We start from the raw sequence: 144,179 nt of genomic DNA on the forward strand, positions 1-144,179 counted from the left end.
CAAAATAGTAGACTTCTATATTTTTTGTTTTGTTTTGGTTAATGGAAATGATAATTTAGTGCTATAATGCTTTCATATATGCATCGTGATACAACCTTGAGCGATACTCTAAAAATTATATACATACATATATATCTCTTTACTTGAATATTTATCACACAAATGTATCCGGATAGAACACAGTTTACACGAGCGGTCGAAAACCATTTACGTAATGGCACCCGCCCTGTGTTATTGTGATATGGTAATATTTGTATTCTTGTCTTTCGTTTGTGATAATGTCCTTTGTCTTTATTCCTTTATGGCTTGTTTTTTGTAGTGATTAAGAATATAACAAAATGTTGACTTCTGTACCTCGATTTTTTGACATTTTCACCTATTATGTTCATACATCGATATAAAAAATAATGGAATGTTATGCGACTGACATACGAATCAGAGGTTAAGGTAACCATAAATCCAGGTTAAATCCACCATTTTCTACTTATGAAAAAGTTGCAGCAAGTCATGAATATGACAGTTGTTTTCCATTCGTTTGATGTGTTTACGCTTTTGAGTGTGCCATTTGCTTAGGTACTTTCTGTTTAGAATATTCCTCGGATTTGGTTTTTTTTGTTATTTTACTTTTTAAAACACTATACCTTTTTTCGTTAGGATTGCACTCTTGAAAATGATGAAAACAAAGCGGTAACATTTTCATATAGTTATTTGATTTTATTTTAAATGAAAATGACACCTGAAAAATAGTTACAAATTACAAAAAGAGAACGCCAGACGCGCGTGTCGTCTACATTTCGACTCATCAGTTACGCTTATATCCAAATATTTATAAAACCAAACAAAATTCCTATATTTCGAACATATTATTTATGGAAAAGCAACGGTAACCGCCTTAGCTATTTCAACCTCATTACCTTAACGATACTTGTCAGTCTTCGTTTTGTCTATAAATCATAACTCTTAGTCTGTCTTAACATTTTTACAGAAAAGGGAACCATACTAAAAATTAATTGTAATACACACAGGCACTTTCACGGTACTACAATTTGCCGACTCTTTTTTTTTTGTCACTGCACAAGTTCTCGTTTTTTTTTCTGACTGTTAACGACGTGTCTACACTAACTCCATTGTATGTTGGGTGTGTACTGATTGGTATTTTAGTCTTAGACAAATTTTCTATTAGTTGTTATAAGCTATGAACTAGCTGTCAATAACTGCGAGTACTCTTAGAACTGTTTTTGGTGTGAAAGATGTGTGGTGGATTATTGTCAGTCTTATTGTTGTTTGGTGTAGATTTTTTGTATCGATCTGAGCAGTTAATATAAAAAAAAAGAAGATGTGGTATGATTGCCAATGAGACAATTGTCCACAAGAGACCAAACTGACACAGCTATTAACAACTATAGGTCACCGTACGGCCTTCAACAATGAGCAAACCCCATACCTTTTAAACGGATTCTTATATATAGTTTGTTCTTATTGTACTGTTACACCACTGTTACATGTTAGGGGAGGGTAATGCGTTCATTAACGCCGCCTCATCTTTTATGTGTCAATCTAAAGTCATTAGTCTGTATTTCAGTGATGGTCGTTAGTTCATGTCTGTCATATATGTTTTTCGTACATTTTTTGGTATATGCAATTAATTTCGCAATTTTTCATGCAGAGGTATTTATAGCCGACTGAACGGTATAAGTTTTTATCATTGCTGACGGTAGTACGGGTTTTCCATTATAGTTGATGTGTTTCCCTAGGTTTTAGTTTGTAACCAGGATTTGTTTTCTCTCAATCGATTTATTACTTTTGAACATCGGTATTCTACTGTTGCCTTTATTAAATTTATGACGTCAAATTCATTTGAATTATGGATAATAAAGACCATACAAATATAAAGTTCTGTATCAAGTAGTTAGTTAACCATTCTTCGTTTTAAAATTTATGAAAATGTCGAAAGAATGTCGACCTCTTAAACGTCAAATACATATTTTAACACGGCATCTTTACAAATAGTGTTTAACAAGTATTAATCTAGCAAATCGTTTTAGATAAAAAAAAAAAAAAAAAAAAAAAAAAAAAATTGAAGCTTTGAAAAATTTAAAAATTTGATGTTTTATTTCTAATAACGTAGAAGAGTAAATTCAATTTTCCTTTTGTCGATATTTATTCAGTAGGCATTTCCTAGACAAACCGACCTTAGAAGAAGGTTCATGAAAATATACATTGACCTTAATATTTTGATGATTTTATTCTTATCTGGCCAATATACTTCTACATATTGATAAATTATATGTGATATAACAAGTAATTATATTTTTTTTGATATCTTACGAAGTAATTGTAGGACAAGTTTCAATGAACCCGCTTTTTTTGGTAAAATGCTCATTGCGCTAGCTTTTTAGATAAAAAAAAGAAAGAAAAAAAGAAAAAAGGAACTGACGTCATTCAAAACTTGTCTTAGCAAATAAATTGCTGCCTATGTAAATTTTATGTCATTATTAAATGGTAAGTTGAATTCACGAGCAAATAATTCCTACCATAACAGAGAGCGTTAGATGTTTTATGTTATCACATACATTACCAACTGATAGCCTTTATAGATGAAATCTGTCTAAATTGACATGAAATCCACCTTTGGATTAAAATAATGTAAACTGATTTATTTGTAACAGATTTAATCAGGCTGAAATCACGAATGAATTTACAACAATAACCACATTAAAGTTATTTCAGTCAGGATATTTATCAAGTTTTTGTTCCACTACATTATTGAAGTTATACTTTCGTTAAGTTCATAGTGAAGTTTAGTTTGCAATAAAGCAAAAATGCTACAGCATCAGTACAATATCTGTTGCACATATATCAAGCTATTTGAGAGGCAGAAATCCTAGTAATATTTTATCATGTTTATTCAAATCTAAGATTTAGAAACTTGAATACGACTAAAAATAAAGGTTTTTATCGACATTTGAATTAAAGACTACAGGTATACAGAATAATCCATAATCCTTCTAGTGTCTTCCGTTACTTTTACATTTCAAATCATTTAAGAGATCAACATCCACATTGCCTCTTAGTAAATGGATATCCGTGACACACTAAGGATCACTAAGAAATTATTTGGTTTTTAATTACATTCCAAAGCTGTTATTTTATTTTATGACTTGATTGCTTTTGAAGTCTTCTAAGGCAAAGAAGGAGTTCTACGTCATGCCATTAATGTGTAGATGGCTTCTAGTGCTCCTAGTTTATTGCATTTGATTTCTATTGCATAATTTTGACGGTGGGTAAAGAAACTATCAATAAGTAAACCATCAAAACAGGAAAGTCATTTCTTCGTAAGGTCTAAAATACCCATTTCTCTTTTCCCCGAGGGTATCACCAGCTCAGTAGTCAACACTTCGACACTGAGGTGTTGACATGAATATCAATAATATGGTCAATTTTACAAATTTCCTGTTTGCAAACTTTAAATTTTTCGAAAAACTAAGGATTTTCTTATCCCAGGCACAGATTACCTAAGCCGTATTTGGCACAACTTTTTGGAATTTTGGTTCCTCAATGCTCTACAACTTTCTACTTATTTGGCTTTAAAACGTATTTCGATATGAGCGTTACTGATGAGTCTTATGTAGACGAAACGCGCGTCTGGTGTACTAAATTATAATCCTGGTAACTTTGATTACTATTTTATCTTCAGTTTAGACTAAACTGACGAAAGCAGATATAAAACTATATATGATCTAGTCATTATCAAATAGGTAACACATATAAAACTTCTGAAACAAAGATAAATACAATATATATGCTTTTAGTTTTCTGTTGGGCATAATAATATCTATTGAAATTTCGACAATGATGTATAAGGAACAAACATTGGGTTTTGAAGAAAACATAAGAAAATTAAAAATATTTTAGACAAATGAGATAGCACATTCTAATTGTCCGGTGATGTTGCTTATGAAATTCTTTAATTAATACACGGTCCATTTAAACTTAATGGTTCTTTAAATACATTGATTTACACACGCCTTTTAATGAATAGTGTTAGCTTTTATCGGGTCGTTTGTTTTGTTATTACAACCTTTTTATTACATATTATACAGTATTAGTTTTGTTCATTCGTATAGGCTAGGCTGCGCAGTGACCTGTGGTTGTTTTCATCTCAGTCCCTTAGTGTTTTATAGAAATTTTCTTAATGCCAATCGTATTTATATATTTTTTACAGTAGCAATTTATCAGCTTTTAGAGAACAGCGATTAATTGAAATATAATTTATACGAGATCATTCTTGAATTGATCTATGATATGATATTAAAGCTTATTTTTGTAGATTGGTTATAGGCAAAGAAGTGCTGTAAATGTGAAAACTAAAAAATGTAACTACAGAAATGTAAAAAGAATGATCCATTTTTATTCATTCTAAATTGACTATCAACAAAAGCAAAATATCAAATTAAATCCTTCCGGGTTTCAAAAGCATCGTTAGTAGTAGAACTGTGTGTATGGTGTCTTTTTGGAATAAACCCATTTTCAAATTAAAGTTGTATTTGTTTGTACTACATAAAGGAGAATGAAACATACACAAATTATATTCATAGTTCAACTGTCAGCACAATGACAAATTACGAAAAATTACGAGAAGAAATACCACAGTCTATATTACACACATAGAAAACTAAAAGACTGAGAAACATGAACTTTATTGTAAAATGTGGGTGAACTAATGTGCTATAGAATTGTAAGCAGATCCTTATCTGCATGTGATACCCGTCATGCTTGACGATGAGTCTTATTCGGTGAGGTCACAATGGAGGAAAAGGAGTCGGGATTATGGTTACGACTAATGAAAGTATCCATCGTTATCTTTAAATAACAGCTGTGCAATAATGATTATCGATTAAGCAAAAGCACACCCGGGTCACAAACCAAAACCGTGGAAAATCCACTATGAAAGGAAAGCAACGAAACAACAGAAGCACTGAACTGCAACAAAAACAAACGCCAACATACATAGAAACGAACTATTTGAAAACAACTGCGATATTTCTGACTTGTTACAGGACATTTTGAGAATTATTACCCGGTTTTATGGCTCCAGCTGATATGTCAAAGGTTAACAATACCGCTAAAATGACAACATTACGTGATAGGAAAACAGTACAAATAAACGCAAGAACACACAGGATAGAGAAATAACATAAATAATATTAAAGTACATTATTACATGTTAACCACAGAATTTCAACGGACACCCCTATGAATTTTACAGTAATAACCTAGGACACCACAATAGAATAATAAACTGCGTCACACGAATGTATCACAAAAAGTAAAAACACAAAAACACCGAACTCCGAGGAAAATTCAAAAAGGAAAATCAAAAATCAAAAGGCAAAATCAAAAGTCCAACACATCAAACGAATGGATAACACCTGTCATATTCCTGACTTGGAACAGGCATTTTCTAATGTAGAAAATGGTGGATTGAACCTGGTTTTATAGCTAGCTAAACCTCTCACTTGTATGACAGTCGCATCAAATTCCATTACATTGTTAACGATGCATGAACAAAACAAACATACTCAAAGAGTAAAAATGTCAAAAATAGGGGTACAACAGTCAATATTGTTTTATCATCTTAATATCACTGTAAAACCAACAAATGTAACGAAGAAGCACAAAAAGGCATACATCAAATTTAACATACTCATTTTGCTTTTCTGATACGACTTAGGCAGTGTTCACATTGACCTAAACTCGGTGTTGTGTTAGTTTAACTCACACATAAACTAAACATAATTACGTTCCCATTGATAAAACTCAATGTTTACATGTAGTTTAAATCCTGTTTTGTCTACATGCAGTCGATAGTCGATGTAGGCCTTGTGTAGGTTAAGTGTACACAAAACTAGGCATTTAGGACTGTAATTTTCCCATTTATTTAAAAAAGAAACGAATTTTATATAAAATTGATACTTATATAACACTTATTAATAAAGTTATTTACAGAAATATTTCTCTAAACTTGATATATTTTTTTGTTATAAAAACACTTTATGTAGCATTGTTAACCCCTTATCAAGACTCATCCATCGATTCATCATTGCCGAACAAATAAGGCCGTGTTCACATTGACCTAAATTCGGTGTTGTGTTAGTGTAACTCACACGTAAACTAAACACACTTGCGTTCCCATTGATAAAACTCAATGTTTACATGTAGTTTAAATCATGTTTTATCTACACACAGTCGATAGTCAATGTAGGCCTTGTGTAGGTTAAGTGTACACAAAACTAGGCATTTAGGACATGAGTTTTACCGTGTATATATTTAAGGAGGAAACTATTTTTGAGTAAAATTGATATTTTTGATAATTATAAGTATAGTGTTCTGCACCAATTGTTGTCTAAATTTTACAGACTTTTTTTGTTAAAAAGAATTAACGTACTTTATTAACCCCTGATCAAGACTCAAAGCAGCATCATTGCCGAACCCATAAGGCAGCAACCAATTGAATTTCGGGGGGGGGGGGGGGGGGGGGGTATTATAGTTGAGTATAAAACATAAAGTCAAGGGGGTTGAGGTGGTGAGCTATGGATTTTGTTTTGGAAACAAAAAATGTTTCCCGTTTTTTGGCCCTGAAAAAAATTTGTTTGTTTCACCCTCAGCTGCCACTATATATAATGCTAAAATTGATTTCGACTTGTCACCAAAATTTGTCCTGACAAAAATCAATAGCCCAAGCCCCCTACCCCCCCCCCCCCCGCTCCCCCTCCCCCTCCTCCCAAAAATGAAGTAAATAGTTGCTGCCTAATTCATTTGAAAAGGTCTTCCCGAATCGACTTGACGTACACAGAAATATTCGCCACTGGTCTTTACTCAAACAACGATTCACGCATAAATGCATGACTAAAAAATGTGTGAGGTAAATGATATGTGTGTCTAGTATCTCAGATCCGTTAAATAACACTTAAAATAAATTAAAAAAAAAACGTTACCCTATTCCTTTACCAAATACTCATTGGAGAAGAAATACCATTTGAAACAAACAGAAAAGATAAAAATGAAGTGATCCCTAATATCTCAATCCTTTTTTTCGGCTGTAAGCACGCTGCTGCAGCTAACGTTTTCTAATGCGTAATCGAGACATCTCTAGTATATTCAAACTACTGCAAATTATAAAAATGGCTTTCATAAAGTAGCAACCACTTCACTTAAAAAAAGGGGGAGGGTTATTTTTTTTTATCTGAGTCAGATTTTTTTTCGCGCGTACGTTTTTAATCCTTTTTTTTCGATGCTGGTGATCAAATACTTTTTTTTCAATATTTAACAATATAATGTATGGGGAAACTCTTGATTCAGAATATTTTTTTTATCATTTGTATGACTTTTTTTTTTTTTTTATCAAATTGGGGATCTGAATATTTCCATTCCCACCCCACCCTCCTTTTGAAGTCAAATGGTTATTCCCTTACCGCTAGAAAAGTCATCCAAAAATTTTGAATTCAGTTCTACGTAATGAACATTTAAATGATATATAGTTTACAAGTGGGAACAAATCTTATGTACAGGTAGCTAAACAAGGTGTATAGATGTGAACAAATGTAATGTGAAACCAGTGTACACTACACTAAACTAATTGTAAACATGTTTACTCTACAAGGCGTTTGGTGTGAACACGGCCTAATTCATATGACAAGGTCTTCCCGAATCGACTGGACATACACACTGACAGAAATATTTGCCACTGGTCTATACTCAAACAACGATTCATTCATAAATGCAATACTGAAAAAGGTGAGGTTAACTTTTTTTGTGTAGTATCTCAGATCCGTTAAAATACAATTAGAAAAAAAAAACAATTTCCCCCTCCTTTTGCCAAATACTCCTTGGAGAAAAAAATACTATTTAAAACAAACGGAAAGATAGAAATGTAGCTTATATAGTGATCCTCTTTAAAACATTGCATTTTTTTTTCTTTGTCTGTAAGCACCGTGATGCAGCCTGCGTTTTTAAAGCGTAATCGAGACCTCTTTAAACTACTGCAAATCAACCAAAATGACTTTCTCAAAGGAGTAACCACTTTACTTAAAAAAGAAAAGGGAGGAGGGGGGTCTGAGTCCGAATTTGTTTCTCGCGCGAAATTTTATATATTTTTTTTTCGATGGTACCAATTTAATATTTAACACTATATTGTATGGGGAAACTTTGGATTCAAAATATTTGTTCATTCTAATCATCTGTATGACCCGATTTTTTTAAATCAAATTGTAGAAAAACCCATCCCCCCTTTTTTAAAGTCAAATGGCCGTTCCTTAACTGCTAATACAGTTGTTTGTAAATTTGAATTCGGTTCTACGTAATCAACATTTAAATGACATATTGTTTAAAAATGTGAACAAATCTTATGTACAGGTAACTAAACAAGGTGTATAGATCTGAACAAATGTCATGTGAAACTAGTGTACGTTACACTAAACAAAATGCAAACATGTTTACTGTACACGGCGTTTGGTGTGAACACGGCCTTAATTTATAAAAAAAATGACACATTTTTGTGGCGATTTTATTATAACATGTAAATTTTAGAAATAGAATGTAAAAAATATATTGAGTTTGCAATGGTGTATTTGCTTACAATAACAAGCAAGTTTGAATAGAATTACCCTTGTTATGGTGTAAATATTTGTATTCTCTAACTATGTTGGTATTTCTTGTAAATCAACATTGTTTATAAACAATTTATCCTGAGCATGTAGTTGCTATAAACTTAAAATCTTATAATGAAATATCTATTTTACTTCAATATACATGTAGAAAAAAGAAATAGATTTTAAACCACAAATGAAAAGACAAAATAATATCTAACCAGACTTAAAAATCAAAAATAAAAATACATGAATGGTGGATGCATAAATACCGAAACACGTCGTATAGCAATACGAATTCACACTCGAAATTTTTCGGGAAAAGGTCAAGATCAGTACTTGACCAGCCGATGTAGATGGTGAACCACATTCTAAGACGTGGTAAAAATGTTAATAATTAGTATAGAAAAATACAGACCGACTAGATCAACCAATTCGTGATGGTACCATATTGATTCCTTCATTCTCCTAAATGTGTTAGTTTGACCAGTTTCTGCATAATGAGCACAAAGCTGTGTATGAAGTCTGTATAGTGTGAACATTCACGAGCATAGTGTATCACCTGATATATGAAAACACCACATGATGGGGGCAGAGGGTCAACTACTGCTGAGATTTGGAAATTTATAATTCGGAGTATGACATCATTCCGTTTGTCATAGATTTTAGTATGACGTTGTTCATCTTTGTTTATAATGGGGTGATATCAAGGTATGAAGCAGTCCTTCTAGTATCAGTAGTTTCATTAATTTCCAGTTCTTTGGTATATATGAGATGTAAGTACTGACTGAAATATGGGTTATTTAGTCATTGGATATCATCAATATATTGTTAAGTAAAATTAAAGAATTTCGTTAGTTGCTTTTTTTGTATCTCTTTAGGAAAGGTTCTGAATGATTTCTACTTCATATGAGTACACTTACAGATGTACCTTAGCGATTAACTATGTCGTGATGACCTCCGTAAAATTTTCGCATGGATGACTTCAACCATGTCACTTATAATACTTGGTTGTATAGCTTCCTTGTAAGCAGCAGCACCCTATCAAGGACATCATGATAGGGAAAACAAACTCTGTAATACCGTATCAACTGGGAGATATATACTTCGCATGCAGGAGATGCTGGAATGACAATTATAACAAATGAAAACATGTGCGTGATAAAAACAAATATCAATTAGCGATTTCAGGGTAATATTCCGAGATAACGTCTGTCATGATGATTTGAATTTAATACATTTTATTCAAATATTAGGGAGGCGTTTACCTTGGATATAAAGATGAAAGAACTGTTCTTTATTTGCATTTATATCACTATTGAAATCTTCGTTTTTCCTCGTCAAATGATATTTGTCCTTTTTATTTAACTTGTGAGTCGTCCGCAAGAAATAGTGGCGATACAACTATCAAGAACAAGTGATACTACAACTTTCGGAGTGTGTATTGATTTCGGAAGACTTTAATCGTTTGTATTTTCTGTTCTCTCTGTCATTTCGTTTAAAATAGATACCAATTAGTTGCACTAGATACAATTCTGTTAATTTTTTATTCTTTTCTTTTATACGCTTGGTGCAAAAGATTATATAACAAAACTAGTAGCTAGAATGAAATTTTAATTTTAATTTCGTTTCTTTCTCTACGAGCTAGGTACTCTTTTTCGAAGTTTTGAATGAACTAACGTGCTGGAAATTACAATAAACTAAATAGATTTACATGACACCATCAATGTAAGATTAACTGTTTTGAATAAATTTGGTAATTTGAAATCACACATTTTATAATGTTCTATCACGCAGATTTATATATGATTGCTACCAATTGATTTGTAAAATGCTCGTAATAAAGAACAAATATCTATTTTATTACAATCCAGGTTATTTATCGTCATCAAATTAGTAAAGAATTGATAACAACTTGCGGAATGTTATCTTAAACGTGTCCGAAACAGTTATTTAAACTCTTTGTTATAATTGATTAACAAAATAATATGTAATATGATTCTTCCTTATCATCAAATTCCCATTGGCATTATTTGTGGTTACCTAATTTATGGTCTCTGGTGTGAAAACTTTCAAATTCACACCTCAATGGCTGTTCTAAACAATGTTTCCATCTTAATTTGAATATTTGGTTAATTTATAATTATATAAACAGCATACATGCTGAAGACTCGTGACGTCTTTCTGCTTTTGTTTACTTTAGAAATGAATACAATGATAGGAACTTTCGATAATAAAATAAATCCTATTTAAAACCAAATTTTAACTGAGGACACTTTTATTTCTTTATATCGCTCAGAAATCTTCACAATCACTAGAAAACGAAAATCAATGAATGGAGATGAAGGGTATACGCCAATAAAATGGCAAAGATACTGGAACCATAGACATTCCGAGGTCAACAATGGCGATTAACAATACACAAGTGTCAATAGAGATGTTCTATATCGCCATGAATTTTGATCAGAATAAAAATAAAATAGATAAATAGAAAAGTTCAGCTATCTGGATTGAAAATCTAAGGGAGGATTAGATTATAAAACATTAAAAGCATGCTTAGATTTATAATCAAAGGACTTAAAAAAAGAGCCAAAACTTACAAGGTCGGGAAAATTACAAAGTAGATTCATTGAATAAAACATGTACTCATAATATTGCCCGTGTCAAAACAAATCATCGTCCGCAACCTATAACCTGTTTTATCAGCTTGAAACCGCAAACTTCAGAGAAAAAAAACATGCCGGCAGCATAAAACACAGAACAGCCAATACAGTTTAAGCTAAAATAAAATAAAATAATACCTAAGATTATTCAAACCTTAGTTTTAAAAAAACTAAAACAGGATTATTTGAAATGAATTTATAGGGAAAGTGTATTCATTAAAAAAAAGTCCCAAAACAAAGCACTGACTGCTGACTACCAAAAAAAAAACAATACAGCACCGAATAAGTATAGAATTTTTGCAATTTTGCTAATGAAATAAAACTTTTTTTGAGGATATTACAGGCATCATTTTGTTAACAATGCAATGCAATGCCTTAATTGACAAACGTTTTCCATTTCTACACGTCAGTTATTTCCGGATCCCTGTTTAAAAACTGACAATTTTGTTGTTAAGCGAATTATTGATATCCATTAAGTCTATTGTGATTTTGATTTCATTCTAATAGATTATTGTATAGACAGTGTGGAAAGATATTAGAAACAGTTTATTGGTAAGCTACATAGCCATAATTGTTTACATGTCCAGTTTGAATATGAGAGCTGTTTTTCATCTTGTTCCGTTGCTTGATAGCATTTGATTTAGCCAGTTTTTGTAATTTCCCCTTTTGTGAAAACACCTTTTAGTTCGGTAATTTTGTTACACTTTTTCTGCCCTGTCCCTTTTTACGTATAAGGTAGATTCTCAGAAAGAATTAAAAAAAGAAGCTAGCGTTGTTTATTATCATTACATTACACAATATCTTCCTTTTACTAGATTAATCAAATTATACGGTCTATGTTGAACGCATCTATCATGTCAAACTTTAAATAAAGGAAACCCACGACACAGATAAGTCTGCTTACATTTTCAAATTGACGGGTTTTCTAAGAACTAAATTTCAGACAAAACAGATGCTTTAAGATTTGCGATTGTTAATTTTCCATTTTTATTAGCAGGTATCCAATTATCCGCAAATGAAGTATATTTCCCTGTAAATACAATATTATGAAGCGTACGTTAACTATTATAGTTTGTATGATAAATGATTGATGATTACATGCTAATGAACATAATTGTCCAAAAGGTTAAGATAAAGTCATTCCTTTGAAACGTGTACACTGACCATTGTTGAATATCTGTGTCACAGCTGACCACAGATGTGTTCAAATGGTCATAGCCACAATGTTGACCTATTCTTTTCACTCGATTATGACATTATGAAATGCTACTGATCATCAACAATATTTTATTTGCCTAGACCAAAACTACGGTTGCCCTATTGCAGTAGAATCTGCTTAACTGAGTTCATCCTGTTTTTAGTGAAATTTGTGTTGCTCAGTCCTAATTTGTCTGCATCGTTTTTGTAAACTATTGTGTGTCATGTCGTTGATTAGCTTTTAAGACACGTTTTAGTTTTGTTTTTTTTATTTGGAGCTTATGATTGTCTCTTAAATTACTTTTGTCGCTTTTGTTAATCAGGCCCATACCAAAAACAAAGATAAAATACCTGTTGGAAACGATTTCGCATAGAAACATTGACGTTGAAATAGTTAAAAAAAAAAAAAAAAAAAAAAAGGGTATTTATTTAGCGAGTTAGTACTAGTAATCACATTTGATATGTGTCAATAAGATGCAATAGAAGTTTATCGATATTTAAAACTCGTACTCAATAAATCTATTTTAAAGACAAATACAGACGGAACTGCATGTACTAAACTTTGTATGTGATCAGGTACATCGACAGACAATCTCAGTAAATAACTTTATACAGAAGAATAACAACTTAGTATTCGAAACGTTGATAAATGTGTATGTAACATCACTATCAAAATTAAAGTTTGATTGAACGAGTTAAACAAGCAAACTAATTGTAATTCAATTCTAGTTTTAGGACATTAATTTATTGCAAGGATTGAACTTGATTACTGTTTACAGGGAAGAAGCACAAAAACATTTCATTGGAAAACATTACCTTGTACGAGATTTTTATAGTCGATGTTCTCAGAAAGTCATAAATTGTTGACTTGGAAACTTTGTATGGCACACATTTTAGCAAACCGGACATTAAACTTAGTAAGATTTATGTTAATAGAATTTCATTGATCACTTCAAAATGTTAGTTTATAATGGAGTCAACTAGCATTTTTCTTTTAAATGAAATATCACACCTAATTCCCTTAATGGATTGTTTTTCGTGAATATTTACTGGACTATGGTTTTATCTTGATCATGTAACGTATAACATGCTGATGATCTGCTTTCGAAATTAGACAACTTCAGTGATAAAAAATGAACATAAAATATGTACTAACTGTACCAATGTAGACCAGTACTCATACATGCAACTATGTTTAGGCTCCAGTAATGGTAATACATATTTAGCCATTTATGTGTTTATGACTAATGATTAAAAGAACAAAATCAAAAGCTGAAACACATCACACGAATGAATACCAATGTCATATTCCGAAGTTGACCTTAGATGAATGTAACTATATGATTTGGCTCCCTTTTGGTCAATAACATAAAGCTTGAAAAGTATTTAAATGATAATGTCAATATTTGACCTCGAGTGTTTCTGAAGGAGTTAATTCTGAAAAGCTCTTCGGACACACGAAATTAAGAAAAACAATTGTTTTTAGTTTCATAGTATTTTTTATTATACTAACATGATTTGAAAGAATACTTCATATGGTTCCAGTAATGAGATCAGTTTCTCCTTCTTCAAGAAATAGAGAGGTAGATTTCTTAAACAATAAAATTACTTTTAAAGCAACATGATTGTAGATGTTCCCTTCCAAACATTTGAAATTAAAAATATACTTCCATAAGTGTGTGAAAAATGCATATATTTTAAGTTTCCACGATTATCTATCGATTTTGGTTTTTATATATTCTTCAAACAGTTTTTTAAACACTTGTTCTTTATATTTGAGGGAATTTTCATGATATTGACTGGATGCACTATAAGCTCATGCGTGAGATACATGAATAAAGACGTATGTTTCTAGAATACTTTTTTTGTTATAAATAAATGTACAATAATCGCCCAATATAGAAATAATAAAATCGACTCAGTTATTTATCCCTTATTCTTATATGGAAAATTGCATTGCTTAATCCATTGTATTAACGTGGATGAAGATAATACCAGCACAAAATTTGATGCGACAAAAGAGTAAACGTATCTTTTTTATTGGGATTTTGTGTGCACACTGAATTAGTTCGTCTCAGCAAGTTCTAATGGATTGCAAACCAGCAGTTTTTCTGTTGATTTACTCTATAAACCTACCTTTAAGTTAGAGTGATATTCGAGATAATATGTGTTTTCTTCTAATAGTACAGGCTTCAAAACCACTAGTGCACTCTACTAATGAAAGGATAGTACACCAATCCTATGATGATTAATAAGATATTCAGTGAAAGACGATGTCTGAAAGTCTGATTGACAGCTGCTTGGTTCTCACAATACTGATATTGTCATTTATACCTATAGGTCGAGACTAGACGTTAACTTGTATCCGAAACACTTTTGTAATTGTTGCTGAAATCCAGACGATACGTAAAATGTGTCGTTAAATCGATCATATAATTCCAAAACTTTAACCTTTGAACTTGGAATGTCACTTTTCCCCAGCACTATGACATGTCAGAAGATGTTAATATGAAGATGTATATCATTATGACGGTTTTAAGACATGTGACTTATCTTTTCTGTGATGTTAATAACTTTGGTTTACAATGACGTCTATTTTGGTTAATTTGTATTGTTGAATGGCTATGTCGTTCACGATTAAGTCTTCAATCATGACCGATTTTCCGGTCTATATCAAATCATTGCAATAGTATAAAGATTAAGTATCGAACTGCTCATGTTATGTGTGTCAGTCTAACACAAAATAGAAGTAACAGTTTCTTTTTCCCTGTAAACTCATCAAAACTTAAAAACTTTTTAAATATAGGATCATTTTTTCATTGGAACCAATGCCACATATTGTGTATCTCTTTGATAATTACAATCTTGATTTCAGCATTTTTTTTCTTTTTTTATTAACGGTTCGGACATCATGACGTATTTTAGAGCACGTTAACAAATTACAAATCGTACATTTGGCAATTAAATTGTAATTTTGATAGTATTATTCGAACAGCAGTATACTACTGTTGCCTTTCTATATCCGTTAAACGGACTTTTTAAACAATAACAGAATCGTATTTTGAAGTGAATAACTCAACAATAGGTAGAAATTGTGAAACAAAAAATTAGATTTCAGGGCTTATTGGTTCAAAATAAAACGCTAAGCTTGTATTAAATTCGAAAAAACATCGGTTGTAATTGTACTAATTTGATACCAAATCGTACTTCTTGATTTGATCTGCTGATCCTGTTAGTTCATCTTTTGGTAACTTCCTAGATAATTTTGTTTTCACCGGTTCGCTTCGCTTTGAAGTATAATACATTTTGTACAAATGGCATTTGCTTGCATCGATCTGTTTTAAAAAATATATATATATATCTGCCTTTTGTTAAGTTATGTATCTTGTTGAGAACAGAGACATATATAATGTAATTAGAAGTCTGTAAAAAAAAATATCTGATTGGCAAATGAATGGTAGACACTGTTTACCTGAATGAAAAAAGACAGACAAATGAGAAATGATACCGTGGAAACAATTAGGATCAACCATTTTCTCTGCTGTAGAAATCAGTTTTAATTTAACAATTACTGTATCACATAATTGGACGAATGGTGGTTACATAAGAATTATATACCGTCTACAGTGGTATGTCTGACTACTCAGTCACTACCTTCATTAAATTTATCCAATGATTAATTCGTTCTGCTTGGACAACCAGTGTAAAGTACTAAATATTGCTTATAACTAAACAAATGGTAGATATTGAACACGGTAAACTTTGTAAAGAACATCATCCACGAATCAGGAGCTTACTTAGATTTTGGTTGAGTTTGAGAGAATTCAATAAAAAATATCATATAGCCAGCAAATCAAATCACTCGTCATTTCAGTTAACATGTATAATTTTGACATAGTAAAACACAGATTGTTTGCAAAAAATGTTGAATGTGTAGTTGAAAGTCGCTAGCTATATTTGCCATACCCCAAATTCACACAACACACACATTTGTAAATGAAGTCCTACTCTAAAGAAAAAAGTCTTTTTTGTGTTTATTTGACTCAAACTCTGAATAAGAAATATATCATGACACTTCTTTCAAGTAAAATTTGCGTATACATGAAATTGGATCATACTTTAAGGTGGATGTACTAAATAGTATGACGAAACTGGACTACCACAACACATCATGTGTCACGTTAAAAGTTTTACTATTTGGAGCAAATTTTCATGGAGATAGTTTGTACATAATTAATGATATACATGTACATGGCGTTCATGATGTTAAATTTGTGGTAAAGCAATAAAGGGCTGTTAAATTTGTAAGAATTTGTTGAATAAATAGGGACTTTGAATTTGTGGTGTGTCACTTTCAACTTACCAGACTATGTCTCTGTTTAATTTTAAAATAAAGAGCAAGGAAGAAGGGCATATTCATACAAACAGCTTGAAAATAATGAATACTTAAGTTGGTGGTGAAGTTATTTTACAATATAATAGGAGATGATTCAGAATCTTTTTTTGTGTAACCGTTACCAGGTATTTTTTTCCACTAAATTAAGCTTGTTGTATTCTCTTCAATATTTTGTCAATTCTTATTTTCTTCCTAGATAGAACCTTATTGTATGAATTTTATTCTGGACATACGTCATTTGGTATAACTGATCAATTACCGATACTTTTGCAGTATAACTCATTTCCGAGAAATATTTTATGGTCAAATATTTTCCTCATTATTTTCTAGATATTCATTAAGTTATCAAAAGAAACTATCGGTTTATGGACAACATACACGGAAAGAAACATTATACTCATAAATTGGTTTGACTATATTGACGTTTTTGTTTTGAACGCAACTAGCCATTCTCTTCATTGGTATTGGTATGATAGATCGTAAAATTCCATTGTTTACCGTTATACATTTATTTCTCACTCTGAACTAAAAAGTGTGGTTATACATTACTTATGTTTTGTTCCGTAAAATATATTGACATAGTGTTTACATTATGTTTTTGATTATAATTTACAGAACGAAAACCTTCTGATCCCAACATCGACTATCTCAAAGTCGATGCTATTCGAACAATATACTTTGAAAACATAATATAATATTTGGGCAGGTTCGACTGTCGACATGATTTTCAGAAAACATATACTTTTTATATTCATTTGGTACCTGACTATTCTTCTATCCCACACTTTTATTCCCTTGAATCGAAGCTCTTGCAACCAACACGTTTTATTCAAAATATGAGACATTCCATTAATTTCCTAATTCCCTATATGAACAATATTCTGTCAATTAATAAATAATTGTTTAAGGGACCTATCTATTTTTTTTAAATTATAAAAATCTAAGTTTATTTTTGATAAAAAAATAATCCTGTTTTTTGTAGTCCTATATAACATATAGGTTTGAACATTGTTGGAGAAGGTAAATCAAATAAAATAATTCGGATCTACTTTACCAAATTGACTAGGAAGTTCGGTAGAAAAAAACCACATTACGACAAAAAAGTAAAATGTTGGTACTCTATCATTAATGTTTACAGACTTGACTTCATTTAATTCTAATTCATTATACAATTTATCAACAGTACCATCAATGTTTTGTAATTCACGACTGGAAGCCATTAACATGAATTTAGATTAGTCAGTATTTATTACCATATCGCTATCTGTTACAGTACACCAAATATGTTCATTAATCTTATATAAATTTTTACATGTTAAATTAGACACAACAAGTGAAAGAGGACGGAAAGTAGTGTCCAGTTGCCGATTAAGGATCCCATGGAAAGTTTCTTCATGCTAAATTTAACTGAAATAGGGTTTGAGGTCTGCACACCTGGATAGGATATTGACAACTTCCTGTTATTGTCTGGTAAAATTAATGATAGGGTTCCGACAATTTCTATATTATTTAATACAGCTGTAATAAATATTCTTAATGTAAACCATGTTATATTATCTCTTCAACTGATTATTATACAACTTAGTTGAATAACTTAAAAGAATAAAATTGAATATCACAAAACACACTTCATTATTCAGACAGAACTTTATGGGACAATTTATCCATAGCCTCACATTCTATTTCAACTATGAATTTAACAACGGTTTATGGTGGTGTTCGCTGTTTTTCTTCTTTTGTTCTTGTGTACGGAGTTGATGAATGATAGTTGTTTCTCGTGATCAATTATGTTATGCTATAATATTATTTTTACAAACAAATCATCTCAATGGGTTATTAACTCTAACTTAATTCCATAAATATAACTCTATAAAATCGGTTAACAAAATAAGATTGTTTTCTATAAACACATAAACACAGGAATGATTTTAATTAACATGTCAAATTTAATTTGCAAATCTGCAGTCTTTGATGTATAGTAGAAATGGCATTTAATTAAAAGTCAACTTATTTTCTCAACTTTCAAATTTGTCAGAAACTGTCATGCTACCGTCATGTGAAAAATGTAAAGTCATTAATAACAAGATGAAGAACATATAATCATTGAATAAAGCAAAACAACAGGGAAAACACGTTCAAAGGGTAATGTAGTCTGAAGTAGTGTAATGTAATTTAATAATTTCTCATTACTATTTTAGAGTTATCGGCTTACACAGGTCTGACGTCCAAACATACTGAATGTGACTATATTAAATACGACGTGTGTCATAATAGTAAAACATCACAAATATACTGAACTTCGAGGAAAATTCAAAACGATCAAATTGTATAATCAAAAGCTCAAACACATCAAACGAATGGAAACAATTGTCTTATTGAATGGGTACAGACATTTTTCTCTGCAGAAAATGACAGTTTGAACTCGGTTTTACAGCTAACTAAACCTCTCACTTGCATGACAATTGTATCAAAGGTTAAAATGTCAAAAATAGGTGTACAGCAACAGTGCATCTCATTTTTCTCTATATCTTTTCATGACAGTAGTCTGCCGAGGTTCTTATTTTTTGAGTGCGTAGATATTGGTAAAATATCATTTGAATAATTCTTAACCCTCTGATGCCCATTTCGATAAAAAAAAAAAAGTCTAATGTTCATCAAAATATACTCTTAGTCACATTCCCTAAATACTGTTAGTATTACATTCTTACGTGGATTGTTATATGAATAAAACCATCATAGATACCAGGATTAAAATTTTGTACTTACGCCAGACGTGATTAACATTATGACCAAAACCCCGCAATAGTGAAATCACAAAGTACTGAACTCCTAGGAAAATTCAAAACGGAAAGTCCCTAATCAAATGCCAGTATATGATCAACTCTGACTGTACACAGAAAGGTAAAAACCTTTAAGCTACACTTTGTGGAGGGGATATACACTTCATGTCAAGTTAATCAAAGGGTGATTGCACTTACTATTGTGCAGACTCTCATTTAAGTTTCGTATTTTCTGTGAATACACATTACAGTATTGTAGAACCATATTTAATTATTCATACTCATTGTTAAAGCTGGAAACTGATGTTCATGTATGTAATAAAGCATTTCTTAAACAGTTTCTGTAAATTTGTTTTATTCAAATTAAGTGTTGCTTAATTTATTTCATTCTTGTTATTGTGAAACTATTGTTGAATTATACATATTGACAATTAAGCAGTTTACTTTTTCGGATTTTATATACTGACTGTTGAATTGTTTACAACTTTTGTCGATATTTGGATCATTTTCTATGTTTATGATCACATTAAAGTACACATGGCATTACATTATAGTCGAGTCTGTAGGCTTTGTTCCTGATATAATATTAACAAAAATTAGTATTATAATTTGTTTACTTTGCCATTGGGCTATGATGAGTAAAGTTTCATATCAAATCCATATTGTAGTTTGATGAAAGCTAGGTCAATAACCATTGCTCAGTTCTGCAGAAGAAACATGTGGAATAACCAGAAATTTAGAAATAGAAATACACTTATATTATAAGGAGGATACAATAAAAGAAGCTTAAGTATAACAACTAACCTTGTCTGAAAATAGTTCAATTTTACTGTTAAAAAGATTGGGAATTAAGGTGGTACCTAACACTTTAACTAAAATTAATTTGGCTCGTTTAATTTTCTTAAAATTTTTACAAAGTATTACTTTGACCTTTTGACAAAAATATAAAAATTTCAAAAAATTTGAACCAACCGTTAAATCAGAAAAATTACACTGGTTACATAGCAGTTTGACAAACACTTATTTTGATCAATGAGAAGCTTAATATTCTCTTATGAACACAATGTCATTAAAACGTTCTGGTGATTTTACAGAGTTATCTCCCTGTAGTGTTAGGTACCACCTCAAGACACAATATCAAACCAGTAATAACAATGATTTTTTTTATTCTATTTTATTGGATATGATTTGCACAGTACTGTTTTTTCTTCGGAAATAATCTCCATGAAAAACAATATATGTCATTGATTGGCAGCTTAACTAAAAAGGCCTAAATAGAATAGCCGGAATGATATACTTTTATAAACTTTACTTTTTCACACCTAAAAATGATAGAAACTCGCGTGTCTTATTTATTCAGTCGGTTTTATAAGAAACACTTGGGAGGAAATTTTAAATTGGTTATTTAAGTTTCATAAAAAAAAATGCTTTTTATGCTTTATGTTAGATTAAAGTCATAAAAAAACTCAACTTAAAAAAAAATATATGCATATGTTTATAATAACTAAATGGATAGTTTTCATTATACAACTTATGTCTTTTTTTCTGAGGATAATTCTTAAATTTGTCCACATTTAGAAGAAGTTTACTTTTTTTATTGCTTGCTTTAAGGAAGCAATTCGCCGACATATTTTCCGTATGCATAGTGACCTGAGCGTAAACCTCCTCGTTAAAATCCGGTGATCACAATACGCCTGGATCTGTCATTTAAATAAACTATTATCTGATTTTACATGTTAAACACGTGCTCAATACCCATGCTTTTTGTTATTTGTTTACCGTAAGGTGACAATCGGTAAACTTCGGCTTCAAAATACGGCATTTAATAAGCAGCCATATTTGTTAAATCATAACAGACAGAGAGAAACACAATTGACGATTAAACGATATATTTGCGTTAAAAGCGGGAAAATCGTGCACATATGACTAAGTTTATGATATATACCTGCAAGGTCATGTTTTTCTCTGGCTGTTTATGACGTCTTTACACTAAATCCATTAGATGTTGGAAGTGTACGGATTGATAGTTTAGTCTTAGATGCATGATTTTTTATTATTTGTTAGTGGCTTTGAACTGGCTGTGAGATAACTATGAGTACTCTCAGATCTGTTTATTGTGTCTTTGTGTCGGGATGTATAGGTACCCGGCCACGTCCACTTGTATTTTTGTCCATCTGATGAGTTAAGCCTTTTTCAACTGATTTTTATAGTTCGTTCTTATGTTGTACTGTTATACCACTGTCCCAGGTTAGGGGAGGGTTGGGATCCCGCTAACATGTTTAACCCCGCCAAATTAATTTATGTATGTGCCTGTCCCAAGTTAGGAGCCTATAAATTCAGTGGTTGTCGTTTGTTTATGTGTTACATATTGTGTTACATATTTGTTTTTCGTTAATGTTTTTACTTAAATGAGGCCGTTAGTTTTCTCGTTTGAATTGTTTTACATCGTCTGATCGGGGCCTTTTATAGCTGACTACGCGGTATGGGCTTTGCTAAATGTTGAAGGCCGTACGGTGATCTATAATGTTTATGTCTGTGTCAGTTTGGTCTTTTGTGGATAGTAGTCTCATTGACAATCATACCACATCTGCTTTTTAATATTGGTTCAAGAATTGGATAAACATTATTTTTCACCACTCACTCGTTTCGTGACTTTAAACAATTGATTAGAAATGTTAAAAAAGTACAGATTCAGCAAAAAAAATCCCGAAAATGGAATGAACGCCTTACCCTCCCTCTTATATAAAAATTATGCTCTTGCTTGTCGCAGATGTAAGAAACTAAATGTATCTTAATAATAACATAGCTATATTTTGACCAAATTAAACGATTTGCATATGAATGGAAACCTTTCGAACAGCGATATACTATTGTTGCCTTTATTTATTAGTGTTATTTTCAATGATTTAAAAAAAAGATTGAAGGATTGAATTGTTTATATTTGACCAGGTCGGACATAGTGTGTACTGAAACTGAAGCTCTTAGTTCACTTTATAAAAGATTACCATGACTTGAAATTGTCAAACTGGACTTGGTATGTCATATATTCACATGTCACACCTTTGGTTCGAGATGTTTTCCACACCTTAATAATTTGTGTTAATCAGACCAAACTTAATATGTGCATGAATTTTCGTTTTATTTCACTTTTTGAAATCTGTATAACATCTTGAAAGTGATAAAAACTATAACACAACTGTACACTTATTTTAATTTCAAATGAATGTAAATGCTTCTATTGAATATTTTTATGTTAAGGAATGCAAAGAACTGTAATGAATATCTTGACAATAGATCAAAGTTGATTGATTTCTATTTGAATGAGTTAATGGATGTCTTGCACTTTCTGATATAGAATTACAATGTCATATTCTGACGGTGCATGCAATAATGAAACAAGTATTGCAATCAATATAAGAGAAATATCTAGTATTGTAAATTTCTGTTTCTGAAATGGGTTAATTTTCTAGTTTGTGAATCAACAAAATTATCAGGTTCGATGGTAATTCTGGAAAATTTCAAGTTTTATACTTGAACATACAATAAGTCTGTGTGGTCACCTGGAATCTGTGCTTCACTGTTAAATGAGATGAAAATCATCTGTAATTCACTTCATTAGACAAAGACGCGTTTACTCCATCCAAACTTGTTTTCCAAATCTAATTTGCACCTTATCTAAGTCATTATCTTTTCTTAAACAATTGGTCAAAACATATTGTTAGAAAGCAAATATGTAACATGATTTACATATCAGTTGTGATAATTTTATAATGCAATAATCTTTACTAGTACCTACATTTGACTCAGAACATTTCACATGCAATTTTTTCTGGACAACTTCGCATTTGGTATAAAATTGAGAATGGAAATGGGGGATATGCCAAAGAGACAACAATCAGACCAAAGAGAAGAAAAAAGAAAAAAAATTGTTTATGCGTTGGACGAATTGGTAGTTGATCTGGATACTTGACAAGGCTATGGACAGCTTGAAATTATGTTTGTATTTGTAAAGACGTTGTTTAGCTGGACATATGAGTTGTACATTTGTACAAACACAGCTTGCTATATAATTTGGAAACTTGTCTAGACTTAACAAGTTAGAGGTTGTCATATGACTTGACGTTAATCTAAACTCTATATAAGCTGGGCAATTGTTTTAGACACTTGATATTTGTTATGGACATATATTAAGAAAGTCAAAAATTTAGAGCTATCTATTTGGTATCGATAAATTACTTTTGAACACCGGTAAACTACTGTTGCCTTTATTTGGATAGTAGTCCTTTTCTAGACTGGACTACTTATAGATTCGCAGTTGGAATTTATAGCTGTCTAGACTTGACAATTTGGAGCAAAGTTTTAAAAAATACAATTTGTTTCGACTTGTCAATGTAGGTTTGCATCTGGTTTGGACATTTGAGAGCTTGGCACTTGAGTTTGCGTTCCATCTATAAATAACTCGTGAAGGACGCTATAATTACAAAATATAAAAAGGCCAAATGAAGTACGAAATTGAAAAGACGACTGAAAGCTTGGCATTCGGTATGGACACTTGTCTTGAATGTGGACAATTTTTACCCTCGAATATGGTTTCGACACTTGTCAAATTCTGGACTAATTCGAGCTTTTTATTTAGGTATGGACATTTGTATATATTAGGGGGAAATAAATTAAACTAAAATTGACAGTTTTTTTTAATTGTGGTAATGTTTGTTAAATTATCATTGAGTATACACAAGAAGTAATACGAATTAAGTTATCATGTATACTACAAATTGTTAGGAACTTTATCAAAACTGACCGAGATGCATAAAAAAAATGGATTATATTTTGAATTTTGGGTCCTAAAGTAGTGTTGCATTCCTAAATTTCAAATTCTCGGATATGTCGTTCGAAGGAAACGAACTATTCTTAATTGTGATCGGATGTAACATCATTTAACATGATCTGACTACTGAGATGAGAACCCGCGAGGATTGGACCTGCAATGCCCTAAATAAAGAGTGTTACTAATTTGTTATATTGATTTCTGAAAGAAAACCGTATGAATCAATCTGATGGAAACTGGTTCAAAGAGTTGAGTTTATAATTCTTTTTTCTAATTTCCTCTTGATTGTGATAACTTATTATCTTACATCCTCTCTATACTATGTACTTATATGTTGGCGTTGCACAAGGTTGTTCTTTCATCAGACTGTTTATGGCGTCTTTAAAATAAATATGTTGGATATGTACTGATTTGGTACTAATATCTGGAAGGGCACGCTTTTTATAATACGTGTAATTGGCTTTTAATAAGATTTTAGTCACTAAGTACTGTTATAGTGTTACATGTACTTAGTGTCGTATGTCATTAAATAATATGGGGTTTTCAGTGTTTTGTCTAAATCTTATAATTCAGGCTATTTCCAACTCATTTTTACAATTGGTTCCTTGTAATTGCTGTGCAACGCTGTCCTAGGTCAGAGGGATGTGTTAAGAGCCAACAAACATATTTAACCCGGCGCCTTATTCTGTATTTGACTCTCAGAAAAGATGTACATTAATTGTTTTGTCATAAATCACGTGATCTTTTTCTCGTTTCAATTCTTTCACATATTGCTTTAATGTAGGACTATATGGGATGGGCTTTGCTCATTGTTGAAGGCAACCTATAGTTGCTTACATCCACGTCCGTTTGTCTCTGTTGAATAGTTTTCTCATGGGCAATTATACCAAATCTTTTTCTTTATGTCACCATTTAGGGTTATCTGCATAACAATGTTAAGACAATTATAAGCTCATCAATTAGTGGATAGCTCAAGGAATGGACACTTGTCTAGACTATGGATATGTCTGCATTTGATTTAAACACTTCTTTACACTATGGACAGTTTTTCATATGATTGAGACAGACATCTAAACTATGGACAGTTTGGTTTTGACACTTGTCTAAAAAAAAAAAAAAAAAAAAAAAAAAAAAAAAAAAAATAATAATAATCTTTATTTCAAGAGGATGATCCCATTAGTTAAAACTAATCTTCCTGAGAGACCTCAAAATAATAATAACATAGTTATAAGTACAAACAGTATTATAAAGTTATATTATACACAATATACAATTGTATTGAAATAATAATGAAAAGGCATATTAATTTGCACAATTGATGAAAAATTTGTAACATTTTGTTTTGAAAGATACAATAAAGGCAACAGTAGTATACCGCTGTTCAAAACTCATAAATCCATGGACAAAAAACAAAATCGGGGTAACAAACTAAAACCGAGGGAAACGCATTAAATATAAGAGGAGAACAACGACACAACACCGAAACGGACCAAGCAACAGACAAAACACCACGAGAATAACAAATATAACATCAAAACCAAATATATGAATTAGGGATAGACAAGTACCGTGCCACGTCTTATCTCAAAAATAAAAGAAAACACAAACGACTCAACGTTAAAATGCAACACACACACAGAAACGAACAATATTATAACAATGGCCATCTTCCTGGCTTGGTACAGGACACTTTTAAAGGGGAATAAAACAGGTGGGTTGAACCTGGTTTTATGGCATGCCAAACCTCGCACTTTAATGCCAAAGTTAAATATAACATTGAAATATTTACAAGTGATACAAGTGTATCACTCATTTTGATTTCATTTGGTAAACTGTTCCATATTTGAGAACCTGAATATGTAAATGTTTTCTTTAAAAAATTTGTTTTTGGTTTTGGAAGATTTAATAGTTTTTCATCAGCTGAACGTAACTTATAGTTTTGATTATTAGTAAAATGAAAATTTTCTTCTAAATAGTTAGCAACCATGCCATTAACTCATTTAAATACAAGTATTGCCTTTTGGTATTGAATTCGTTTTTCCACATTTAACCAGTGTAAACTTTTAAACAATAAACTGGATGATGTCATTATGTCAGCTTCTACTATAACCCAAGCAGATTTCTTTAATAACTTATTAAGTTTATTTATTCCACTTTCACAACAACTTCCCCATATATTGCAACAATAATCAAATAATGGCAGAATATAAGCATTAAAATAGATAATACGTATATGCAGAGGTAAATATTTTCTTATCTTTTGTAATAAATTGATTCTTTTTGATATAGTTATTGACATTTTATCTATTTGCTGATTCCAATTTAAGTTTTTGTCAATATATAAACCAAGTAGTTTTTCACAATCTACATTTTCTATTTGTTCATTTGAAATATTTATATCTAAACTGTTTCCAGTTAAACAAAGCCTTTGTTTTGAACCAATAATCATTGATTTACACTTTTTGGCATTTAATTTCATACAATTTTGCAAACACCAGTTTTCAATAACATGAATATCATTTTGAAGGTTAGAAGCTAACTGAATTACATCATTACCTCTACAATGTAATGTAGAATCATCTGCATATAAATCTATTAATGAATGTTCTATATTAAGTGGTAAATCATTGATATATAAAATAAATAACAGAGGGCCCAGGATAGAACCTTGTGGTACACCAGTTTTTTATGCATTTAGTATTAGACATGACGTTATTGACCTTAACTTGTTGGCTTCGTTCAAACAAGTATGACTTAAACCAGTTTTGCATTTGGTTTGAACACTTGTCTAGACAATAGACAGCTTTGCATTTAGTTTGGACACTTGTCTAGACTATAGACAGCTTTGCATTTGGTTTGGACACTTGTCTAGACAATAGACAGCTTTGCATTTAGTTTGGACACTTGTCTAGACAATAGACAGCTTTGCATTTGGTTTGGACACTTGTCTAGACAATGGACAGCTTTGCATTTAGTTTGGATACTTGTCTAGACAATAGACAGCTTTGCATTTGGTTTGGACACTTGCCTAGACAATGGACAGCTTTGCATTTAGTTTGGACACTTGTCTAGACTATGCACAGTTTTGCATTTGATTTGTGAAGTTATCTTTAATCTGGACATATGGTTTGGACATTTGTCTAAACTCTAGACAAGCTAGTGCATGGGCATTTGATTTGAACACCTGTTTAGATAATTCAGAGCATGGGATTTTGTATGAACATTGGTTAAGACTGTGCAATTTTGAGATGAGTTTTGGTGCAAACACTTTGCTTGAAACTGGACAATTTTCATCTCGGCATTTGATTGAAAACTTTAAATTGTAGCATAAGCTATAAATTTATTACTTTCGGATACCATAGGGCATATTTTGTAAATAGCAAATAAAGAAATAAAAACATGCTACACAGAGAAACAAGTGATCTGTATATATAAATTGTCGGCATTCCTATGGGAACGAAATGAGCACCACTCCTTGCAGACCACTTCTTATTTTCATATGAGTCGGAGTTCCTTCAGACCATACCAAAAACAAGAAGATCAAGGAAGCTAGGTAATTTAAATTTCCATTCATATATATTGATGATGTTGTTTCCGTAAAAAATCAAAACTTTTTTTTATTGGTTTCCACTTTCTTCAAGAACTAAAAATTAAAGTAACAGCGGAAACAGCTTCCTATGTCAGTCTTTCATTTGATCAATCCTCACACCCCTCGATGTGTTATGCGAATAGGAAAACCTTAAAATATGCATTACTAGTATATATAACCTCTATTTTTGTTAATGGTAATATATGTTGAAGTGTCATTGATTACACTAGTCTTTTTGATTCTTAATACAAAATAAATGACCATGTATATTACAAACCGAATTGTACCAATATTATCTTGGTCCTAGAAACCATTTCATTCCATCTTCGTACATTTCAAAGTCATGGTTAATGTCGTCATAGGGAAACAAACTATTTTTCATTGTGGCCGGATGTGTCATGTTTTTAAATTAAAACCTATAAACTAGTTTTGGTAATTTACATTATGTAAACAGAGTTGTCCTTTTGAGTAGGCCTCAGTTTATACTTTGTTGACTGTTGGAAATTGTGAATATTTTAAAGAGAAAACAAGCCGACAAAAAGCAGACAACAGTCGAATCTTTCGAATCAATCTGATGGCAATTGGTTCAAAAAGTTGATATAGAATTCTTTTTTCTAATTTCCTCTTTATTATGATAACTTATTATCTTAAATCCTCTCGATACTATGTACTTGTATGTTGGCGTTGCATAAGGTCGTTCTTTCGCCAGACTGTTTATTGCGTATTTAAAATAAATCTGTTCCATATTTACTGATTTTGTACTAATATCTTGGAGAACACGTTTTATGTTATACGTGTACTAGGCTTGAAATAAACTTTTAGATGGAAGATGGAAGATGGCCATTGTAATATTATTGTTCGTTTTTGTGTGTGTTGCATTTTAATGTTGTGTCGTTTGTTTTCTCTTATTTTTGAGATATTAAGATAAGACTTGGCACGGTACTTGTTTATTCCAAATTCATGTATTTGGTTTAGATGTTATATGTGTTATTCTCGTGGGATTTTGTCTGATGCTTGGTCCGTTTCTGTGTGTGTTGCGTTTCGGTGTTGTGTCGTTGTTCTCCTCTTATATTTAATGCGTTTCCCTCGGTTTAAGTTTGTTACCCCGATTTTGTTTTTTGTCCATGGATTTATGAGTTTTGAACAGCGGTATACTACTGTTGCCTTTATTAGTCGCAAAGTACTGTTATAGCGTTATCTAGTGTCATGCGTCATGAAAATATATATAGAGGCTTTCAGCGTTTCGTGTCAGCAAAATTATTCAAGCCATTTCAAACTGATGTTTACAATTGGTTCCTTTTGAATGATAATGTATGAAACAATACGTATGGAATGTACACGGAATATAGTAGGAAAATTGCTTTGAATTCCTACCAGAAAAGAGTGATATTCTAGTCAGACAGTAGTAGGAATCCACACGGAAAATAGCCGAAAAATTTAAATTAGCAGGAATTTCTTAGTAGGAATATTGTATATTCCTACCAGGAATATGCAAATTAACAGGAATAATTTGGTAGGAAAATAAAATTCCTTCTAGAAAACCTGGTAGAAATTTTTCAAAATTCCACCCAGAAAAAAATATTTTCTAGTAGGAATTTAATAATATACAAAATGTAAGTGTATATTCACAAATACACAACTGGGTCAATGATAAGTTTGAATCTAAACAACAAAGAACAAAGGAAATTCATGGAATCAATTCCTTTTTAAAAAAAAATGAACTTCTGAAATTTTTAAGGAAACTGCATGCAATATATGCAAGCTGTAAAAAGCATGCAGATCTAAATTAGTTTAAAGAACAAATAATGAGTAAGATAATTATGCACTATTAATGAATTATTAATTGATTACCAAATTCTTTTGGCAGGCAGATAAAAATATCATCTAGGATGCATAAGAATTACCTTTAGTCTTGATAAGCCAGATTTTCTTACATTTCTATATTGTTACGTTGTGTGACCCTAGCTTGCAGCATTATATTCCAACACAACTTTTCAATCTTTCCCCTCCAACTTTTGAATTTGTGAACTGGAACTTGCTTGCATTTAACATTGCAAAATGTGTATCATTAGCAAACAGGTATCCAGTTCATGATAACTTTCCAGGTAGAAAGATTTGCTGGTAAGAATTATAAATTAATTCTGGTAGGAATCTTAAACATGTAGTAGGAAATTAAATAATCAAATCAGATTTTCAAAACAGAAAAAAATCTATATAGACTTTAACAATTCCACCTAGGTAGTTGGATTTTTGAAGTACAAATATTAAAAATCCAGTCAGAATTTTGTTCATTTACCATGTCCGTCTACTTTCTATATGGAATCTTTGAATCTAGGTGGATTCCTACTTCATTCCTACTAGTGTCTAGGTGGAATCCTTCTTATTTCGTACGGGTGTGCAACATTGTTCCAGTCAATAGGAGGGGTATTAAGCGGGCACAAACATATTTAAAACCGCGGTTTGGACACTTGTCTGGACTATGGACAGTTTTGCATTTTGTTAGTGTATTTATCTGTAATCTATACAATTTTCTAGACTCTAGACAAGCTAATGCATAGCATTTGGCTAGATAATATAGAGCTTGGCCGTTTGTATGAACACTTGTGTAATTAAGAGATGGAATTAGTTATTGGCACTCTCGGCATTTGACTTAAAACATTCCCCATTTCTATTCTCAATTTTTTTAGACTCTTTTGAGTCTTGGCAATTAAGATCTTTGCATTTTTTGTATATAGGCACTTGCCTTTATTTTAAGACAATATATTGAATTTAATTCCCCTCTTGTTGAGTAGATGGTAATGTTGTTGCAGTGTCATCAAGAATACACTAGTTGTTTTTTTATCTTATACAAATTAAATGATAGTGTATTCTACTAATTCTATTAAACTGAAGACCTTTCACCCTAATCGTCATTTTTAAAAAAAAAACAGTTTGAAGATTACATTCTGATTCTAGTCTCATCAATTTTTACATTTCTTGGTCCTAGAGATGTTTATCTTTTCACCTTTCTTCCTTCCTAAAGTAACGGGTATTGTCGCCAACTAGGAAACAAACCATTTTTGATGCACTAATTCTCACATTAAAACATATTAATTGGTATTGCCAAATCATATGATATAAACAAATGTTCTCCTGTCAAGCATAAGATTGGTTGAGACAAAAAGGGTATAATGTCTTAAAAGATCTGAAATGACCTAATAAGAGACAAAAATAATTTGCAATATGGATTTCTGAAAGAAAACAATCTTCAATAAATCTGGGCGATAATAGGGATTATTTTTTTTCTAATTTCCTATTTATTGTAATAATTCACATTCTGTTGATGCTATGTACTTATGTTTGCATTGCACAAAGTTGCACTTTTCTTACTGTCTATGGCGTATTTAAAATAAATCCGTGGATGTGTCTTGATTTAGGTACTGTGAGAACATCGTTTTATTTATTAGTTGTATTTGGCTTTAAAATAAATTTCAGTAACGATGCGTACTCTTAGATCAGTACTTTGTCTGGTATGTCCTTAGGCGAGTCAGTGTATTTCTGAATTTTGTGTGAATTTGATAATCATCATGTATGATATGCTGTGTATCCCTGTCGAAAGTCAGGAGATGAGCACCCACAAACAGGAGGCTTAATTCTAATAGATATAGGAAGATGTGGTGTGAGTGCCAATGAGACAACTCTCCATCCAAGTAACAATTTAAAAGTAAACCATTATAGGTTAAAGTACGGCCTTCAACCGTAGCCTTGGCTCACACCGAACAACAAGCTATAAAGGGCCCCAAATTTACTAGTGTAAAACCACTCAAACGGGAAAACCAACAGTCTAATCTATATAAACAAAACGAGAAACACATATATATTACATAAACAAACGACAACTACTGTACATCAGATTCCTGACTTAGGACAGGTGCAAACATTTGCAGCGGGATTAAATGTTTTAATGGATCCAAACCTTCTCCCTTTTTCTGAAACAATAGCATAACATCACAACATAGAAAAACACACAATAAAATATCAATTGGCAGACTTAACTCAATCAAAAAAGTTTGTTTTGTCATAAGTAAGGTTGTTCATGTTCTCATTTAAATTGTTTTAATTTTTTCTGAATCATACCATACACCAAATACAACTTTTGCATATAGTATCCAACTCTGAGACAAGAATTAGAAACAAATATTCAACATCAATCAATGAACAAATAAAATCAGGTTAAGGTCAGATGGACATGTACAATTATTCTATATACAATGACCAAAATAAATTTGATCTACAGTTAATAGTATCAGAAGTTCAGACCTGACCACCAAAACTTACCCTTTATCACTTATCCATGAAGGGTGGTTGTCAGATGAAACCAGTAGCCCTAACAAGGATCCCATATACTAAATAGAGTTATCTCAATACTCAAAGTGAGGAATTCACAGAACTATCAAAAAGAAGATATGACCGAATTCTCCTAACATGAGGCATCAAAATACAAGGTATGAAGCAACAATGTCAGCTACACTTCAAAATCTTTATAAATAGTTTACACCATTGCTGTATAAGCTTTCATATATCCCACATTTGAAAACTTTTCTGACTGACAGAACACAAACCATCAATATTTTAAAAAATATGGAAAATGCAAAATCACACATGGTTTGAAGTAATTTTGTTTTTTCAAAGAAATATTAGCTGTTGAAAATTTTTCAGAATGACAGATTCTACAAAACAAATAGATAGTACAAACAAAGCCAAGCTATTGTTCAGTAGACATTAATTTTCCCTGACAGAATCTAATGCATACTGGTTAATACTTTTAAAAGATACACCAAAACATCGATTGGTTAAAACGTTCTAAGCAATGGAGTTGCAACCAATAGCGTACCCTTTATTTCATTTTGGTGTGGGAACAATGAAATTACCCATAGTCCTCAACATTCTAAAACGGTGAATTACAGCTATCAGTATTAACATTTGATAAAACAAATCGAATTCCACATTATATAAATGTTAACATATTGGTCTTACGAAAAAGAGCTTTAGAACAAACAACAAAATGTAATAAGTCTTTAATATTTTACAATCAGATTCATAAATATAACAAATATTAAACATATATTCCTCAAACATACAAAATATAACTTAAATCCTCAACACAACATGCTGGACTATCTTACATAGACAAATACATGGCACAAATGGAATGTGATTTTTTACCATCTATAGACAAGTACCTATAAACTTGTTTCTTGTTATACCAACTTTATATTATCAATTTTAGGTAAATAAATCTATATGCACTCTTGAAAACTTCTGAAGTAAGTATCTTCCCATGTAAAGATTTAGAACATTTTTCTATAAATCTATGAATTAATTGGCATTCAACTAAGACTATTTATATCGCGGAATTTAAGCTTCCAGATATGAAAACAGCTATACAGAATGACAAATAAATATGAATTTTAAGGAGTTTATATAAAACCTGAAAACAACAAAAAGTCCACAAAAAAGCTTATAAAGATCTAAAACATGTGTTCAAGTGCGATTTTTTTTTAAAGTTCTGTTAAATTCATACTTCTTTCTAGTGCAAGGTGACGCTACTTCACATCTGTGCCATAAATCAATAAAAAATAAAAACCTATAAAGATGTCCGTGTTTTGTCATGAAAATATCTAAATAATTACTATCTATAGTTTTATAACTTGAGTGTTCTAATGACAATATTCTACACGTAAATCATTCAAATTTCATGTATCAAAATGCAATGGGCACATAATTCACAAGAAACTAATAGCACCATTATTGTCTATTGAAAGAAATTTCTGCATATGTGTATGAAGGTTATACCACTAAGATTTTCCCTATCTAATACAAATTTTCTTGCAAATAATCAACTCTGTTTTCCTAAATTAAAGATCTCATATAAGTCATCTTGTAATAGAAAAAAATCTTTAGTCGTTTTGATTTAAGGTGATATGAGCTGATCAAAAGCTTTACAACATTTTCATATACTAAATTGTTGACAAAAATTTGTACTAAGAATAGCCTGGTGCATGTGTAGTGTAACGTTCAGTTAGACGTCACGATTTTGGCATAATGTATAAGATTTTAAAACTCTATTTTAGTTATTTTCCCCTTGGAATATGTTTACGAAAATTATACCAATCGAAAGAGAATCATTTGTAGATTAATTTCATCTGTTTTTTTAATCAACATTTGTAGATTAACACTTACGTTCCAAATGTTAAAACTCGGCGACGTTTCCGATATTTATACGCGGTATGAAAGTTGGACAGCGTAAATTTAGAGCGATCTTGAGTTCTGACTAAATTTGCCACCTTCGCCCGTTTGTTTACACATTTAAAATTAACATAAAACGGAAGCACGTGTTTTAAGCTTTATTTTCGTATAACTTTCTTGAAGATAGTATAGCTGTATAAAAATTTTTAATTTAAAAAACAATTTCATTTAAAATTTTCAATATTAATTTTATAAAAGTTTTTGATGAAAGTTATACGTGTAAAAAATTTAAAACTTGCTCTTTCCAAACAGTAACTAGTCAAAAGATGCGAAACTAAAGCGATACTGACTTTACTTCGTTGAAAAAAGGTCATGACCTTCAAAATTTTCTGAAAGTCGATAACGTTCCAGATAAAAATGAATTCGATTTCTGTAGCCGCAGCGCAAATAAATGGCGTGTTTAAATCAATAGAAGACGCGTGTAAACGTGAAAACATAGGTAATTTAGCACAGTAATATACGGATAAATGTTTCTTTGCTAAAATAAAGAACTTACGGACAACGATAACATGAATGAACTACGTGAACAATTTGTAAACAATATGAAAATCAAATTTCACTTTCGATTTTACGCAATTCTAAAATAAACATAGTTTCCAGAAATCAAATAAAGTAGATATTTGAAATGAAACTTGATTAATTATTAAAAATAAAACTTCCCATACGGTCAAGAAAAGGTGTGATCTAATTTTTATATACAGATATAATAATGAAATATAAGGCAATAGAGGGGGGATGGGATTTTTTTTTCAATAAATGTAGGTTCCTTTTCATTGTTTTTTCAGGGGAGTATTATGCTTTTCTGATAAGATATTTAAAATAAAAAAAAGATTTCTGCTTGATAAAGATATTTAAGAGAGACAATTTAATATCCTACTCATTCCTAGTGTAAGACATGCAAGAGGGGTAGGGGATTTTTTTTCACAAAATTGTAGGTTACTTTTTTTTATTTTTCAGATATAAATTATGCGTTCGTGATTCAGTTAAGAGATATTCTTCGGTACGAACAACAAAATATACAAGAAAAGTTACCGGGTCTTCTTAAGAAAGTAAACTCAAGAGTAAAGATACCAAGTAAAATAAGTGATTTGATAAGGAAGATAGAAAACAAGTTTGATAAAGCAAATACAGAAGAATTAAAAGAAAAAGTTTTAAGAGAAGTTCTATTGTTGCCAGAAGATTCAACTGTCATAGGAATTCATTGTTCAAAATTCAGAATTTTTTCAAATAATTTGTATAGTTTTGTCTGTGATCAAGTCACAAATGGTGTTGTATATGAACTTGAAAAGTTTCGTAGCTCAAATAATTACACTTTCACAGAATTAACAAAGTGGGTTCATAATATAGTGGGGCTTAAAAGCGAAACTTTTTCAGAACATGCTATGCGTTACTCGGTTAAATCTTTATTAAAGAATCGTTTAGATATGAGTAGAAAGGGCTATAGCTTTTCGGAACAGTTTTTGAATGAAACATATACATACCCAAAAATGGGTACTGATAAAGCAAGCTCAACAGACAACTTGGCAGAGGGTTGTGACAATCCTAAGTGTTCAAAACAGAAATTAAAAACAATAAAGTGCTGTCAACAAATTCAAAATTTAAATTACCAACTTCAACATGAAAAAGAAGAAGTTGAAGAAGAACTTACACAAGAATATAAGGAAAATCAGCAATTATCTGATCAACTAAATAAAATCATAAAAGATAAAACAATATCAGACAAAGAACTTTCAGACTTGAAACTAAAATATGAAACTGTTATTAACAAACTTCAAAAGTATAATACTAGGAACATTAACAAAAAAATCCAGAGAAGAGACACTAAATTAGAAACAATAAACAAAACTTTAGCAAATGAAAAAGAAAAATCTTCCTTTATGGAAGAAAGCGTAACGCAAAGAGAAAAAGAAATCATAGTCTTAAAAGAGGATAAAAGAAATTTACAAAAAAAAATATCATATCTTAAGTCAAAACCAGAACTTTTTGAAAATAAACACAATGAAAATTTTTCTAAGTTGCGCGATGAAAACAAGGAACTTCAAGAATCAAACGCCATCCTACAGGAAATAATTGAAGAATGCACAAAAATACCTATTTTTAAAACCAGAAAAGATGGGTCGTGCAAGTTTTGTGATGAAATGAAAAAAACATATATGGAATTAATATCATTAGGTGTAAGCTGTAACATGTGCAGCAATGTTATTAAATCAGTCATAAAAAATATGACTGGTCAAGAACTGCATGATATGCCAGAAGTTACATTTGCTAAAAGAATGGCTCTGCAAGCTAATTTGATGGCAAAATTTCAATTGGCAGATACTATTTTAAGCAAGGACTCTGAAAATACGTTGCAGTTTGATGGCACAAGCAAGTGGGGGGAACATTTTTTTACTTTTGACATAACAACTTCAGAAAAAACATATTCAGCAAGTTTGATGGACTTAGCAACAGAAAACAGTGCAACACAATTAGATGCAACAAAAGCATTGTTTAATGAATTAGGTGAAATTTATGTATCACTGACTAATGAAAAAAATCCTGAAATATTAACAAAAGTCATCAGCAAAATGGTAAAAACCATTCATAATACAATGAGCGATAGAGGTCCAACAAACAAACCGTATGTTAAGCTTTTTGAAGAATGGCGTAAATCATTATTACCCAAAGCTTTAGAAAACTGGGAAACTTTAAATGAAGAATGTCAGCAATCAATTATAGATATTCATGATTTTTATTGTGGATTACATTTACTAACAAATTTTGCTGATTATTCTAACAAATCATTGAAAAAATTTGAAGAAATTAGTACAGCAGAAAAAATTGGTATGAAAACTTTATCACAATTTAGTAATTGGGGTACAAGGAGTGAGTCTGCTGCGCAAAGATTAATACGCTCGTGTTGTAACTTATTGCAAATACATGGTTGTGAAACTGCGGGAAGGCCACAGCAATTTAATGCCTATTTATTTGAAAATGGTTTAAAAAATTATCTTGTACCTTTCCGTGGGAACAGGTTTAACATTTTATTTCAAAATGCAAGAGCAGTATATGGTCATTTGACACATATCCAAGATTTTATTGAAATGTATGGGACAGGTAATAATCTGTTACTATCTGTGAATGCTGACATTGAATCCAAAATTGCTCTTGCTGGTGTTAGAGCTCTTGGTTTAGTTGATGTCCATATCAATCGTCCACTATGGAAACTTCTTGATTGTAATGATGTATCTATAACTGACATGTCACAATATTACCAAAAGTTACATGATAGTATTTCAAATTTAGTACAAGATTCTTCTCCGATGTTTGATGAAAATTATCAAATGTTTGAAAATTACCCTCCTGAAAAAGATTTGTTTGGTTTCTTTGCTTTACATGCTGTGGAAGAAAATAACGAAGAATTGGATGTTTTAACGACACAGGCTTTAGAACTTATATTGGCCAGTATTTTAAGCGTTATTAAAAGGCAGTTAGTTGATCACTTAACTGGAGGGAAGCATGCTGATCCCAATGAGGATTTGATGCTGATTAGTCAATCTGTTCCTAAAACAAACCAATCAAATGAATCAAATTTTGGTCAGTTAGACAGAATTAAAAGATTCAAACCTAACGCAACCACGGCTCACATTGAAGGAATGGTTTTATATGTTAATAATAAAACTTCTGATTGGCTTGACACGCAATGTAATGAGCCTGATATTATGCAAAAGGTTTCGAAACTGTTGCCAAAATTTATAGAAAAGTGGCGACAAAGATCCAAAGATATAAAAAACAAACGAATTGAAATGTTACAAATAAGAGCCGAGGAAATCAAAAGAAAGAAAATGAAAAAAATTGCAGAGAAACAAAAGATAATTGATAACATATTAAGATATGGACAATGTAAATCTGAAACTGATGTAAAAAAACTTTTATCAAAATTTAAAACTTCACATCTGAAATTAGTTGCTTTAAAATTTCAGTTAAAGTATTATAAATGTGTTTTGTGTTTTGAGGCAAATAATGTGTTTTACAAATTTTCAACTGAGGGAAAGGCATTTAGTATAGACATGTTAAAAAACAATCTTATCAAAATTATTCAAAAATATTCCTCTAATATACATGTTGGTGTAGACATTGATTTGGATGTCCCTAGAAAACAAGAAATTTTAAGACCATTAACAGAAAGAAACAATTTATTAAATTCAGAAAAGGACAATTTGAAAAATGTCAGGGTTGTGAAAAAACAAAGCGCAGTTATAAACAAAAATGGTCTACATAATTCGAACAAAACGAGGAAACGAAAGCTTGAAAATGAAAAGGAAGAAACTTCAGCGGTTAAAAAACCTAAGAAAAGCCGTGATGTAAAAGTCAATACAAATATATCTTTTATTAGTAATTACAAACATTTTAAAGTTAATCAGTGGATTGCTGTAGCAGGTCAATCAGATTGGTATATAGGACAAGTTGACAATATCTTATCAGAAGAAACTGCTACAGTAAATTTTATGGAACGTTCGATTACAAATACATGCACATTTAAGTGGTGTTCACCACCAGCAGTGGAAACAACTTATATCAAAACTGTAATTCATTTTGATTTTGATAATGAAATCGGACCAAATGATTCTTCTCTTCGATCATGGAAGCTGGAAAAAAAATGTTTGCAATCAATCACTACAAAATATAGAAATTACTGCTCTAGTTGTAACTAAATGTTCAAGTCTTGTGTTTTTGTTGATAGTGTTGTGAAGTTCTTCTTACTCACAGGTCTTATTTATTATAAATTATTAATAAATATTTGGTAATTCAATTTTCTGATTTTGATATGCATTTTTTTTTAGGTTTTGCTTTGAAAAGAGTATTTTAAAAAGGTGACAATTGACAGTACATGCACTATCACAAAAACAAATATATACTAACCAACTGCATGTGCTTTGAGAATATACTTTAACAATGTTAAATCATGAAAGGAAACATTCAAAAAGTCATTATAAACCAAAAAAAATAAAAAAATAATATATTTGCAAATGGACAACCATCTACCAGAGTCAGTGACAGAGATTTATCCGCATACTGATACAGCTTTCAACAATAAGCAAACTCAATACAACAATTGTATCAATAAATGTCACTCAGTCAGTGTTTCTTATATTCTAGCTGTTTAGATTCATTAAAGATGTATGACGATTTGGTCGTAACAACTTGATTTTTTTTTACAATTTCAGAATTTATACTGTTGCTATGGAAACATAAATACATATATTATTATATTTAATAAGCATTTTTAATTCTAAAATTAACATAAAAACAGTGCTAATGTTTTGTAGTTACAGAAAAGTTTCCACATTTTGAATTTTATCATTTGAGAAGAAATTTTCACAAAAATTCGAAATAATGCTTTCTGTTGCCATGGTAACTGAAAATTTTATAATGAAATATTCAAAATTAACAGCAGAAATTGAACCTCTTCAATTGTTTTATCAATAAACTAACAATTCCTATAAAAAAACTGACTTATGTAGATACTATTGCAAGTTAAAAGCCTTTAAAGCAGTTATTTTCATTTTTTTCTGTTTCGTTACCATGGTAACTATGGAATTTTTTTCAATTTCAATACAAAAAAAATAAAAAATTCTTATACTCATTTAAGGTTCTTATATTTTTTTATATGTATTTAAAATTTTACGTCAATTGGTTGAGGCATTAAAAAGTTCTGTTATTTTCATTATTTGAATCTTGCTTTTTTAACTGTTTTCAGTGCCATCTTACTGTATTAAAGTTATCATAGAAACGGTCTAAAAATACAACATATTCAACACTTTCAAAATGTCGTACCTCAAAAACTATACATCCAATCTCCATGAAATAAAATGTAGGATATTTCTATTTGAAAGATCTTACTAATGCATTCAAGACAATTTAAATATGACCAATGAAATATTTGGCTGCACCAGGCTACTAAGAAAAGTGGTCCTTCAATGAAAAATGAATTACTTAAAACAAAAGCTCAAATATTAGTATCACAGACTCTCATTTTACTCCTCACAAATCAAAATATCTCTTCATTTGTTCCATTTACTGTACACAATTACACATATTACACCTATCAGGAGTATTCTACAATAGTATACTCACAAATTGTTTGGTTTGCCAGACTTGCTAGAATTTAGAAAGTTTGATCAAGCATAGAAATAAAATTGACACTGGCAGGCATTGACATGTGTGCAGTTTAGATCCATTTATATAGATGTATATATATACTGAAATTTAATTTGACATATAAATCAATGTAATTTTCATTAATTAAGCAGTAGTGTGTAGTTTAAATCTAGTTATATAGATGTATAGATCTATATATTCAGCATACTGATTTTTGATTGGACATTTTAATCAGTCATTTTTATTTCTTAAGCAGTAGCAAACTTCCTAAAAACTTCAAACTAGCCAAACTGTTGTTGAAAATACCATTGCATTCATTAGAATATTTTCTTATATAGTATAACAAACATCCATATTCAACAAACTTACAGCACAAAATGTTCCCCTCATATATGATAAATATATTAGTAATACCCACGTTTACAAACAATAATTTCCACCTTCAAACCAATATCTTAGATGATGGATGATTGTAATTACTCTATAAACTACTTTAAAAAACTAAAGGCATGAAATGTTAGCGATATTAAATGGATTTCACACGGACAAAAGTCAAATACCATACAAGCAAGTTTGTTGGGAACTAGCAATTTCTAAAATAAGGTTCTAATCAAGCATACAAGTGTTGGCAGCATACATTTCAATATTAAAAACCATATTCACAGACAAACCAGTCTTAACACCCTTGTAACCAAAACTTTGTTCTGATAAGACAGGTGTTCAGTTTTCACATTACAAGATGATATCCACTGTATGCTCTTGGACAAGAGTTACAGAGTAGAAATAAATCCAGTACATGCAAGGTTTGGCCAAGAAAAGTCTCACTGTGAATATGGATTCACATGCATGTATCTTTTAAAAACAACATGGCCAAATTCAAACACCAGAATATTACAAATATACACTCCTTGAATGAAAAACATACAAAACCAGTTCAGTAGTTTAGACATTGAAAGGGATCAAGAAAACATGACTTCATAAAAACAATTTTCTAGTTCAGCAATTCAAAAAGACAATTTATAGACAAACAATAAATCTGGTTTAAAAGTTTAGTAAAACATGTAATATGAAGTATGCAATTCCTACCAAATCATACAAACAATTTAGTATTGCTATAAAAAAGAGAAAGATGTTTCTTTTAACAGAAAATTCATCCTCACCAGTTCATTAGCACATGTGTTTAACTTTGATTTCACGTGTTTAATATTGTTTCATGATTATCACAGATATTTGTTTATAAACAAATATATTACCCAGTCATTTATTTTATACAATAGTGTTGACATCTGAAAATATGTAATCAGATCAGTTCTTAAAAAAAATTACCAGGAACATAATAGAATCCATATGCAAGTAACTGGACCAAATATAACTTTTACTCAACTCAATAATTTTAAATCTGCTTTAGATCCATATTCAATTATTTTGTATAGTTGACATGATTTTTTTAATGTTAATGCATCTAGATTCATATCAAAATATCTAAAAATTAAGTTAAATTACAAATGAATGTGACAATGAAAACTAAATTAATATAAATGTACACAATACAGTTCACAATAACCCAAGTATCATTCTCCTCCTAGAAAAAGGCTTTAACTGTATATGCAATACAACATATACAATATCTTTTGTAATACCAAGCAGTTTCTATGTTGAAGATTATAACCACAACTTCTTACATATCTCAGTCTTTGTTCAAGAATACTTTAGACTGGTAACCAGTTCTTTCTTCTCAACACATTGTCCATGGTATATCTGAATTCTTTTATTGTCTTTATAAAACTCCCACATAGAATACTAATACATTCCAAACATTAATCTATTTTAATTGCACCATAGATTTTCCTAATGAAGAAATATGCAGCATAGAATCCTATTGTTCCAGTTAAGATCCAGAAAGTTACAACCATCAAAAATGTGTAGCCAAAGTACAGTAATGTTGGTATGAATTCTGTAATCTCTAACTGTAATACAAAATAAAACATAAATCAACATCAATCAGGGATAAAAGCAGCAAATAAATTAACACATTTGTTTTCTTTCTAAATTTTCAGCAATTCTTACAAACATTCTTCAGTATATGTTTGAGTACTTTAATTTTAAATTTGTTAAGTTACAGCTTTCAGAGACTTCAAATTTTTTACAGCTTTATGTCACAATATAAACCTGTTCCAGTCAGTCTTAAGTCATGATGAAAAATGATAAGGTGAATGCAATCTTCAGGCATTAATCACTTTACTTGTCAGCTATCAAAGGCAATCTGGTTACTCAGCACAAGTCAATCTGATGCTTAGGAAAGTTTACAACGTAGTAGTGCAGTCATTATATCAAAGCATACATATCAGTAATAGTAGAGTTATCTTACCTTTGTATAGAAATAAAATACAGAGTATGCTAATACATAAATAGCTGAACCACCGGACACAATAAAGGATCTCCACCACCAATGGTAGTCCTGTAAATAGGAATATAATTACAAATCAATTGTAAAATTTGTAAGAGATGATGCAGCTTTTAAAACTGAAAAGTCAACAGTATTTCAGACTAATGGGTTTATCCCAATTTGCATGGTATTTACTTTTTCGCCATAACTGCATTTAAATGTCTTTTATGTTTTTATACTTTTTAAGCCATGGGCCTATTCTGGCCGACTATACAGTATGATTTTTTCAGATTCTTGAAGGCTGAACAGTTGTCTATAATAGTTTCTATTACCCACTTCATTTAAATTTCTGGCGGATATTTGTTTTATTAACAATCATCATACCATGTCTCCATTTTTCTTATTTACAAACAGAAAGCAATTTGTAATACATGTGAGAACATTATTTAAATTAACCACCTAAACTGTAAACCTGCTTTTGTATTATTCTACATAATTATAAGTGTAAAGTTTGGTTAAAATATTTTCAATTAAATTATCTCCCCTGAATTGAACACACATTTACACATAATTTATCTCCCATGGCTATTTTGTGTTTTTCTGAGTCTAAAAGTTTTATAAATACTAACCTCTCCACACAACTGGAAATATGACATTACAATGGAAATCTGTGACACTGAGATTACAAGGATTATAAATACTAAGAAGAGGAAACCAAATAAGTAGTAAAACTGATTCTCCCAGATGGCCTACAATTATACAAAAAGGTATCAGTATAATCAGCTGTTCATAAAATGTATTTAAAACTCACAGTACAGGAATATTTTGTCAATTACTAGGGCTAAATAATTCAAATTTAAAATTCTATCTGAAGTTTGTATTCATTTGATAAAACCAGGTTGTCTTTTTAAAGAAATATATATATATATATATATATCTGAAAAAGTTAGTATGTGCATCTTTACTTTTGCATTAATATTGATTTGCTAAACAGAACATACATGCTCTTAGCATTTGAAGTCAGTTTGGTAAAATGATGTTAAGTGCCGTCTTGGTTATCTTTGTCATACTATCATAGCTTGAACTAGTTTATAAAGCTGACTTTACAGTAGTGGTTTTATATATTGCTGAAGGTCATGCTATGATCTATGGCTGCTGAAATCCACAGCATGTGGACAGTAGTATATAGTTGTCTCATTGTTAATCATACCATTTGTTGGTTTTTTATACCCATCACAGTATTTTTAGGAAACAATATTTATGTTTTGCCAAGAGATCATCTTCTGCATTTCTACTGTATACTTACTGAGAAGATGAAGAAAAGTTCTATAAACATAGCTCCAAAAGGTAAAATTCCAGACATTAATACTCTGAAAAAATAAATTAATAGTTTGATATTACAGACAGTTTGATTCTACGATTTGCATTGCAATAGTCCGATAATAAATAAATAACTATCCTATAACACCATAAAAATCTTTTTAAAAGTACATGAATACTTTAAACCTGGGTCATTTCCTATGCATGACATGTGGATACATCAACAAAATAATTAAATCAAGAAATAAAATGAACATGACTAGAACACTTAACACAAAAATATTACTCTGAAAATAAAATTAAATATGGAGTATAAATTACAGAGAAGATTGTCACATGGATAATTTCTAATTTGTCTGTTGTATGATAATTGAAACACCCCTATATCAAAAAGGTTGCTTTACTTCAAATGCTATTGATTTGAAAAAGATAGAGATGTACAAAGTTAAATGAGTTTATACAACTAATGTAATAATATTTACCCAATCCAATGATTCATGTACCATTGTTGTTCTGGTACCTGTCGGGGAATTTGATTGGTTCTAACTGGGTGTTGATATGGCTGGAAAAAAATAGCCATAAGTAAACTATTTGGTGCTGTTTATGATATTTTTTGATTTTTCCAATATATGCATTTTTTTACTTTGGCTATGAACATTAAGATATGACTGGGAATTTATATGTAAATTTGAGAACTTTCCTTCAATATTCTGCATGTAGAAATATTAAGTTCCAAGCCAAACCCTTATCTTATCACGATAAAACAAGAATATGTCCATAGAACACAGTTGCCTCACTTGCACTATTAATTTTTATGTTCAGTGGACTGTGAAATTGGTGTCAAAACATTTGGCATTAAAATTAGAAAGATCATATCATATGGTACATTTGTACTAAGTTTCAAGTTGATTGGACTTCCAACTTCATCAAAAACTATCTTAACCAACAACTTTAACCTGAATCCAGACAGATGGACCCACATACCGAAAATCATACTGCCTCTCTACTAAACAGGGTAGGGTATAAAAAGTTGCACAACAAAATGACATTAAAAAATTCTGAAAAGGGAAGTAAAGAGTAGGAAATCTGGTGGTAAAACTTTAATATGATGTAGAAATAGTAAGTTTCAGGTTTTCCATTAAAAATTGGATTAAAACTAGAATATATGTGCATATCTTCTATTCCTATAAAATTGTAGTGGATTTTAGAATGAAAAACTCCTCAAAATGTGAGAAGGGACATTGATTCTACAAAATTATTGATAACTTTGCTTTCTTCCAAATATTTATTTCCTAAAATACTTTTCTTCCTTGAAAATAATTCTGCTAATATTCCAATTAAAAATTTCAACAAGATGTAGCAACTTTGTTTTTCCTTTCTATTATATGTTTACAATTACCTGCTTTCTGTACCCAAAGTAGTAGCCTAGAAATACCAAAGGTGTAGAAATACCAAACCACATACACAACAAAGCTAACATGGTTGTAAATGGCAGCTGTGAAAAAAAGTGAAAAAAAGTGAAAAATTATTTCAATATGAAAGGATTAAAATATTTCTTTCATTGAGAGCAAAAGTTAATATTTTTTTGTCATTTATTTTTTGCTACTATCATTATTATTCAAACAATGACATGAAAGCCTTATTGCATGCATATGACACTATCGCTATTTTAAATCTATAATAATCTTGAATAAAGTGATATAAAAATGTTTAAATGATATCAAAGCTTCAGACTTAAAATACATGCTTGGATCTTGATAAGAACTCCCCATAATTTGATTCTATACAAAACTTACAGCTCCTGATGAATGTTTTCCCCAGATGAAAAAGTTCAACAAGAATGTCACACCAAACATAATTCCTGGATACAAAGTGGCAGTCTGAAACAAAAATGTATAAAATTATGGTATCAAATAACATTTCAAATCTTAAAATACAGGTATATTAAATGGATATTCATGGATTGAAGAAAAATTCAAATTTCGTTGATATTTGATATAGTGGTTTCAGCAAGTTTTGCCTACAAGCCCATAGAAAATATATACTTTATTGAATATTCAAAGTCATAGTTCAGCTTTAGCATAAAACACCAATTGATATACCAATAATACAAATTGCAAAGTATGTTATATCTTATTTATTGAAATGTTACCTGTATGGCTGACTTTTTCCACTGTAATCCTTTCATTGTTTTATACAGTCTGGCTGAGAAGAAACCAGCAAAAACACTGTAAAATAAGTTTTAAATCTTTAAAAATAGTTCAACCTTGGTGACATTACCTTCAAAAGTACTATTTTCTCTATAAAATACATGTATAATTAATCAAATATATTTTTTCCCAATTAGATCTATAACAATTGATACTGTAAATAACAAAAACTTGTCATAATTAATTAGAAAAAAAAGTATGCATTACCCCATAAACACAAACAAGAAGATTGCAGCAGTCATCAGGGCTCCTCTTGATGCTGGTGACAACATTCCTAACATGGCAAAAACTGAAAAAGATAAACAAATATAAATGGAAGCTTTTTTCATAGATTTTACATATTAACATTATTCAATCAAACATAGGATAAAGCCAAAAAAAAAACTATTACGAGAAAATTAAATATGATACATTTGTACTGAGTTGGGTCAATTTTTCTAATTTCTAAGGAAAAAAATCAAATTCATCTAAATCAGATCCAAATTAAGTGAATGTCCTGAGTATAGCATAGTTAAGAATTTTAAAAAGAATAAACATCTTTAGTCCACAAACAAGACAGATTTTTCTTAACTGCTCCACTCTGGTTTATAAGGGAAAGTTTTTGTTGTATGATATTTATTACTGCACAAAATAACTTGTGATAGTGTATCAAGCCAGTAATTAAAGTTACTTGTTAGACTTACATATTGTGATGACTGCCATGGAAAATATTTGCACCCCAGCACCAATAAGAGATGACAAAAGCTTGGTGTGTTTTGGTGGTCTGAAAACATCCCCATGAACCAACTTCCAACCAGTTTCTTCTAATGTTTCTTCCTGTTTATAAAATGAAAAAGAAAACTTGTTATGTATACACTAAGTCTATTATATAAAAAAATTTGTAAGGGTTTCGCGAACCCAGTGTCTCACCTACTTTTGCTCTAAATTGCAGGCTTCTGTCCAAGTTTGGTAAAAATTCAGGATAGTTAATGAATCTTATAAATGATTTAAAAAAAAATAACTGCAGATAGTATGTAATGTTAACTAGAAGAAAAACTAAGTCCATTTATAAGTAAAATACAGATACACAGGTACAAAATATTAACATAATTTCATTCTAGATACATGAACTAGCTTTTGATCATAAACAAGCTTCTGTCCAAGTTAGGTACAAATTAAAAATAGTAAACATGTATAAGAAAGTTATTAAATTTTTTTAAAATTTAACCACAGAGTGAATGTGTTGTTTCCTGGCAGAAAATCTAAGTTCATTTAAAGTAAAATACAGAAAAAATGGATTTATCATTTTCAAAATTAACTTCTGGATACTTTCTTATGATAATAAACAAGCTACTGTCCAGGTTTAGTACAGACTCAGGATAGTTTGAGAAAGTTATAAAAAATTTAAAAACTTTAACCTCAGAGTGAATGTAATGTTTCCCCGCAGAAAAACTAATTCCATTTATAAGTAAAATACCCAAAAAAAAGAATTTTATTTTTACAAAATTTACTTCTGGATAATATCTTATGATCATAAACAAGCTTCTGTTTAAGTTTGGAAGAAATCCAGTATGGTTTAAGAAAGTTACTAAAACTTTAACCACAGAGTGAATATTTGTGGACGCCGCCAACGACACCAACGGAATGTAGAATCGCTTAGTCTCACTTTTTCGACTAAAGTCAAAGGCTCGACAACAACAAGAATGTGTCCCAAGGTACATGGATGCCCCACTAATACACCTTAAAATTAGCATCAGATTGGCAGACATTACAAAAATATTCAGACATTTTTGGTCTTTACATGGTAAATTAACATTTTATTAATATTATAACTGCATAAATGTATATCTTTGTAACACTTACCAAATCATCTTCTCTGTTGTATTTTGCAATATCCTTTCTCAATGTTCTCACCATGATCATAGTCAATATACCTGTAATTCAAATAAATATATATTTATATTCCAATCTTGTAACAAACAAGGAGTTTTCACAAGGAGTTTAAAAGATATTTTGATAGATATGGGTAATATATTCATCAAATCAGTCATCTGCCTTTACTCTCAGTCTTCACATTGTCCCTGTGATTGTCTAAATGTTGGTATTATTTCAATATTTTTCAATGATTATAAATGACAGTATCATGCTTACGTTTTTTTGCACATTATAGACTGTTATTATTTTTTTCCAGTATATTTTTGTTATCAATGCACATATGTAAGGTGATTTCTAAATAGTAAAGATTTCTGCTCAAACAGTACCATGGGCCATTTTAACTTGGAGAGAGGTGTGATATTTTTCTCCATGTCTATCCTTAGTGTGAACTTGACTATAAAAGTGTTGTTCCATTGCTTTTGTTTTGCCATGACGTATTACACCATTTTTTTCTTATTTAACAAAAGAATTCACAATGTAATAATGGTTTTATAAACCAATTGTTTTGTTTTGAGATATGAATAGAGTTGCTTACCTGACAGAAATATAACAACAACAACAGAATTGATGATAGAGAACCAATGGATCTGTACATCACTCATTGTCAGGTAGATATCCCATCTAGAAGCCCAACGAATGTCACTTTGATGCCATTCAACTTCATAGGTAAACAATATCTCAGTTGGACCTGCAATGGATAATATCAGAATAGTTTAAAATATACAACATTTATTTTCAATAATGATAATCTATTGGTTGTAAGTAATTTTGAGTAATAAAATTCCCATATGTTACAGAATCCATATCTTGACTAATTTAGATCAAATTCTTTTAACTGTTCCTGCTTTATTCCTTTCCAATTATATTCATAATTATATACAAAATTTCTGCTATTAATTAGTTGTCCATTGTATATATCTCGCCTATTGCTCAGCAGGTGTTATAAGATATGGAAGAACAAACCTATCTAGTATATTTACCTTTCTCATTAATTGGTTGTGGTGCTGCATCTTTAATAGTACATTTATTATCTGCTTCTTTAACATAGTTTTTGCTACCAACACTGAAGAAAAAGTAAATTAGTAATTGGGTACAAAATTTAATAGTTAAAAACAATTTAATGTAAAATGACATTACAGTAAATCAAAAATGATATTTCTTCACTAAAATGACAATTTTTTTTTATTATTTTAACATAATTTGGAAAGTGATGAAGAAAATGACTATTTTCCAATAATTTCCTCTGACATCTGATTTAGTTAAAAGGAATATTTCAAGTGCACACTTTTATATTCTCTAAGGGTACGTGAGCACCAGAGCTTGACATGTTTCCCAAATTTCTAGTGTGAAACATTTTGGTGAGCATTTATCATGAGTACAAAATCTAAGAGCATGAATGAATTTATGTTGTTTATCAAATCTTCATTTATAACTTGGGACTAAATAAAAGCTGCTTTTGTTTTCTCATAAAATTTCTATCTAAGAACAGTATTGAAAACAACAAATATTCAGTTCAGTTAACAAGTAAATTTCGCAACAGTATAACAATGAACTCTCACCTCTTTGCTTCAATTTCAAATCCTACAACTCTGTATGTCAACCTGGAAATAAAACAGAATATTAACTGCATTCAATACAAACATAATAACAAGAAATTCTGTACCTGAGGCTCCCAGTTTGATTCTTTAAAATGCTATATCTTATATAAATAACTATTAGAAAATATCTAAACACTTTTTTATAGCAGAAAATATTTTGAATATTTGTTAAGGTATACACAGCTTAACATGACTTGTCAAGAACTTGTACAAAAAAAAAATGCTTAAATTACAGATTTATAGAAAAATGATTTTACATCCATTTGCCTGTTGGTTTCTTGAGTTGGGTTGCTGTGTACAGGACAAATACCTCATATCTTCTTTCAAGGATATGAATGCAAAAACATAATGAATAACATAAAATGGTTTTGTCAATCTTATAACACGATCTTTACAATAATACCCTTAATATCTCCTGATGTGATATGTATTATCTAGTAAGTAAGAACTTTTCCATTTAATATGTATATCATGTATAAAAGCTCACATGTATGTTTGACTATAAATCAAGTCACTGCTGATAAAAATTAAAGATTGATCAATTGTTGGTTTTTTTATGCTCCTTTTTAGCGCCACATTTTTGCATTTTTGTGGCAGTCAGTTTGTATAGGTGGAGGAAGCCAGAGTCCCAAAGTTTGGCATTGGAAAAATGAGACCTTTAACCCATATATGCAAATTATTTTCAAAAAACCTATATGTTTTAATTTAAAAGTTGTCTGCTAAGTAAGTTACTTCTAAGTAACAATATTCCCTGTATAATATTTGACAAATGACCCTATCCCTGACTTGTTACAGAGTTACAAATGTTCATACTTACTGGTCATCTGAGTGGTACTTCAACACAAACTTCAGATGATTGTTTATATAAGCCTACAATTATAAAATATTCATTAACATTAACTTCAATACAAAATATAAGACCTTAGTTTAGTCTAAGATGCCCAAGTGCTACAAGTGTTCTGTCTAAGTGTGCAATCATCCTAGATCTAAGGTGACTCATCATAACAGGTACAACGTTCAATAAATCTTATATATAATAACATACAAATAAAACAAATCATATGATGTATCTATACAGTGAAAAAATTGACAGACACTTTTTACTCTGTGAAACATTACTACAAGGTGTTACTTTCAAGATTAGAATGTCATTATTGTCACTTGAATTGAAATAGAAAATAATATATGCAGTTTTCATCACTTCCTAGCCATACAATTGTTATGTTGAAATCTTAACTACAACATTATGAAGTAGTATCTTACAGAAACTAAACTAAAGCTAAGAGACAAAAAAAAGTGCACACCTATTATTACTCCTTAATTTCGTCTCAAAAATACCAAGACACTGAAACTTCAGTTTAGAAGTATTAGATTTATAAGAATTAAAACATTGAGAAATGATTATTATTCTTCTCTGCTTAACCATTGTGTTAACTATTGTGACATATCTGTCAGCTTCTAAAAAAGCTTGTCTGATTTATATTATGCTAATTCATAAGGTAATAATATACAAGAAGACATGTCACATAAGGGGACACACTAATTGATCTCCAAACTAAACATTCTTTGCTTCTACTTTTTGATACTCCATGCTTTGCAGAGAAGCAACATTAATCAAGTTAAAATCTTTGGTGTGACTAAACCTTCACATGACAAAGGAATAAAGAAATAAAACTTGTTCAACACATACCACATTATCTTTTTCAAATCCCAGTCTATACCCATGTTCATACTGTGTTTGTCCAGTCTCCATTAATTCAAACTTTGTAGCACAAGGGAGATTGTCCACTATCCTATAAAATACAGAAAGTTATATATGTATCATAATACAGGCTTCACGATAAATTAAGTGTTACAATATACGCTGATGTTTTCATGCATTCTGACTGGAATTTTGTATATATTTAGTTGCGGTTCAGTCTACTAATATGATGTTGATAGTTATGAAGACATATACATAACTTTATATTATCAAAAGCAATAATAAAATCCTTCTATGATTGATATTATGCATATTATTTTTAACCAATCACATCTGTCATTTGAAATATTCGACTGAATGTGTTCGAAAAATGTTTTTCTTCATAATTTTATTTTATTTGTTAGGTTTTTAATTCATTATTTGATTTCATACAGTTTCATAAACAAAAACATAAATCCATTAATATTTTTTAAAATTCATTTGACAGAACAAATATTTCATTTTTTCTCTATTTCATAATGATACAATATTTAGTTTTGTAAATTTAGTGATACATTCAACAGACAAATGTTTACACTGTTTGTAGATTACTTACAAATGAACAAAGTAAGAATGTTTAATTCTCTCTGCCATTTCTTTTGATTGTTTCTCAGAGAAGGTTTTCTGATCACAGAGAATAGAACATTTTTTTGGTGTAGCCATCTGGATCTACAAAAAAATACTAATACTTACAAGTGCCCATAAACAACTAAAACACACAAAATAAAAAAACACAAATTAGTGTAACTTGTATCCTATTTGTTATAATATTTGGTGTAGAAATGATGAGTCCATGTTTTAAGTAGTTTATTCTCAGTTGGATAGTTATCTCGTTGACAATCATACCACATCTTATCTACATATATTGTAAGCTGAAAAATTGTAAAAGCTCAAAGCATACCTCCAACATGCACACTTATTATTAATAAACTTGTAATGCTTAATTCAATATAATATTATGATTATAACAAGACTACAATAACACATTTCCTTTAACAATACAAATCAACACACAGTTTTTCTGTACATCTATCTGGAATTTGGATTGTTTTCTGCCATGTTTTTTTCTAACAAAATAAATCACTATGTGACCAGCTCTTAGAAGTCATACTTACTTTGTATGGAGTATTAACAATTCTGTCACCTCTAAGTACTTCACCTAAAATCAGAAAATAGGAACAGGTATATATTACAAGATGCATGCTTGCAATCTGAAGACAAAAAACCCATATAAGAGATTAGTAAATAATTCACTCTATAATTTTGTTTTTCTAGACTTGTGTATGTCACAAAGTTGAAAACCAAGTTTGATTTCCTTCGTCTAAGCTGATCATTACTAATTTTCTTGGAATATATAGAAACATTTTTTTATCGCAAATATTTTATTTTTTGTTTTTTTTTCTAAAGTCTGCATGTATTTTGTTGAACATTTTCATGAACATGTGGATTACCCATGAAATCAAAAAAAAAAAAAAAATCCACAGAGGGACAGTATTTAATTGTGATTTTCAGAGTTTGCCACAGTTATACAATAAAACAAGAATGTGTCCATAGTAATGTGTCCATAGTACATGGATGCCCCACTCACACTATCATTTTCTATGTTCAGTAGACCGTGAAATTGGGGTCAAAACTTTAATTTTGAATTAAAATTAGAAAGATCATATCATAGGAAACATGTGTACCATGTTTCAAGTTGATTGGACTTTAACTTCATCAGAAACTACCTTGACCAAAAACTTTAACCTGAACTTCACACTATCATTTTCTATGTTCAGTGGACCATAAAATTGGGGTCAAAACTATAATTTGGCATTAAAATTAGAAAGATCATATCATAGGAAACATGTGTACTAAGTTTCAAGTTTATTGGACTTCAACTTCTTTAAAAACTACCTTGACCAAAAACTTTAACCTGAAGCGAACGGAGGCACAGACCAGAAAACATAATTCACCTCTACTATCTTAGGTGGGGCATAACAAGAAACTTGCATAATAATATAAACTTCAAGTATGTAAACAATATATGTCAAAGATCTGCCAAATTGATTATCATCTCCTAGTAAACTATATCATTTCTGACTATCATGATTATATGGTTACCTAGTTTTTGACAACTTTAATTCTTTTAAAACAATTACCACATTAAACATCAGTAGTATTTTGTATATAATCAAATTATGTTAGACAAGAGCGACTGCGTACTTAAAACTTTCTTTAGTAGCTAAAGTTAATCTGACAGTCAGATGACAATTTATGCTTTCTTCATAACCATTATTTGACCTTCAATACAGATTGCTAGATATTCCTTTTTTCATAATGAAACATACATGTATTTACAAATTTATACATCAACTTATGTATATGACTTTTACCTAGATTTTCAGCTTTATAGTCTTTTCCGCCAATAGGTTCACAGAATGGTGATGAATAGTAGTCAAATGGCAGCTGTGTTTTTACACTGGTCATTTTGACAGCCTAAAAATTAAAATAAATAGCATTGTTGTGAATAATAGTCTTATTAAACTAAAACTGTGAGTGAACTCACAAAAAGATATCCCCATCCTACAATACTTTTAGTTTTAAATCACATATACTTCTATTTCAATTTACATTCAGTTAGTTTGAATGTCTCCCCTTTAATATGTACATTTGTAGGATGAGGAACATATTCATGTACAATGTATCATCATTATGAACTTGACTGGACCCCTGTTGTGTTCACTTATTGCTACACTGACAACAGGTATGGCCTAAATCCTGACCACGGGATTTGATAATTTGATGAGACCAGTACATAATGAGCTATGTTTAATTATGTATTATACTGATAGCAAATCAAAGAAAAATTAGCACATTTATTACCCTACTGAGTTCTAAAGGGAACAAAAGATACTGGCTCAGTTTTTCAAGAAAATGTTAACACGCTCGTTGGTCATTTATCTGCGCTACTACCATAGGGGTTAATTAACAGATACTTGTTAATTTTGCGGCATCGCAGTATTAACATTTGAGGTCAACTCCTTTCACTTTAATTGGCCAATTTTATTAGCAAATCGTTGAATTTGTAAGACTCGTCCAATTAATGCCAATATGACAATAGCTCCAACCCTTTCCTTCGGTGTCAAGCTATAGATAGAAGGGCGGACCAGTTTACATTATGAACATATCTAGGTATTGTTTTACAATTTAGTAGTGTCATCATTAATCATTCAGCCCAATTATTATGAAAAAGCATCACAAGGCATTTTGAACAGACAGATACTTTTACAGGGGTAAACTATAGCTCATAAGTTAATTTTTTTAAATGGTTTCTAATAATATTGCAGTAAAGGTTATAAATTATTTACCACATTTTGAACAAAAAATATTTGAGACTGGTAAATAGGCATCCTGAGGTGAAATATAACAAAATCATGAAAATTTTACAATTCTTTTGAAGTAATAAGTTTAATAAATAAAAGTTTGGTTTCTCAACTGTAAAACTGTATTCCACAGAATAGAATAGTTTTAAAATCTTTATATTCATACTGTTAAGAATGTCTTACCCTAACTTCTACTGCTTCTTCTCTGTTAAACTCTACTGGTGCTACTCCTGGTACATAGAATCCGTTACAGTAAGTAGCCATGATAACAACCTGTAATTAGAACAAAATAATTTTACAGAGTGTGACCTGTAATTAACGTTTTTCATCAACCAAGTTGTGAGCCCAATATACATATTGAGACTTAGGTATATAGCTGGATTTGGTCTCCAAGTCACCTCAGATCTGCTCTGAATAACCTTCTCACAGCAAGCAACAATCAAACTTTAATTATAATGTCAGATATGTCAAATTTAATTTAAGGGGACCTTGTGTGATTTTAAGAAATGATGTACAAATTTGCATACAGGTGTAAAAATGTCTATAAATACATTGAATACGCACTGAAGAAACAAATATCTGTGAATTGGAAATGGACAATTGACCATTTTGAGAGTTCATTGGAATTCCGTCATAATTTTTTTGTCTCAATAACATCATTTATGTGTTTACGTACATCTACAGTAAATGTATGAATAAGTATAAAGTCCAAAATTTTAGTAACTCGCTTAGCTGTCAAGTGGGATTTCAATACACCTTATCGCTATTTAGTCCATTCCGAGAAAAACAGTCATTCATACAACTTCCTGTTTAGGTCACCGGCCGAAAAAATGGAGGTCATCAGTAGTGAGCTGAGGGAGAAAAAACTTTAGAAGGTGATCATCAAAAAACTTTGATATAGTATGATCCACTTTTTTCGAAATTAAAATTGAAGTAAAAAAATAATTTGTTTTAAGTATTTACGGTAGTGTAAACAAGTCTCATTAAAAAGTATCATGCATGGTGAATTGTTTAAACAGGGTCCCAGATAGCTTCAACTGGATTAAAAAGTTGTGTAATTTTAGAACTTTTCCGGAATTGAATAAATAGCGAATAGGTGTATTTGGGCCACGTTTTTTTAATTTGTTGGTTTACGGATTTTCCCCATGAAAAAGTCCGGTCGGTCGGTCGGGAAAAAAAAGAAAAAAAATATCTTTCAAGACAGAAAAAAAATGCAAAATAAATATACATTTCACCTTTCTAACAAAATGTTTTTTATGTTATTTTGTCATCATTTCAAATTCTAGTTCGATGAAATATTCTTGCTCAGCTGTCATAAATATTGCATGACATTGTCTGATGATTTGCCGTAAAAAAGGGAGGTGTTCACAGACAAAGACGAAATTAAATCGTCATTTCACAAACAAGAAAACAAATTCGCGTAGCTCATAATCAATTCCAGAAAACTTGGTGAGTAATGATCTTCAAAAACTAAAACTGATAAAGAAACAAATGTTAAAAACGTCGTACGAAAATAAGTTTCAACACACATGTCAAAAACGTAATAGACTCGTCCGCGGAAAAAACGAAAATATCGGGTTATCTGGTGTCCATTCCCGTTTTTTATCCAAATGGGCGATATTTTTTTTTTTTTTTATCCATGAAACAAGAAAATTCTAAATGACTTGTTGTTATTCAGAACTTTTACTTCCAAGGTGCTTTCCACCTGTCCACATTTGGACAAGTCTATTTCTATGAGATTATGCATCTTACAGACTGATGACATATAAGGGAAACGGACTTATTGTGTTATTGGTTTTAAACACAGATTTCGTTCCGCAAAATTATTTGCGTAATAATTTTGCGTAAATGACATTTCAAGGTCAGTTATAATTGATTTGTCTATTTTTAGAAACGTAAACTGGAAGTTTTATTTTTTCACAACAGAGAGTGTTATCAATCTTGTTAGTGATTCATGCATTTCATTTCATAAAAAAAGAAGAATTTAATTATTTTTCAGGGATAATGCATTTGTTTTGGTCGGCTGAAATAAAAAAGCATGAAAAGTCAATTTTATTTTTATTCTAGGAATCGGCAAAATCGGGTCGGCGGATCCGTAAACCAACAAATTAAAAAATCCTGGCCTTGACGAGTTCCAAGAAAAAAAGGTTTCACACACTTCCTTTCTTATATCATGAATATCACTAAAAATTAAATTCAACATTATTTCAACATTATTTGGCAAGAATTTTTAACGCTGTCATCATGGAGCTACCCCATCACGACACTCAATTATGAGGGGGAGGACAGGGGTAAGGGAGACAGGGAGAAAGGGGGTAGGAGAAAGGAGAGGAAGGCTGCTGAAAGGGAGTAGGAGAAAGGAGAGGAAGGCTGGGAGAACGGAGAAAAAAATAAAATATGAAAAAATAAAATATCTCTTTTTTCCAGTAAATTAAAAAAAAAAAATAAGGAGAAGAGGGGTAGGAGAAAGGAGAAGAGGGGTGGGAGAAGGGAGAAGGGTACCCCCTGTCCTCCCCCTCAATTATAAAAAAAAAAAGATTTTAATTTGCCTATTTATGATATTCGTGCTCAAAACAATCATATTTATAAAACTGCTAGATTGACATGAGGACATTTACTGTAGGTACCAATAAACACATCAATGATGTTATTGAGACAAAAAATTATGACGGAATTGCAATGAACTCTTAAAGTGGTCAATTGTCCATTTCTACATTCATTGAAGACCTGTTGCTGACCTTCTTCTGTTGTTTTTTCTATGGTCGGGTTTTGTCTCTTTGACACATTCCCTATTTCCATTCGCAATTTATTTCATATTGAGGTTTTTTTTATCAACTCTACCGTGTAAATAAACAGAACAGGAATGAAGGAGACAACCTCAATCTTTTTACTATATATAAAATATGTAACTTAGAAACCGGATCATAAATAATGATGTTTTGTCAAAACAGGTGATAGGATTTGTCGTGCATAAGTGCCCACCTATGCAAAAAATCATTGTTATAAAGCATCAAAGTAATCAGAGTATTGCTTTAATGATAATATGTGTGCAGGGAGTTTTTCCGGAATAATTCTAATGGAAGTCTTACGCCGGCAAGAAGTAGTGTCATTTTCGTCGCCATTTTGCCTGCTAAACGTGGAATCGAACGTCACTTCCCTTTTATTTTGATAAAAAAAACTATAAACTTACAAATTTATATTAAATTTGTCAACCATTTTCCGCTTGTAAATATTTGATATGTATAAATAATTAAACGCCAATCAACATTTAACTCAAGTTTCACTTTTATTAATCCGAAACTATGCAGATTGTTCCAAGTTTAAAATGGGGAAATAAGACAGTGAAATTTTAGAGAATTTTATTTTTTGTATAGACCAGTCATTTTCACATTAAGATATTATTATTCTTATGAAAGATTATAAGATATATTTTAAGGGAATACAAATTTTATTTGTTGATCAAAAGACATCAGAGGGTAAAAATAATATTTCCCCATTTTTAATTAATCAACTCTCCCAACAACCATGTGCTTTCTTTTCTGAAAAACTGCCTGGTAGCTGGAAGTGTTTGGCTCACCTCTGTTTAAATATTCTTTAATTAAGTCGGCCAGAAAATGGTACTACTGATATGTTTCAGAATGTTATATAAATTACAATTTAAATGATAAGTGGTCGCTAAAATATGATTATGAAGATGTTGGCTGCATCTCAGTGGAATTTTCAACATACTTTTTGTTGACACATGAATATTATTGGTGTGCTTACACTTAAAACAATAAATACAGTCAAACCTGTGTAGTTGTAAAAGATTTAAAGCCTATCTGCCACTGGATTTATTGAACAGTTGAAAGCACTTTTCGTTCAGAATGCAAAAGTATTCATTCTACTTTTATTTCTGGATGTCTGGTGTTATTACTTTGTAACCGGAGAGCACGAATTTCATTACAAAATTGCTTGTCTCCACCTGGACCTCTGTGTTACAAGGCAGCGCGCTAACCGACTGAGCTAAAGAAGTACTTCCTTAGCTCAACCGCTTACGGCTGACTAAGTATCTACTAAGTTTTCTAAGGGAAGCAATCCCGCCACAACTTTTAATGAGTAATGCTTAATTTTGATTAAAAGTAATCCATTTTATACTGATTACTCTGTTTAATATTATATGTATAATTTATGACTTTATGATAATTCTGTTAATTTTTGTGGCAAGATTGAAACTAAAGTATTAGTTGAAAAAATATTATGAATCCAAGACCTTGGGTGTAAAAAATTATGTCTATTTTCTTACCTGACTTGGGGCTGCGAAGTCTTGTGAATTTAAGAGGAAGGAACAACTCTTAAAACACGGTTATAATGCTTAAAAAATCACTATAAATAAATCTTTTTGGCTTAATCTTGATTTGTCTGAGAGGTCTTAAATATTTAAATATTTAATAATAATTTATCTTTTGTTTTTATTTTTGGAAAGATTTCAACATGATTCGTCACAATCAGTCAATTGTTATATCATCTTATTAAAAAATAATGTGAACATTTTATTCTCAGATCTGCAGTGACATCACAACATGTAACTGACCAATCAATGATTAGCATTTTTGTTATGTAAACAATGTTGATAGGTGATGCGGATAAGATTCCTCTAGATTTTCCATAGACTTGTTGCAAATTAATTTAATTGATATATATCATAACCAGTTGAATATAGCAATTTTACTCTTTTAATACTGTTAAAGACACTATATACTATCTCCATTTTGATTTTTAACATACTATAACCTCTGGTTAAAAAATAATCGGCAATATGAATAATCAGTTATCCCCTTCAAATAAATGAAAAATCTAGAGGATTCCGGATTTTATCACCTCCTGACCAATGTAAATGCCAGGATGTCCGGATCTGAGAATTGCGTCAGAAGTTGTAAATGTCGTTAAAAGTACTTGATGGCTCATAATTACAAGATCTAGCTGATGCATATAATGAAAACGTAATAATTAATTGGCACCAATACATTATGTTTTAATTAATTAAATAAGTACATTTTTATATTAGTCATACAAGGAAGGGAAAGCCCCTGCATCTGAGGAGGCAACAATTCACAGAATAAGAATCACTCTTACAAGCAGAAATGTCAAAAGTCTAGAAAAAGGTAAAGTACTCCTTAAAAAGACAATTGCTGTTTTCCAAAAGCATCTGGACAGCCTCTTTAAATGTTACTACTCTATGCAAAAGAATTGTCTTTCTTGCTTGCTGTATCGTATTCATTTGTTATTTTCATGTGTTAAATTGTGCATCTTATTCATGTTCGCAATTATGGGTAGCTGTATTCATATGGCATTCTACAATCTGCAAAACACGTATCTCAAATCAAGCTATGAAACCATTGTTTTCCCACTTTCTCTAATTTATGTGAAAAGTCAATTGCTGTCAGTATAGTATAAGGAGATTTGGTTTGATTGCCAATGAATCAACATGTACAGAAGCTGAAATAAAGATTTCAGCTATTTAAAATTGAAAAAAGTTACTGATTATTTTATTCAGTGTTGCAAGATAATACACACTCCTTAGATCCACCTTTGGGACAAAATCATGGATGCCTGAAGTGACGATGTCCAGCAACTTTATTGTTGTACCATCGAAGGTGCTTGAGTCATTGGTGTGTTATATCAGTATACCTCAGACTGCAGACTTGAGACTGTTGCAGATCTAACGATCATTATGGCAACAGTTGGCTGTTTTCTGGGACACAACTTTTTATATTTGAACATTTCAAATGCTATGCAATTTTGCATTTATTATTTTTTTAATAAGAGAATAACTTTAAAAGTTGAGAGATAATTGTTTTCCACAAATATTCATCTTGTTTGTGTGTTGTTGATAACTATACATGAAAGATTTATTATTTGCATAGAATGAATGAATAATTAAGGATTGATCACTTTGGAAATCATCTAGTGTAGTCCAATATTCATAACGTAAGGGTACCCAAATTGCACCGGGTACCCAAATTGCACCTATTTAGAAAAGATAGCTATCGGAAATCTTTCAAGATTTCCTAGAGACTAAACAATTTGTATTTTTATTATTTGATACTATGCACGTCTTTTAACATGGTAAACATATTTAAATACACACAAAATGTTCACAGTATTAATCAACAGATGGTCTGTTTACTGAAAAAGCATAATGTACGAAAAACGTCACCATGCGACGTCATCTTTTTAAAATTGGCAAATACAATATATTATAAGTATCCATTTTGTAAAATATGGAGAGTAAGCATGGACTTATATCAATTGTTCAAAATATTTGAAAAAATTTAACAAAAGCTCGGTTATTAGACATTTGACAATGTGAATTTAAGCATAGATGCAATTTGGGTACTCCTCGTTACAGAATCATGGATAGTTTGGAGGTTGATTCAAACCCATTTTTGTATGACTCAATATGGAATAAAAATCAAATTGGTGTACCTATACAATAAAGAAGGATAGGGCTACAAAATAAACACAGTAGAAACATTTTTTTCTTGATCATAAAAAAACGTAGGTGGAAAAACTGTCAAAATAGGTGCAATTTGGGTACCGTCACGTTATGTACATGTAATCCATTGCACAAGTGTCAAAATAAAATATTGATTATTAAGTTATTTCCAATTCAGAATTCAGAAATGTCTACAATTTAAACTTTAATTTTACCTGATAGCTTGTTGGTAGGATCTGTGTACGTAATGGACCATGTGTTTATGTTTAGATCTTCAACATATAAATGGTCTGTTTTAAGCTATGAATTGAGAGAAAATGAAAGATACAATGAATAATTTTTTTCACAAAGGAATTGCTACTCAAATTGGTGGGGTTCCAAAAGAAAAAAAGTATTTTTATGCATATTTAGAAATCATTTCACACTCTGGTAACAATGCCAGCAGATCAATAATTATTTTCTTCGCTGCATTGAAGACCAATTGGTGGCCTTCAGCTACTGTCTGCTCTTTGGTTGGGTTGTACTTATAACATATTCTCAATTTGATGAATTGTTTTATTGAAAAGCTGTCAGCAAAAACTTAAAAATAAATTGCATTATTTATTGACAAAATATAAAGTAGAAGCCAGGATACAGGTAACATATTTATGACTTTATTTAACAATTACTTGAAATTTGCCTTTCTCTCAGTATCATGATTGAAAAATACATTTTCTGTATAATGATAATAAATGTTAATTCAGTGTTGCAAGATAATACACACTCCTTAGATCCACCTTTGGGACAAAATCATGGATGCCTGAAGTGACGATGTCCAGCAACTTTATTGTTGTACCATCGAAGGTGCTTGAGTCATTGGTGTGTTATATCAGTATACCTCAGACTGCAGACTTGAGACTGTTGCAGATCTAACGATCATCATGGCAACAGTTGGCTGTTTTCTGGGACACAATTATTTGTATTAAATTAAATATTGAAATGATTTCAAAGAGTTAGTTATAATTTACTAAAATTTATTTTATATTGACAGTGTGTGCAGATTTGATAAAGGGAGCAAAGGAGAAGTCTTTGAAGGTTAAAGGACCAGTCCGTATGCCAACCAAGATTCTTCGTATTACCACCCGTAAGACCCCCTGTGGAGAAGGTTCTAAAACCTGGGATAGATTCCAGATGAGGATCCACAAGCGTCTGATTGATTTACACAGTCCTTCAGAAATTGTCAAACAGATCGTATCCTTTTCTGTGTAGTATACATTTAACATCGCATGTTATGAATGAGATGAGAATGGGGGTAGAAATATAGATTCTTACATTGATACCAGTGGATTATCAGATTTATCCAATCGAGATAGTTAAATTATCAATTTTAAAGTCCGAGCCGCCTCGGCGAGGACTTTAAAATTTATAATTTAACTATCGAGATTGGATAAATCCGATAATCCACGAGTAAATATGTAAGAATCTGTTTCTCTAATGATTAAAAAGACATTTTCTTTTTTTGTTAACTGAAAATCCCCTTCGAGTGCCCTTCACATTGCATGAAGTTGTCAATTTCATTAACACCTGTTATCAAATTTTGATTCATCCAGTTAGCTAAAAAGGTCATGACCCTTAAAATCATCCAATGATCTTTTGAGATCACCAGCAACCACATGTTGATTAAATTTTTTTATGCAAGGGGTTCGGAAAGGGATAAATTTACATAGAATTAGAGAAATTAGATTAACAGCAAATCATAAGATTAAGTCCAGCAATAATTATGTTAAGCCTAGAATACATTTGGCATATCTATACATTAATCTCCCTTGAAATTGTAGCTCAAAAATGTTTCTCAAAATTTAGTATTTTCAACAAACTACCCTCAAATTATCACAAAAATATTGGTTATCCATTGTATGCATTTTTTAGTGAGCATTTTTCACATATAGTCCTATGAAACTCTCTTGAACTACAAACATACAAAAATAATAATGGAATGATAAATCTTGTACAGCCCGGACTAATATTTCAATATACTGCCAAAAAGGATAATATAGAAGACGTTCTAAGTTGCAAAACTTGTGTCTTATCCTATTGTAAATGTTTTGGACAATAAAATATGTTTAAACTAAACTAAACTTATAACTTTTAAAAGTAAAACAGAAATTATTTTTTTTCAAGATTTCAATATTAGAAAGAATTCAACATGTGTTCAAGTTATAACATAGACCAACTATAAAAGAAATTTAGGTTTCATAGAGGAATATTTACACAGTATTGTAGTTTTGCAAAACGTTTAATAAGAATGTGATTTGTGAGAATTTAGCAGTTGAAAATATTTTTGTTTTTATCCTTGACCTCAAACCAGACATCTATTAGCATTGAACCAGGAGTAGAGGTTGAAGTAACCATTGCTGATGCATAAACTAAAGGACTCCATTCCTTGAAAAATAATTAAAAAAATAGAAAAGATGGTTGTGTTGTGTTAACTTGTACCTTTCAATCCTTGCAGTTCAGTTTTTTAAACAACTGCAGTTTTTTTTTTTACAGTCATGTAATGGTACATAAGGAACATATTCGATATCATCTGTGAAACGGTTATTTCATAATGGTCAAACAACTCGTGATGGCGTCCGTAAAATTAACGAAGGGATTATTTCAACTTCACCATTTGCAACTCGTGGTTTAAAAGCTTCTTGGTGAGCAGCAATCCTCTATCAAGGAAATCATGATAGGAAACACAAGCCCGGTAATATCATATTAATTGGGAGATATATACTCCGTATGCAGGCGCTGCTGAATAGTTGCTACACAGAAATCGAAAGGTCACAATAGGCAAGACGAAATCATCTATGTTGTCGTAAATGTTTGTTTTCAACCGACCATCATTTTCAATTTCTAGATGTAAGTCAAGATATGATACAGACTTAACTGTATCTGTTATATTCTTTATCTCTAGTTCGATGGGATAGATTCGTTCAACATGGCTCAAATTTAGTATTATTTAGTGAGAGAACATGGAGGAACGTAAAGTTAAAGGATATTGCTAACTTCTTATTTTTTTCTTCCTAAGAAGTTCCTGTATGAAGGTGTAACACCACTAATTCAGGCCCGGCCAGAAAGCACATACCAGAAAGTAGTACATATTTAACACAAAATAGTTCCTACGCATGGACATAACTTTCAAAATATTTAGAATATTTTATTAATTTTGGTATCAAATGAAAGCTGCATGACTGGTGATCATTGTAGAACAATTTTTGACTGATAACTTTGAATAATAAAAAAATGGCATGAAATTTAAAAAGGAGGGTACATTTTGCCTTTTTGTCAGATCGGAAGTACCTGTTTTGGTACATCCGAAGTTCTGGGAACCAGTTCTTTCTTATATGCAATGTAAGGTATGTTGATTTTTTCAGTACAGGACACCAGAAGGTGTTGCTTTGACATGCAGTGATTGCCACTTTATTTGAACTTCAAATAAAAGAGGTGCGCCTGCTTGAAACGGAGGAATTTAACATAGAACGCAATGGGACCATGAATTAGTGGTGTACTTCCTATTACAGAGAATCACCAGAAATCCAATTTTTAGAAGTTGTACCTATTCCAATGAAAATAAGTCAAATATGATGTTAGTAATCATGTCTAATCATTTTTTTGGGGTCAACAGTCCTGCTTGTGGGAAATTTAAGCTCTTAAATTGACATACTCAAGTATGTTAGCCTTTTATGGTCATACAGCATGCATGCAGTTAAGACTTGACTCCAAGTTCTTATTTTTGCATTTTTTCTGATTGAAATCAATAAAACATATATTTTATGACTTGTATATAGAAAAGAATAGCTCTTGGTCAAAGTAATCTTATGATTTTTCAAGTTTTTTTGTTTTTCTTATGGTAGCCTTTTACAATCTAGGCAAATGGTATATACTCATATAAGAATTCAAAAATATCACTGTACATGCAATTTTGAACCAGTTTAGCAAGTTATCTAGCTGAGGGATATATAAATTGCTCTTATTAATCTATGTTTTACCACAGAATTATGGTTCATACAAAAAAAAAACCTTTTTCCAATTTCAAGAAAAAAGGGGGGGATATTTCTCATTTATGTCTTAAGTTTGGACTAATATATTTTTATGTAATGAAGAACCTCTGATAAAAATATGACTATTAGTAAGTGCATAGCTTTCCTAATAGAAATTAATTAATAAAACAGTGATATTGAGAATAAAAAAAAGTATATTGGCCACTGGTAATATACATGTGCAGTTTTCTTTGAATAACCCATATGTTACTACCAGTCCAATTTGAGCTTTGAAGTAATAAAATAGTCTTTGGACTAAAGCTGTATATGTTTTTTATTGCTTGAAATAGATCATAGAATGAAAAAAAGTAATGAACAAGTCAATATAGCAAGTTTGGTTCTGTTATAGGTGTAACACCACTAATTCAGGCCCGGCCAGAAAGTAGTACATATTTAACACAAAATAGTTCCTATGCATGAACATAACTTTCAAAATATTTAGAATATTTTATTAATTTTGGTATCAAATGAAAGCTGCATGACTGGTGATCATTGTAGAACAATTTTTGACTGATAACTTTGAATAATAAAAAAATGGCATGAAATTTAAAAAGGAGGGTACATTTTGCCTTTTTGTCAGATCGGAAGTACCTGTTTTGGTACATCCGAAGTTCTGGGAACCAGTTCTTTCTTATATGCAATGTAAGGTATGTTGATTTTTTCAGTACAGGACACCAGAAGGTGTTGCTTTGACATGCAGTGATTGCCACTTTATTTGAACTTCAAATAAAAGAGGTGTGCCTGCTTGAAACGGAGGAATTTAACATAGAACGCAATGGGACCATGAATTAGTGGTGTACTTCCTATTGTCGGCAAGAATAGGGGCACAATTTGTTCCCATTGGAATCCCAACAGTCTGTTGAAAAACGCGTCCTCCAAACGTAACAAATATGTTGCCAATAATGTCTATTTCAGAGAATTTTTTTTTGAATCGGAGTGATTCTTTATAAAGTAGGATGTATCCCTCCCCATGACAAGATTCTTGTATCTACGTTCGCCATTCTTTTTACTGAAACAAAGTTATACCAACTCTTTCAATTTGTCTTTTAGTTTGGAATGGGGAATGCTTGTGTGAAGTGAAGATAAGTCAAATGTTTAATACTATTGCAAGATGAGAGAGTGTTAGTGCTGGATTTTTTCAGTATCCATATCTGATTCACGCCACCTCTAGAATAGGCAGTTCAACAATAACTTTGGAGCCTTCGATTGATGAAAAAAATAGATGTTAATAATTTAGAAAGAGGTTTCGATGAGCACTTGGAAGACCCAGCAATATACAGTTGTTTGTAAGGACACTTATGTAATTTACTGAGGTATCCAATTCAGTGATGGAAGACCATGTTCTTCGTCTTTAATTGAAATTCCAAAGGAACATAGAACAAACCTATCATTATCCAGGATTTCCTCTTTGGTCTTGAGGGTATATGTTGCGTTCTAAGTGAATTGCAATTGTCAATACCTAATTAATTAATCAAGCTGTTTATGTGATAAAATTTACACAAAAAACGATGTTGTTTGGTGCTTTATCTGCGGGGACAACAACATATTTGTCATGGAGATAGGCCTAGGACAAGTGTTTTACATCATTTGGGTCTTTAAAAATATACGTAGCGTGGGTATTGATGGATCCATTTAGTTTCTTAATTCGGATTTGTATCAACAACCTCACAGTCTTAATCCATGCGGAAAGAGTATCTACTTTCTCGTGTGAAGCCCATTGCCTGGCATAGTCCTCGATTGAATCCATCATTTTTTTAAAGTTGTATTTCAAATTGATGGATTTAGGCTCACGAAATTTCAAACCTTTGGATAACAAATTTTGCAGGGAAGTGTTATTTACAATTTTTAGGTCATGTCAATTGGTAACTAGTACAGGTGCAATTAGGAGGCTTAGACTTGGAAGTTGTTAATGTGAAAACGTGTTTGTTATTGAAAATTTTAGTTGCAATTGGTTTGGTATTCCGTATAGGCATAAGTCTGTGACTTGCAATATCCGAAATGATATTGGTTTGAATGAAGGTTTGTGACAGCGGTTTTTTTCAAACATAAATTGAACAGAGAATGAAGTTTTGAAAGGGGTTAATGAATAAAGTTTCGTGCGAATGTAATGAATACCTAACGGCTTTTGTATAAATGGCAGAAAGTGACTTATACAGACATCATGCAAAGTAGGTGATGTATAGTGACGATATCCATGACTGCGTCTACGTCTAGGGGTAGAGTTGAAAATATTCATCACATTCACCGAGTTGCAGGAAGGACGAGATAGAATACCTTTACCATCATACGTCATTGCAACCATATAGTGTTATAGTTCCTTATTGCCGAATCCAGTAGTCCTTTTCACATCACTTGGCGTCCGTCGTCGTAAGCTTTTACAAAATTCTTCTCCTCTGAAACTACTGGGCCAAATTAAACCAAACTTGAACACAATCATTATTGGGGTATCTAGTTTAAAAATGTGTGGCGTGACCCGGCCAACCAACCAAGATGGCCGCCACGGCTAAAAATAGAACATGGGGGTAAAATGCAGATTTTGGCTTATAACTCAAAAACCAAATTATTTAAAGCAAATCTGACATGGGGTAAAATTGTTTATCAGGTCAAGTTCCATCTGATTGTTTTAGATGAATCGCACAATCTGTTGTTGGGTTGCTGCCCCTGAATTGGTCATTTTAAGGAAATTTTGCTGTTTTTGGTTATTATCTTGAATATTATTATAGATAATGATAAACTGTAAACAGCAATAATGTTCAGCCGAGTAAGATTTAAAGTAAGACATGGTCAGTTGACCCCTTTAAGAGTTATTGTCCTTTATAGTCGATTTTTAACCATTTTTCGTAAATCTTTAAGTAATCTTTTACAAAAATCTTCCCTGAAACTACTGGGCCAAATCAATCTAAACTTGGCCACAATCATCTTTGTGGTATCTAGTTTGAAAAATGTGTCCGATGACCCGGCCAACCAACCAAACTTGAACATAATTATGCTTGTTTATGATCATTAGATAGTATCCAGAAGCAAATTTTATAAAAGAATAAATCCATTTTTTTCCGTATTTTACTTTTAAATGGACTTACTTTTTTCTGCGGGGAAACATTACATTCACTCTGTGGTTAAATTTTTAGAATTTTAATAACTTTCTTAAAATATCCTTGGTTTGTACCAAACTTGGACAGATGCTTGTTTATGATCATAAGATAGTATCCAGAGGCAAAATTTATAAAATAATAAATCCATTTATTCCGTATTTTACCTTTAAATGGACTTAGTTTTTCTGCAGGGAAACATTACATTCACTGTGGTAAAAGTTTTTTAAATTTTAATAACTTTCTTAAGCTATCTTTGGTTTGTACCAAACTTGAACAGATGCTTGTTTATGATCATAAGATAGTATCCAGAAGCAAATTTTATAAAAAAATAAATCCATTTTTTTCCGTATTTCACTTTTAAATGGACTTACTTTTTTTCTGCGGGGAAACATTACATTCACTCTGGTTAAAGTTTTTAGAATTTTAATAACTTTCTTAAACTATCCTTGGTTTGTACCAAACTTGGACAGATGCTTGTTTATGATCATAAGATAGTATCCAGAGGCAAAATTTATAAAATAATAAATCCATTTATTCCGTATTTTACCTTTAAATGGACTTAGTTTTTCTGCAGGGAAACATTACATTCACTCTGTGGTAAAAGTTTTTAAAATTTGAATAACTTTCTTAAACTATCCTGGGTTTGTACCAAACTTGGACAGAAGCTTATTTATGATCATAAGTTGGTAAATTTTGTATAAAGATAACTCCATTTTTTCTGTATTTTACTTTTAAATTAACTTCGATTTTCTTCCAGTTAACATTACATACAGTCTGCAGTTAAAGTTTTCAACACATTTATTAGATTCATTAACTGTCCTAGATTTTTACCAAACTTGGACAGAACCTTCTTACAATCATAGGATAGTATCAAGAGGAATATTTTTATTGATTTTTTGCCTCATTTTTGTTGAGCCTGCGATTTACAGCAAAAGTAGGCGAGACACTGGGTTCCGAGGAACCCTTACAAATTTTAGTCAATTTTTAACAGTTTTCATAAAATTTGTAAATCTTTACTAACTTTTTCCACTGTAACTACTTGGCCAAGTTAATTATAGAAAGAGATAATTGTAAGCAGCAAGAATGTTCTTCTTGTTTTGAGAAGGGGTGGTAGACGGGGATTACACAAGATAATGAGAAGGACGTTAAGATTTCATACTGGACTTAGGATTGTTTATAGTATAAACTACGGTCGAAAGTCATGTGCTTACCGTTTAGTTTATTCTTGGTTTGTGTCTCCTTGTTTGTACTTTCAAATTGGTGTTATTTGGAGAATTTGTGTTAATAAATGTAGAAATTGATATCAAAATAAGACTACATGACGTACTGAACTATAGGTCATCGAAGTGTTTATATTCACACTTTTTTATGCACGGATCTTACAAACTATTCACCAAATGTTATCCGGTCTTCGCACTTAGACAGCCAGCATCATGTGTATAATTTGAGGTTCTACCAATGATAAAGCACATTTCGTACTAGTTAGTTAATCAGGTTTTTGGTTGATTTTGGTGAATTTTAATAAATTTTAAATAAGAAGAAACACAGCAAATATATGATTTGTCTTCAATAGAAATATTCTTAAATGCAAAAAATGTCCATTCTTAATCTAAATTACCTTCACCAATAATGAAAAGATTATTAAAGTTAATTTATAGATGTGCGTATAACTTTGAATATTACTTAATTTACATTTAAAATTCAATTCCATGAGATTTTATCAATTTTCGAAATAAACTGGTCCTGTTCCTCTATTCCAAAAGTAAATTTGTTTCCGTTCCGTTGATCCTTGAAACCTACAAATATTATGGAGAAAGAAAATAGTTATACAAGTGGATATTGGGTTATCTCCCATTGTATATTTTATCTTAAGGTAAATTTCCTCCTAAAGAATATTTCAGGTACACGTCTCACCTTCTTGTAAACATACTAATTTTATTTTATAAGGCATTTTCAAAGGCAGTTAATTTTGCAGCAATAATTTATAGATAAATATACTATTAACTAAAGATAAAGTCATAGGTACCAGACTGAAATAAATGTTGATAGTAGAAATTAGTATTTTACTGAAATTTCTCTTACTAGCAATAGTTTTCAATCTTTTAACAATTTTCGGTTTGCATGGCTATCTATACAAGAAAATTAAAAAAAATATGTAAATGTGTAGGATACTATTCTATCTAAAAAAAAAAGTCTACAGATAAGGAGAAGTTCAAAGATAATAAATGCAAATTAGCCACATATATACATATTTTTAGTGGCATATAATTTTGAATGGTATATTTTAAGATGTTGATTATAATATCTGATTATGTCCAGGCCTTTAATTGCATTTTGTTATAGTAAAACGGTGTTGTTTACTTATATGTCTCCAATTTTATGTCTCATCTTATCTATTTGTATGTTATGTGATGAAACCTCTTCAATTTGAAATAAAATATTCTTATTCCTTGAGTTTTGTAGATTCCACGTACGTCATCATAGACTAAAACACAGTGGATTTGATAGAACAAGTATCACACGCCTTTTCGTGACTTTCCTCCTTTATAGTGTGTTTCTTATAACATTGTGTTAAACTTGGCTGAGGCTTTCCTGGAGTTGTTAAAACTTCTAACCAGTTTAATCGTTAATTTGAAGAAACAAATGATACCTGTATCTGATTCTAAATTTGACCACAACAGAAAGAGTGAAACGCTGACAACTAACGGTCATAAGCCCTTTTCTTGAAGGAATTTCCAACGTATTTATAGTAAAACAGTCTTTTACATATAGGAATTCAGAAAAAAGCTAGAGTGTACACGCTAAAATGTCTTGCTCGCTTTGTATCATGATTAAACATATTTTTAGTCTGTATAATATGAAGGTTATACTATAAATATTACATAAACTTAACATTGCCAAGGTCAGTTAACCCTACCAGACGGGCACGTATACACCTTACAATTATACCATACACAAACATAGTCAGTCTATTGCTTATAGTGTCTGAAAAAAACGACCCCGGTACGAAAATATTAGGCCCAAGTTAGTTTGTGAGCACCATGTAATGATTACATGTTTGTCTGTTGATAATTATAGTATCTGATAAAACAAACATAATTGTAGAAAAAAATATCATGGACCAAATAATCAGGAAAATGAGGTCAAGGTCAGATGAACTCTGCCAGGCTGACATTTTTCTTTTCATACCAAAATATCTAGCATTTTTTTTTGTAGTAAACACTAGTGTGTGTTCAGTGGATACTGAAGCTACTATATGTATTTTTATAGACTTAGTTGGATATAATTCATTATCCTATTGGAGTGGAAGAAATTCAAATTTGATGTCAAAGAGTTTGGAGTCTTTATATATGGAAAGTTTTACGGTTATTGGTGCAATAGATATATTCGTGGTCTTGTGTATTGCAATTTATTTGAATCAGCTTTAAATAGTTCCAAGGAATTTTTACTCCCATCGGAATTTATATTCCCTATAGAATCGATTCCAACGGTATAGAATTTGGCAATTCTCGTCAGAACACAATTCTACACATCCAACAACTACATATTTTTTGTATTCCAGGACAGTCAAGTTCTATCACTTAATGACGGCTCTATCAATTAAGAAGGGTGAAACCTCTATTTGGACTTTATAACCTTTTTACATTTAAAACTGTATGAGTTGATCTGAGTTATTTCAATCTTTTAAAATAGAATATCATCTCTCATGAACTATTTTTACCCCTATTGAATATGTGTTCTTAGTCATTTAAGTGAAAGGACAATAAATAATTCCGTGGTATTTTTGTCATTGTTCGTTTATCTTTCTCTTTAACAAGACGACAGATCCTCGGTCTCATGTTTCTGATAATAATGCATTTCCTCGTTCACTACATGCTAACAAAACACGTTATTTCTCACGAGTACCGTTACAGGCTTATTTCGCTTGCAGGTCAAACACAATGTCCGCCCAGGTCTCCATTATAATGCTGCAGATTGAACTGACAGAATACAAGACGAGAATGGATAATTGTTGTCCATTCATGTAAACAGAAATAATAATCAGATAGTTATAAATACCGTATAACAAGGTCATAAAGTTGACCATGTATACAGATCTGTATAACATATTCATTGGCAACATGCTTCTAATGATTAATTATTTCTAGAATAAAGATTTTAGAAAGAAAGGCTAAAATTAAAATTCAAGACACTTCTAAATATAAAGAAATGTGCACCAGTGTTCTAGCTAGTTGTGTGTTTTATGTTATCGATTGTATTTGTCTGAATAGAAAAATAGAATTTTATTTCTGAATGTTTAAAAAGACCATAGAAATCCATTTAGCAAAAGTGTGGCTAATGGGGGCGCATTGCATTTGAGAATTGTGTTTTATCAAGGTTTTTGTCGAGCCTGCAACTTTTGCTGCAGAAAGCTTGACATAGGGATAGTGATCCGGCGGCGGCGGCGTTAGCTAACTTCTTAAAAGCTATATATTTTAGAAGGTAGAAGACCTGGATGCTTCATACTTTGTATATAGATGCCTCATGTTACGAACTTTCCGTCAGTCACATGTCCAATATCCTTGACCTCATTTTCATGGTTCAGTGACTACTTGAAAAAAAAGTTAAGATTTTTTGTAATGTTAAATTCTCTCTTATTATAAGTAATTGGATAACTATATTTGGTATGTGCGCACCTTGCAAGGTCCTCATGCCCGTCAGACAGTTTTCACTTGACCTCGACCTCATTTCATGGATCAGTGAACAAGGTTAAGTTTTGGTGGTCAAGTCCATATCTCAGATACTATAAGCAATAGGGCTAGTATATTCTACGTATGGAAGGACTGTAAGGTGTACATGTCCAACTGGCAGGTGTCATCTGACCCTGACCTCATTTTCATGGTTCAGTGGTTATAGTTAAGTTTTTGTGTTTTGGTCTGTTTCTCTTACACTTTATGCAATAGGTCTACTATATTTGACGTATGGAATGCTTGTAAGGTGTACATGTCTAGCGGGCTGATGTCATTTGACCTTGACCTCATTTTCATGGTTCAGTTGTTATAGTTAAGTTTTTGTGTTTTTGTCTGTTTTTCTCATACTTTATGCAATAGGTCTTCTATATTTGTTGTATGGAATGATTGTAAGGTGTATATGTCTAGCGGGCAGATGTCATTTGACATTCTCATTTTTATGGTTCAGTGGTTATAGTTAGATTTTTTAGAGTTTTGGTCTTTTTATCTAATATTATATGCCAAAGGTCAACTATATTTGGTGTATGGAAATATTTTATGATGTATAGGTCAGTCCCGCACATTTTATTTGACCATGACCTCAATTTCACGGTTCATTGCACAGTGTTAAGGTTTTGTGTTTTGGTCTATTTTTCTTTAACTATAATTAATAGGTCAACTATATTCAATGTGTGGTAGCATTGTTAGCTGTACATGTCTGCCTGGCATGGTTCATCTGACCTTGACCTCATTTTCATGGTTCATTGGTCTTTGTTTAGCTTTCTTGGTTAATGTTAATTTTATGTGACAGTTGTAATAAAGCTTTATATTTAGGACTATTAACATAGTATCAATGATTAGTAAAGAAGGCGAGACATTTCAGTGTGTGCACTCTTGTTACCATTACTTGTATGGTTTTATGCATGTCAACGCAAATAAAAGTTTTAGTTTTTGGCGTAAATGAAGGATTTGTTCGGCGCAAATGAAATGCCAATTGGCGCAAAAGCAAAGCACCTGCTAATGGGACATGAAGAATTGGAAGAGTTAATCAACTCCTTTCCATTTGAATATCTATTTGTGAAATAACAATAGGTACGAAATAAAGCTCGAAGCTCAAAGTACTGAATCTGCTTGAAATGACATTATGGTGTCTAACACTCTAATATCAGTGGCAGTACTTCGGAGTGGATTTTAAACAGCAAAGTAATAAAATACAAGCAAACATGATTAATTTCGATGTCTTTACAACACTAAAGCACTCACAGACTCTAGTATAACATTCACAAAAGGGCTTTCATGAAGTACCTTTGCCAGTAACACTAAATAGTATTCATCTACATAATTTCAGTAAATCTAGCTAAAATATAGATATAATCGGTTTAAGTTATACTCATATGACGAACACACGAGTTCCTGTATATGTTTGAATATTTTAAACAGATTAATTTCCAGTGTAACTATTTTGGAAGGCAATGCAATCATTTACTTCCAGTCTATAATAATCTGTTCAGGAACCTAGTCAATATTAGCTTTAGTAGTATAGCTTTATGAGAATGAGATGCTGATGGCGGATCTTTGTTATCTCTCATTCCACCTCCAGATGTGTTTTGTGTTGTTGATTTACTGTCTCTGTATTGTGTACCATCATCTCCTTCGTTCGAATACGGATCACAGCAACCCTCTTTACATAAAGAATTCGATCGATTCCAGTTTGCTTATCTTTGAAAATATGAACAAATATACCAACACATTGATTTAGTATTATTCTTAGAGAGTTCTTAAATAATTGTTCGGATTACAACATTTTTAATATAGTATATATAGGGTTAACGTAAGTCAAAAGGTCACAATTTAAATATGCTTGGAGGCAACAACAACAAACATATAAAATGTAAGGCTAAATACACTGCTGATGTAACAAAATCTTGAAATTTTACTGGGTTTTTTTTTCTTATGAGAAAGAAATGATTCAGTTCAAAACATATGGTAGCGGCTGTTCGGCGCAGTGAAGAACTGATTAATATGAAAACTGTTGATGACGAATTTTTGAAATCTGTCGCAAAGAAAACCACAAACTTTGATGATTTAATTCAATTTATTTAATTTTTATGTATTTAAAATACATATATACACATCGAGTGATTAATTTTGAAAGTATGTCAACTTTTTAATCGTGGGAATTGGCTTTTAATCTGGAATTGAATATGTTAAATAGCGTGACAAACTCAGTAGAAAATGCATTAATCCTTCGTCCTTCAAATCTCTTTCTAATAACTTTTTTCTTATATGTGCCAAGTGATATCATAATTATGTCTTGAGAAAATAATTCATATAAACTGTGTGCACCGTGGGTGTGTATATTAAATAGATTAGCAGAAAGAAAAAAATCACTTCACAATTCTATGCTATATCGTTCTTTAAGTCAGTGTTTTTAAGATATGAAATTATTACCATCTGTTTTAGATTCATTTCGTTTTTTCTTTGGATAAAAGTTGAACGGGTAAGTGTGATTTTGTAACAGCACACAATTTGATTTAAAACATTTAAATTTATTATTGATTTTGTGATATTGTGATATTATTTTATATTATTCATACGATAAAGAAGATAACATCTCCAATTGAAATCACATAAAATGTATTTTTACATTTGTAAATTGTACCGGTAACAGTTTGTAACAAAGTACGTAAGGAAGTAAAAAGGATTAAAAAAATACTTAAATGTTCAATCTTAAGAAGTTTCGGTTTAAAAGAATTTAAAATATCTAAAACGCGTTTTTATCACAAAAAAGTAAGTCTCCTTTGACCTGGAAGATTGCAGTATGTATATTTTTTACAAATGACATAAGTTTCTATATAGATAGGTAATTTTTGATTATTTGTGTTATTTTTACCTGATATTTTTTTGTCATGAATATTCAATATTTGATTCAGTACTTGATAACAATTGACATCTTTTATGTATAGAAATGTTCAATCATAACATACGTAAACAAACCATGTTATTATTACTTATGATATTAGACAATTACATTTGTATAATTAGTAATAAATATAGGTATATGCAAGTCGAGTAGGCGGAGCTTACACACAGGTAAACGTATTGTTAGACAAGCCTTCCAAATGGGTGACATCACATCTACAGGTATTGAACACAAATCCACCGTCAGCTGACTTCAACAAAAGTTCTCATTTTAAAACTCTTGACAATGAAAAGGAAATACTGGTTTGAACATTGAGTTAATATTGTGTACCTGTATTAAATTAGATTCTCAAACATAAACTCCGGAGGAAAGTTACAGGTAAGACAAATATTCTGATCAATTGAAGTTATCGATACACATAATATATCTGGTGTGTATTCCACCGACACGTTGTTGGGAGATATTTCAATAGTAAATGTTGTTATCTCCTAATGTAAAAATAGGAAGCTATTTCCTGTGCTTCCAACGAGGCAGTACTGATAACGATGTCATTTTTTTCAGGTTCACTTTGGCAGTAAATTAACAAAAGACGTGAGTAAATCATACAGACTCTCAACATTTCACGGATTATTATACGGACCTACAAATATTGTGACGGAAGACTTTAGCTTCTTTGTTTGTCAACATCCGTTCGGCCTTCCTGTATTCATTTATTATTAAAATTATCACGTATGAAATATTCATTATCTTCTGAAGAAAGACAAGACGTATATTACTCGAAGGAAAGTTATACAAAACGAGACCAATGTCAGTGGATGTCCTACCCCCGAATACGGGACACAATATTAATTCATACCCTGTGACAGTAAACGATACAAGACCTCGACACATTGACAGTCGGGCCAGGAGAAAGTTAGCAGACCCTAATAATAGGATAAATATGGTCCACTTTGATCCGAACTACATCATCTATGATTCAACTACAGACACTACGTACCTCAGAGGAAGACTTCTTGGCAAGGTAGGTGATGTTTATCATACATGTCAATACGAAAGAATAAAAGAAATGAAGGAAACAGTTTGAATAAGCATGATTTAAAATCTAGTTTTATCCTAACATGGGATATAATATCAAATTTTAAAAAATCATTTCAGAATGACTGGATTTTGGTTCATTAATGACCAGGTTCGCGTAAAATTGACCATTTCCCCTTTTGAAGAATTATGGTCATATATGCATTGCAGCTAGGCTTTGGAAGCTTAAAAATTTAAGTAAAAGTAGTTTTACCTATGTTGAATTACCATTATTATATTATACCAAGGAGGTTATAACCTCATAACCTCCTTGTTTATACAAAAACGTTAAATCTAAACATATATGGCTATATTTATACTCTTTAGACCCCACCAATGTTGAAATCAATGGAAAACTTCCTTTTAAACCCTCTTATTGATGGGATAAATTTATACATACATGACAAAGAGTTCAAATGGAACTCTTGCAAAACTGGGTTTATCTAATGATAGACATGATGAAATTCAGACTTTTAGTTGAAGTTTAATTTATGACTTTATACTGAGTTCAGTGTTTTTTAATGTTACCTAATGTAATATTTCTAAAGACGTGTATATTGCACCCTGTAAAGTATATCTATCTTACATAACAGAAAACACATATACCTACGGCAGTGCGATTGATTAACATCGATCATTGTGTGTCAGACAGGTGTCCGATAGGTCTCCATGGGTTCTCATAAGGGGTTACTGAGCAAAGCATTGGGTTGCTGGGCTTTTCAATGCGAAGGACTCCTTAGGGAAATGTATAAATAATATCTTTACTTGTGGAAATAAATGAACTGATAAAAAAGGCAAACCAACTAATATTCTGGGTCTTCTGTTTGTTCTTCCTTAAGCTACTGAATCCTGAAAAGTTATTTTAACATTTACTGTGAAACTGACAGGAGGTTGTGGGATGTAAACACAATGGAAAGTTTCCTACATGTACATGTCCCCACATATGTTTAAAGGAAATGTTTGTAAATATTATGTACGTAATGATTTTTCATTTTTTACAAATTTTACATGTCTCGGTTGGAAACCTGTGTTGTACTTTCAGACGTATTACAAAAAATTATGTAGTTTTATAAAGGTTATGTAATACCTTTTGGACAGGTTTCTAACTTCTTGGTTAGTTTTATCAGTCACATAATACAGTATTATATGTCTCTAGTTTTATTGACTGTAATATTACATACACACATTTAATAGGTTCGAAAAAGTCTGAAAATGATAAATCAGATATATATGTTTTTATTCAATTATAGTAATTTTAATTTTATGATTCAGGGTGTTTAATTTGACTTGTAAACAGATTGTTAAAGAGCTTGTAAACAGATTGTTAAAGAGATCATTTACCCCATGGGATCCACACCTTTTCATGCTATAGAAAAACATGTCATTGCGTTATCCCTAATTTTAACACATTATTTCATTTTTCCTGAGGGTTATTGTAAACATAGATTGTCTGAAGGTGAAATGTTTTTCTTTGTAATGAAGTAATTATTGACATTGAACCAAGATGTCTACCTTTTTTACCTGTCTTTTCACCATGCCGTTAATTTAATTATCTGAACAAGAACCTTATATCACCTCCAAAGACAACAATGACCCAAAAGATAATACTGTTATTATTATACACATTAGAATAGTAATCTTCCAAACCAATACGTCCATCAGGTATGTGTTGGCCTGTCCAGATTTAAGGTGGCTTTTTTGGGCTGAATTAGAGTACATTCTAGCTTATTAGTGATTCGCATATTTGGATAGATTATACTGGTGCATGTGTCCAAAATAATTTGTGCTCTTAGTTTAATTCTACCTTCTGGTTAATTTTAATTAAGAATTTCACATAATTGAATGTTATTTTGGGGGCAAGATTTTACAGAAAGTGGACCGGTAACTATTTAATTATTGACCATATGGATTATGCATTCCTACAGAATTAAAATAAAAAGTTAATACACAATGTGAGCCATGAAGGAAATATGTGGTATTTAAACATTTGAAGAGTTTTGTAAACCATTTAATTCCATCTATATTATCCCTATAAAATAATCACTTGGACAAACCACCTCCAAATCTAAGTTGTCAATGTAACCGGGGTATGTCAGTCTAATCGATACAGGATATCCATTCAAAATTCTGACTCATTCACTAAAATTTAAATTAAATACAGGTCAAGAACCCATTGGATTTTTTATCCAATAACCTACTTTGACGGCAGATATTGCTGGGCGTATTTACTATTTTTACAATTTCCGATCTTTTATTACAATTTTCTCACATTTGATATTCAGAATTATTGAAAGTGGCCTTTCTCTTATTGTATAACAACATATTCAGGTGTTACACAAAGAAAAAGCGAAAAGTGAAAACATTTGATTTGTAAAAAGATTTCAGACCACAAATGACAAACTTCCTTGATGACAGATGTATAAATCCGTCCACAAAATATAATTAAGATATATACCCCAAACAAGTTGACAGAGTTCACTGGTTCCATCCAAAGCATCGTCGAGATGTATTGTTCTTGTGAAACGAAGGAGTTAGACAATATACTAATGTGAAGCGGTAGGGTTGTCACGGTGGTGTCGGGTTCCTTCTGAAGGATAACATGACTAATCGAACATTCCTTAACTTGGTGCTGACAATAGGGAGGTCTAAAATCGCACGTTAGAGAGAACAATGTTCATCAAGTATTGAAAAATTACCTCTTATTCACGCCTGGTAAACCATCTAATCTCAACCAAAATGTTGAGACGGAAAAAAGTATTCTGGCACTTCCTGTTGAGTCTTTCTGGTTCAAAATATTCAAAATAAACATAGGGCAGGTCGACTTTTCGTCAATTTACTGAAAATCAATGACTTTTTTGTAAAATAGGAGAATGTCATGCCATAGATAAATGATAATTGTAGCTAATATGTTTCTGTTTGGTTCAAAATATCTGAAATTGAAGTCACAATCACTTTTCTCCTACATGCCTACGGATTATCATGTTGACTTTCTTTGAATCTGATAAAACTGCTATGGTTTTAATGACCTAGCAAGAAAATATGTCAATTATTTGTGTTTTTGTTTATGCTTTACGATAACCACGTCTGTTAATTGCAAAAACATTTTTTGTCAAGCCTATTCTAAGCAGGAAAATGAAAAATTCTAAATGGTTGAGATATAAAGGTACTGGTTGAGTCTTTCTGTCACAATGTTGAGTCTTTCTGGTTATTTTGTGTCATAAAGTATATCATTGTTAAAATATGGGCGCTGAGGTTTCAAAGTTCAAATTAACTACGACTAGCAATCCAACACGCGTGCAATATTACTATATAAAGACAAAAACTGCTAAAACAGCTATGCTAAAGTTTAATCTAAATAATTAGATGTAATTTCTAATTGTAAAAATAAAGTTTTTTCCCAAAATGAACAACGAAACTATATCAGTGAGCGGTACTATTCGAGTTTACCTTTTTGCGGTTAACCTGATATATGTTTTCTGTATGTGGTAAGTTAAAATCTAAATACCGATACAATTTCTAGAATTGCCGATAGAAAAATGTATGCTTTATAAGTATAAATAAGATTATTTTATAATATTTATTTATTATTATGTTTTTATTTAGATGATTTCGATTCCTAACTGTAACAGACTTTATTTAATGTCGAAAATGCTTACAAGAAAGAAAATAGTTACAAACTAAACAATCCAACTTTTCGAACCCTTAAAGGCTTTTCTAGGTTTAATTTTTCATACAGGATAACTTCATAATGGTGGTGATAATCTAATTGTCAGTAAAATATGTAATTTATGTCATTAAAAAATAACGATTTTGAAACTGCTTTGCGCAAGTACTATATAAAGTGACGTTCAACTTAGTGTAATCGCATGCATTGTATTGAAATGATTATAACTTAGATTGTTTGTTCACAACTGCATTCAGAGCACATCCTTAATATTTGGTAATATTCAGCCTCATTTATAGTATAATTCAGGCCCCGTCACACTAGGCCATGCATGATCGCACGACGATCTCTATAATGCTTTTGACGATTGTACTGCGATTGTGTAGATCGCAATCGCAGTATTGTCGTGGTACGGTCTTGAGGTCTTGCAGTTCGTATTGAGAGTAGCCAACATGTTCAAAACAATCGTGATATGTCGTTGCGAAATCATGTCTAAGTAGGAGCGCGTTAATGTCGTAGTCCACAAAGATTGCTGTGCCATCGTATCTTGAGCGCGATTCAAGTCGCAGACACATGTACTTCGCTACGATATAACGTCGATGTTACTATACTACCTTAGTACACACACTAGACTATACCTTAATAACGCGACACAATCACTACGACTATTCTACGGTTATGCTTAGCTGTTCAAGACCGCATCCTTTACAAAAGTCGATTCTAGTACGATCAAGCCCGGTGTCCTCATCACGGTCTTTTTAAGACCTGACTAAGATCATATTACTACGACGATTTCCAGCTCTATAGTCGTGCTCATTGTCATTTTCACATAAAGACATAAAAGCTATCCAGGTTTTGTTTGTATGTATTTTGGACCTCATGTCTCTTTTTTCCAATGGGCCCAACCATGCATTACACATTTCATTGTGTCGTTTCCACTGTCTTTCATTAAAACATCGTTACTTAATCTACATTGACCAGCAATATGTTGTGATTCAGGTTGGATTGGTCGGTCCAACATTTTTAATGGATCAGGCGGATAACGCCCGAGGACCTCCGTCTCTACCACTATATATATATTACTACTACTTCTACTAGTATGTTTTTGTTCCAATGATACAGAAATAGGCTAAACATATGTGTGTGTGTGTGTGTGTGTGTGTGTGTGTGTGTGTGTGTGTGTGTGTGTGTGTGTGTGTCTATGCTTAGCATGCAAGTTCTGCTTAAACTGTGGTCACACTTTACCAGATAGCTCCAACGGACACCGAAAGGATGGACAAAACTTTTCAATTTACACCATTTTCATCCGTTAGGAGTCCGCGATGTAATGAACAAATTAAAAGGACGTGTAGTATGTCAAAAAAGTGGTAGGGGTGAAAAAGAAATAAGAAAACAAATGTCAGAATAAAAAGCCAATAACTTTGCCTGATCATGATTTAGAAGATCATATAAAAAAGAAGATGTGGTATGATTGCTAATGAGATAACTCTCCACAAGAGACCAACATGACACAGAAATTAACAACTATAGTAACCATACAGCCTTCATCAATGATCAAAGCCCATACCGCATACATACAGTCAGCTATAAAAAGCCATAAATATTCATGTTACTAAAGAAAACCAACATACCAATAATTGTTTTTTCTGACGCGATTTTCAATTGGTATGTATCCGTTTTATAATCAATTATCGTTCTGTTATCCTTCTGTTCACGTCCGTCTCACATCCGGTTTATCCTTTATATGTCCGGAAAATTCCGTTAGTGAACCTGTCTACCGGACCTCCAACGGATGTATAACGGACAAGTAACAGATACAAAACGAACACTGAACGGACGAATATTGTAAAAAAAAAATCCGACGAGTCCGTTCACAGGTTTTTAACATGCTCAATTTTTTCCACCGGACCAACCGGACGTCGACTGATAAAGTGGATACTGAACGAAATGAAACAGATATTAACGGACGTCTAACAACACTCGTTTCACGGAACGGACGGATTGAAAAAAAAATTATCCGTTCGGCCTCCGTTCGCGCTATCTGGTAAGATGTGACCGGAGATTTAAGCACATGTTACACCTTAACGGATAGCACAAACGGACGCCGAACGGATTACTTTTTACAATCTGTTCATGACCGTAAGACGTCCGCTCTTTTTCGTTTCATGTCCGTTCAACATCCGTGATATTCATCAATGTCCCTTCTACATCTGTGATATCCATCAATGTCCCTTCCATATCTGTGATATCCATCAATGTCCCTTCTGTCCGGTGGACAATTTCGAGCATGTTCAAAACTTTGAATTGACGGACATTCAACGGATGAAGTGTCCGTTGTACATCCGGTAGTCGTCTGTTTTTTACGGATGTGCATGCGTTCTTAAAAAGTGACAAATCTTAACTGCGGGATAATACCTTGTATACTATAAATATATATATATATATATATATATATAAATGAAGCATGATTGCCAGTGAGACAACTCTTCACAAATGACCAAACAGACACAGAAATTAACAACTATAGGTAACCGTACGGCCTTCAACAATGAGCAAAGCCCATACTGCATGATAGTCACCTATAAAAGGCCCCGAAATGACAATTGTAACGAAAATACTAACGGCCTTATTCATATATAAAAAAAATGAACGAAAAACAAATATGTAACACATAAACAAACGACAACCACTGAATTACAGGCTCTTAACTTGGTACAGACACATACATACATATTGCGGGGTTAAACATGTTAGCGGGATCTCAACCCTCCCCTAACATTGGACAGTAGAATAACAGAACAACATAGGAACAAACTATAAAAATAAGTTGGAAAATGCTTAATTCGTCAGATGGACAAAAAAATACAAGTGGACGTATATATCAATTTCATTTCAAAAGCACACACGTGTCAATCTAGTACAAAGGAGGGTTTATGTTCATATAACATTTATGTTTACATTTCATGTACTCGTCCTGCATATGCATTTAGTTAGACAATGAGTATTTTAATGACTCATTAAAACATCAATAATACAATCTGCACAGTTTTTCTCCTGTTCATGTTGATTATAAACAAAGAAAAAACGTAATAGAAAAATAACTGACCCACTGACATTTTTCTTTGTGAAATTGCTACCAGTTGATATATAATTTGACTAATCTATCATGAATAAAGAAACCCATTTATGCGGTACGTCTATGTATTCTTTCCTTTACCACGGTATGAGGCAGTATAAAGGTCTAGTGTTGAAGATTCAGAGTTAAGCACTGATTATGTAAATATAGCACAGGGGATGCAAATTGTCCAGTTTTAAAACTCAGTTCTGTAATTAAAGTTTAGAACTGATGTAAACCCCAGCACTGAGAAGGTAAAGTATAACGATGTAGATTTTGAAAAGCTAGCTATTGAGATGTCAGGTTAAGCTATGTATGAATAAATTCTAGCGCTGGAGATATCAATTACAATATTATTGACTTTATAGCTTCTGTGCAAAACTGCTTCTCAAACGCTGGACTATTAATCTTCAGAGCTAGATTATTAATCTCCAGCGCTAGACTATTAATCTTCAGCGCTAGAATATTAATCTCCAGCGCTAGAACTTTAATACAGAAAAAACACAGCTATTCACTATTCACTACCAGTATTCACTTTATTACAACCAAATGTCTCTTAGGAATTTGTTGACATAACTATACAGACACGATAAAAAAATGACAGTTGAAAAAGACAAGATTAAAATGACAGTTGAAATGTCAAACAGTATACGGCAAGTTTAGGAGTTTTGGCGGTTGTACATTTTTTTTTATGTATAATTGATACTTAGCTAGTTGAAAATTTCAATCACCAGAAGATCTCAACATTGTTCCAGAATATCTCAACCGATACCAGAAAATCTCAACATGATCTGCTTTATAACATATTTAGCTTAATGAAATTATATTAGTAAAGAAAAAGTGCAAACTGTAATTTTATGTTTATAAGGTTTTAGAAAAATACTAATTTACTGATATATACGTAAGTTTTATCAATGATTTCACTGTCATTTTGTCAATAGCTGAGTGCACTGGCCACATTTACCTGCAGGAGAAAAGTCATTCCGATGTCATTTGAAATCATATTGGTCCGTGTTATACACGAAACAAATCCTAATTCAATTATCTATGGCATGACATTCTCCTATTTTACAAAAAAGTCATCGATTTTCAGTATTTTGACGAAAAGTCGACCTACCCTATGTATATTATGAATATTTTGAACCAGAAAGACTCAACAGGAAGTGCCAGAATATTTTTTTCCGTCTCAACATTTTGGTTGAGATTAGATGGTTTACCAGGCGTGTTATTTATGTTTACATACCAAAAAATTAAATATGTCTTTTAAACTACGTCGGTGTTCGCCAAAACCAATACACATGTAATTAACCCCGTCTTTTTCTCTTGATATTCATCAGTAAATTGTCCAACAAGAACCAAATAAATGATTTTGATTACTAGTTTTAAATTTCATAGATGAAAAGTTTGATTTTGAACGATTGCGTGCTATTGCAATAATCATGATAATATATGTTTTGTGAAACTTTATTCCACAAAAAGACTTACAAGTTAGCTCAGGGTTTTGAGGACAACATTAGTTTATTTAGTGACAGTTGATTGCTTTGACATCTCAGGTTAAATCTTGCTTCTTGATTGAATATTAGAATAATTAAAAAAAATGTTAGATATGTATTTTCATTTAAAGATCTGCAAGCTCGTCGTTTTTCATTACTCCTCATCACAAGTGACTATAAAGATGAATCAAATACTTTACTTAGTGGAGATTTTCTTTGATTATCTGTTATCAACTTCTGGTTTCTCTGATTTTATGGCAGAGTGAGAAAGCGATGATAAAAATTATCTCGAATATCGAACGAAACCTAAGAGGCTTCTGATAACGGATTGTTTATTTCAGCCTTCCCAATTCGGTGTATCAAGTGGGACACCTGCTTTTTATGGTCCTATAACTATCAGAATGCATGCATAAATTCGATTTATTGAGATAAATGCGACGATAGTCTTTATCTGTTAGACCTTTCTTATATAGAGCAATCTTACATGTTAATTGTACTATAAAGGGTACTCGAACTTCACTTCAATTTTCTAAATGCTGATCACACAAGTTTTCAAACAGAGACGTACACAGCTGAGATTTAGAAATTTGACACTCTTAAACTGATATATGAACATCATCGCTTATTAGGGGAGATTATGCTTGATGATCGGATAAAGTGACTTCATTATTAAACATTATTATCAATTCCATTAACTGTCCACATTAAAAACCCAATGCAAAGATTACTTAGGCCTTTTAAAGTATATTGTACAGTTTTAGCACATACAACATCGTCATAACATTTCTGGAATGTTAACTCTGAAAATTAATTAAGAAATAATTAATATTTTGTTCGACTTAACCGTCTTTGTCCTGGGGCCTGCTTTCAGTTTTGGCTTTCAATAAGTTGTTTAAAATGTTGATAGATTAAGGGAATTAAAGTAAAACACAATTTAATCGTGTTATTTTCGCAGACGATTCCTTTGTTCATACTTTGAAACACGTGTTTTTCTTAAAGATTTTGAATACTTAATTATACAAATTATGTGGCATTTCTTTAGATGGATAGTATTGAAGGATATTCTGTCAAAAAACATTTTACGACATGCTAGTTTCGCACAGGAAAGGCATACATTTTATACACAATTAAAACATTTAGTACTATAGCCCGAAATTTACCAGTGGGAATGTTTGATAATTTATGACAAAAGTATTTGGTTTTAGTGTAACAAATGTAAATTATGTTGATAAAAATTCTGTCAATTAGTAAGAATGTGCACATACAACATATTTAAGACCAAACAAAATAGTTAAGTTTTCGTTAAAATCCCAAGAAAACATTTAAAAAATAAATCCAAAGATTATCTAAAGAATATGCTTCAGCTTACTTATTCAAGTCAATGAATTTATGACGATACCCAATGTAGGGCCTTTCCACTCATTTGTTGATACTTGTAAGTATTTTCAGACAAGCATATTGCCCGCTGTAAAATGCAGATATTGGCTTAATCTAATTGTATTATGAGTATTGTAACTATTTTAACAATCATTTAGATGATGAACAGCAATACAAGCGCGCGTTTAGCTCCAATAAGTTTTAACGTATCCACTGTGAATAGTGTGATGCCTGTAGAATATGTAGTTTTGTTGATTTGATTCGTTGAAGTACGAGGTTATGTTTTTGTTTCGTTTTATCTTTATGTTTCACACACATACAGTTATCTTTTATCATTTACGTTAGATTTATCAACCATCTTATCATATTCAGGAAAAACTAGGTCAAAATCTAAAAAAAACATGTGTTTTGAGAATTATACAGAAAAGTATGCACCACAGGAATCTGCTTGAATTTCTTTGTCTGTAATAAGGTTGTCTGTGGGAAAATTTTCATTCATAAAATAAGTCGCAAAAAATAACAATAATAAACTAAGAGAAGATTTATGATGGAAGAACACAGGATGTAATATCAGTAGTTTTGACTTTGAGCTGCGCTAAAATGACTTTAAAATTGTAATTTGGTAAACAGTTTAAAATTATACAGGTTTAAAAAATAGGCTATATAGATAAAATGGCGAACTTTAGCTTCTAAGTCTTAATCGCTGTCCATATTTTTTTTAAACTATTAGCTGAGCTGATTATCCTACACATATCAAAGTTCACTAAGTTATGATTAATAATATTATTTCTTATGAAATTCAGTATATCTTGCCAATAAAAATTCCACTAAATATGAATGTTTACACTCCCTTAAACACATCGATTAACTTCAAATAATCTTGAAAAATAATCTTGAGAAAGAAGTATAATCGGATGGTGTTACTAGACAAATTATAGTTTTTTTATGTGTCTGGGTAGCTGAACTATGATTTCTGGACTATATATTTTAATGCTTTGTACATACATTTAGTCCTTTGATCATAAACCATTAGTACATCTACTACTTATAACATGCATTCAAACATGACAACAATGTCTGATGGCTAATTGTTAAAGTACAAGATTTTTGATCTAATCTTAAAGTAATCACATTTCTTACTTTAATTATACAAATTACACAAAAAGTGCATTGGTTACGGCAGATTTCAACGATGTCTTTTGATAACGGTAAATTTAGATACTTAATGAAAGGGTATTTCAAGAAATGGTGCAAATTCTGAGTACGAAACTGAAAACAACAGTACATTCTGAATTTGATACTAGTAATTTGTATGCCAGTTTAATGAGCAACTAACTAAGTAGCTGTACTGAAGTATTTGTCTATAAAACAAAAAAAATGAAATATTGTTGTTCCTGTTTATTTTATATCTCTTTATTTTAACTTTCAGGGTGGTTTTGCTCGCTGTTACGAACTTTTAGACTTAAACAGCAATAAAATATATGCAGGGAAAATAATAGCCAAAACTAGAATAGCTAAACCTCACCAAAGACAAAAGGTAGGTACCAACAAACTTCAGTATTAAATCAGTTATGGCACCGGAAATCCTAGCTGCTCCAAAAGTGCAACCACATGATTCTAGTTAGTTGCATAAAGAACAGCTTTGGTACGCTACAATATTCCCACACTTAAGAAGAAACATTGTGGATTATAAACCAAATTTGAAAAAAAAATTACTTTTAATCGTTGAATTGAGGTAGAATTGTGTCACCATTCAAATACTGTTTAAGTAGAAATACGTCAGTCGATAATTGCGGTCAGATGGATTCGAGAAGTGATAGGAAAAATGGACATGACAGGGACACAAATGTACATCAAGTATAAAAAAGAAGTATTCAGCAAAAAATCTCGTTTTCTTGTAAAATTTTATCAGCTGCATGTTTCAGTGATATAATCAAGCAAACTTGATATGTTATTTTCCCAGACCTACTTTTTACCATCTGTTTACATGAAAGTTCTTTAGATGACACAGATGTGGCCTTGTCTCTGTATACATGTAGGTAATAGATACCTGTGCCAGGATAATTAACTGATTTCATTGACTATGCATGTTATTAATATATACAGCAATAATAAGAACCTGCACATGTGTAAAGATCAGATCAAACAGAGTTATTGATAAAGGTAAAAGATAGGTATTTTAGGTATGTAGGTATTTCTTCCGTCAGGTAAACCCCATAGTCTTTGTTCCTATTGTCAAGTAATACACAAACCCCCTCATTAAAGCATGCCTTTACATGCAATGCATTAAAAATATCCTGTACAAATTGAGAAAATAGTCAGACAAAGGCAGTTAAAATTTTCAGCTTAGTCGAGTGATTTTTGTTTGATATGTAGATGTGTGATTTATCTATTTATTTGAAATACTTATCAACATATCATTAAAATATATTGACCCAAAGTGGGATGACAAACTTAATGTGAGGTCGAGGCGATAAATTCTTTATTCTTTGTGGAGTTCAGACTTCTATCTTCTTTGTTCATGTTGTCAAAGCTAACTCAGCATGCTATGATGAACGCATTCTTTAAGTGCTTTTATATTCGTCTAAAGCCCAGAAGCCTTGATTTGTCAACTGTATTATCCATTAAATTTTAATTTGTCAGCTGAAACTATTACAGTGATTTGTAAATTGTTTTGATATCAAAAGTTTGCCGTTCATCATTAACCGCGTTTTCAAACTATTTAGAGTCAGAAACCTGGGGTTTTCAGTGGGTTATTTTTTGGGTTGTATCTTGATGTTTGTGTTTTGGAGGAATTATTGTTTATGTCATAGTTTCATAAATTTAATGACGAATTGTCTAGACTTGGGGCGACTTACTACCAATACAACCGAATGCTTTAGATATAAGTTCCTTTGGGAGACTATAGGTTGACATAGATGTCTATTTGTTGGGGTGCTGCCTTATTTATATCTCCGTCATCTCTTTATACTCATAGTTTAAGTCAACACAAAATTTGTTTGACAGTTCTCAAACATTTATTTTACAGTTTTAAAGTATTCGAGCGAACAAGGAAACAAAAACTTAAAAATGTAGAATTGATTTCCGTTAAAATACCTTAAAGACTATTATTATTTGCTCTGTCCTATATACAATAGTCATGTAGCAGTTGAATGCTTTTACAGTAAAAACATATACTTCTGAATTGTTGAAAAATTGAAAATGTATGATTAAATATAGGTTGAAACTGTTGTACAATATATACATAATGCTAGTATGCATTTCGCTGACCCATAGATCAAATCATTTGAGTTAACTACTGTTTCTTTTTCCATATAGTTTACAGTTTTGTTAAAAATACATAAATGCAACCACACTTGCAATAAAATGCATTAGTATTAAAAAAAAACCATACTATAGATTCTTTATCTACGTATTCTTTAAGAACTTAAATAGTTCTCGTTTAACTTTTTTTTTTTTTTATCTCATTGTTTGTATTGTATTATGAACAAAATTATTGATGTTGTGATGTTTATGCCCTTTGGGGCCCATAATTGGAAAATAAAATATCTTATCTCTTATCATAGTGCATAAGTTTGATCGATATTTAAAAGTGTCAATTCAGTGTACTAGAAGGATAGGTTGCCCATGACCCAATTCCTGTATAGAACAAGAGTCTAATCCTTCCCTTTCCATGACACTGAATGGTGCCTTGAACATCAACAGTTTGATGGTAATGTGATGAATCTTCTGCCCTCTATGATCCTGATATGTCTTTTTACTTCTTCTCATCCTTATAATATATTCATCTACTCAAACCACATTACATTGGGACTGTTTTTCCCGATGTAGTCCAGAGACCATGCGTGACACCTCGTAGGGATAGGTAACATGAGAGGTGATAAAACATTTACAAATTTGTCATATTAATATATAGACGACCCACAACAGATGTGCTTCAATTTTTTACGCTTCAATCTAAGCTAGAAATTTATAGATTTTTCTTTTGTTGTATGTTTATTATTTCTGAAGATATGGATTCACATAAAATCTCATTACAAATAAATATGTGTGGTAGAATATTTATAAATGTATTAAAATATAATCATATTATATACAAGCCGATACTGCACTTTTCTACAAGGTCAACTTAAAAAAAAAGTGTCTGGCTTGCAGACGACGAAACGATTATACTCCCCTAAATCTGTATGCTGTCATCTCTTTTTCATTTTAAGTCTGTTCATTTATTTTTTATAGTATAAACTATAGTGAAGCGATGTCGATTAAAATGGTGTTTCAAAGCTTGCTAATTTAGTTAAATACAATTTATGCAAATTTAAAATTTCCTTGAGATTGATGTTTTTCTTGTCGTTCAGTATGACAAGTAAGTTCGTTTAAGATAAAATAGTCATATATGGACTTCTCATAATAAAAACAAAAAGACGGGTGTTCTCGATTTGGCTCACCAACCCCTTTTTAAAGGAAACGAATGAACTGTAAACAGAAACCACAACTTCCCCTTTTAAATAACGTAAGAAAATGTATAAAACATGATAACAAATACATTAACCTGTTAGATTATACTTATAAAATATTGTTTATGCATGACGTAGACAAAATATGCACCGAAGAAGAACCGTGGGAACTTATCAAATTGTCAAACATATTTAATACACTTTCTTTGACTTAAACCTATTAGTACAAACCTCTTCATTAAAATCAACAAAATTTGTCACCAGTTTAAATGGACATTTAAATATTAACCAAGTAACGGAGCCACCTTTTTTGGTTGTTTGGCAGTTTATTTCTTTGTTCATTTAGCATATCTCTTATTTCATCGAGTACGTTATAAATAATTGTATTTCCTATTGATGGAATTTTCAATGAATTTTGGATCCATGGCCTCGAGAGGAGGCGTTAATTTTGACCAATTAAGTGAAATGACATGTATGACTTAAAAGGACAAGATTTTAGTTACAGATGATATTGTAACGTAATAAATGTTAGAAATTTGATAAATTATTTATTGTCTTTTAATGAAAGAAGGAAACTCATGTTATATTTTGTTAATATCAGTTCAGTTATTGTTAAAAACCTTGCGCATTAAAAAATAATAACTGTCATATTTTGTTTAAATATTACTGGGTGTTATATGTTGTTTATGTCTCTGGTTACGCATTTCTTTTGATTTAATGCATCAAAATTATCATAATTGAATAAAAACAATTATAAGTGTAAAGCAATACATCAATTTCTATATATTTATAACTTTATACAAACAAAGCAAAATATCCGATTTCTATTGAATAGCTAAGCATTTATATGTCAGCCAATACCGAACAAAAAACCCACAGAAAAACCGATTTATAAAGTGTTATTAACGGAAAAAACAATTGTTACCTGGTAAACCTGGCTCGTAATTGTTACAGTAGCTGTAATTTAACCAGGCGAAAGCCAGTAATGAAATCTTAACTAGAGACTGATTAAATTCTGCTTATCACTGCTATCATTTCCTCAACCAATTTTATTTTTGGTAGTATCAGAGGTATTATTTTCCTATAAAGATTAAATTTAGTACAGATAATGTTTGAACCTTTATTGGGTAGCTGTCTAATCAGATAGCTATCAGCTATCTTTCCCTCTCGGAAAGTAATAAAAATCCGATGATAATTATTCCTTGCCTTCAATGAAAGAATGCTTAACACGTTCTTCTTTGGAGTGTTCGGGAAACAAATGTTGCTTTTATAGAGACGATAGGTACCTAGCAGAACATTATTTTAATGTCACAAAATGTATTGCAAAGTCGCTTAGTCAATTGATTTTTAAATTCATGGTTTTGTGTTTAATATAAAAACTTATCATCTCAGTGAGTTAACCCATTGACATGTTCATTTTGTATTTAGTAACAATCCGATTGTTTGGATTTTTTACTAATAAAATTGCTTATTTTTTATTTTTTAACTTCATTTCAGTTCAGTTTGAGCTTTCTAATAAGTCATTTTGCATGAAACTCGAAGAAAAATTCAAAATATATCAATGACTTTTTTTTTATATATACTTGCCTCATTTTTACATGTTTTTTTTGCAGATCGTAAGAGAGGTAGAACTACACAGGGACCTCAAACACAAACATGTTGTAGAATTCCATAGTTATTTTGAAGACGATGAAAATGTTTATATTGTATTGGAAAACTGTCCGCGAAAGGTGAGATTTTTATTTCTATTTTGTCAACAAAATGACAAGATTGTACAGAAATATTGGAAACTTCACAATGTCCTTAGTTTGAACTTGCTGACATTACCATTGTACTGGTGAGCGATCATACAACTTGGTGCTTACAGCTGATTAATAGTTCCATTGTCTTCATAAAGTTAATAGACCCGATGTACATTCGCGAAGACTTATCTTTTACATATTTGTACCGAATCTATTTTGTTGTTAGGATAATAAATCCATCTACAGAGATATACCTATACAGATAAAATAATTGGTATGATTAAATCTGAATAAAGACGATATTTAGTCATCATGTTTGAAATCTTTATAGTTATTGCCCTTTAAAAGATTTGAGTGGATCTGACTGAGCATAGATTAAAAGCCTAAAACGTTCGGATGAAGTACCCCTGTTCAATGGTCATAAGATGACAGGTGAAAGACTATTAAATCGGATTTCAATACATTAACTGGTTAAATCCTTTTTGAAGTAAATTGATCAAGTTTAACATATATGAGATATTATACAATAAACGTTTGTTTCCGTGACCTTTGTTTTGTTGTTTATGTGAGAATAATGACGGCTACCAAACTGAGAACGCCATCAAACAAATTGTGAATCAGTTAAAACCACCTGATTTCACACATACAATGGTGGAAAACTTATTACTTGTGTTCCGGCTGTATTCAAATGACTATTATTTATTATTTATAATGTAACTGTTTTCAAATAACCTATGTTAAAATATGCAATTGATAATTTATTTCCCATTAACGAAAAATCGTATGTGTTTCTATGGTATATAAGGAATGACAGTAATGTACGAGTGTTGCAGTCAAAACAAATATTCAATAAAGACAACCATAAAATCATTTAACGGATAGAAAAAATAAACTATATTAAATTGAATTTAAATAAAAAAAACTTTAAATGTAAACTTGTTTTATTTTCAGTCTCTTGTTCATATGCTAAAACAACGAAAAGTTTTAACAGAACCCGAAGTTAGATGCCATTTAAAGCAGTTGGTCGAAGCTGTGAAATATGTACATAATCAGAACATTATCCATCGTGACTTAAAGCTTGGTAACATGCTATTGAATGATCAAATGGAATTAAAGATTGCCGATTTTGGTCTGGCTACAAGGATTGGATATGAAGGAGAAAAGAAAATGTACGTTTATACCAGTAGAACTAACTTACAAATGTTAATGGTATCCATTACAATGAATAAAGTTTAAACTGAATTGCTTTAAGTAATATCATTCAATGATCTTGTTGCTGTTTGGGAAATATAAATAACTTGGTTTTCAGTGGTTTCACATGTCATTCTTCACTTTAAACTGTTAAGAATTCCAAATTTGTAATTTGGGACTTTTAAAAAAGTAAAAAAATATTATCTAAATGTTGTTTTATGCCTACAGGACTGTCTGTGGTACGCCCAATTATATTGCCCCGGAAGTACTTCAAAAGAGAGGTCACAGCTTTGAAGCAGACGTTTGGGCTTTAGGCTGTGTCACGTAAGTGTTAAAGATGCACTTTTATACAACATATATTATTTTTGATGACATTATTTATTATATAGAAACAACAAAACTAAAACTGCCTTTATTTTATATTAAAAAAATCAACTTTTGTAAAGTTTAATGATGTAATAAGAATGCTTAAATTATATTTCAAACATAACCGTTTTTTTTTTTAAACTTTTAAGTTTAATTTAACAATAGCTAGTAAACGAAATTATCTCGTTTTACAGGTATGCACTTCTTCTTGGTCGACCGCCATTTGAAACAAGTACCTTAAAGGAAACTTACGTCCGTATAACCAGCAACAATTATTCTATTCCACAAACAGTGTCTCAAGGTGCCAAATCTTTCATCCAAAAATGTCTGCGTCATGATCCTGACCAACGTCCTACAGTAGAGGAATTACTCTCAGATGATTTCTTTACTTCCGGTTTCATGCCAAAATCTTTGCCATCAACATGCTGTACAAATGCACCAAAATTTCCAGTTTATGCCAGACTCCCAAGGTACGTGGATGAGTTCAATTCATTTTGTAGTAAAGATATGTAAGTAAGAGTCAATCGCATAGTTGTAAAACTTTGATACAAAGATCTTCATATGTACAGTTATTTCATTAAAACATGCAAATAACGTCTTTTATATAGTCTTCCTTTAAAGTAAGCAGTACATGTTAATACTAAATACCGTATGGCCTTTGTGAGTAGTCTCAGTTAAGCTTCAATACATATAATGTCACTTTTTTTTTGGATTTTCTAAATGTACAGTTGCGTCCTATCTAGAACATCGGACCGCAGAAATGACGATTATACAAGTGTTTGTGTGTTGTTGGGTTTGCTTAATCAGCAGTTTTTTTTCGAAACTGTATGGACTAATTGTCAAATCGAGTGGATCGTTTGAAGCGACTTTAACAGAATTGTACCTTGCAGGTTTTTTTTCGACGTTTTTCAACGTTCTGTATACATATGTTTACTATTATCTGGAAAGTTGTTACATTCTCCCATTTGAATTTCAGGGCTATTAAATTTAAAGCTGAGGTAAAGCGATTGTATCCGACTTAAGTTTGTGATGATATTATATGGAATGTATTATACAAACAAACTACATGTATACAAGAACAAACAACTAACGATATATGATTATTAATATGATAAATATTTGATATTTGCATATATACTTAGTATAAACCAGTTTATTCATAGAAGCTATATTTAAAGTACTTAATTGATTTTATTTTGACCTGGTCATAATTCAATATTCGTATCTTTTCCACGACTATTATTGAAATAAAAAAGTTGTAGAATTGGTCATATGTTAACTATAACTTTATATCTCACTCAAAATTGATATATAAACGTCATCAGATCGTTTGGGGAAATGTCCATAATAGTTATCAAAGGTACCAGGATAATAATTTAGTACGCCAGACGCGCGTTTAAAGTTGAAGAGCATTGAGGATCCCAAATTCCAAACAAAAAAGCATTAATACTGCATGAAGCTTATTTATGTCTCACAAGACTTGCATTTGTTTACCTGCTGGACAAACTAAGGTCAGGTTCACGTTTCTTCGTTATTTTTTTAAGGCTTGTACGTGTCTTTTGACCAATATTCTTATAATCATGCCCTCGAGTGTCCTCTATTTAGTCTAAACACACGTGTCAAGTCAAAAGTCATGAACAAAATAACCTTAAGACGACAAAAATTATACTATATTTAATATAATTTGGATCATAATCAAAATAAATCGTGATTTCAGTTTTGTCTCAAATTAATTTTTTATTCTATTTTCGTAACATGAACATCCTATTATGAACATAAATTGTAAATGTAATAAGCTACAACACAAAGTAAAAGCCAATAGGACTCATTCTTACTGACGACTAGGCTAAATATAAAGCTATATTTTTCTTAAAACTTAATATGGAACCACACCTATAGCCTGTCTTATGTACAATGAATATATAATCAGATTATTGGGTGTAACATATGTAAACGTCTATGAACTCTAAATACAAAGTAAATCTCGGAACTTTACACGGGCTTACTGTGTCCAGATTAATCCTATATAAGTAATATATACCATTTAAATAGTCTTTATTAAAATTTATCGCAGTGTTTGAAGTAGATGATCAAACACTATGAGTTTTGAATATTTACGCAGACTTTCGATTACACAATATATTTCAATGTATAAACAATTGTTTTAAGCTTAGTTCCCATTTTTCGTTTCTTATATTGTTTTTTTGTCCTTCGCTTTCATGACCTTTCTTAAAAGAGAATTTCATACGGTGATTTTACTGTTTGTTTTGCTTGAAACACATTCTCTGAAGATAAACTATTTTAGTAATGTAGATGACTTTTTTATTTTCAAAACGACACTACAAAGTATTAATTCCAATAAAGTTGTATATGATTCCGAAAGATATACGAAGCCTGAAAGGTCTTATCAAAAAAAATATTAAGCCCTTTAACTCCTTTTAGTGCTTCACATTTACGATTATATAAAGTGTTATTTACATTGATAACATCTTCTTATTTCAGACCAAAGTCATACGCTGTGTCTGACTCTAAACAAGACCAAGTAGACAGAATAACATCATCAATGCGAAAAATAGAAATCCAACCAAAACAAGATCATCTCAAACCTGACAAAGTTGATGTAAGTAATACAAATTTCTATAAACACAGCTTTTTAAAAAGAAATATTTCGTTTCATGCTGTACCAGTGACAGTTAATCACCATAAAGGCAGCACAAGCGTTTACCAATCCTTTGTTTTACTCCTATAGTTGATGTGTTTCCATCGGGTTTGGATTGTAATCCGGATTTTTTTTTTTCTCAATTGACTTATGACTTTTGAACACCGGTATACTACTGTTGCCTTATTTTTTTCACCAATGAAATACCATATTAAAGATATTTTGGTTTATTAATGACAATTTCAAGATCTCTAAATACAGGAATCCCTTTAGAAATTCAATTAAATTAATAAAGTGAATAAATGATAAAACAATAAATAGATGATGCTTTTCTTTTCGTCTGAAAACAAGTAATGATTTGTTTTATAGGTTGTGCGAATGACATCTCCGGCTGCTTTTCCTGCAATCAAATCTCCCATTAGAGAATTAGAAAGGTCGGATTCTCCTCCATACTCTAGAGGTACATCAGAGTCTCCTCCATACTCCAGAGGTACATCACCTAAGCCAAGATGTGCTTCAACTTTACTTGATGTACTCAATACATGTTTAGAACATATGCCTAAAGGTAAATATTTTTTTCTATTTTTTACAGTTTACCTTTGAAAACAGTTATGTTATTTAATAGTAGGGTTATATATAATTGATTGAGGATTACCTAATAATCGTGGATACAAGAAACCTTAATACTTATGCATGCTTATATATTTTTAGTTTGCATTTTTGTTATCTTAATAAACGATTGATTATTTTTTTCAGATACAAGCTTTAATCCTATGCCTTTGAACGACCCAACTGTTGTCTGGGTAACAAAATGGGTGGATTATTCCAATAAATATGGTTTTGGATTCCAGTTATCTAATGATGTCATGGGTGTCCTATTTAATGACACCTCTAGAATAGTTATGTCTCCGGATGGGAGGTATGTTTTTATATTAACATTCAACTCAGTTACTGAGATAGATATTTGATCGATGCCACAGTTGGTGCAGTTTATATTCCCCGAGGGTATCACCAGCCCAGTAGTCAGCACTTCTGTGTTGCCATGAGTTATTATTGATATGCTCGGAATTATAAATTAACTGCTTACAAAACTTCGATTTTTGAAATACTAAGGCGTTCTACCTCAGGAATAGATTTCCGCAGCTTGATTTGGCAAAAAATTTAGGATTGGTTGGTCCTCACTGCTCTTCAACGTCGTACTTTTATTTATCTGTTATACATTTTATTATTCGAGCGTCACAGATGAGTCTTTTGTAGGCGAAACACGCATCTGGTGGTCATACAATCTTTAACTCCTGGTATCTATGACGAGTTTATTTACCCAATGTAAATTTCTTTTCAAATATTTAAAAAGAAAACACTATTTAGTTGCAACTGGGAAGCTAAATATCAAACAATTTAACACTTTATAGCAATTGTCAATGTTATCATTCAATGAGATATAAAAAGAAGCAATATTTTCAACTTTTTATATTTTTTAAATATTAATTAAACCGACGTGTGAAATGTTCGGTGGATGCCCTTTCATTCCCTTACACCTTGATAATTTGTGTTATTATTAGTGTTTTGCTGACGTGGATCACAGTTATAGTGATAGGATTTGGTCGGACACAATTGTGTTCTGTCTCTGATTTATAACTTTATATTTATACATCTTTATATTGATGTGATAATGTTGTTCTTCTTCCATTGAGGTATACCTTTCTTTTAAAAAAAATAGATAACAAAAATACTGAAGACCAAGGAAAAATTAAAACGGAAGGTTCCTTGACAAATGACAACACACATCGAACACATTAAACAAATGGAAAACAACAGTCATATTCCTGGCTTATTACTGGAATTTCCTTTTGTAGAAAATAGTTTAGGGGTCTTCTCTAAATGAATATAAAGCTATTCTTACATTGTTTTAAATTCTGTAGTAACCACGGAAGAAAGTATTAAATTTATGCATGTGTATGTAAACAAAAAATAAACATTTTCTGAAAGTTTTTTAACATTTATTACGAAACCATAATGTACAGTCGACAAACATTATTCCATCCAGTGATTGTTGATCGAAAAAATTAGCTGCTAATTAGCAGATGGGTTTTGATGATGAAGAACAATCAACACATAATCATGGAACATTTGAAAAATATGTGAAATTATTAGTATTGCGTGTACCATGTACATGTGTTTTATAGTAAAATTAGCCATGCAAATACATTGTATATGCATGTAAAAAAATTCAACTATAAGTTGTATTGCTTTCGAAGAGAAGATTATAATTATTTATTAAATAAAAGTTAGAAAACAGATTCAACTTTATTTTTAATTTGAAACTCGAAAACTGCCCAGTGCAGTTGCCGCTGTGGACTCCTGTAGATTTCACAGGGGTCAAATGAGGGTATTCCTGGGTAAACGTTTTTTATACGACCGCAAATTTTGAAAAAAATTTCGTCGTATATTGCTATCACGTTGGCGTCGTCGTCTGCGTCGTCGTCGTCGTTGTCGTCGTCGTCGTCGTCGTCGTCGTCCGAATACTTTTAGTTTTCGCACTCTAACTTTAGTAAATGTGAATAGAAATTTATGAAACTTTAACACAAGGTTTATGACCATAAAAGGAAGGTTGGTATTGATTTTGGGAGTTTTGGTCCCAACATTTTAGGAATTAGGGGCCAAAAAGGGCCCAAATAAGCATTTTCTTGGTTTTCGCACTATAACTTTAGTTTAAGTTAATAGAAATCTATGAAATTTTGACACAAGGTTAATGACCACAAAAGAAAGGTTGGGATTGATTTTGGGAGTTTTGGTTTCAACAGTTTAGGAATTAGGGGCCAAAAAAGGGCCCAAATAAGCATTATTCTTGGTTTTTGCACAATAACTTCAGGTTGAATAAATAGAAATCAATGAAATTTAAATACAATGTTTATGACCACAAAAGGAAGATTGGTATTGATTTTTGGAGTTTAGGTCCCAACAGTTTAGGAATTAGGGGCCAAAAAAGGACCCAAATAAGCATTTTTCTTGGTTTTCTCACCATAACGTTAGTATACGTGAATAGAAATCTATGAAATTTAAACACAAGGTTTATGACCATTAAAGGAAGGTTGGTATTGATTTTGGGAGTTTTGGTACCAACAGTTTAGGAAAAAGGGGCCAAACTTTGTTTGATTTCATCAAAATTGAATAATTGGGGTTCTTTGATATGCCGAATCTAACTGTGTATGTAGATTCTTAACTTTTGGTCATGTTTTCAAATTGGTCTACATTAAGGTCCAAAGGGTCCAAAATTAAACTTAGTTTGATTTTGACAAAAAATGAATCGGTTGGGTTCTTTGATATGCTGAATCTAAACATGTACTTAGATTTTTGATTATGGGCCCAGTTTTCAAGTTGGTCCAAATCAGGATCTAAAATTATTATATTAAGTATTGTGCAATAGCAAGTCTTTTCAATTGCACAGTATTGTGCAATGGCAAGACATATCTAATTTCACAATATTGTGAAATAGCAAATTTTTTTTAAATTAGAGTTATCTTTCTTTGTCCAGAATAGTAAGCAAGAAATATCTTATTGCAAGAATTTTTTTTTAATTGGCGTTATCTTGCTTTGTCCTGAATCAACTTAAATCTTTGTTTTAAAAATACAATATACAATGTATATTCACTTTTTATTACCAACTGATAAATTTAAATAATCTTTACCATTCAGTGATAACAAGCAGTTTTTTTTTACATCTTAATATTTTATGATGTATTTAAATGAGTAGTTATTGTTGCAAACTCCATTAGAATATTTTAATTGAGATTAGTTTTGGAATAAGGGAAAGGGGGTTCAATTTTTCTCATTTGAAATTTCATAAATAAAAAGAAAATTTCTTCAAACATTTTTTTGAGAGGATTAATATTCAACAGCATAGTGAATTGCTCTAAGAGAAAACAAAAAAAATTAAGTTCATTAGAACACATTCATTCTGTGTCAGAAACCTATGCTGTGTCAACTATTAAATCACAATCCAAATTTAGAGCTGAATCCAGCTTGAATGTTGTGTCCATACTTGCCCCAACCGTTCAGTGTTCAACCTCTGCGGTCGTATAAAGCTACGCCCTGCGGAGCATCTGGTTATTTCTCAGATCGTATAGTTGTTTATTTGTGAATTTTCTGTCTTTTGACTCAAATATTCTCAATTTTATAACATATAGTTGTCATTTATGATTTTTTTGTCGAAATTTTCTTCCTAACAATGAAAACTTCTTGAAACTTGTTGTCAGCCGGATTTTCCTCGCTTCGAATGAGGTCACCAGTCCCATCCAATTTCTTCTACATACTTTACCACGTGGTCCAGAATCATGGCTCACCAACTAACTTCCTGTTTCCAGAATTTTTAAAACGGGTACCTCATAAATAAGAATTATATCATTTGCGAATTTGATCACAATAAGTTTTCAACATGTACATATTGTTGATGTCTATTGTACAGTTTCTTAATAGGAATTTAAATTAAAAGTTGTTTAATATCTGCGTATAAAAATATTAGTACAAGGGAATAAGTAGTTGCCTTATGAATTAAATTATTGATATTCGATATATTTTACTTTCTGATCAATTTTATACTATTTTACTGGGGCTACTAAACAAAGACATTTTGGATTAAAATGGGCGTCACAAAAGGTGTCACGAATGACAATTCAATATATTACACCTATTTTATCTGGATTGATCGGAATCACCTCAGGTAAACTGTATTGTATGTCCTATCTCTTGGTGATAAATTGTATAATCAAGTGATTGTGTATAACATTGATATAACTATATCACCTGAACAAGATCAATAAATCGGTCTAGAGTCTGCTAATCAGCTGATGAAAACTTTAAGTGTACCTGAGGAGATTTTTGTTTATTTCTTTTATTAAAGATCTCAAGCGTGTTTCCTTTTTGTTTAGGTAATGATTAATACTAAACGATGTTCAGGGCGATAAGATTATATACTAATGAAATTTTGACGCAACGGGACACTTTAATTTACCGAGGATTAACCAACCTTCAGACCACCTGAAAAATTTGTAATCACTTCTATATATAGTTTTATAAACTTTATGAGATAGTCCCGCATTGTAAATACCAAAGCTTCAAAGAAATATATATTTTAAAACGCTAGTGTTAAGTCATTAAACTAAGCTGTACAAAACACTAATTTCGTAATTAAATATAAATGAAATGAAGGGAAACCTTAGCACCATTAAGCAATGCTTTACTTGGATGATCTTCACACTCTATTTGTGAAGATATGTTTAACCTATCCTGCAATGTAAATGATTTTTTTTCATGTATGAACTCTTTAAAAAAAAAAGTCTTACAAAAACAAAACATAGGACGATTTGAAGACCAACTTTTGTTTTGTTGAAGGAGACATCAAAATCTGAAATCAAAATAACGATATACGGACACGACAAATCAAACAACAAAACAGTCGTTCGTATCAAAAGAACAAACATGGGTATACAAAACAGCGGCACTAAAAAGAAAACAGCATCTCTGTCAATATTCGAGATTAGGTTTTGACAATATCCCTTCTCTATCCTTTTTTCCTATGCTACCTCGTGAAATTGAACTATAACATCCTTTCTTTTGCACTCACCCCGTAATTACATTTTTATTCATTTACAGAGCCGTACAGTATTATGATATAACAGGAAAGCTATCCACATTTACCATAGAATGTGTTCCCGAGGAATTAGAGAAAAAGACAACGTTGTTATTGTATTTTGCCCGATATATGGATGAACATTTAATTCAAGGTGGTAACGTGGAACTTTCCAAAGACTCAGATGACATGTGGTATGCTCATACGTATCTCAAAAAGTGGTTCAGAACGAACAAGGCTATTGTGTTGTATCTTAGTGACGGAACATTACAGGTAAACATCAAATATTGTGGTTTGACCAAATCTTCATTGAGTCATACAAGTGAAAAAATTACAACGTCACTTGAAATAAAACGTATCAAATAGCTACTTGCCAAAGGCAATAAAATTTAAAAGTTTAAAAGAATAATAATGTTATATTTTAAAATTTATCTCAATAACACAAAATGACGAAGGCAGATTATGACAAAAAATCTATACACAAGTCAATAATGATTTATTATTTAAATTAAACTACAAAAACAAAAATATTCAACCGAGATGTGTCCTTCAACACTTGTATTGTTTTAAGTGTTTTATATAAGAATAGAAACTTCAAACACTTAATAAATTTGAAGTAAACAAGTACTTCATACTGTAAAATTATATGTATGTATTTAATAAGACATGACTTCATGAAGTATAATGTGTGTCAGCTTGGCAGAAAATTTTACGTTATGTTTTCATTTCAGGTGAATTTCTTTGATGACCACACAAAGATCATTATGAGTTATGTGAAGAATGACTATTATGTGACCTATATTGACCAAGACAGAAATGCTAATACATACTGTATGGTTCACTTGATTCAAGACGGATGTAAACATGATATAATAGAAAGGATGGTCTTTGCAAAATCTATGTTGAAAAATCTTGTGGACATCGAAGGGGCAGATATCTGATTCCCTATACTATCACTCACTGTCTTTCGAAATTACAATGCAGATAGTTAAAAAATATATCACATATCTGATATTGCATTAATTGTGTTAATGTCATTTGTCAAGTACCCATTTTGATTAAATGGACCTCTAATGGTCCTAGTGCCTTGGTTGAATTGTCAAATGTCCTACTTTCAAATGGATAGACACTTTTGACTGTTTTGAAAACGTTTTATCTTTCGATTTATTTACAAGGCGTATATATTTGACCTCACTGTCTTGTTATCTCTGCCATTTGTCTTTCGTATGCAATATATTTCAAATCAATCATGAGACAGGAAAGAGGCAAATAGTGAACAAGCATAATCAAAATATTTTCGTCGAAGAGAGTATAACTAGTCACTAGATGGCGCATTTATATCATGTGATGAAGACAATATAACTGCCATACATGTTGACTGTTTGTATGATAAATATCATCAGGAGCACTGCCAAAAGAGGCCATTGTGATAGACGTTAATTTTCAGGCATAATAAGGGACCATGATTTGGGACCAAAATCATTTTCATCAAATTTGGTATAGATGTGAATCATTGCTTTTAACATTTTGTATTCATGTTTTGCTTTCACGCTTGTACAAGCTCCTTAAATTCCAATTTACCCTTAACAATGTTGTTGCCATCAGATTTTATGCTTTGAATTAAATGGTACCTATAGAACTTTTGAGGAAAACGTGTCTCTTATTACGAACCGTCCGATTCGGAACAGGTGCTTTTATTATTTGATCTCGAAGTCGATAAGACAAAATAGTATGCTCCAATGGCATGTTAACATATTAAATCTAGTCCAGTTTATGCCATTACGAACTAAGAGTTACAGAACATACTTTCGTGCAAGGTTAAGAAAATTATAATTTTTTCTAGCAACTATATCTTCAAAAGGTTTGTAAAAATTCAAACAACAGAAAATGTATAAAAGTTTTCGTATGAACAAACAATGAAATACAATTGAAGTATATAAAATGAATAATCTTTCTACGAGATAATGAAATTGAAAATTTGAAGTTGAAAATGCTTATGAAATAAGTTCTTCATTTCTGTGTTTGTTTTCTGTAACCCATGTTAAAGTGGTGCCAATTTTCATCAAGTGCTTTGTAAATAATTTATTTTTTACAGATAAAGAGAGGTTGCTCTTTAATCATTTTTTATTATTATTTTGCATGTTGATGTTAATGATCTCAAGCGTTATTAAATGACAAATAAGTTATAGAAAATGGAATGCAATGTCGTTTTCATTTATTGCAGAATTGTAAATTTGCATTTTACTTGTGAATACTGCATTTAGTTATATGAAGAATGTATGGTGTGGATGTATGTAGGATATTTTTGACTCCATATTGGAAACAGTTTGTTAGATTGGCCACGTCAATGCTTAATGTTAATTTACAAACTTTGTAAACCACTGAATATATGCGTGGCATATGTGACTGTCATGTTCTCCGAATTCATTTTATTTATGAAAAAATGTAATTGTATGGAATGCATTAAAAATTTCAAACTGGCCAAGGTGTATTTCTGAATAATTTTTGCAATTTTGCTTATTTCTTTTTAGCATACTTACCAATCTAACAAACTGTGATGTTGAAATGAAAACCTTATGGTTAAAGAATTTGTTTATGAAAGAAACGGTATTTTCATACTAACATTAAATATAACATTGACATTAGCTCAACAAATTTTGTTGTTGTAACAATTCATTTTTGAGTAGACTTGTTGTTAAACAATTTCTGTGATATACACACTGACGACCAACACCAGCCTTGTTGTTCTTATTTGTATAAATGTTTTGAATGATTGAATGATTTTGATTGTGAAAGGCAATTTTTCTTCAATAAATAATTGAATTAAACTGACTGCAGTTATTGTGTTATCTACAGAAGAGATTATATTTTGTCATCTATCCCCTTCATTTATAATAAGATTGATGCTATAAACTCAACTCACCCAAAAATCTTTCCTCACTTTTGTCGCCAGTAGTGATTTGTCACCCTACAATTTTCTCATTTTTGTGCCAGTAATAATTCGACAATCTTCTCTCGCTTTTAAGCCAGTAAGGATTCCCGTCGATCTCCCCTCGCTTTTGGTTCCAGAAATGATTTTTTATCCGACATGGACGGTAATGAGCAGTTCCTCGTCCATGTGTTTCTCTCGGTTTTATATTGTAATTACCACCACGAAAAATTCCCTGTATTGGATCTACCTCCGTTGTTTACCTCTGATAATTCATGTTTTATTTTGTAACCCGGATATGTTTCTCGTTTAATTGATTGATGATTTGGACATCTACAGTTTCTATAATTTACACCGTCACTGGAATCTCTAGTTTCACAGAATATATTTTGCTCAGTTTTAATGCTTGTTGAATTGGTATCGATAATTTGGGAACATGTCTCTTGAAACTTTCACCGATCCGGCAATACCTCTTTTTACAAGAACACCTTATAAATGTTATCTAATAGAGAAGAGAAAGATCTTGTTCTGCATTTATTATTGAAATTTCAAAGAAGCTATACCGCCCTTTGATTGTCTGCGTTCATCTCGAGTAAGAGTCATTGAATGATATACTGGGTTTCAAAGTTGAATTGTCAATACCTAATACTCCTATCAAATTTCCAAAGTGATTTACTAAAAAAAGGGATGTTATTTATTGCACAAGTCTGAGTGGACAACTCATCGACAGAATTGTATTTCTAGTTTATGGATTTAGCATTTCGACACATAAGCTTACACATTGTGTTGCGAGGTTTTTATCTACAAGTTGAGGTTATAAATCATTTTATCGATATTGTTTTTTTTTCTTCATTTCCATATATAAGCGGGAGGTTTGCTATAAAACCAGGTTCAAACCAACATTGTTTTCCGAAAATGTTCTGTTCCAAGTCAGAAATATGACAGTTGTTATCAAATAGTCCGTTTTTATGTATATTCTCATTTGTTGTTTTGTTGCAGTAAAGTGTCTATGGTGGTTTTTTCACTCTTACAGGTGATGTGTTTCTCTCGGTCTTAGTTACTAACCTTGATTTGTGTTCTCTTAATCAGTTGATGAACTTTGAACAGTGGCATTCTACTGTTGAATATTTTTACCACGACGAGTCGGAATATATATGAACAGTTATCAAGCAGATGCAGTCACGTAAATTCTTAGAGATTGATTTCTGATAAAACTACAGCAGTTGAACGTTTTAGTCGTACCATATATATAGGCAGCAATAGTTAACCAACATGCGATACTTAGAGAATTCGATACAAATTCCAAACAAAAACGGAAGGACGTAAAACTCTTTTTGAAAGCTAGACAAGAGGCTATGGCAGGTAACGCATCTTTGCTTAGCCTAGGCTTACAATTCAGTTCCACTCCTTTCAAGTTCATTTAGAGGAGGAGAATGGACCGTAAGCCTTTGTAAAGATTTTATCAACGCCATGCGAATGATGTAAAAATGCTTCAAACTTGTTTATAAAGTAATGTGGTATTAAAAAAATTGAAAATATATACTTGCGGCTTTCAATATATTGAGAACTTTGACTTGGTTATTCAAGGGCAATTGGTTTGTTCAGGTATTTCTTTGTTTGTATTTTAAAATATTTCGATCTCGAGAATCACTGAAACGACATTAATTTTCTAAATGAAAGCAACAGTAGTATACCGCTGTTCAAAAGTAATAACAAAATCGTGGTCAAAAATTAAAATCATGGGATACCATAGCAGCTATAAGAGGAAATCAACGGAACAACAGACATAACATTGAATTGAAACAGAAACAAAGTCCAACATAGAGACTGTCTATTTGATAACAACTGCTATATTCATGACTTTGTACAAAATGTTTTTGGAATAACATTGTTTATGTGTATGTTTTGCAGTAAAATTGGCGTCCTCAGTTGTATTGATGAGATGAATAAATTAACTCGTATCACTCTTAAAGAAAGACAACTCGAGTTACATTTTCTGGTGTTGGAAATAAATCCCGAACTCTATTAGCTTTCCATGTAGGAAACTATCATTTAATTATGGTTCGGACAAGGCTTCAAATGTCTCAACGGTTTTTGACATAATGCCTTGTCTTACAGTTATACTCTGACCTGTTCATACGTTTGAAAGGTATGCGGGATATTTTTTTATACTGTTCAACAAGTTAAAATAAAATAAAAGCAATACATAATAGGAAAAACATTAGTTGTTATCTTTTACTTGTGATTATTCCTATCAAATTTTCTATTTTCTATAGCTTGTTGTGAATGATCCATTCGTTTAAATCGAGCTGATATCATAAAAATGCAACGTTTCAGGTATCCGAACATAAAACAAGTTATAAAAAAATCAAGGTATGATGGATTATTCAAATTTTAAAATGATGTTAAATTACATGTATGTTTTTTACATAAATTCATTAAACATTTTTTAAATGAGATAATTTAAATGCAATGCAATAGAATACCGCTTAGACATAGAATGATGAACAAGCAACAATGATTAAGCTCTATTAAATTAACCATTATCACTCAGATTAAAACATTAAATGTGCTACATTGTTTGTTTAAGGTTGGTGACTGGGGCAAAAATTTATACAAGCGGTAAACTAAAAACCATAGCCACTGATTCATTTACACTAGTTTTGCTATAAAATAAAAACAGCAGAGAAATCTCAACAGCATGGCTCCTAGATAACATAGTTATACTCATCAAAATATCAAATTAGATTTTAATTTTTGTTTATTCTAGATGACATGAACCACTTGTACGACTTATGGGGGAAACCTTGGGAGGTATCATACTAGTGTAAAATAATCGTGAACACTTTAATGTGATGAACGTTTGTATAAATAATTTGAAAAACTAAATATATCCTACCGAAACTAATTTGCGCAATTAAGATTACACCCATACAAATATACGAAAGTTGATTTGAAGAAGTTAAGTATTTAAGTAGAACTTTAAACCCATTGAATTGCGGCGTTATCTATTAAAGTCTTTTGATAGCAAATGCATTTTGCCAGTATCTAAGGTACCGTTAATGATATTGGAAACGTGATATGTTATATATACATACTCACAATACAAATAGATATACCGACACACAAAGTAGAGGTTATAAGGAATCATTGCCATCCGCGTTAAATACTAAAATGTTTGTTTTAGTTTTTTGTTTGAGTGTTCTTGTTTGCGGTATCCCTTTTCACCTTTTTTCTCCAGTTTTTCCCTGTTCTCATTGGCCGTCTTATTATATTAATATATAGTTTGAATACTTGTTTATACTCTACATATATACTTTCATGTATTATTTGTGAAGTTGGTGCGGATCATTTGTCACAAAGGTCTTCATTTTATAGAGACTGAGTAGCAGCTGCAAGCTCTTTAATACCGAATGAGTCGGGAAATGTGTATCCCATATGCAGGTAATTTCAAGACAGTGTCATGCACAAAAACAAAAGATAACAACAGGATACAAAACACAACAAAGAAAACTAAAGCAACATGAACCAACCAAATTTCGGGGGTGTTCGCATGTGCTCCAGAAGAGTAAGCATATGTGGCATACGTCGTACGGCTTATGTAAGTGCAAAACCGGTAATACATCTTATTCGGTAGCTGACATTCAAGATATAGAGGCCTTGATTGGGGTTATGAAATTTGAAACATATCCGTTGTCATCTATGAGAAAAACATTCCTTAACAGTCAACCATCCCGTGATCGTGGCCGTTAAATTAAAGAAAGGCCAATTTCAACTTCACCACTTGTAACTCTTGCTTTAATAACGTCTAAGTTAGCAGCTAATCTTTATCAATGAAATCATAAGGCCAATTTCAACTTCACCTCTAGGAACTCTTGCTTTAATAGTTCTATGTGAGCAGCTAATCTTTATCAATGAAGTCATAAGGCCAATTTCAACTTCACCACTTGGAACTCTTGCTTTAGTAGCTTCTATGTGAGCAGCTAATCTTTATCAATAAAATCATAAGGCCAATTTCAACTTCACCACTTGGAACTCTTGCTTTAATAGCTTCTATGTGAGCAGCTAATCTTTATCAATGAAATCATAAGGCAAATTTCAACTTCACCTCTTGGAACTCTTGCTTAAATAGCTTCTATGTGAGCAGCTAATCTTTATCGATGAAATCATAAGGCCAATTTCAACTTCACCGCTTGGAACTCTAGCTGTAATAGCTTCTATGTGAGCTGCTAATCTTTATCAAAGAAATCATAAGGACAATTTCAACTTCACCACTTGGAACTCTTGCTTTAATAGCTTCTATGTGAGCAGATAATCTTTATCAATGAAATCATAAGGCCAATTTCAACTTCACCACTTGGAACTCTTGCTTTAATAGCTTCTATGTGAGCAGCTAATCTTTACCAATGAAATCATAAGGCCAATTTCAACTTCACCACTTGGAACTCTTGCTTTGATAGCTTCTATGTGAGCAGCTAATTTTTATCAATGAAATCATAAGGCCAATTTCAACTTCACCGCTTGGAACTCTTGCTTTAATAGTTTCTATGTGAGCATCTAATCTTTATCAATGAAATCATGAACGGAAATACAAGCCCTGGATTATCATATCAACTGGAAGATATATATTCAGTATGAAGGCGCTGCTGGAATGTAGCTGCATAGAAATGGGGGGGAAAAAACACAATTGTGATGCTGAAATCACATGTTTTCTCGGAAAGATTAGTGTTTCAGGCGATATTTATTGTCATTATCTAGATGTCAGTCAGGAGATAAGGAATACCTTACCTTCTCTGTTGTATGATATATATTTGATTCGATAAACTTGAATAGATGCGTTCCTCATAAGCACCAAAATTTTAATCATTTAGTGAGATAACATGACATATAAAGTATAGTGCCCAGTTTTATACTCAAATGATTGCACAATTTCAAAATTTGGAAGACCTAAATGGAAAATGAAGATTCGTGGCAAATATAAATATACTGAACAGCCGATGTGGGCGCCAAATTTTCTCTGGAGAACTATGTGGTGGATGGACACCAGTTTAATATCGTATGATTGAATAGTACGAAATATTAACTAAGAACGCTTTTATGCGCCCCTAAAAAGAGTCAACTTGCTGTAGTTGACAACACTGAAACAAAGTTATGACATTCGGCTTATTTCATATTATCTTGCAATTATTATTTTTAGGTTGTATTAGCTAGTTAACTTGAAGCGTAAGTTTGTTTTGTTGAAATACAAAAAAATAGTTGTATGCTATAGATATTTATTCATTTATATTATATATTAATGCAATGAAAATGACAAGAAAACAATATAAATATTTTAAAATCAATGATGTCGAAATATTCAGTTAACACTACATTTACAATCATTTCAAAGTATCAGTTTGTATCATTTTCAGAGTAATTCATCTTCTTTGATTGAATTCATATTTCTTCCGTCTGTGTTATTTGATAACATCTTACCATTTAGCACTACAATGCACCATTCGACAATATGGGGATAAAAAAATCAAATACTAAGTGACGATGCACTTAATTGATTGACAATAAACTTCATAGATTGACGCTTAACATATACTTTTTTAACGTCTTAAGGCTCTTTTCACAAACAAATAAAAATTGACAAGCCTCAGTATTTGTTCATTTCAATTAAACATATGACAATGTCGATATATGAGTTTGACGAAAAAACGTTGTAAAATTATAGTTTCATCCATTTATTTAAACTTTTATCTACACAAATGAGGCTTATCTGTTATATTTCAAGAGTTTAAACAGGTGTTTGAATTCATATATTCATTCGTGTTTTTTTTTTTTGCATATCTGAAAAGTACATTCAAACCGATATCCCGATCAAATGCAACCTCATTGTTTGCTGACGTCTGATTTGAAGTAGGAAAGCACATCCTTGTGCTTTTTAAGTTAGCTGTTTATTTCATCGTCGAATGTCTTCATGTAACAATCAAGTCGAATAACGAAAATTGGATTTACTGATAATTTCCTTGTCGTTGGTTGAATTGTTGTTTGATAGCCAGTCAATAGTTTATGTAATTTAGATACAGGAATTAAATTTTTACAACTTTGATTAAATTTCAAATATTTCCTATTCATTCATGCACATATAATTAAGATAAAATTATGTGCCAATGAGACAACAAACCATCAAAGACCTAACCTTATTGAAAACGATGCAAATTTATTTTAAAAAATTAAAATTTATTAGCCATGAAACTCGTGGTAATCAAAATAATACAACGTTTCAGAAAGGCAAATGATAACAAGAGTACATAACATGTCGAAATTAATATGTAACTAATTTATTTCAAAGGAACAGCTGTGTCATTAATATTTAAAACATTTTATTCAGATATATTATTAGACAAACACATTCCATAAAAGTATGCATTTATTTTAATTATCTTCCATTAATTATTCTATATAATAATAGAAAATATGACAAATATTTTGATAGAGTTATGCGTCTTCTTTTTTTTCTCCGTGCTTGACTCGTTCGTCGCCATTTTTTATAATAATGATTTTGGTTCTTTAGAAATTGCTTCATACAAGTGAAAACATTATCCTGTATTCTTCCCTTGATGTTGTTCTTCAATCAAAATAAATATGTCATTAAGGGCGCCATTACCATCTCTATGTTCCACTACGAAATGCCTGTCTTTCAGTCCAGCATTTTAAGTCTGTCATCTCCAAAAATCTTATCCTGGATGGCACTATTATTTGTGATTATCTAAGTTCCTCAAAATTATCATTATTAAGATCATTCTTGGTTACCATTGGAATCACTGTAAACAAAAATCAGAATCTTGTTAGATAAAGCATACGTGTTTTTTTTGCAATGAATATAAATTATATGGACAATTTTCATAAATTTACTGTTTGCAAAAGTATGAATACTAAGGATTATCTAACCCCGCCAAATATGATCAAGCCGTATTTTCAATTTTTGGTCCTCAGTGCAAAATAAAAATCAGAATCTACTTAGATAAAGCATACATGTTTAGAAAGCTTGTTCCCTGGTATCTATTGCCAAGTAGACAACAGTTAAAAAGGAGATGTGGAAGTAATTTTTTACCTGTACCATTGTGTTTTGTTTGATTAAAAATGGAATTATAATTTGATTCAAAGCTGTGCATTCGCATAAGATAGTGAGTGCAAAATATACAACAAAAGTACTATTTATCTATGTAATTAACACAGTGCACAATATACAACAAAAGTACTGTTTATCTATGTAATTAACACAGAAATACTTACACAGACTAAACACTCTGATAAATGGTCTTAATATACATCCAACTATTTCTAACAACAAGAACGCAACAATAGCAAGGAAATATCCCAGTATAACAGTATAACCCATCTTGATCATTTATAAACTAAACTATCTACATTCGGCTTTCCCAACAGTTTTATAAATTTTCCTAAACATTACCTTTTATTTATAATCACCTTTTCTATTGTAAAGCTAATTTTAACTAAGTTGATACACTTTTGTAAATATATACAGCGGACATTTACAATATAATCCGAATTATAGGTCAGTATTCTCTGTGTCAATTTATATCGAACAGAACCCGTCGAATACGTGTCCTCGTTTAGAAATATTAAAATATCGACCGACAAAAACAAAACAAAATTGAATTGTACTTTTTGGGGGAATATATCCTCCGAATTTTGTTATCTTACATTGATTTTTGATTTTTGAGTTTGATAATATGCAATAAAGTTCTGTCTTGAATGTTTTGAGACCTTTCATGCAAATTGAAGCTACCAAATCTTATAGTATGGTTACTGAATTGTATGATGGTATATAATTCTTTGAAACGCTAACTGCTGACATTGTCCACAACACAGATTTACACATTTGTTTTAATGAATGACAAGCAGATATGAATTTACAAAATGAATAAATAGTCATTCATACTCTGTTTGGAAAGAAGTAACATGTGAACAATGTACAAATTAAACTGTACAAGGGAAATAACTCCACAATGTTTTTAAAACTTTTTCATAATTATGATAATGAATGCATTTTTACAAATAATGTATATTTAAAAGAAGCATAGCTCATTAAAAATAGTTGATAAGTTTCAATTTTGAACCTGTCCGAACCTTTGATGTAAATTTTATAAAAGTAGCAAGAATTTACAAGTCAGATCGGTTATAAGACAAGACGAATGCCTGGTTTTTCTATGTGCCCGTAACGCATTGTGTGGGAGAAAAAAAATTTCAACCACCAACCCTTTCCATGCTCATACCCGCAATGGGCATATGGAAATGCAGAGTACATACTCAATTTTGTATATGTAAAACAATCACAATACTAGAATTGTTTTGATGAATTACTATATACATATATAAAAAAGAAGATGTGGTATGATTGCCAATAAGACAACTGTCCACAAGAAACCAAAATGACACAGATATGCTTATTTCCAATCAACGACCCCCAAAGAAGTATAGACACAGAAAATCCCAAACATTGATGTTTGATCCTTCATCTATCTTTTAAAATGTCCAATTACAGGGCAAAATAATTTCTAAAAGTGCGTAATAGTATTTTTGTTTTAATTTGAACTTCAAACAATTTGTATTGCATATAGAAAGGAAAACTTAAAGAGCACAAAATAAAAGTAAAAAGCTGGCAGTGCCTGTAAAATTTGGATAGTCTCATTCATAGGCATTAACTGACAGTATTGACTACTTGGAAATGAAACGGATTTATGTCGAATATATCCCACTACCATCCGAAGGTATTGAAATAATTTCATTATAATCATGTGTGTTTCAATCTTTTAAACTCTGCATTTCGAACAAATATTCCATCAATATTATTACATTCAATAGATAAAACTAAAACTACTAAAAAAGATATATTATACAAAAAAGTTTTACTCACCTGAGTGTGAAGCGCGAACAAAATTTAATCCGACAATAAATAACATGTACATGACAATCATCAACAATATCGGACTTTTGGGATCCAAATCTGTCCCTAATGTTTTCAGTATATCATACATGTTGACTATAAAACAGGATAATGATTATCAGTGACTTAAATGATACTGGAGTGGCTCACTAACTTACGGAAGTCATGTGGTACTTATATAGTCATTGATAAAATAATACTGTTATATAGATTAAAGAAAAGACAAAACCGGAAATGTGTCATTCAAAACTCAAACTAACCATGTCTAAGATAGTATATTTAACTATTAAACCTTCAATTGGAGCTGGTTTTTTAACATAATCAGTTGTGTGTTTTGCAAAGCTGTCAAGACTCTTTTCTATCAGGTAAACTTGAAAGAAAACTCTACCATACCGTTAAAATGAAAAATGAATATAAGTCATCACACAAGTGGATTAAACATTTGCCCTTACCAGTGTTCATTGCACAGAATAGAACAAACTATTGGACATTTCAAAAGATTGAAGCAGGATAAAACAACAATGTATGGGATTTTGTGTGTCTTTACTTCTTTGGGGTCGTTGATTGGAAATAGGCATATCTGTGTCATTTTGGTATGTAGTGGACTGTTGTCCCATTTTCAATCATACCACATCTTATTTTTAATATGTATATGACAATTCATTAGATGGCCGTTGTTATATTATTGTTCTGCATTTTAATGTTGTGTCGTTTGTTTTCTCTTTTTTTTTTTGAGATATTAAGATAAGACGTGGCACGGTACTTGTTTATCCCAAATTCATGTATTTGGTTTAGATGTTATATGTGTTATTCTCGTGGGATTTTGTCTGATGTTTGGTGCGTTTCTTAGTGTGTTGCGTTTCGGTGTTGTGTCATTGTTCTCTTATATTTAATGCGTTTCCCTCGGTTTTAGTTTGTTACCCCGATTTGTTTTTTGTCCATGGATTTATAGTTTGAACAGCGGTATACTACGGTTGCCTTTATTTAACCGCTAGTTTTCCACCGCCACTACAGTATAAGATAACTACGACAGTTCTGCATAGTCCACCATTTTCTACATAAGGTAAAGTCTATACCAAGGAATATGACATTTCTTTCATGTTATTGAGCTTTTGATTAAGCACTTGCTAAGAAACTTTCCGTTTGACTATAATTGCTTGCATCCACTTCAGTTAAACTTGGGTGGATAGTCGTCTCATGGACAAAACCACATCTTCGCGTTTCATTCTGATAGGTCGGATTATTTTACAAAAGATTTGCTGCCTATTATATATTTTGCTTCGGAAAGATTGAGACAGGTCTATTAACATAGATGCAATAGGTGAAATGAAAATGTGTTTTTTCAATTATTTTTCAAACAGAGCCAGCATTTCTCAGAAACAAGTTTAACCTTAGTTGGAAGTGGTAAGTGTAGATCTGTCAGTTTAACTTATTGATTTGATAAGTTATTTTCTGTTTTGAATTTTCCTCGGAATTCAGTATTTTTGTGAGTTTAATTTTTATTGCTTTAAGAAACCATTAGAATATGTAAAACACAAAAAATATTTGTAATTTTTTTTTCCGTTTATCATGCTAATAAATGCAGTGTACCAATAAAAAAACCCAACAACAATGGTTTGCATACTGCTTTTTAATAAGCATTCTAGTGGAAGATAATATCAGCTTTTTAACGACCTGAGCAACTATTACGATAAATCATTGGCTCAAAACAGTAGGAGACAGAGTTCAAACGTTAGTATTAAAGTGACTGAATGAGGTATAGAAATATGTATCTCCCTTGGTTTTCTACCGAACGGATAACATACGTTGAATTTAAACCCTTGCAAAGGTATGACAAATTTCCATATAGTCTAAAACACATGTATAAATAAAATGCATGGGAGTATGTTGTGCATTTTGTTTAGTTGGTTAGAACTTTCGTAAAGAACAACCAGATTTACTCCATTTTACTCTGATAATGAATTGATAACAATTATAAGGAATCCATTTTATATTAAGGTTAAGAAATGAAAATATTCCATAAAATCTAGAAACCATCTATAACGGGATAAAGGATATTAACAAACAAACTTGAAAATATAAAACTGTTGCAAAATCGGCAGTGAGCTTGCGATTAGAAAAAATACTTATCAATTTCATACGTTAAGGTTAAATTCATAGTATTTTCTTTTTACCTATAGGCTTAGACGGCAAAAGGTAAAATATTTAGAACATTTCATCAATGGTAGTGAAATATCATCTGCTGCAGACGTGGCAAACAACACTGTTTGAAATAAAAGTGTGTGTCACGATGTAGTGTTTCCCAGAATCAGATCAGATCTTACTAAAACGTAAAGCAAGGGTATTACACAAATAACAAATGTCTTCTTTGAAAATTGATAAACAAATATATAGGCAGTTATGAGATTCATACAAGCTTGGCATCTCTTTTAAAAAATTGAAAATAGCAATATACCATCTTCTTAGCAAAACTCAAACTCTGGGCATCCGGGGTCTTATGTTTGTATGACTTGTTCTGAAAAATTCACATCAGAGCTGAAGCGTATTGCTTCATAAGTAGTCACCAACACTTGATAACATTTGAGGTAACATAGAGTTATCTTTCTTGGATTATTAGCTTTGTTTAAATCGAGTTAAAATTATGGTATTATTTTCTTTTACTTACATGTGTTAATGGCAAAGGGTACACGTTTGAGAAAATATGTTATTTTATTTTAGCATTTTACAAAATAGATATCGCAAATGCGAAAAAAAGTAAAACTAAATTTACTCATTTAATAGTTTTGACAAATGATTTTAAGTTACAGAAATTTAATTCTAAATATGTATTAATCGTCACTCTGTTGATCAATTTTTAATGTGTTTTTAAAGTTCATTGAGAAAAATATCATAGATATTTCATTTCTTTATTGTGGCAATTAATAAATTGTGTTCTTCACAGGTTTTTTTACAGCACTGCGTCGATACAAATGCTGGTGGACTTTCAATCCGTGAGAGTCAGTTCTTCGGTAATGACATGATTGATAACAAATTAAGACAACAGCATTATAACTTTCTAAATTATCCGTTAATAAGATTTGAAATAATTAGAAACTTCGGTTTCAACTCCCTCAAGCGAAGTTCATCTTAGATGGATAAGAATATTATCTAGGTGGTTATAAAGCTTTTCATATTTTAGCTTTGAGCGTTCGTGTTGAGTGTAAATCTAGAATAGTGCTTCGGACGCATGAAATTCACAACTCGTTTTTTTTTTATTTTTTGGAAACATATGATTTATATTATTGTATAACACTTTCTTTTTTTCTCATTTTAAGTAGTATTGGTCAATATAAAAATTGTTGAAAGTCATTACAATGAATAGAATAATTTATAAATGAATGCATTCTTTAAAAAAAAATTTAATTTTCAGGCAAATAGAACTTTTATGATTTTTTTTTTTAATAGACAAGGCCGACCAAACAAATATAGTACTGTTGTCCACTGATAATGTTGGAATTCATGTTCCAACTTTGTCCTATTTGTTCTCGGCTTCATTTTATTGCTCCCAAATGCTTTCATTAAGGTAAAGTATCAGTAACCTGTAAATAGTTTATCAGCATTTATGAAGTTTTTAGTTAACAAAGAGTTACCTTTCTTAGCGTGTGAATTGTGTTAAAAGCTATATTGTCGCTTTCTATTGATAAACATCCCGTTTCGAGCAAGTAATACATATGTATGTGATGATGGCTTGTGTCTGATATATGGGTTTACTGCACATGCCTTTTTATACTTCAAAGTTATTGTAATCCACTTGAGTCGGATTTAAGGCAGACTTTGAAAATTACACCTAGTTTTTGACAAATTCTTTCAGAGAAAAAAAATTGCAAGTATTCCGACAAATCACATTGTCAGCATTTTGGTATCTTTAAAAATAAAAAGGTCTGTTAGAAGGCAGAGTTTGCACACATAACCCACATGACAAAAGTAGTAAAATATACAAAGAGTCTACCAAAAGTTGTAAATACCTTAAACATGGATTTAGTCAAATATTTACGATGACAAAAACAGGACACTGCACAGAAATTAATTTATACCAATCAATATTTCGGTGTAACTATGATTTGTCATGTGTTTTAAAAATTTACCGAAACCTTATGGTATGCCCTTCATTTTCTCTGTCCGATGTATTAGGTAGGAAAGACAAAAAGAAGTTTTTTATTCAATACATGTGTTGATAAGTAATGAAATTTACATGCTGTTATCTTGTTAATTCCAAAAAAAAAAATATCGATATGCATCGATTCTTTTAACCGTTCAACGTATTTTCTCAAATTTGTTTACAAAATACAATACATGACGTCTAATCTTTTTATCTTTTTTCGGGAAAGCGTACTTACAATTTTATTTATAACTGTTTCTAACTGTTCATATTTTCCACTTCAAAAACTTGTTCGAAAAATGTGTCATATTTGGGAAAGATGCTTTTTGGTAATGAAAGTACATAATTAAATAATCAAGTAAAAGTACTGTAGTTTCATTCCTACACTACCAGGAATTAATGTCGCTATATATATAATACTTGTAACTATTATTATTATCAAGTACAACTCTCATATCTTTTCAAACACTTAGTTACTGGTGTATACATTTTTTTTCAAAATTGTTGAGGAAAAGTTGTTTCAATTTTTTTTCAGACCTTAACTTACCAGTACTGTACATTTACAAGTTTTCAGTTGGTTTGTATTGCTCAGTCTTAAGATTTCTATGTGATGTTTCGTGCACTTTTATTTGTATATTTGTGGTTTTCATTTTAGCCATGGCGTTGTCAGTTTATTTCCTATCTATGAGTTTTACTATCTTTCGCCCCTCTTTTTTAATAGAAAACTATGGGAAATCCATCTATGACACAAAATCATTTCATGTAGAACAGAAATCACACCAAATTCAAAGGAAACGCAACTGCTGCTCATCGTCTTCGTTTTAGCTAATTTTTGGTCCTGAAAATTTTAACAAATTTGAAAGACTTGTATCTTTGATAATTTTTTTCAAACAATATTCTTTGCCGATTTCCAATTTTTCTATACAAATTTCGATCAATTTTAAAAGAATGAATGCAACAATATTTCCGATAAAAAGGGGCAAATGATATAAAAAATGAGATACATGCTTCAGCTTTTGCTTTTTGATATTTCAATTTTGTTTATGTTAGACACGATTTATTTCTCTTATTCAATTAGTATATATGTGTAAATAAACTCATCATAGATACCAGGATACCAGGAATAAAATTTTATATTTACGCCAGACGCGCGTTTCGTCTACAAAAGACTCATCAGTGACGCTCGAATCAAAAATATTTAAAAGGCCAAATAAAAACGAAGTTGAAGAGCATTGAGGATCAAAAATTCTAAAAGTTTTGCCAAATACAGCGAAGGTAATATTTTTCTGAGGTAGATAAAACTTTAGTTTTTCAAAAATTCAAAGGTTTTTTAGCAGTAAATTTATTATTATGAACATATCAATGTTTATTTTCTTACATTATCATAATTATGAGAAGTAGTACATGCATGATTTAAACCCAATATTTTAGTTATGCTTTTCGATAGTTTGCTTGGAATTTAAGTATGTGTGGTTATGGTTTTTTTTTTTGTTATCTTGGCCACCTGATAAGTTGTCGAAAATGTTAAAGTAAGGTTTTTCGTACAATTTTTATTTAAATTCTTATTTCTATATTGTGTTTGTTTGATGTGATTCCTTATTAAATTCTTTGTTGTATTGGTATATATTTGGTGGTAGCTGATAATTAGAATTAATTTTTTTCTGTCATTTAAATAATTGCATGAATATAAAAAAAAAATGGGTACAGTATTAACACATGCATTTAAAAAACATACAAAATATTACGAAATTTTAAAATGCATTGATCCCCCATTTTCACATCTTGGCCTAGATTGATTATCTATTTGGTCCTTTGTGGCTTTAACCGCTCTTGAATATTTGTAGAGAGATTTAGATTTTTATAAGTATTTTGGTCTAGAACACTACTATTGAGGCGTTAATTGACAAAATGCGTTAATTGTGGGGCAAAATTTGTACTATTTGATTATATTTATCAAAAGGTGCCAAACTTCTGTATGTACATGCAATTCTTATTCACGTTGTTTTTTATACTTTGATTCCATTTTGGGAATCTGGTTTACAATTTTGTGTGTGCTAATTAGATCGATGGTATGGATTCGTTTAAATTAATTTTGATCTTTTGTTGAAGGCCAATTTAGCTATAAAACCCGGTGAAAAAAATCAGCATGTGCCAAGCCTAGAATATGTCGTTTTTCATTCGTTCTGTTGGTTGAGATAGTCAAGTGTTTGATGTTGTATTGTCATATTTTATGGACTGGTTTTTTTTTTGCAATGAAGTTTGATAATTTGGTTTACAATTTTTTACAATCGGTTAGTGTATTTCTTTCAGCATTTATGCTTAAGGTGGTATGGGAGTCTAAAATAAAAATGATAGATTTTGTTCATACTTTGTCAAAATGTAGTATCTATTGATACATGTTCAAAAACATTATAAAAATGATAGGTCACCGTGCATTTTCTCAAGCTACAGGTTGTGACAAAATGACAAATTTTGTATGGATTATACAGGAAAAAACAACATTTTGTGAATAGAAACTAAACAAAATGATAGAATTGTAAAATAAATTAGGAAAAGATTGCTTTCAGACAATGCTTTGAGATTATCAAAAGAAAAGATATGGTTACCGTACGTTTTTTCCGGCTAAAAGACAAAATAGGAAAATTTCATGTAGAGTCCTTTAGAAAATGCACTGTTTTAGAGTTACCTCCCCTTAAATTGCCAATTTGAAAATATTTTAAAAAAAAACCAAAAATAATCTACACTTGTAAAAATATTTATATTTATAAGTTATTTTCTTATAAATTGGTTCTTTTAAATGAAAATTCACATTAAAAATCTGCATTACTGCATCAAATTTTGCTAACTTGATGGAAAATTTGGACCTTAGATTCTCTGTTTTTTACAATCCAAGATGGCGAAAGACACCCATACCAACTTAAACTAATCATACCATCATACATTTTATAACAGTTGCAATTTAAATCAAAGGTACCCGAGTATTATATTTCCGGGTTCAGTTAGGTGTGAATAATTCTATAAAGAAACTAGAATTTGAGCTGATAAATTTGTTTGGACTTCAAATTTTTTTCAAAAATGTGTCATTTTCAGGAAGGGTTGTGTTTGTATGTTAAAAGTACAACTGTTTAAAAATATTAAAATACCGAAATAACATTATAACCTCTGTTACTATTTAACTTCCGTTCACTGATTTGTTGATACTTACTAAACTGACGCCCTTTTTGATAACTTTTTAATTTTCGTTTTGTTTATTAATTACTTTGTTGCTATCTTTATTCTTTAATATGTATTTATTTGCCACACATTTATCCTTCTTCATTTGTTTTTATTTAGATAGCGAACTGTCTACTGTGTTCGTTCATACTAGGATTCGATAGATGTCTGCTGACCTATTTGCATTCTTCAACTATCATCGCCTATGGAAGATAAACAAAGCTTGGGTTATGATCTTCTTAAAAAAATGTTTCGAAAATTCAGTGGTTAAAATATCTAAACATATCTGGTTTTTAAACTCTTCCCAAGTTTTCTCTAATAATGTCTACTCTCTTGATCGCCTATTCCAGTTGTCAGTTCTTTTTAATTAATTATAACTGTCTGTGTTATGTTTGTTCATATGTATATCATTTTGGTAAATTTTTTTTATAAGAACTGAAATCAGCGTACCACATCAGCACTACGGCGATGACACGAATATAAATGATATGGTCATTTTAATAAATTTCCTGTTTACAAAATTTAGAATTTTTGAAAAACTAAGAATTTTCTTATCCCAGGAATAGATAACCATAGCCATATTTGGCACAATCTTTTTTGGAATTTTTGGTCTTCAATGCTCTTCAACTTTGTATTTGTTTGGCTTTATAACTATTTTGATCCGAGCGTTACTGATGAGTCTTATGTAGACGAAATGCACTTCTAGCGTAATGAATTATAACTCTGGTACATTTGATAACTATTTCCCCTTATTTAGGAGACTTTCATGATTTATTACTTTGTTTTAAATTAAATTCTGGTATCATCACACCGTTATATTTGATGAGGATGAATATGATCTATTTTCATATTTACTACTATGTTTTACATGGTAATAAATTACAAAAAATTACAGCACATGGCAAATAATTCAAATTCTGCTTAAACATATTCGTGATCCTCAGCATAACGGTAAACAGATAAAAGATCATACAATCCTTATTATATCTCAATTTTAAAAAGAAATCAAGGACCGACTGTTACGTAATCATGCAGTAGTTTAACAATATTTGTTTACAGTTCATGCTTCTAAAAAGAGAAATTTGAGCCATCCGGTGCGTCATTTAAGTAGATAAGTTGTTTTTGTTCATTTGCATGTGATATAAGTAGTATAAATATAGTGTTTTAAACCAAATACATATTAAGTCACTGAAGTCTACAAAATACACGTTTTAAGAGGTCCTTGAAGTCTACATACAGCAAACTGTGAGATGGAAACTAAATATCTGTTTATGCTTTTGATTGCACTTCATACTGTTTTTATGTATACAGTTGATGCACTGCAATCTATCATGGTACCATCAAATATTCCAGGATCAAGCTGTAAGTAATTCTTAAAAAAAATAATGATCACTTATTTATATTCATCATGATTGAATATATAAGTTCACCTTAAACAGTCTAAAACTTAAGAAGAAAAAAACCAAATACAGTATTTATTTTAACTCAAGATAACCTTATTGTACTTTACAACCGTTGTAAGCAATGCAAATATTGAAAGTTAATGAAGAAAATTGCATGTCTTCGAAATAGTTTCTATGAGCCAACAATATGGAAACCCAAGAATGTAGAAATCCACTAGGGACTCATATAATCAAACACGTTGTTTTGGAACCAGATATTATCAAACTATGAAAGAAAGGAAAATACAGGTGTTAAACACAAGCGTTCTTTGTGAATAGGCATGTTCCACTAGTAGCACCCGACGTGTTACTCATAGCTAGTTACAATTTCGGGTTTTGGTAAAAATATCAATGGTACTAAATCGAGCTTTTTAATATTAGTTTACATTCAAGATGGCCATTAACATGTGCGATATGCATACCTGTGTTTTTCATATTAAAAACAGAACCTTTTAATTCTTTGATGAATAGATAATTCAAAACTATGCACAAGTTATATATTTCCAATAATTATTAATGTATAAACATACTGTATTTTCAGATTGTGGAAAAGGTAGAAGAGTAATTGGACAATATACAGTTGGTGTGAACTAAAACATACTTTTTGTCATATGTTCAAAGTAGTTGAACATGAACATTTATAGACGGTTCAAGTGAGACGTTCTACAACATTGTAGATGATGCAACACACAAGTGATATCGGGGGAGACATAAAATCCACATCAGTAACCACATTATTCAAGGGATTCTGCTGATAAAAGATTTTGTATAACAGTCGTTTTTATTAACTATAGAATAAAATAACTATGCGTTGCTGGTATACCAACTAGCTAAGAATTACGAAGAGAATAAAGAAAATAAAAGTAAAAGTACAATTGATTTAACTTTATATGTTTAATCTGACGAAAAAAAAATGAAAATTCATCATTATCTTGTTTTATGCATATGTTCACGTAAACATTACATCTTTTGCGTGGGAGTTGTTTGTTACAAGTTTGTATTTGTTGAGAGGAAAATGTAGAGGAATGTAAACTTCCCTTCTTTTAAAGAAAATGCTATCACATTTTGAATGTATTCTATTTCATTATAAGTATAAATATAGTTTTTGTCTGAGTTTTGTATAACTTAAGTAGAAATTATAAGGCAAGAGTAATAAAACAAAGTTCCAATATCACGTCGATAAAGACAAATCAAGCAAACATTGAGAAAATTGCACGGGCTGTTAACAGAGCGAGACTGGGTAAGTGTCTCCTGCCATACAAAAAAAGATGAGGTGTGATTGCCGATGGAGAACTTTTCACAAGAGACCAAAGGAAACATATATTAACAACTATAGGTCACCATACGGCGTTCGGCAATGAGCTAAGGACATTCTGCATAGTCAGCTATCAAAGGTCACAAAAAGACAAATGTAAAACAATTGCAAATAGAAACTTTACGGCCTAATTTATATACGACAAACAAATATATCGTTATGGGACAGAAACAAACGAAAACTATTGAATTACAGGTTCATGCCTTGAAACAGGCACATACAATAGGTGGCGGGGTTAAACACGTTTTAGGGGAGGGGGCAAATTCATGCATCCTCTACCATACAAAACTATAATCAGTGGATCACAAAAAATGTAATTTTACCACAATTGTGACATATGACTGGTAGTGACATAAATTCTGAAATATGACACAATCGGTAAAATTGCAGAGAAGACAACTATACTTCTTATAAAAATGAAATGACTGCGAACAACATAGCAAGTGGATATTTACGACACGTGCATATCGTATCGGTCAATTAATGATAGTGGTCATATAGCATCTATATCAATTATTTCAGTCGTTCTACTTCATAAGTCTTTTGAAATAATTAATGTTTGTGTAAGGAACGCTCGATGGGGCAAATGGTATGTTTCTGTTGAGAATGGAGAATTTGACAATTTGAAAGTTGAAATCATCACGTTTTCCATAAATGCTAGTTTAAATTCCTCTATCTGGGTCAATATCCTGGAAGAGATCAAGAAAAAGAGACGACTTTTTCATTATAAGTCGAGTCTTTAATTTCCTAAACTTGGACATATGATATACATGCACACATAAAATGTGAGTGTTGGGGTTACAATATATTATCATTATAACTGAAAGTGAAACCAACGAGCTCAAAAAGATGATAAATTGTTTTGTCTTTAAACTTCTGTTCACTAACGTTTCCCTTTTGTTCGAAAAAAGCAATTGTCATACAGTGGCTTTCCAAGTGGATAGTCATATAGGTGATGTCCTCTTATTGCATAACTCACACTTTGGTCATTATGTTGAACACATTTTAACCTATGAAACCCAACAACGAACACCCCAAAAATAGATGTATCTGATCAGTTTAGTGGTTTAAAACTGGAAATGGACAATTTAACTTAACTTTCGATAAAGTGTTATTATTCATCATAAACTTTCTATTTGTATGTACCAACATTCCGGTATCATCTGAATATAGAGTAAAACAATTGGTAAAATTGACCACAGCTTTTAATTAGGTTTTCATAGAAAGATTAAAATGATGAAATGTATCCTTTCCAAGAAGAATGTACTCGATTAAAGAAAACTTTGAGCAAATGGTTTGAAGTAGTTAAGTTGAAATCATTTCTTTCTCCTGAGTTTATATATCATGATATCATTTTTCTTGTAAACAATTATCAAAGTTTCTTCTCGTCTATTTGTCATGATGTGCCACATGCGATTAAACCATTATTATAATAAGGTGTATTCCTCTATATTTTTCTCCTTTTTTTTTTAGAGGGGAGAATAAACAGTAATGTCGGATCATTAACGGACTGTTACCATGTTAATTTTTATAGTAATTAATGTTAATGCTGTCTCTTGTGTATGCTGTTTCCAATATTACTTTTTTCCGATTGAAAAAATATGCACTTTAATTTAAAAGTTTTGTCTAGATAAATGCATGTATGTTTTTATTTATTAATGTCGAAGATTATTACACCCTGGAAAACTTAATGTATAAATAAAGTGTTAATACATGAGGTTGCAACTTCAAACCTTCAAATTTAAAACGTATATGCATTGCAAAAAGGATATGACGCTTATAAACGTGATATAATTATCTAATGGATTTATTTTTAAATTAAAATGTGCATACATAGTGTGCTGGGCTAACAAATACTTTTATAGCATGACAGGTAAATATATGTGGATGAAATAATTGCACTCAAATAAAATGCATTCCACCAATTATCATGTTAGCATGAAAGTTACATTCACCTGTCGTAAATACTTATCTTCTTCTTCTTGTGAGCTCATAGCACACCAAAAAATTCAATCAAATATAGAAATTCCGTCGGATCTTTTCCAAAAAATGAGTCAGAATAGTATGCTACAGAAAATGTAAATTTGGTTGCATTTAATCGCCCCTAATAAAAAAATGGACAATTCGTAGAACTTAAATTTTGAAGATGAAAGTGTTTTATGACTTTTTTTCATTTTCATTTATATTCCTATGAGTGTCAATATAAAAACATCGTTCTAACAACAGTTTCATTTATTCAAATGGGAACATTTAGACTCAATAATTTCATTTTTATTAATATGTCCTTGATGTTAAAATTTCCTGAAAAAGAAACCGGGTTCAACTGAATGAGAGGAAATTGTAGTTCACTAAACATAGAAAAATAACAAAAATTTGAATCATATCAGACAGAACGTCTCCATTCTGATCGGACGTGGATTTGGTTATTGTAATTATATCATTCAAACGGTTGACCTTCTTTAAATTGAATTTTACTGATGATCTAGAGGGGCCAAATTGTGCTTGATTTAGCAAGGACGCTACTAGATTTGAATATGATTGTAAGGTTTTGAATAATATGAGTGTGGGTTTTGTAACAGAATAGAGCCATTGACGCACGAGGCTGTCAGAATAGTAATACTTCTTTCGGTGTTAAATAGTAATATTAATATTTATAAAATTCAACATACTTTATTCATATGTTGTTGTTGGTAGTGTAATGGAAAACATGAAAAAGAAAACAAACAAAAATACCGATATCGAGGAAATTCAAAACGGAAAGACCCTAATCAAATGGCAAAATGAAAAGTTCAAACACATAAAAAGAAGGGACAAGATTCTGTTAAATTCCTGACTTCGTCCCGACATTAATATTTGTAGAAAATGGTGGATTAAACCTGGTTTAATAGCTTATTAAACCTCTCACTTATATGACAGTCGCACTAAATTCCATTATATGACGACAATGTGTGAAAAACACAAATAGACATAGTAGGAACAAATGGCAAACATAGAGATACGGCAGTCAATTTTGAGTTATAATCTTAATAGATATAAAAACATACAAATATGTCAACAAAGAAACACAAACAAATATGTCAACAAAGAAAAACAGAAAGACATGTAAACAAAGCATACTATCAATACAAAAGTCAAGAAATCAAAAAAGTACTTTAGCACAAAAATACATTGACTATAAGTAACGAGCCACGACAAATAGATATTAACAAAATTGGACTAAACAGTAAGCGTTATACTTTTTTTTTTAAAAGATAAATAAAAGAACACTATAACCATAATTAAGATGATTAACAACGTCAGTACCTGGAATATATACTTCAAGGCTATTGTGTATCATTTGTGAAGTTGATACGGAATATTAACCAACATAAAAAAAGAGTGATTCTTAGAAAGCTTAGACGGGATGTTTATATGAAACAGCAAAGCAATCGGATGAGTTTATTCAAAGGTCATCAAAGAATACAATGTTTTATAAATAAATTAATATAAAGCAAGTGTTAAACCCAGAATTAATACTTTGTCCATTTGGAAAGGATGTAAAAGTTTGCATCTGTATTAGTTTTTATAAGAGAAAAACAAATGATATAAGGGAAAGTTTAAATGATTTTTTAGTTAGTTTTGGCTGCTAGATCATAATTATTTCACATTGACCTGTTAACAGAAACGGTGTCACTTTAATGGATCACAATTATCATTTCGACCAAATTGTGGGGACTTTCGTGTTATTTTCAATGCCCTTTTTGCAATATGCTTTTTATAAAAAATAATGCAGAATGAGGCCATGGTTAGATAAAAAAGGGATTATGTTTCACCGTTTAAACTATAAGTATATGCACATGCATATCAATACATAACGTCTTATTTGTTAGAAAATAAAGAAAAGAAGGTGGTTACAAATTATAAGTGTATTTTTTTCCCAGTTTATAGCTACCTAAGTCTGGAATATGACTGTAATTTTTACTCATTTCGTATATGGATAGCGTTAAATTTTGTCTTTTTTTTATGGTATTTTCATTATCACTTTGTTTTTTCTGTAAACATAAATATAAAAATAAAATACATTGGGACTGTAAAGGGCATCCACACGGTATGAAAACAAAATAAAGCGTAAGATATGTTGACACAAAAAAATGTGAGAGAACTGAAAGGAACCACTATAAGGGACAACGCTTTTATTGATGTAAAAAAAATCATAATTTGCCGAAATAAAAACAGACTATTAACACAAATTTAAAAATGCGAGGAACATAAAGTGTCTGTTCGCTAACAAGCTCGCATTTCTTCGTAATACTACATTATACATTACATATACACATTGTATGCATTTGCAACGTCCTATTCGCCTTGGTGTCAAAATCAAATAAATGCGTGTGAAAGTGTGAAAAGATGTATGCCATTTTCTGCTTGTTTGTTACATTTATTTGTTTCTATGGTGATTAAGATTATAACACAATGCTGGCTGCTACACTCCTATTTTTGACATTTTTACCTATTGTGTCTGTTTTGTTCACGAATCTTTGTAAATGTAATGGAATTTGATGCGATTGTCTACAAATGAGAAGTTTAGCTAGCTAAAAATACTCAGGTAAAATGTATCTATTTATACATTAAAATAATACATGTACAAAGTGACAACAATGCAAAAGAAAATTCAGAATCATATTGTAAGGAATTAGCGGTATTTCTCAAATGCAATATATATCTTAAAGACTACGATTATAATTACTTGAATCGGAACAAAAGCAGGCGAATATACTAAAAGAGGCAATCAAAGGCAATACAGTAGCACTGTAAACAACAACATGTTGACATAAATCACCTCATTTATTTAATCATTGTTCAGATACGAATAAACAATAACTGTTTTGGTCTCTTTAAATATCAGCGGTATTTGTACGAGCTAAGGAAACAAGAGGTATGCGCGCTTTTAGCGAGCTACTACACCTGTTTCAAGCCGAGTACAAATACAGTTGATATTTAAAGACACTAAACAGTTATTGTCTTTATCCTGCAATTAAATCTGTATACTATTTGTGTTTTGATAGACACAAAAAACACATGTTTTGCATTTATTTTCGATTTGAAATCCCTTGCTGTCTGTATAGTAATACGATACAATCATCTCACATTCAGCTGAAGACGGGTTCGCAAAAAAAAATACATCGCTCAGGGTGATATTTGTTTATTTTAATTTAACAACTAACTTCAACAGTAAAAACAAATAACAAAACATTGTCCAATTTGAAACAGGTGTGTACGAGTTGTCCTACGCTTCAGACTCGATATTCACTGAACATGCATGCTGAAATTTACATGGTTGTTTTTGTTACTCAATCATACACATTCAATTTTTCAAATCGATAGTTGTAATCATAGAAAAGACTACTGTTCATATGTGTTTGTTATCAGAAAATTGGTGTGATTCTTATTGCTCTAAAGAAATCTTTGAAAACAAACAGAACGTATAAAAGAATCGTTTATTGAAAATTTAAAAGTCATTGGAATGCGACTGCGATACACATTCTGGGGTCACACAGCTCCATACAATAATCAGTCCGGCATCGGTCATAGCTCTATAGTCTACAGATACAGCAAAGCGATATCTGCAGGGCTGTATCTTTATAGTAGATCACCCAATTACAAGATAAAAATTAATAAAACAACGCCAATTTAAGGTAGTTTTTCCTAGTATAAATACATATATGTACTTCAACTATAAATGCCGGGTTGAATGACGATAATGATATTGTGGATTATTTTAGTCACAATCTTTTAATCTGAGGAAAATGAGATTATTTTTTTTACATCAGAGATCATTGACGTAATGTCAACAGTACTCACTGTTTACGTAGTGAGTCTTCAGAATGCATTATACTCTTATCATGTATATCTTTTTTATAGTTTTTTTTTATATAAATTAACTGTTTGCAAAAGTATTAATTATTCGAAATAATAAGAATATTCTTATCCCAGACAGAAAACCTTAGCCGTATTAGGCACAAATGTTTGGAACTTTTTATCCTCAATGCACTTCAACTTTATACTATTTTTGGCTTTCGAACATTTATCTATCTGAGCTGCACTCTTTAGTGTTAAGTAGACGAAACGCGCGCGCATTCGGTAGGTTTGGCGAGCCACAAAACCAGGTTCAACCCCCATTTGTTTTCTTAAAATGTCCTGTACCAAGTAAGAAAAATGACAATTGTTACATTATAGTTCGTTCCTGTGTGTGTTAGTTTTAACATATGTATTTATAGTGGATTGAGACTTTTTTTTTGCAACTTATATTAATCCCTTTCCACTTTGCGGGTGCGAGTGCTGCCTTGTAGCGGCATTAGCCTGCTCTTTTTTTTGGTTTAAGGGTTTTTTCCAGCCGATATGAAAAAGACAAAGAGTGACCACATTTCTATGCATCGTTCTATAGGGTTTCTGCAAGTTAATAGTTAGATAACTGCAATAAGCATATCATAGATAGTCGGTAAATGATTATACTATTATTAAACATTACCAATAAGACTTCGAAGAAACATCAACAGTGTTATTTTAAGAACTTTTTCTGAGTTATCGGACACATATCATTCAGTAATGCATAGAGGACAGTATCGTATATGAATTAATGTTTTTTTCTTCAAAATAGTATTGTTTTATACATAACCACATTCACGGATTTACAATCTGACAATACATGTACCTTTGCATTGTTCTTAATGAATTCATGTTGTGTGTATGCCGAAGGAATATTTTTATTTAGCGTACTAAGATGTGATAACTGAATTTGTGCAACTTATATTAATCCCTTTCCACTTTGCAGGTGCGAGTGCTGCCTTGTAGCGGCATTAGCCTGCTCTTTTTTTTTTGTTAAGGTTTTTTTCCAGCCGATATGAAGAAAACAAAGAGTGACCACATTTCTATGCATCGGTCTAGGGTTTCTGCAAGTTAATAGTTAAATAACTGCAATAAGCATATCATAGATAATCGGTAAATGATTATACTATTATAAAACATTTTCAATAAGACTTCGAAGAAACATCAACAGTGTTATTTTAAGAACTTTTCTAAGTTATCGGACATATATCACTCAGTAATGCATAGAGGACAGTATCGTATATGAATTAATGTTTTTTTCTTCAAAATAGTATTGTTTTATACATAACCACATTTACGGATTTACAATCTGTCAATACATGTACCTTTGCATTGTTCATAATGAATTCATATGGGGTGTATGCCGAAGGAATATATTTATTTTGCGTACTAAGATGTGATAACTGAATTTGTGCAACTTATATAAATCCCTTTCCACTTTGCGGATGCGGGTGCAGGTCACATCATCGGCACTTTCTCGACATGATAGCTCGTATAACAACACAAACTAGAACTCACAATTATATTTCAAGAAGTAATCTTCCCTCACTTTATCTGCCATTGGATTATGACAACCTAAACAGGAACAAATGTGACGAATCGACAGCAGAGAAAAATACAAAAAGCAAGCACTAATATATTACTGTAAACAACATCATGTTTTCCTCATGAAATTATGTGTTCTCACATTGTTTGAAGATATTTAGAATAATACGTCATTTTCAGTACGCAATGCACTTTTTAAAGAACATGGATTTACGTCAATAAAAAAATGCCTTTTTAACAATATAATTGTTTTTTTTAAGATAATCTTTTAATCAAAACGGAAATAAGATTATTTTCTAACATCACGAATTGTCAAGTCGTTATCCCTCTGACATAACATCAGTTTGATGCATCACAGTTTATTTGCTGGTTGAGCTTGATACTTTCACTAAACGGCGAGACATCTGCTTTGAAGTTCCTTTTTCAAACAGTACATCCCTCACCCGCTGCACAAATCGGATTTACCTTGAGTAAAAATCCGCATTACCATATTTATATTGGGTAATCAATACTTCAAGTAGCGGTCTAACACAGTAAAACTGGAAAGAGCATCTAGAAGTCAATACGATCTACAATGAGAGATAATTGTCCGTACCAAATGACAAACGGGCTTCCCTCTTCAGCATACTTTATGCTACCAAATAAAGTTAAAGTGACTTTTGAAAAGTCATATATACATATATTATATATATACAACTCGTCTAAGCATCAACCCAACAATGTTAGATCTGTACATTTGCTTTCGCAAATATTTGGTTCTTCCCTCGCCGGGATTCGAACCCATGCTACTGTGATATCGTGACACCAAATCGCCTGCACTGCAGCCGTCCCGCTAGACCACACGACCACCTGGGCTCTCAAAAAAAAAAGCTTTCGGTGGGCATGTGTTACCTTTCCAAGTCAGTTTTAATATAGCGGCGTACTACAGTACATGCTATATGAGGCATGAAGATGTTATTGTTAGAGATCAGCTAAATTATCTATAGTAAAGGATCCTACAAATTAATGTAAGATACAGTCACAGAAAATAATTATATTCATAAGTACGTCTGAGTCAGTGACAACACTACAACAGATGTATCCATCGGATCGCCATCAATGATGGTGATACATGGCTGTGTACATAATGTATATACAACTCGTCTAAACATCAACCCAACAATGTTAGATCTGTAAATTTGCTTTCGCAAATTTTTGGTTATTCCCTCGCCGGGATTCGAACCCATGCTACTGTGATATCGTGACACCAAATCGCCTGCACTGCAGCCGTCCCGCTAGACCACACGACCACCTGGGCTCTCAAAAAAAGAGCTTTCGGTGGGTATATATATAACCTTACGTACTATATGAATATTCACCCACCACGTTTATACTGTAAAAAAGCGCACAGAGGTCATTATCATTCGATCAAAATTATATATATATATAGATACATCAATGAGATCACCAAATTTGTAGATTGGCACAAATAATAAGGGATCTGGGCTTAATCACTTTACTATCGATCAGTGGAATAAAAAAGGTCCCGAAAAAACAGTTGTTAACAGTGAACATACCTTAACTCAAATTAAAATATAAAAAAAGCTTTATGATTGTTTCTGAATAAATGCCAACTCCTGATATTGGATGGTGATCATTAGTCATATTTTGGTAAAATTATAGATGGTTTACACGTTTTTGTCCGGACTAAATCATATTATAGTTTTCAAGTTAGAACTGTTATGTTATGCAAGCTTCTAGAAAATTTTCCTCTGGAAGAGTCATGAAGTATGTTTTCTTTTACTGGAATCTTGCATTGAATGAATGGTTTGTGAGGCGTGCTAATGCTACAGTTTCAATCTAATAATTATGCAAATACGTGCGTTTATAGTAGGGTGAACATATTGTTAGGATGTTTTTAATTTTCCGTTGATGACAGGATGTTGATTTTAGTCATTTTCAAGCTCAGTGATAAATAGTCCAGTGGTTTACCATTGACATTGAAAAGTGGTTTGAAACAGTGTATGATGAATTTTCATCTGATAAATACAATTTATCACATTATACCAACATTCACTAAGAAAAGTCGTTAACCGGATATTGCACTTACAATGTACATGATGCAATTTTCTGTATGAATGATGTTCGCATGTTTACCTCCCGTTAAATTTGCTCAACTTGAGTTACTAAGAAACTAAAGATAAAACACCCTCCGGCAAAGTCGACTGTGGATGAACGAAGCCTTTCCTTTTGGATCCTTTTAGTTCATTCCTGGCCGATAAATATTTGCGTTTCAGTGTTCCTGGTGAAGGTTAATCCAGAAAATCTCTTAGAACGAACGAATGTATAAGTAAAGGCAACAAGAGTTTACCGATGTTCGAAAGTCATAATAGTGTAAGCAAAAACAAATCCGGGTAACACAATAAAATCGGAGAAACACCTTAATTATAAGAGGGAAACACCTTAATTATAAGACGGAAACAACTTAATTATAAGAGGGAAACACCTTAATTATAAGAGGGAAACAAACGAACAAAATAACATTCAATTACAACAAAAGCTTAAGACAACATACATAGAAGTGGACTGTAGATAAAAAGTTTGTAGATTTGATTTGTCTCTTTTTTAATTGAATTCGGTAAACTACTGTTACCTCTTATTGATTTTACTACATATCCTGGACCTTTTCATATATTGTTGTCAACTAAATGTTAATATAATACGAACTTTTATTATTTAAAATCGTGTTGTGGGTTGTTATGTCATTGCCTTTAATACACCAAGGAATGCCTATGTAAAACAGCGTTTGTGAATTTTCGTTTTTTGTTAACATAAAATACAATATATATAGCAGTATGTTTTTATCCCATGAATAAATTACCTTAGGGGTATTTAGAACCTCATGTGGAATTTTAGGACCCTATGAATCTCTTAACTTCATACTTTCTTGGCCTTTCAATACCTTCTTGGCTTGCTCTTGACGAGTATACTGTAAATAATAATCGTGCTATCTATGATTACTGATTCCCTTGTGTCGGTTGAAATTTTCTTTAGGGAAAACTTTTGATACACATTCGAGACATAGCAATATATGTTTTTAGTGAGCTATTGTGCCTCATATTATGTTTTCGCTGATACGTGTCCCCTGCAAATGTTTAGTAGGATAAATATTGGGTTCATCAATTATTAAAAGGGGGCGCAAGACATCAAAAGGGAAACTCATAAGTTGAAATTATATTGTCACCGCCAGGGATAAACAAACAAATAACAACAGATGGAAAAATACTAAATTTCCTGATCGCTTAACCTATTAGCACCTAAACAATAAAATCATCATATTTTTCAAGTCTGTAATTTTTCTGATTCATTTTTATTTTCAAACAATGACTGAATCTCCATTCTTTCGAAAACTATGTACGATTTTACAACCAAAACCATTCTCCAGTAATGCAGATGCAGCTTTTACATTGTGGCCTGCGACGGATATTTTTTCGGGGAACGTTTGTGTCTTATAATGACGGTGCTATTTACGTTAATCGTAAACCGACATAGTTGAAGGCCGACCGGTGACCTATAGCTGTTTTTTTCTGTGTCTTTTTGGTCTCTTGTTGAGAGTTGTCTCATTAGCAATCATACCACATCTTCTTTTATATTAAACAAATACTTTTGATCTTTTTTATATACACTGAATCAGGTTTCTTAAATCGAGCATCTTAGTGAGAGCTGAAAAAGCAATGCAGAGCATAATTCAGAATCATATTTTTAAGAAAAAGAGGTATTTCTGAAATTCAATATATAAGACTACGCGAATAATAACTTGAACCGGAACAAAAGCAGATGAAAACACCAAAATAAGCACTGAAAAGTCAATAAAGTAGCACTGTTGACAACAACATGTTGACCTGACTCCTCTTCTTATTTAATCATTGTTCAGATATAAATTAAGAAAACATGACAATTTAAGGAAGTTTTTTCCTAGTTTAAATACATTTATGTACATCAAATATAAATGCCGGGTTGAATGACAATCACGATATTTTGATTTATTTTAGTCACAATCTTTTAATCTGAGGGAAATGAGATTATGTTTTACATCACAGATCGTTGACGTAATGTTCACAGTACTCGCAGTTTACTTAGATTGCACAATACTCTTATGTAATCTTGGGAAGAACTTAAGCGTTTTTATTAAATGTTCACAAATATCATGATTGTTTGTATCATGCTTGTTTGTTAGTATATATTTTAGAATCGAATAAATAACTAACATATTTTTTTAGTCGAAATACTACGAGTAGATCAAATGTGTTTTAACTATCTTTGCAATTTGTAAATGCAATTGTTTCTCAAACCACTGCTCTTTTGGGGAGATATATAATATTCATAGCTAATTTCATTTGTTGACATACTGATAAATGATCTCTATGTTTCATTTTATAGAGACATAACTTCGGACTATTGCAAGTATAAAAACATACTATTGCGGTAAAAAACGAATTCTGAAGTAGACAAAAAGTAAAGGTAGGGGGAGTATAGAATTTTGAACTTTGCATAAATCAGTAGTGCATATCAACTTGCCATTCTAAGAAATATTTTTTAACAAAACTTCATAGTATAAGTGTCACAGTTTAGCCGCAAAGGGAGTTCCTATGGGAAATAGCATTATCTAGGTTTGCAGGAATGCAACTTATAACTCTCTTGACTGAATAAATTTGAGAATGGAAAGTCTATTTAAAATTTAGAAATAATATTATTTCTTTTTTCTGGTCCGTTTCGTAAACGTTGAACTCTCCCTCAACTAAACATTGGATTTAAATGGCCCCAGATATCCTCATAGGACTGCATAGTTATACATCCCAGACGACCAAACAAGCAGTCACTAAAACATTATTGTTTTCTGCCAATTTAGTTGAGTGAAGTCCGAATGGTCATATTTCAATACTAAGATCGATACTTTGTGTTTTATTTTTATAAAAATTACCAAAACACAGCAGATAAGAAAAGTAAGCAAACAAATCTAAAAGAATTTTAAAGGCATCCACTGACAAGGGCTCGTTAATTGGACTGGAACACTTACACAACGGGTTCGATATGGAAAAAAATTATCTTTCGAAAAAAAAAAAGGCTCATTGAAAACGCCACATTACAATCTATTCGAAAAAGGCAGTAGTATGCACATTAGGCGATTTAATTTATGTATAAAGAATATGAAAAATTTGATAGTTTTTTTATAAACGCCAATTCATTAACGTATTTACTTGCAGATGCAGCTACATACCCCAATTCAAATCAATTCGAAAAGCAAATTGACAAGCAACGAATCGCGATATAAACATCCATGGGATTTCAAAACTTTTTTAAACCCTCAAAATCGAAGCGAAATAGATTTGTTTGCACTCAAAAACACATTAAAATCATTACTTTAGATCACTAGAGTAAAGTGCAATCTGAAATATTGCCCAAAGCAGGGATTCTTTTGTTTACGTCAACGACATGTGATGTAAAAAATAATCTTCTATTTCCTCTCATTCAAGGATTAAGTGTTTTTGCATGTGAATCCGGCGTTTATGTATTGATGCATAAACATGAACTGGATACATATGTACTCTCTAAAGGAACATACTTCCTTATAATGAAGTACAGCTTTATATCTTAAAACAATGATTAAAGTACAAGTAAATCATGAATATCAATATTGCTGATAATACACTAACATAACCTGATGTTTACAGTAATGTTTGAGTGCATTTCCTATTAGTGCTTGCTTATTTTTTATATTTTCTTTCGTCGTTTACGGTTCTTACCCTTTCGAAGATATAACTCTTCAACCGCTGATTAGATGTGACTTTTTGTCCTGAACAAATTCAGGAATATGGCAATTGTTATCTTATATTTTGTTTTCATTGGTTTGCATTGTCGCTTGGTTTGTTGTTGCACTTGAGTGTTTCTGTTGTTTCGATGTTTTCCTCTTATAGTTCATGTGTTCACCTCAGATTTAGTCTGTAGCTCGGATTTGTATCCTCTCAATCTAATTTATAATATTCGAACAGCGGAATACTTATGTTGCCTTTATTGAACTATCCTACATAGTGTTAAGCTTTCACACTAGCTTTTTTTTCAACAACGAGGAGATAATGGTTTACGAATACAATACCGCTTTACAAAAAAAACCATGTTAACGAAAAAGACAATTAGATTAGCACAACAAATATGAAATGCCAACATATGTCAGGTACATTTTGATGAATGTCAAAAGTTAAAATCTTGTATGTATGTTTTTCTGGTGTTTTATTGTTGTTATTTATCAAATTGGGAACAAATAGCTGATCTTTATCAGTCTATGTTGTCTATTGTGTAGACATCACCGTAAAACTCTATGACAACAACACGTATAGGGAAAACGGTAGTATCTATTCACCCATAGCCGACAATACTAACGTTTTAAATAGGGTTAAAAAAAAAGCGAAGCCCGAGGAAAATTCAAAACGGAAATTCCCTAAACAAATAGCAGAAATCAAAAGCTCAAACACATCAAACGAATGGATGACAACTGTAATTTTCCTAACTTGGAACAGGCATTTTCTACATTAGAAAAAAAAGATTATACCAATACATTAGATTCCTGGTTTTATAGCTAGCTTAACTTCTTACTTGTATGGTAGTCGCTTAAAATTCCATTATATTGACAATGTTGTGTGAACAAACAAAAAAGAGTTTGTTTATGATTTCAATGCCTTTCATAATTTTTCATTATTATTTATTTAAATTGGGAAGCTTTTCGAATACTTCTCAAGACAATATTTCAATGTCTTTGAAAAATTTTCGTTGTAGTTATTCATAAATAAATTGAAATTATAATATACTCTTACATTAAATCACAACATAAGGCCAGAAAATAAAATTGATTAATTCATATTAGGCTACATCATCAAGTCAACAAATTCTACAAACGTTTGGATATTAATAGTAAATGTAGCTAGTCACAACATAATTGCACTGATCAAATAACATATTTTCCGTTTTACATCATGTTGTTTTGCTTAAATTGTTTTAAATTCTTAAATGAGACATAACTGAATCGCTACCTACCACAGTTTCTAAGAATTTAATACTTTACCTAACTTGACCTTTTGATCTGACCTGTATTGAGATCAGTCTACCTTAACAAATGTCAACGAATGCGGGGGTGGTAATGAAAATTGTTAACATATTCATTAAGAAAATAATATACATTAAAAGCAATAATAAACATTAATTAAGTTCACATGTGGTTTTACATTATAGTTTAAACATTTCACATCAAATGATCAAATTTAAAAGAACTTTACTACACCACCTTTTCCCACCCTTTTCTAGGTCAAATAAAATTCCAAATCGTCTGCTGAAACAAAACAAAAAGACAAAACGGGTAATGACAAAAATGATTTTGAAGATAAACCTCCGAGACATTTTTAAAGTGAATCGGGGGGGAAATACAGATATAAGTCATATTGATTATGATTAAAACATGGAAATCTGCTATTAAGTCTAACATCAATGATAAGAACAGTCTTCAATTAAGGAGTTTCTCGCTATATTTCTGCCATTGCGATACATACCTATTATATCTGTTTGTTTTGTTCACGCATCGTTGTAAATATAATGAACTTTGATGAGACTGACATAGGCGGATCCAAGGGGGCCTGGGGCCCGCCCCCCCCCTTTCGTTGAAATATTTGGTTGATTATATAGGGAATCATTGAAGCATGCCTAGAGCGGTTCCCCCTTTAGGTCAGTCAGCGCCCCCCTTAGAAAAAGTTCTGGATCCGCCATTGTGATTGTCATACAAGTGAGAGGTTACGCCAGTTATAAAATCATTCACATAATAGAAAATGACTGTACCAAGTCAGGAATATGACAGTTGTTATCCATTCTTTTTTTCATTTTGCCATTTGAGAAAGAACTTCCCGTTTTGAGTTTTCCTTTGAATTATGTATTTTTTCATAATTGTGTCCAAACACACACACAGATTGGAATAGCAGGAAAAAACAGCATTTATGATACCAAGAAACCCTTTAGTATATACTGCAAAATAAACCAGTAAAGAAATACCAAAACATATAGAAACAAGTCATTCAACACTGTCTCAGTCAAGGGTAGTTGTTAGTGACAATAAAAATAGTGAGTGTGTTTTTCATAATCATTCTGAGTTTGCTTTAGCAGTTTATTTGGCATTCCGTTAACATCATTCTTCATTCATATATTTTGAAGATGAAATCATACATTTAGTTAGTTTGTATCGGACTTGTACGATTACATTTTTTTTAAATACAAATTAAAAGGCACCATATATGGTATTTCAGCAAACTGTTGATTTCAATTTTATGATAATCATAATTTTAAGAAAAAACATTTACTTAAATTCCTTTCAAAAGATAATTCGAAATATCTCACTACATAATGGTGTTATTTCATAAATACTAATAGTTTTATTTACACAATCGTTCAAGGTAACTTGAATCATAGTACAACAATGAACCCGAGTGTTATGTTTATTTATGTATTCTCGAACTACTTATGAGACTATTTTTTGTAAACATGATCAATCCGGTGTGTCATTTAAATAGATAAAAATCTTGTTGTTAAATTTCCATGTGACATGAGTAGTATAAATACACTGTGTTTTTACACGGTTGATTCAGACTTATATTTAAACCTTGAAGTTGTAAACATAATAAGGATATAGCCTAAGCTAACATGGATACTAAATGTTTGATGGTGCTTTTTATGTTCTTGTATATTGTATTTGTTTCAACAATTGAGGCAGTGCACTACATTACCAAACCATTTCAGTTTATTGGATCATGTAAGTTTATTTTATTTGAAATATTTGTAGTTTTTAATTTTCAAATTACCTGCACAATATAGTCAACACACGAAGTTAGTTTTATTGGGTTGTTGACACATTAAATAATATTCATATTTAATGTGCACGACACGCTTTGCTTAAATATGTATTTCAATGGAAACTCTTCAATGAAAATGTTTGTACAGTATATATTTTTTACAGACTATGCAGTACTGGCTTTGCTTCCTGTTGAAGACCGTACTGTGATCTACAAGTTTATGTGACATTTGTCTAATGTTAAAAAAGGTTATCTCATTGGCAATCATGCCACATCTTTTTTCATTTAATAGTTAAAGTACAGTCAATCAATTGATATTTTAAGGATGTTGCAGAAAAAAAAACTGTACAATATATTATACCATTCTATTTTTCAGGTTATTGTAAAGGAAAGCGGGTGATCGGACAAAATACTGGAGAAATGGACTGAAGAATTGCCTTAATTGGGAGAAAATAATAAGGATACATAATACCAGGAATGAACAATTCGTGCTGAGACAAATCGGAGATGAATAATAAATATTCTCTGATTCTCTGGACATATTATGATCCCGTACTGATTGCATGGTCAATCGTGCGGCGAAGAAGAAATGCAATAACGATAAGCTGAAAGGAGTATTCGTGGTCAACAGTGTATGATTCGATAGTTTGTTGACAAAATTAATGGACATAAGCATAGATGTATATATAAAAAAAAAATACATTTGCAGTAAAGAAAATCGTAAATAAAACATATCTGTATTAATGTTGTTAGTTGTTTTCAATATATACAGCAATTCAATCATATACAAATGCGTGGGAAGTTTTAATGTTATTTTTTTGGCCAAGATATTAAGCGTTTAACTTCCTCATAACTGTTTTTGATCGTGTTGACTTCTATAACGCTTTCGTTCTATGTATATTAAACATCAATACTTTTTTAGTTTTTAATTTCATTCAATTATTTATACAAATGGATCTTAGAGTACTTTAAGTTACGGTGGTATATTTTTGGTGATTATGTTAATGTGCACTCTTTAAACCAGTTAAATAACAGTTTGGTGCTTTTAAAATATAGAACCACTACTTATAGAGGCACGGTCGAACTCATCCTATGTTGTCAGTTTATTTTCTATCTATGAGTTTGACTGTCCCTCTGGTATCTTTCGTCCCTCTTCTATATATCAGGCTTAACATTTTGTACGCAAGACACGCGTTTTGTTTACAAAACTATCAATAATGGTGCTCGAATAAAAAAGTAACAATCCCAAAATAAGGCATGAAAATCAAGAAATTTCAGGACTAACATTTCTTAAAGGTTTGGCCAATCACATGAAATACATTCTTTTCCTGAGTTTAAAATCCAAATTTGTTTTTAAAAGATCAAAGTTCGACTTTATATGAAAGTTTTGGGGGATTTGTTTGTCAGTAGAATGCAATGGTATAACTGTTAAATGTTTGTTTTGCATTGTCAAAAAGTTATATGAGTTGGATAAAGAAGGGCAATGTTTCGCTGTATCTCAGATCAGAAGTATGTGTTTTTGCACTTCGAAGCAGTAATTGTGTCACTACATGTCATTAAAGCTTATACATTGTTTCAATATTAAATAAATTTTGAAAAAAACGTTAACCAGTTATATAAATTGAGGTTGGTTATATGATCAAGCTTGTCTATCATATGAATCCTTTATGTTATCTAAAAATTGTTTGTTTCCGTTAACTAACATTGATCGGTGGTTGTCTCACTGATGTCTTATACAACATGGAAAAAGATGAAAGAACAATAAATACCAAACTCCTAGGAAAATTCTAAACAAAAAGTCCCTAAACAAATGGCAAAAATAAAATCTCAAACACATCAAAACGTATGGATTACAACTGTCTTATTCCTCACTTAGTGCAGGCATTTTCTCATGTATAAAATGGTGATTAAACTTGGTTTCACAGCTAGCTAAACCACGGAATTGTATGACAGTCGCATCAAATTCTATTATATTGACAATGGTGTATGAACAAAACACAATGTATGATAGTAAAAAAAATCAAAAATAGGGGTACAGCAATCACCACTGTGTTGTAATCCCAATCACTTTTTCAATATATATCCCCAAAAAAAGAGCAAATATAGTAGATACAGCACATTAGACAATAACGAAAGACAAGAATACAAATTTACCATAGCACAATAACTGAATGACGGGATGTACAAGCACTCATCAACGCAACCACGAAGTATGATATTGTCAATGTAATACTGTTATGATCACACATACCCTTTCAATCAGCAAATACCTACATGGATTTATTTACGATGCTAAACAGGAACATTTGTCCACATGAAGAGGACTAATTTTCCCTGTGTTTGTTTTACTCACACGGTTCTAATCTGACAGTTATTAAAATCCTGGTTGGATAAGAGAGTCTCCACATTGTGAATGAAACAAATAACAAAACATTTTTTACGAATTTTCTGAAAATCAAAATCTTATTCAGCGCTACAAAAAAGACGCACATTCCAAAAGTAGTATCGAAAGCCATACAATAGTATAAAGTTGTGTTTCCAATGTGTGGATTTAGGATCACGGTATGCAGGCCATTTTAAATAAACATTTTGCGGAGTTTAGGTCGCTAGTAATAACGTTCTCAGCGATATGACATAAGAATGGGTGTAATCAGGACTAGATGTTCTTGCCTAAATGAATATAGTATTGCCCTTAAATTACACTTATGGAACTCTGACTCTGAAATCTAAATTGATAGAATTAAAAACATATCGGGGAACTCGAACCGTAATTTTTAAGAATTACTGAGGCCTGATTATACTTTTTAGGAATCTT

The 144,179-nt window shown here is 31.2% G+C and overlaps 3 protein-coding genes, 3 long non-coding RNA genes and 2 other non-coding genes across 8 annotated transcripts; 6 read left to right on the forward strand and 2 right to left on the reverse strand.

The window, feature by feature from the left end:
* Positions 1 to 40,921: 40,921 nt before the first annotated feature.
* LOC134694007 (transmembrane 9 superfamily member 4-like) lies at positions 40,922 to 58,240 on the reverse strand. The gene is made up of 21 exons (XM_063555000.1): positions 58,154 to 58,240; positions 55,248 to 55,337; positions 54,075 to 54,177; positions 52,815 to 52,858; positions 52,256 to 52,368; positions 51,649 to 51,751; positions 50,776 to 50,828; positions 49,920 to 49,961; positions 49,341 to 49,423; positions 48,896 to 49,048; positions 48,289 to 48,359; positions 47,130 to 47,262; positions 46,654 to 46,735; positions 46,389 to 46,464; positions 46,033 to 46,116; positions 45,636 to 45,731; positions 44,719 to 44,798; positions 44,223 to 44,286; positions 43,546 to 43,665; positions 42,899 to 42,988; positions 40,922 to 42,497 (listed from the first exon to the last, which is right to left on the reverse strand). The coding sequence occupies exons 1-21, from the start codon at positions 58,184 to 58,186 to the stop codon at positions 42,348 to 42,350; spliced, it is 1,863 nt and encodes a 620-aa protein (XP_063411070.1). The 5' UTR covers positions 58,187 to 58,240; the 3' UTR covers positions 40,922 to 42,347.
* Positions 58,241 to 58,546: 306 nt separating this feature from the next.
* LOC134694012 (small ribosomal subunit protein uS10) lies at positions 58,547 to 63,993 on the forward strand. The gene is made up of 4 exons (XM_063555014.1): positions 58,547 to 58,681; positions 60,112 to 60,208; positions 62,573 to 62,772; positions 63,890 to 63,993. Exons 1-4 carry the CDS (start codon positions 58,679 to 58,681, stop codon positions 63,944 to 63,946), a joined length of 357 nt encoding a protein of 118 aa, XP_063411084.1. The 5' UTR covers positions 58,547 to 58,678; the 3' UTR covers positions 63,947 to 63,993.
* Positions 60,614 to 60,808, forward strand: LOC134702948 (small nucleolar RNA SNORA53). Its single transcript, XR_010104632.1, has one exon. It is a non-coding gene; the product is annotated as a small nucleolar RNA SNORA53 (small nucleolar RNA).
* Positions 62,299 to 62,493, forward strand: LOC134699301 (small nucleolar RNA SNORA53). The gene has a single exon (XR_010103553.1). It is a non-coding gene; the product is annotated as a small nucleolar RNA SNORA53 (small nucleolar RNA).
* A 12,506-nt stretch (positions 63,994 to 76,499) lies between the features above and the next one.
* Positions 76,500 to 105,922, forward strand: LOC134694021 (serine/threonine-protein kinase PLK1-like). The gene is made up of 12 exons (XM_063555025.1): positions 76,500 to 76,708; positions 76,892 to 77,351; positions 88,483 to 88,590; positions 93,121 to 93,237; positions 94,201 to 94,418; positions 94,669 to 94,764; positions 95,001 to 95,276; positions 97,309 to 97,426; positions 97,835 to 98,030; positions 98,222 to 98,384; positions 103,118 to 103,367; positions 103,826 to 105,922. The coding sequence occupies exons 2-12, from the start codon at positions 77,136 to 77,138 to the stop codon at positions 104,033 to 104,035; spliced, it is 1,968 nt and encodes a 655-aa protein (XP_063411095.1). The 5' UTR covers positions 76,500 to 76,708; positions 76,892 to 77,135; the 3' UTR covers positions 104,036 to 105,922.
* A 6,506-nt stretch (positions 105,923 to 112,428) lies between these two features.
* On the reverse strand, positions 112,429 to 115,118 carry LOC134711438 (uncharacterized). Its single transcript, XR_010106188.1, has 2 exons — positions 114,953 to 115,118; positions 112,429 to 112,835 (listed from the first exon to the last, which is right to left on the reverse strand). It is a non-coding gene; the product is annotated as an uncharacterized LOC134711438 (long non-coding RNA).
* Positions 115,119 to 123,293: 8,175 nt separating this feature from the next.
* LOC134694031 (uncharacterized) lies at positions 123,294 to 124,582 on the forward strand. Its single transcript, XR_010102548.1, has 2 exons — positions 123,294 to 123,695; positions 124,317 to 124,582. It is a non-coding gene; the product is annotated as an uncharacterized LOC134694031 (long non-coding RNA).
* A 16,381-nt stretch (positions 124,583 to 140,963) lies between these two features.
* Positions 140,964 to 142,285, forward strand: LOC134694037 (uncharacterized). The gene is made up of 2 exons (XR_010102552.1): positions 140,964 to 141,324; positions 141,741 to 142,285. It is a non-coding gene; the product is annotated as an uncharacterized LOC134694037 (long non-coding RNA).
* Positions 142,286 to 144,179: the final 1,894 nt, after the last annotated feature.

This window comes from Mytilus trossulus, chromosome 1 (genome assembly GCF_036588685.1).
Source record: "Mytilus trossulus isolate FHL-02 chromosome 1, PNRI_Mtr1.1.1.hap1, whole genome shotgun sequence".
Lineage (NCBI taxonomy): Eukaryota > Metazoa > Mollusca > Bivalvia > Mytilida > Mytilidae > Mytilus > Mytilus trossulus.

Excerpts from the sequence above, each read along its gene's own strand:
- LOC134694012 (XM_063555014.1), top strand. Across the intron at positions 60,209-62,572 it reads TGTCAAAAGTCTAGAAAAAG|TGTGTGCAGATTTGATAAAG; the intron begins GTAAAGTACTCC and ends TTATATTGACAG. Across the intron at positions 62,773-63,889 it reads CAGAAATTGTCAAACAGATC|ACATCTATTAGCATTGAACC; the intron begins GTATCCTTTTCT and ends ACCTCAAACCAG.
- LOC134694007 (XM_063555000.1), bottom strand. The coding sequence starts at position 58,186 with ATGGCGACGAAAATGACACTACTTCTTGCCGGC. Across the intron at positions 44,799-45,635 it reads ACTTTGGGTACAGAAAGCAG|CCATATCAACACCCAGTTAG; the intron begins GTAATTGTAAAC and ends ATTTTTTTCCAG. Across the intron at positions 42,989-43,545 it reads ATTTCCAGTTGTGTGGAGAG|GACTACCATTGGTGGTGGAG; the intron begins GTTAGTATTTAT and ends TCCTATTTACAG.
- LOC134694021 (XM_063555025.1), top strand. The coding sequence starts at position 77,136 with ATGTCAGTGGATGTCCTACCCCCGAATACGGGACACAATATTAATTCA. Across the intron at positions 77,352-88,482 it reads GAGGAAGACTTCTTGGCAAG|GGTGGTTTTGCTCGCTGTTA; the intron begins GTAGGTGATGTT and ends TTTAACTTTCAG. Across the intron at positions 103,368-103,825 it reads TTAGTGACGGAACATTACAG|GTGAATTTCTTTGATGACCA; the intron begins GTAAACATCAAA and ends TTTTCATTTCAG.